This window comes from Chlorocebus sabaeus, chromosome 13 (assembly GCF_047675955.1).
Source record: "Chlorocebus sabaeus isolate Y175 chromosome 13, mChlSab1.0.hap1, whole genome shotgun sequence".
Classification (NCBI taxonomy): Eukaryota; Metazoa; Chordata; class Mammalia; order Primates; family Cercopithecidae; genus Chlorocebus; species Chlorocebus sabaeus.
Window position 1 is genome coordinate 15,184,638 of NC_132916.1, and position 121,896 is coordinate 15,306,533.

General features: G+C 39.2%; 1 protein-coding gene and 2 long non-coding RNA genes across 3 annotated transcripts; 2 read left to right on the forward strand and 1 right to left on the reverse strand.

Moving 5' to 3' along the window:
• The first annotated feature begins 29,794 nt into the window (after nucleotides 1-29,794).
• NOX3 (NADPH oxidase 3) lies at nucleotides 29,795-96,755 on the forward strand. Its single transcript, XM_073022314.1, has 14 exons — nucleotides 29,795-29,881; nucleotides 30,503-30,598; nucleotides 30,711-30,821; nucleotides 32,122-32,206; nucleotides 41,843-41,988; nucleotides 45,142-45,323; nucleotides 48,741-48,870; nucleotides 53,989-54,081; nucleotides 55,895-56,148; nucleotides 62,133-62,295; nucleotides 73,654-73,800; nucleotides 77,773-77,897; nucleotides 88,680-88,833; nucleotides 90,065-96,755. Exons 1-13 carry the CDS (start codon nucleotides 29,834-29,836, stop codon nucleotides 88,804-88,806), a joined length of 1,707 nt encoding a protein of 568 aa, XP_072878415.1. The 5' UTR covers nucleotides 29,795-29,833; the 3' UTR covers nucleotides 88,807-88,833; nucleotides 90,065-96,755.
• A 1,943-nt stretch (nucleotides 96,756-98,698) lies between these two features.
• On the reverse strand, nucleotides 98,699-110,377 carry LOC119625231 (uncharacterized). The gene is made up of 3 exons (XR_005241340.2): nucleotides 109,862-110,377; nucleotides 106,159-106,197; nucleotides 98,699-100,955 (listed from the first exon to the last, which is right to left on the reverse strand). It is a non-coding gene; the product is annotated as an uncharacterized lncRNA (long non-coding RNA).
• LOC119625230 (uncharacterized) lies at nucleotides 100,966-105,089 on the forward strand. The gene is made up of 3 exons (XR_005241339.2): nucleotides 100,966-101,155; nucleotides 103,820-103,878; nucleotides 104,032-105,089. It is a non-coding gene; the product is annotated as an uncharacterized lncRNA (long non-coding RNA).
• Nucleotides 110,378-121,896: the final 11,519 nt, after the last annotated feature.

Here is a 121,896-nt window from a genome sequence, read left to right on the forward strand (position 1 = left end):
ATTTACTTAATGATATGAATTAACACATCAAAAAAGAAGTAAACACAGCAGACAATGAAATATAGCATGCAAATAAACAGAAACGTTTTCACACGTTTTGTAACCTTTGCCTTGCTACCTCTATAATTATCCATTTGCACCATGTTTTTAGTTAATGTCAGAGTGAAAAATGTCACTACAATCACACTACGTTCTATCAATGTATAAGAAATCACTTCCATTGTAAAACGAAGGATGATTAAACGTAAAAATCAATCAGCATATGCCCATCTGGAAATATTCTGGAGTCTTGTTTCTGAAATGTTAGTATTAAATACCAAAGAATTGCTTAATTATCTGATGCTGTTGCTTTAAGTAAACTTTTTATTATTTCACTTCGAAGTCTAGAATATTGATAATGAGATGATTCATAGACGGTGATGACAGTAACCTTTTACCTTTGTTATATCTTGAAAAGTCACTTGGTTTTATGGACTTTTATAGGCACTCGTTTCCAGTAATTGTGTACCATATTTCAGTGAAATCAGATGTATAATGTCACCGGAGAAAAAGATGCTCCAGCCTAATTTTGCCCTACATCTTCTAGATTGAAGGTCACAATGATGCGTTTTTTACATTAACTTAGTACTCTAAGAGAATTACATCTTGAATACATCTACAATGACAGAAAATGACATAATGAATCTTCAGTTAGTGGTCCTTAGGTTTGCTTCGTAACACTGTGTTTTCTTCTACTATATTGCTCTGTAATTGTCTATTTACTGGTTTGTGCCCTACCCCAGATTATAAGCTTCTTGAGCTGGTGATTGTATCTTGCTCCTTTTAACCTTCATGTTCTTCTTTGGGTCCTCAGTGCTGGCACAGTGCTTTGCACATGGTAGGCCTGTGCTATACATTTGTGAAATGGAGAAGAAAGGACAAAAAGGGAGAGAGAGAAGCAGGAATCAGAGGGAGGGAGAAAGGGAGGAATTCTGTTACATCCTCTTGACAAACCAAAGAACTCCGTCCTTCAAGTCCAAGCAAGGACATACATATGAAAGAAATATCAATTTCTAGATGAAGATATTCACACAAATAATAATGATACCAAGAAAAGGCATCAGCAGAATGTTCTGCTGCTATGAAATTTAGAGAAAATTCCTTTGGTTACAATATATTCGGAGTTCCATTCAATTAGGTTAATCAGGCATAAGATCGTGCTCATCATTGTTTTTTTAATAATAATTTTGAAACACTCAAGTAGTGTTTATTAAGTGTCTAGTATGAGTCCAATATGATGCTAGCCCCTGAATGAAAAGCAAAAGAAGTTGTGCAATCATCCATTCATTCAGCACTTATTGAGTGTTTAGTCATTTGCCAGATGTGCTGAGCACTTTCCTTGCCCTTGAGATAATTGCATTGCTCCTGGGAAGCCAAAGAATGCAAGTACAAAACAGAACACTATGAGAACACTGAGATACACATCAGCATTTCATAAGAAAGGTAGTACTAGCCAACATTTAGTAAGTGCTTACTGTGTCAGGCAAGATGCTAAGTATTTTATACACTTTATTTAAAGTTCAAATACTTCATACTCATTGTCATTGATATCCCCATTGCACAGTTAAGAAAACTCAGCTCAAAGCAGTTAGCTACCTTGCTTGTGTTAGTCCACTCAGGACTATAACAAAATACCATAAATGGAGTAGCTTATAGACAATGGAAATGTATTTCTCACAGGTCTGGAGGCAGGGAAGTCCAAGGTCACAAGCCAACCGATTCGGAATCTGGTGAGGGTCCACTTCCTTACAAACAGTCGTCTGCTTATTCCAACTTCACATGGCAGAGGGAGGAAGGGGCCTCTCTAGGGTCTCCTTTATAAGGGCATTAATCCCATGCAGGAGGGTTAAGGCTCCACCACTGTGATCTAATTACCTTCTAAATTCTCCAACTCCTAATACCATCACCTTGAGGTGAATTTTAACATACAAATTCGAGGGAGATATAGACATTCCGAACACAGCATTGCCCAAGTCACCAGGCAACAACTTGAGCCAATAGTCTTTCTGGTTCTGAAGTTTATGTACGTAAACACTATGAGCTACAATTTCTGATCACCCGCCTAAATTTTTGGATGTATATAATACATCCTAAGGAATAGAGAGAGGGTCGGTATTGACTAAAATTATAAGAATAGTTTCATGGAAGAGATAATACTTGAAATACAGGTCTTGAAGTGTTGACACAATTTACGTAATGTGAACAGATGGAAGAAAACAGTGATAATTTCAAGGTGGAGGCAGGGAACAGTAAGTCCCAAAACGTCAGTGGAAACTTATGTAAAATGATGAGTTCTATCTAGAAGCAGATAATTTAGTAGGGCCAAAGCTTGCAGTTGTTAAATCTACCAAAATGAATGGGCATGCTCAGGATGGCAGCCTCGAGCTCCTGAACCACCATATCAACCCCCGAGCCTCACTGTCGCCCCATCCTTTGTGATGCCAAGTTCTGTTCCTTTAACCTTTGAATCTGTTTCTCCTTTCCCTCCTCTACCACCCAAACCTTTAGTTCAAGGTTTCGCAAGTTCTTCCTGGCATTAATGCTCTAATATTAACCTGCTTTGTGACCCCGTGCAAGTTACTAAATCTCTCTAATCCTCAGTCTTCCTCCTAGCGAATGGGGCATGATAATAAAATCTTTCTCACAGGCTAGTGTGTGTATTGAGACAGTGCATGTAAAGTCCATACCTCAGTGCCTGGAAAATAGTATGAAATGATAGAAGAAAAACTTTTCTTCCTCTACCCTCTTAGGTTCAGTTACTGGTGGCTGGCAAATTAAACTGATGAAAGACATATTAACAAGAGGGGAAAAATATTTACTTCCATACATATTTATGTCTTAGAGCCTTTCCTGTGTCTGCTATTCCTCAATTGCCTCAAAATAAGTGCTCGAAATGATCCTTATGCCAAAGTGACATATTTTGGGGGTAGAATATTTTAGTCCCCTTCAAACTCAATAAATATTAACTCTGCCATGTTTATATCTTGTCTCTTTATGATCTGTCTCCCCTATTATCCATCTCTTAAACTCTGGCTCGAGTTATCTTTCCAACAATACATCTATAATCATTTCAGTCTGCTGCTTTAAAATTTACCAATGAGTTTTAACTGCTTCTAAGATCAAACCCAAACTGTTTGGTCTGATGTTAGCCTTGTGACCATTTGTCTATTGGTAGATTCACTTAATTCAAAACAAATAAGTAAGCCCCTTTAGAAACTATCCCAGGTACACAACAATAATGACAACAATAAACTTCGTAATTCAAAAGCTAGTGCTCAAGGTAAAGTTCTGGACTAGAAATTGAGGTTTGGACGCATCATCATGTGAACTCAGCTTCAAGTTCTGAAGTGACTACTATATTGTCATTTCTACTAGAACATTCAGGAGTATCAGCATGTGGGTCATCCGTGGGGATGGCTGAGATTACTGATGGAGAACATGTAGCATAAGACAAAAAAAGGGTCTAGAATAAAGCCTTTGGAATCCCAACATTTAAGGGACAAAGGCAGGGGAGTCCATGAAGGAAACTGATAAGGAGCAATTTAGAGAAATTGAATGGGAACCAGATGAAGCTGCCATAAAGTCAAGGAAAGAGGAAGCAAAGAAGAGAGTGACCAACCACACTGGTTAATAGATTCTGTAACTAGAAAGCCATCTGTGCAGTGTGCCATGGCAGGGGTGGAAACAACTGCACTAACCTGAAAAAGGATGGTAAGTGAGAAAATGAAAGCAGGGATTATAGGTTATTTTTCTAGGTGCTTCTCAGTGAATTGAAATACATAGATATCCTACCCCCTACCCCTGCATCTCCAAAAGTCACAGCCAAAAAATTTAGTTTTCTTTAAAGGAAGGTCTTTATTTGATAGTAGTTTTTGACATTGCTGCTCATTAGAATCACTTCATGATGCTCGAAGAAATAGACACCCTAGCCAAATGCCAGAAATTCTGATCTAAGGAATTTTTAAGTCTACGCGGCATCTTTACATTTTCAAAATACTTCAAAAGTGATTCAAATATGCAGCTGAGTCAGGATTCTTGCCATAGGCTGCAGGGAAGGACTCTACCACCAAGCCTCCTGGCCATCTCACCAAGGAAACGTGGGGATTTCTGTTGCATGTATAGAGGAGGAAAAAGATCTTTCCTTCAACTCTTCTAAGTTCTCAGCTGGGGCCCGTGTAACAAAGAAAGATTCACAAGAGAAAAACAAAGAGATGCTTATTAACATGTATATCTCATATATGTGTGGGAGAAATTCTAGGAATGAGCAAAGATGTGGCTTAGAACTGTGGCTTATGCAGCATCTTCAACAAAGAACAGTAAGTTTGTAGGGAAATGATAAGACAAAGGAAAGTGGTTTTAGGCTTCCGGTGGCAGCACATGTGGGCTGGCAAATGTATGAGAAACTAATGGTAGATAAGGACTAGTTAGTAGAGTTTATTACATAGATTCCTCTGGTGTCAATTTCAAGCAGATAAGTTGTCACTGGTGATTAACTCTTGTCCTTCCTGGTAGAGAGGAGAGAAAGGACAACTTTGAAAATTTATGTCCTGCTTTTATGCAAATAAAGGGACAAAAAGAAGCTCTTATATCTGCTTTTTCTGGATTGCCTTCAGCTCAAAATAATCCTTATGTCCAAGTTTTGGCATGTTTTGGAGTGATTATTCTGGTTTCCTTCACATGAGAGGAATTTTCAGTCACAATAATTAATGTGTTTTATGGACCTCTGCTGCACGATGCCCAGGGATTGATGTATATCATTTCTGTGTATCCTCATAGTCAATCTGTAAGGTCTGTATTATAAGTATCCCCTCTATCCCAGCTATGGAAACTGAGGCCTGGGAAGATTCATACTTTAGCTGAATTCATCCAGCTAAACTTTGAGCCAGCATTCACAAGAAACCAAGTTGCAGACTCCAGCTGACTGTGTGCCTAACTCGGCTGTCTCCCACCTTTAAATTATCCATCCCACCGCAAAAGCATTATAGCTGGCAATACAGAATAACCAAATAATCAAGCCCTATGGCTACTCAAACAAAAGAAAATGCCATACATAAAGATTTAAGACTAAATAACAACACAAAACTAACTACATTGTCATTTCTACTAGAATATTCAGGAGTATCCTGTTGAAAATTTCCAAAATTATTCTTGGCTAACATCATTTACTTGGCTAACTATATACTCCTGAAATTTAATTAGCAATCCAGCATAATCCAGACAGACCACTAGACAGAAAATTAATTTTGCTTAAACTAACCCTGAACCTGAATGACACTTCTGTCCTACCTTCTTAAGTGACCCCAAACTGAATGGACACAATGACATAAACCTAAATAATGATTTACTAGAGCAATTACCAACAGTTTGACATTTTCTCATAAATTAGCTGCATAATAAAGCATCCTAAATTTACACATAAGTGAAAGTTTGTAAATTATTGAAGACAGGTGAGCAGAAGAGTGTCACCAGCTGCCCTAAATTGTAGCTTACTGTGACCAAAATTCATGTACTTGGGCATGCACTTGGGAGCATGCATACATACAAATAGTGCCTGTCCTCAAGGAGTAGACATAAATATGTTAGCATGTATGTGCATGTATTAGTTCATTTTCACTTTGCTATAAAGATATACTCAAGACTGGGCAATTTATAGAGAAAAAAGGTTTGACTCACAGTTCCACATGGCTGGGGAGGCCTCAGGAAACTTACAATCATGGTGGATGGCAAAGAGGAAGCAAGGACCTTAAGTACAAGCAGGGGAAATTCCAGACTCTTATAAAACCATCAGATGTCATGAGAACTCACTCACTATCTCCAGAACAGCATGAGAGAAACCCACCCCCGTGATCCAATCGCCTCCCTCCCTCCACAAGTGGAGATTACAATTCAAGATGCAATTTGGGTGGGGACACAGAGCCAAACCATATCAGTGCATGTATGCAACAAATGCTCACATGCTCCTTAACATTGAAGAACCTAGATCAATCACCGCATCTGCAGTTGCACTGATAGCCATGGCATTATAGGAAGGGAATAAACAATGGATACTTTTTTAATTTGTAAGTGACAGGATGAAGAATATTGTGGATTTTCCCCACCAGACTGTAACAATATTAAGGTAAATCAAATTTTGCACCTCATTTATTTAACAATGTTGTTTTTCAGTTGCTATAGGGTGTTTTTTTTAGCCTCTCAGAATACAAGGCTGCACAAATTTCCTGGTACTTATTTTTGAAAAGAGAAAAAAAATGTTAGCTCTTGAACACTTAATTATAATTGGCTACGCTTCTTTTCTTTTATTAAGTGATAATTTATGAAAGACTACTTCAAGATCGTCTAAAACACTGCCTTTGGAAAGACTGAAGCAAGGCAATATGTAATCACAATGTAATGTAATCAGAATACTTAATTAACATGTCATCATCAAAGAAGAAAATAGCCTCCTAGCATTTGCACCCAAAAGTCAACAACAAGACCCTATTTAAAAGGCTATATATGCTTTTAAAATATTTTTAATGGAGAAGACATGTCCATTTATAGTGTTTGCTCAATCATTCTTACATTTCAAATGGAAAATAAAACCTGGCCTAGAACTTCGTACTAAAGGGCTACTGCCTCTAGTCTTCAAAATCAATTCACACACCCCTCTACCTCCCCAGCTTCCAACAGCTTCTCATTACTCACCAGCTCAATACTTCTCCATTCACATCCTCCTCCATCTACTCCATACATTTCTTCTTTCAGCTGAGTCTTGGACTCCTATTTAGGGCTGTCCTCCAAAATCAAGGCTTTGTTATTTTTAATTTCTGATTAATTTTTTCCCTTTTAAGGATCCATAAGAACATATAGAAATACAATCACAGAAAATGACTGGGGAAATGGGGAGAACATTTATTTTATACACAAAATCAACGGCAAAACCCAGGTTAAAAGATTAATTTGAAAATTAGCCTGGCATGATACCGCATGCCTGTAGTCCAAGCTACTCAGAAGGCTGAGGCACAAGAATCACTTGAACCTCAGAGGCAGAGGTTGCAGTGAACTGAGATCACACCACTGCACTTCAACCTGGGTGTCAGAGTGAGCCCCTGTCTCAAGAAGAAGAAAAAAGAGATGAATTTGATTAAGAATCATGAAGATAATATAAAGAATTCTAATAGAAAACATAGCTCAGAATTAAGTGCCTTTTATACATACTCCTATTCATGGACATAAAGTGCTTTAAATTTTATTACTGTTTTTAAAAACTGCAATATACTTTCTGTGTATATCTCCTTGAATACATGTGTGAGTTTCATTAAAGCAGGTATCTAGCAGAACTGCTAGGTGGTAGGGTTCACAAACATCCCAATCAACTGCATACTACTAAATGGCTTTCCAAAGTGGTTATAGTAACATTCCCACCAGCAGATAATGAAAGTGTTTTTTCCTTTCTGCCTGACAACTCAGTATAGTGTGGCATTTTAATTTTCACCAAATTGGTAAGAAAAAGTGGTACTCTGTTCTTCAGCTTTATTTCTCTGATTATTAATAAAGTTAAATTTCCTTTTACATGTGTTGACCAATTTGATTTTCTCTTCTCAAAGTTGCCCAGTTTTATTTGTCTAGTTTTCTAGAAGGTTCTTTGTATCTTTCTTATAGATTTCTAGAATTTTTTTATATCTTCCTTATATTAAAGATACGAATCCTATGCCAGTTAAATATGTTAATTTTTTTCTTTCAATTTTCACATTATTTTAACTGCATATGGCACTTATTAGTGTATATATTAGAACTTTAATTTCCATATGGTCAAATTTATGTATCTTATGTATATTATAAATCTTCTTTAGAATTGTGTTTTTTGAATCTTGCTTAAGACATCTTTTTGTATTTCCAGATGAATCTATCTTCTGTATTTTAATGCAATAATTTCAAAATTTTGGTTTTTAACTTAAGACATTTAATCCCACAGAATTGATTTGTACATGGTGTGAGGAAGGGACCTAATGATATTTTTCCCATAATGAAAGTCATTTATTTTTTAATGTGGATTCAACAATCCCTCTTCTGCCCTCTGTTCTGCAATCTCTCATATAAGTTTTCACATACAATGAATCTGCTTCTAGACGTTATATTCTGTACTATTCAGCAATTTATTTGTGTCCCAAAACCACATAGTTTTATATTATATATGAGTTTTTTATATATAAAGCTTTATATCAAGTCTTAGTACCTGATCCAACAGTTATCCCTTCTTTGCTTTTGTCTATTTCTCCTGTTTAATTTTGTTTTTGGAATTGTCACAGATATTTTGGACTTTTACTTTTTCATACTAATTTTTTAACCTGTTTATGAAATTTCAAAAACATAGTGGTGGGATTTTGATTGCAATTGTATTGAATCTAAAGATTGATTTGGGGAAAATTGGTTTTTATGGTTGTTAGTCTTCCCATTCATAAAAATGGTTTATCTCTTGATTACTTTAATTCTACCTTAATGTTCTTCAACAAAATTTTCCATAAGAGTCTAACACATCTTTTTGTTTTGTTTTGTTTTGATTTTTTAGAGACAGGGTCTCACTATGTTGTCTAGGCCTGTGTCCAACTCTCGGCCTCAAGCAATCCTTCTGCCTCAGCCTTTCAAAGGCATTGGCATTATGGGGCTGAGTCGCCATGCCTGGCTTCATCTTTTAATTTTGTTCCTGGTTACCTCAGAAATTTTATTGTCATTGTAAATGGGAAATACTAATTGAATATAGTTTTGAAATAGAAAATCTATTAATTTGTCTACATTATTATTTTATGTAGTAACTTTCCTAAAATTTTGTAGTACGTATAATATTTTGTCAGTTGATTCTCTTGGATCATATATTTAGATAATCATCTGCAGTCTTTTTCTTTACAATTCTATACATTGCAGTTTTATTTCTTGTCTCATCTTGTTGGTTAGGTTCGTGAGAACAAGGCTAAATGGTTACAGTGAACATCCATGTCTTATGCAGTGCTTTAATGGGAATGTTTTTAAATTTTATCATCAAGTATAAGGTTTAATATACCTTTTTGTTAGATGATTTCCTTTCATTTAAGGGTTTGACTCTAATCCTACTTTATTAAGAATTTTTATCATAAATAAGTATTGTTTTATAGAATGGTTTTCTCCATCTATTGAGATGAACGTATGAATTTTGATCTGAATTTACTAATGTAGTACATAATATTAGAGAATTTTCTTTTTTGTTTGTTTATTTTTTTAAAAAACATTTTAACTTCCACAGTATGTGCGCAGGATGTGCAGGTTTGTTACACAGATAAACGTGTGCCATGGTGGTTTGGTATACCTGTCAATCCATCACCTAGGTATTAAGCCCAGCAAGCATTAGCTATTTTTCTGAATGCTGTCCTCACTCCCCTGCCCTCCCCCAACAGGCCCCAGTGTGTGTTGTTCCCCTCTCTGTATCCATGACTTCTCATTGTTCAGCTCCCACTTATAAGTGAGAACATGCGGTGTTTGGTTTTCTGTTCCTGTGTTAGTTTGCTGAGGATGATGGCTTCCATCTCCATCCATGTCCCTACAAAGGACATGACCTTGTTCCTTTTTATGGCTGCAAAAATCCTTGCATTCCTCAAATAAACACTAGTTGGCCCTAACAGATTTTGCTACGTACTCTTATATTCAGTTTGTTCATATTTTAGGAATTTTACATCGTTTCAAAATGAAATTGTCTATTATTTCCTTTTCTTGTATTTTCCTTATCTAGTTTGATTATCAACATTGTACTAGCATGGAATTACTTTTATGAGGGAGACCTCTTCTAAAGTTTCCATAAACCTCTTGTAAAACTACCGGGCCTGTCATCTGATCACTGAATTAGAAAAGAACAGGGTAGACTTGATTATCAATGCATGTCTTTATTCATTACTGTTCTACTCGCATCTTCTATTTCTCCTTGAATACACTGCTCTAATCCCTATTTTTCGGGAAAATAACATATTTTATCTAGTGCTCTAAGTGTTATAGAGTTGATAGTATACTCTGATGCTTTAAAAATATCTATGTTTTTGAGTTAGTTGCTTTTATCTTTATTATTTTGTCTTATGTTTCATTATGTCATGTTCTTATTTAATGACTATCTTCCTCTTATAACTCTATTTTAAACGTGTTTACCTTAAAGTCTCTTTCACATCTATTATTTCTTTTTCTAGAATTTTTTATTGTGGAAAATATTAGAGAAGATAATATTATGTATCCCTATGTGCCTGTCCCAGATTCAAAAGCAATAAATTCTGTTCCAATCTGTATTTATTTATCTCTACCTACTTCCTTTTACCCCTTGATTATTTTGAAGTAAATCTCAGACATTGTGTCATTGCATCTATGCATATTTCCATACGTATTTCTAAAAGATAAGGACTCTTTTTAAAATATAACCTAACATTGCCATCCCTGAAGATATTTTTTAAATTATTTAATGTTAGCAGATTCACTCAGTGTCCAATTTGCTTTACTCTCTCAAAATTTTTTATGATTTTATTTTCCAGTTAGATTTTCATTAAATCAGTACACCGAAACTACTTAATATCTCTTGTTTCTTTTAATCTAGAGATTTCCTCAAACTTTTGAATTGTGCTTTGTTGTTTGAAGAAACTAAGTAGGCTGTCCTACAAAGCATTTCATAGACTAGAATTTTCTAAGTGCATCTGGATATTATTTTAAATATTCTTTATACCCAATTTATGGTTAGATATAGAAGCCCAATCAAATGAAGTGTTAATATTTTATTTAGCAAAATACTTCAAAATATTATGCACAATTAAAAAATCATAATGTCTGATTGAATTTCTGTTTGTGGTGTTAGCGGCCAATAATGATAAATTTCCTAGGTCCACTGAAGTTGGGATTAGTGTTAGGGTTAGGGTTGGGGTTGCAAAGTGATCATTCTTAATTATTTCTTTCGAGATCATAAGCTTGACTACAGTACACCTAAAAAGAGAAATTCTCTTTGCCAATTATCTGCTTACCCCAGGTACAGTTCAAACAGAAAGATAACACAAAAATGTTAAAATGTTTGATTTTTTCCATTTATTTATCAGTTTCCAAAATAAGTTGGCACCCCAACAGCTTCCAAAAGTGACTAACGAAGTGCTTGTTTTTTAGTATCTTTATGAACTCATGCATTTAAGTTTATTTGATATGTTATTATCTCTATTGGTCCTCAAATTATCCTGTATCTGGCCAGTGGTAACTTTTTCAATTTGATCTTCAGGCTCCTTGACATGTTACTTAGAGTCTTTGCCAGCTTCCTTGCTTTCTAATGTGACTAAATATTCTAGGCCCTTATAAACTTCCTGCTGCAATCTTAGACTCAGTCATTTCTCCATGGATTTGTGGTTTCTTTTACCAATAAATGGCATTTAGAAACCACAACGTGAGCCAAGGGATGTTCATTGCTCTTCGGCACTTGGTTGGTCTTATTTTTTCTGGATGTTTTCAGTGAACATAGAAAATAATCTTGGGGGAAAGGAGAGCATCAGGATAATAGCTAGTGCATGTGGGGCTTAATGCCTAGGTGATGGGTTGATAGGTGCAGCAAACCACCATGGCACAAATTTACCGATGTAACAAACCTGCACATCCTGCACATGTATCCCAGAACTTAAAACTAAATTAAATTAAATTTTAAAAAATAAAATAGTATTTTAAATAAAATATATCATTGTTTTTACTGATACTTCTCTTTTAAACCCATAATTATAGAATTTCTACTTAGCTTCATTGATCTCACTTCTGTATCTTTTTTTCCCCACGCAGAAAACCTGAGTTCTCAATAACATTAATGTAAACATTCATTTTTCTTTATCCTTCAATACACACAACAGTTTTGACAAAAGTATTTCCACTAAAATTATATTTTACTTCCTTTTATTCTTATAGCATAGGCCTCAAAATGTAGGCAAATTACTTTTTAAAAAAATAACTTGCAATAATTCCTCTCTGTATAGTTATTGCTCTATTATTCCTGATCATTTAGACAGTACCTATGTATTGTCTATGGACTGTCTTGCTTTGTACTGAACCTTGTATGTATTAAAATTTCTATATGTGAGGTCATCTCTGTCTTAAGGGAAACTCAACAGTAGAGCTCTACGTTGTGTGAGATATTTACCAGTGCTTCCGCCAAACCCCTAGTTAGGAACCATTTTCACATAAATTTGTGGCTCTATGTTACATCACCTTTCAGGTAAGTTTAGGGTTACAATTCTCAAGGTAATTCTGTTTCCTCCCACAATAAAGAATGAACCATTCTCTCCCAGGCTTACAAGCGAAGACTTTTTTATTCCTATTAATAGAAAGGGCAGTGATTTCACAGCTTCTTCCAACAGGCTGGAAACCTGGTACCATGCCGTGGGTATGCCTGGGTCATGTTCTCTAACCTGTGGTTCTTAAGGTGGAGCTCCATCCTGGAACCCCCACGCATCCCTACTGCTTTGTATACACTCTGCATTTGGGAACCTAGAGTTTTCCATTCTTGTCATAAACCTGGTTATGTATTCCTTGATATTTACAAATATTGTAACTGGCATATCTATGTACTTTAAGTAGTAGTGGAGCTCCTTGTACCCATGAAGGTCACAGCCATGACCAGAAGTCTCAAAAAGTAAACTTCCACAGATAGGTTCACACAGTTCAGAAAATCCAGGTAACATCTAGAAGCTTTCTTCATCCAGATATTTTGGTATTTGCAGACATCTGAATACTTGCCTCAATTTTTCACCTAGAAACTGGAGTTCATGTAGATGTATATCTGGTTTAATTTTTGGTCATTATTTCAAATGATTTTTAAACATTTAATGTATGTTCTGTAATATTTTTACCTTTAACATGATAGTTAAATTCTCGGTGACTCAATGAGAATGCTTTACTGCATTCTAGATAATGTGACTTCACCTCATACATAAATACACCTTTTAAAGCCTACTAGAAGCTACAGGCCTGAAAGCTTTTTCTCTAGGTGTGTATCAAGCACTTCTTAGAGGCACTGTCTTGCTGGATCATTATTTAGTAAATTGTTCTGAAGGAGACTTTGAGTCTCTTCAAGTGCCTTTTCATTTAAGTTACCAGATTCCTCAAATTTAACCCCCATCCCATTTTTAAAGTTCAATTTTTTAAAAGAGAAAGAATTGTGTTTTTTCAACATTGTCTTCTATGTCTTGTTTAAAGGCGTGTGTTATAATTTAACATGATTTAAAGAAGATATTTTAAAATTAAATTTATCACTTGGCAATTTGATTTGTAGGCTAAGGAGTGCTAAGTTTTACAAATGAAATACTTTTAAATAAATCATAATTAATTAACTATGCAAACATTTCCAATAAATTTGGATACATAGTTAGATGACTAATTACAGTTCAGAAAGGTTAGAAATTGTAATACTATTTTTTAGCTTGGTTAATATAATATTATAATTGGGGTTGCTTTGATCATTGTGAATGTCAGAGACAATAATTTTTTAAGCTTGGATGATTTTGAAATCATATGGTTATAGTATTAGCAGCTTAATATAAAAGGTGGTGCTGTCCACAAAGTTAAAAGAAATTATTTTGTCATAATAAGCTATATTAATTTAATTATTTGTGTATATGGTTCTATTTTTTTATTTGAAAATGAAAGCAGAGTGGTAGTTGATAAATGTAGCTCCTGAAAGAGAAAAAGGAACTCTTTGATATTTGAAATAATTCTATAGGAAAAAAAAACTTTAGCCTCCATAGATTTTATTATTTCACATAGCAGATTTTATTTTATTTTATTCATTTATTTTTTTTGAGACGGAGTCTCACTCTGTCGCCCAGGCTGGAGTGCAGTGGCGTGATCTGGACTCACTGCAAGCTCCGCCTCCCGGGTTCATGCCATTCTCCTGCCTCAGCCTCCTGAGTAGCTGGGACTACGGGCGCCCGCCACCTCGCACGGCTAGTTTTTTGTATTCTTTTTAGTAGAGACGGGGTTTCACCATGTTAGCCAGGATGGTCTCGATCTCCTGACCTCATGATCTGCCCGTCTCGGCCTCCCAAAGTGCTGGGATTACAGGCTTGAGCCACCGCACCCAGCCTCACATAGCAGATTTTTTAAGCCTCCCTTAATTCATGTTTTCATTCTGTAAGCCTTCATATGGGGCTCAACAATGGGTTAGGGGCTACCACATCCTGAGTTAACTTTCACACACTGATATGGTTTGGCTGTGTCTCCACCCAAATCTCATCTTGAATTGTAGCCCACATAACCCCCATCTGTCGTGGGAGGGACCCAGAGGGAGGTAATTTAATCATGGGGGCGAGTTTTCTCATGTTGCTCTCATGATAGTGAATAAGGCTCGAGATCTGATGGTTTTATAAAGGGCAGTTCCCCTGCACGCACTCTCTTGTCTGCCACCATGTAAGACATGCCTTTGCTCCTCCTTCATCTTCCACCATGACTGTGAGGCCTCCCCAGCCATGTGGAACTGTGAATCCATTAAATCTCTTATTGTTTACAAATTACCCAGTCTCGGGTATTTCTTCATAGCAGTATGAAAATGGACTAATCCACATACCCTTCCCTGATCTACTGTGAAGGCTTCCTACTTCCAGCTCCCAGGCTCACTCCCTTCAGTCTATCCTCCACCCTGACACCCAGGCCACCCTCTGATACAGCAGTCTGGGGCCAGTATCCCTGTGTTTCATGCTCTTTCAGGGCTTATCATCCCCTACAGTGGAAGTCCCAAACCGGAGGGGTGCGGGAGGGGGCTCCATGAGCCATTTCCAGCCAATAGATGTGTTTCTTGGATTCATATTGTGATTTTAGTCTCATTTTTGTTTTAATCTGAGGTTGTTTCCAAATTAAAGAGAGTTTCATGTAAAATTCTAGAAATCTGACTTCCCTTTAAAAATTGAAAAGATGTAATAAGGTTGGCCGACATTCCTTCCAGAGCCAAGCAGAGGCTGCCCCATTTAGATGAAGTCACCACTCTGGTCAGTTCAGGGACTTCAGGCACCTCTGGCCCTCTTGACTCATTAACAGAGGCTGCCTGGAATCTGGATCTGTGGCCCATGAATGCAGGCTCAGAGCCAAATTTATTATTTTTCCTAGAAGGCTATGGTGGGTTGAATCATGACCCCCAAAAGATATGCTCACCGGGAACCTCAGAATGTGACTTTATTTGGAATAAGAGTTTTTGTAGCTATAATTAAGGGAAGTATCTTGAAGTAAGATCTTCCTGCATTAGGGCAGGACTCCAATATGATGGCAAGCATCCTTATTAGGCACAGAAAAGGAAATTCAGAGATGAAGAGAGAGAAGCAATCCATGTGAAGACGGAGCATGGAGGCAGAGACTGGAATGAGAAGGCAGCCCCAAGCCAATGAACACCGGGGGTTGCCAGCAGCCATCAGAAGCTACCAGACAGGAACAGAGGGGATTCTCACTCAGAGTCTCCCAAGGGAACTAGCCCTGCACCTACCTCAATTTTGGACTTCTGATCTCCAAAACTGTGAGAGAATAAAATCTGTTGTTTGCAGCTCCAACTTTGGGGACTTTGTGGTGGCAGCATGAGGAAGCAAATAGGACCCTGGGTGACCTGGCCCAGGCTACCATTCCCATCTCCTCTTGCCTGCCCTGTCTTCACCACTGACCTCTGTTTCCACACTGGCAGTTCCCTCACACTCATCTGGTTTTGTGACTCTGTTCCTGCAACTGCTTCTTCCCCTGTCTGGAAGACTTTTAACATCTCTTTTTTCCTGGTGAAATTCCAAATTGTTAAGACTCCTATACTCCTTATCCCCAGACTGAGCACACTGCTGCCCTAGGGGCATTGCTGTTCCTTGAGCTACCACACAGCTTTTTAGCACTTTCCACATGAGGCTGAGGAAGAAACCTTGCAAAGGAGGTCATATTTGACCCAATTCTTGAAGGGGGTTACGTTTATGAGGCATAGGATTGTTAATTTTATGTGCCAACTTTGCTAAGCTATGCTGCCCAGTTCTTTGGTCAACCCGCAGTCTGGATGCCGCCGTGAAGGTATTTTTAGATGTCATTGAAATTTAAGTCAGCCAATTTTGAGCAAAGTTCATTACCCTCTGATATGGTTTGGCTATGTCCCCAGCCAAATCTCAACTTGAATTGTATCTCCCAGAATTTCTGCATGTTGTGGAAGGGACCCAGAGGGAGGTAATTGAATCATAAGGACCAGTCTTTTCCATGCTATTCTTGTGATAGTGAATAGGTGTCACGAGAGCTGATGGGTTTATCAGGGGTTTCTGCTTTTGCTTCTCTCTCATTTTCTCTTGCCACCACCAAGTAAGAAGTGCCTTTTGCCTTCTGCCATGATTCTGAAGCCTCCCCAGACATGTGGAACTGTAAGTCCAATTAAATCTCTTTTTCTTCCCCATCTCAGGTATGTCTTCATCAGCAACATGAAAACAGACTAATACAGTACATTGGTACCAATAGAGCGGGGCATTGCTGAAAAAATACCCAAACATATGGAAGCGACTTTGGAACTGGGTAACAGGTGGAGGTTGGAACGGTTTGGAGGACTCAGAAGAAGACAGGAAAATTTGGGAAAGTTTGGAACTCCCTGGAGACTTGTTGAATGGCTTTGCCCAAAATGCTGATAATGATACAGACAATAAAATCCAGGCTGAGATGGTCTCAGATGGAGATGAGGAACTTGTTGGGAAATGGAGTAAAGGTGACTCTTGTTGTTTTAGCAAAGAGATTTAGCAGCATTTTTCCCCTGACCTAGAAATTTGTGGAACTTTGACCTTGAGAAAAATGATTTAGGGTAACTGGCAGAAGAAATTTCTAAGCAGCAAAACATTCAAGATGTGACTTGGGTGCTGTTAAAAGCTTTCAGTTTTATAAGGGAAGCAGAGCATAAAAGTTTGGAAAATCTGCAACCTGACTATGCGATAGAAAAGAAAAACCCATTTTCTGGGGAGAAATTCAAGCCAGCTGCAGAAATTTGCATAAGTACCAAGAAGCCCACTGTTCATGTCAAGACCACGGAGAAAATGTCTCCAGGCCATGTCAGAGACCTTCCCATCAGCCCCTCCCATCACATGCTTGGAGGCCCAGGAGGAAAATGTGGTTTCATGGGCCAGGCCCAGGGTCCCTGTGCTGTGTGTAGCCTAGAGACTTGGTGCCCTGTGTCCCAGCCACCCCAGCCAAACTTACAGCTTGGGCTGTGGCTTCAGAGGGTGAAAGCTCCAAGCTTTGGCAGCTTCCACATGGTGGCGAGCCTGTAAGTGCACAGAAGTCAAGAATTAAGGTTTGAGAGCCTCTGCTTAGATTTCAAAAGATATGTGGAAACGCCTGGATGCCCAGGCAAAATTTGCTGCAGTGGCAGGGCCCTCATGGAGAACCTCTGCTAGGGCAGTGTGGAACGGAAATGTGGGTCTGGAGCCCCCACACAGAGTCCCTACTGGGGCACTGCCTAGTGGAACTGTGAGAAAAGGGCCACTGTCCTCCAGATCTCAGAATGGTAGATCCACCTGCAGCTTGCACCGTGCACCTGAAAATGCCACAGACACTCAATGCCAGTTCATGGAAGCAGCCAGGAGGGAGGCTGCAAAGCCACAGAGGCAGAGCTGCCCAAGAACCCACCCCTTGTATCAGCCTGACCTGGATGTGAGACCTGGAGGCAAAGGAGATGATTTTGGAGCTTGAAAATTTGACTCCCCCTCTGGATTTCAGATTTGCATGGGCCCCATAACCCCTTTGTTTTGGCCAATTTCTACCATTTGGAATAGCTGTATTCACCCAATACCTGTACCCTCACTGTGTATCTAGGAAGCAACTAGCTTACTTTTGATTTACAGACTCATAGGTTGAAGGGACTTGCCTTGTCTCAGATGAGACTTTGGACTGTGGACTTTGGGGTTAATGTTGAAATGAGTTAAGAGTTTAGGGTACTGTTGAGAAGGTATGATTGGTTTTCAAATGTAAGGACATAAAATTTGGAGGGACCAGAGGTGGAATGATATGATTTGGCTGTGTGCTCACCCAAATCTCAACTTGAATTGTATCTCCCAGAATTTCCAAGTGTTGTGGGAGGGACCCAGGAGGAGGCAAGTGAATCATAAGGGCCAGTCTTTCCCACATTATTCTCATTATAATGAATAAGTCTCATGAGATCTAATGGGTTTATCAGGGGCTTCCACTTTTGCTTCTCTCTCATTTTCTCTTGCTGCCCCCATGGAAGAAGTGCCTTTCACCTCCCACCATGATTCTGAGGCCTCCCCAGCCATGTGGAACTGTAAATACAACTAAATCTCTTTTTCCTCCCTGTCTCAGGTATGACTTTATCTGTAGCATGAAAACAGACTTATACAGCCTCCATAATGTGAGTGATTCTCACAATCAGGTGAAGGCCTTAAGAGCAAACACTGAGGTATCTCCAACAATATGGATTCTCCTCAAGACTGCAATGAAGAAACCCTGTCCATGCTTGCATCCTGCTGCCCAGAGGAATTTAAATTCAAGATGTTGGTATCAACTCACCTGATTTCCCAGCCTGCTGGCCTGCCTGCAGATTTCAAACTTGCCAGCTTTCACACAGTCATGTGTGGCAATTATTTATGATAAGCAAACAAATGTTTGTCTGTGTGTGTGTGTGTGTGTGTGTGTGTGTCCTATTAGTTCTGTTTCACTGGAGAAGAAGGAAGAGCATTTCCGAAAGAAGAGAAAGAAGGAACAAAACACAAAATACAGACCTCCTGGTTGGTTCTGGAGTAGCTGGCTTGTAGGATATGCTGGGATATGGAAAAGCAAAGCTGCAGCCGGAACTCAGAACCAGTCTCTCATGGGAGTCATTTCAGACATATAAGCGGAGTTACAGTATGATTCATTCTGTGCTTTGGAATAAATACACCAGTGGCAGAGTTGGAGTCAAAGTAAAATAACTGCAGGCAGATATATCAATTAGGGGTAGTTGAAAAAAATGCAAGTGAAATGTAATAAGGGCCTATAGCGGGGCACCTGGAATGAATGGGAGGGGATCTGTTGAGATACAGGACAGAATCAAGCAACGTGATATGGTGACTGGCTTGCTTCCCTGTAGATACTGAGCCTATGCCTCATGCATCTGGCACCCAAGGGCCTAACATGCCTGGGATATGGCACTCAATGATGTTTGTTAAATGAAGGAATAAATGGAAGACTACACAGGAGGAGAAAGAGAAAGAATCAAAGATAACCTTGATGCTTCTACATCAGAATGGCCATTTTTTTCCTTTCTATAGCTTTTTAAAGTTTTACATCTCGTTGCCCATCCGTAAATCTGGATAGTCTAGAAAGAATCTGGAACCACGTGAGTTTAGTTGCCCAGAAAACTTATTCTCCTTTGGCCTGATTTCCAATTTTGTAGTGCATCCAATCTCTTCCTTTTTTCTTTCCTCACTTCTCCCTTGTCTCATTTTGAGGCAGGAACATATGAGATATGATCAGTGAATGCAAGGGCAGTTTATCTCAGCAAAAGGAGATCAAGTTTAATGAGGGGGGAAAGAAATCAAGGTTGATCAGAAAAATAAAATATTAAGTTTTCAAACTTAGGAAAAAACACCTACCTATACAGTGTGGAGAGGCAGAAAAATAGAAAGACAGCAAGAGCACTGTTGAGTATTTTGCAATCACATGATTGCAAGAACCAAGCCATAGTTTGAACAAATGGTTTTGCCAAAAGCCAGATTGTACATTGCACCACCTCAATCACCTTGTCAAGAAATCTTCTCCCTTTTGACAATAGTATCATACCAAGACAAAGAGCCCTTGCAAATTATGTAAGTACTTAATTATAAGCAGAGTAGTATAGTAGCTTATGGCAGAGCTAGCTCCATCTAGGGAAACATGCAGGAAGGTATCTGACAGAATGTCTTACCACTAATACAGTATGAGGTAAGAGGTAAAATTGAAGTTAAGTATGAAACCCCGAAGTGCCAAGTACATATTGGTTTATTCACAACCAGTACCAATTATTCAAATGATGTGTAGCCATGATGCTTCACCTATTGGGTCCAATGGCCTTACCTCCTCAAAGAGAGTTTGAACTAAAAAATGGAAGAGCTACAGTTAGGGACTGTAGCACCTGGAGCTTCAAATGACACAAATTGACTGGAATGGTTGAGCCCACATAAAGAGGAATGTAGAACTAGACATCAAAAGCAACTATATGATGATTTTCAATGTACGTACAGGACTTCATTGCTCTTGTTGAAGATATAAAAAGCACTCTATAATAAACAGACAAAATAGAATGGGAGAATATATTTGCAAACTATGCATCTGACAAAGTTCTAATATTTGGCATGTATAAGAAACTTAAATTTACAAGCAAAAAACAATCCCATTACAAATGGGCAAAGCACATGAACAGACACTTCCCAAAGGAAGACATGCACATGGCCAACAAGCACATGAAAAAATGCTGAACATCACTAATCATTAGAGAAATACAAATTAAACCAGAGGTCCACCCATTCAGACCACAGACCGATACCCATCCATAGCCTGTAAGGAAGCAGGCCATGCAGCAGAAGGTGAGCGAGCATTACCACCTGAGCTCCACCTCCTATCAGCTGAGTGGCAGCAGTAGATCCTCACGGGAGCATGAACCCTATTGTGAACTGTGTGTGTGAGGGGTCTAGGTTGAGTGCTCCTTATGAGAATCTAATGCCTGATGATCTGAAGTGGAACAGCTTCATCCCAAAACCATCCCCTACCTTCAGTCTGTGGAAAAACTGTCTTCCACGATACCAGTTCCTGGTGCCAAAAAGGTTAGGGACCACTAAATTAAACCACAATGAGATACCATCTCACACCAGTCCAAATGGCTATTATTAAAAAGTCAAAAAATAACAGATGCTGGCAATGTTGCAGAGAAAAGGGAATGTTTATATGCTGTTAGTGGAGATATAAATTAGTTCAGCCACTGTGGAAAGGAGTTTGAAGATTTCTCAAATAACTTAAAACAAAGCTACTATTCAATCCAGCAAACCTATTACTGGGTATGTACCCAAAAGAAAATAAATTGTTCTACCAAAAAGACACATGCACTCATATGTTCATTGCTGTGCTATTCACAATAATAAAGACATGCAATCAACCGAAATGCCCGTCAACAATGGACTGGATAATGGTACATATACACCATGGATTACTACAAAGCCATAAAAAAGAAGGAAATCATGCACTTTACGGCAACATGGAAGGCACTGGAGGCCATTATTCTAAGCAAATTAATGCAGGAACAGAAAACCAAATACCACATGTTCTCACTTATAAGTGAGAGCTGAATATTGAGTACACATGGACACAAAGAAGGGAACAATAGGCACCTGGGGCATACTTGAGTGTGGAAGGTGGAAGAGGATGAGGATCAAGAAACTACCTATCAAGTACTAAGCTCATTATCTGAGTGACCAAATAATTTGTACAATAAACCCCTATGACATGCAATTTACTCACGTAACAAACCTGTACATGTACCCCCAAAACTAAAATAAAAGTTGGGGAAAAAAGAATCTTCTTCCAATAAATTTTTCTCAATATAGGTTTAAAAATTCCTTTTTGTGTTCAATTCTTCCATTCACTGAAAGAAAATAGTTAATATTAAGTCATACTAAAAGCAAGTTTCTATTTACTTTTAGGATTCGATTTCTCTATGGGCATGTGTGGCAGAAAGAAACTTCTTCCACTACCATCTTCTCAATGTGTGCTAACAAACTCTTTATTTTGTTAAACTCTTCCATTTTAAGAATAAAAACAATTCATGATGAGGCATTCATTAAAAATAAACATAAATTTAAAAAATAAAAATAAAAAGCACTCTAATGTAGGTTCTGAGCAATTAATTTGCTTCCTCCTGTCATCCAAAAGAATTGCTAAAAATAGGGCAATGGGAAAAATTAATTTCAGTTTTAAATTATCTACCAGTAATAAGGCATTTCTTCAGGACCACTGTCCTATTAAATTGTATTCTTCCATTGGGAAAATTCACACTTTAAGTATAAACTTCTAAACATTTGACATAAAACCTACTCTCTCTCAAGAGTTACATCATCAGTGAAGGCGGGCAGAGTAGCACCAGATGACTGATCCTCTCTTTTCTTGGAACTGTGACACAGCTTCATGGCCCCAGTCATTCTGACTAAGACTTTTTCTTTATTGGTTTAAGTTAATCAGCCAGGCCACAATAAAATGCCTCTAGCTCTGGATGCCAATCAAAACAGAAGCATTCATGCAGATAAAGGAAGTTGCCATCCGTAGTTGTCATCATATATCTGTGCATCTGTCTTAAAAGTAACATGGTCAAGCAGGAAGAGCACAAGACTAGGGCATCACACACAATGGGCTTGCAACTCAGCATGGCCTTCACTAACTAGGCGATCGTAAGAGAGTGACTTAGCCTCTTTGCATCTCCACATCCTTCTCATCTATAAAACAGGTTTTATTATACCATCCTAATAGGTCTGCAAGAATTAAGTATAATAACATGAAATGCCTGGCACCTGGGTGGCCCTCTAGAACTAGCCATATTCCAGGCTTTTGGAGAGTGGTTACATTTTTCCAATTAGCACTTCCCAGGCAGCATTGTCTAGGACTCAGGCTCCCAGAGTGAGAGCTCAGGATATGCTTTTTGTTAATTCTTTCATCCCTGTCCACTGTAGACTGCAAAGTTGTGAAAATAGAAGTGGAGCAAGTGATGAAATGAAATAGCCAGAGGATCTGAACACCAGCTCTAGTCTCGTTTCTCCGCTAACCAGCAATGGGACCTAAGCCTAGTCCCTTATCTTCTTGGTCTCTATTTTCTCCTTTGTAACAGGAGAACATTGCTCCACAGGATCCCTACCATCTCCTTCTGTTCTTGAGGGTCATGATTCTAGGGGAAATTTTCATTCAAAATATGGGACCCTGCAAACCATCTCTAAAAAAATTACTGAATCTTTTTGTGTGTATGTGTTCTGGGTCATTGGGTGACGCTTATAATGATGGCAGTGGACAGGTTTGCTTTATTCCATTTTGCCGGTTTCTTGTGAAGTGCTTATGGAAAATTCATAGAAATCTTGTTATAGTACTAAGCAAACATAATTCTTTTATGTGCTTACATTCTTTCCTCTATTTTCCATGTCTTAAATTTCTGTATTGCTTTGGTCCAACTTCCCAATGGCCCTTTGACAATAAAATAAATCTTTAAGACTGCAATAATGCAAACATTGACAACTGAGTAGAATAATAAAAAATTGTGCATAAGATGACGAATGAACTGCAAGTCATATCATCCTGGAAGACAGATATCACTGAACCTGCTGAGTGACATTGGCATCCTTCGGAACAAATGTGCAGTGCTTTCTCCAGCTGCTATTTTCATATCTGATGGCATTTTTAAAAAAAAATCCTAAACCTTTGTCAGATGTTCCTGTTCTTTTCTGAACTCTGATCAAATAGTCCCAAAGTTTGGCAAACTGACTTATAAGGTACTAGGAGGATAAAAAGTAAACTTTCCAGCTTGTCTAAATGGATCCTGAAAATGGAATATTTCAATAGCTGTTCATTTGCTTTCTTATTTGCTACCGGAAAATTCATGGCTGTTACAAGAAATATGTATTTGGAGGAGGCTTGTTTTATGTGATTTCGCCTATCCCCTGTCTATTAAATCAAATGGATGTAATTCATCGTGTGAGTGCTGGGAGCCTTCCCCTGCGGCATGCAGTGATGTGGCGCTCGGGGAGGGGGTGAGCAGGCAGCCTGAAAGAGCAACAGGAAAAGATGGTTGGAAGTGCGCTCCTCATCACAAATATGTGTCTTCAATATTTAGTTGTTGTGGCAGGAAAACGCCAACAAATACATGAACTGTAAACCATCTGGCTTGAAATATGTTCAAATATGACTGTTCATCTTGAAAAATGAAATCTATGGAATTCTGGCATCCACTTTGACTTTTGAGAGATGAACAGCTTGGATATGCAAAGAAGGGATTTCTAGACTAGCCTTCTTAAACTTTAAATTTTCCTGAACTCAGAAGTTAAATGATTCACTGCCTAGAAAGGAAAACTTCCCTTTCACTTCTACACTTTCATGAAAACCACTGACTCTTTGAAAATCCCTGGGACTATATCTGTGTCTTGTGTGTCAAAAAGCAGAGAAGTAAATGTGGTTCTGTATGGATGATTAAATGTGTATTAAGTTCTAATATGTGCTAGATGCAATAGAAAACACTTAAAGAGCATGATAATCCTGGCTTTCACCAAATTTCAAAATTGGACATTTAAAACTTGCAGAACTGGAGTCTGAATTGTGCCACTTAATTTGGGGTAAGAAATGATGAATTAGTCACCCTGTTCTCTCATGAACTGGGATCCTCAGGTAACCTAGTACCAATGCCCTACCAGAAGTGGCTATCCCATCAATTTTGAGAAAGATTTTAGGTAACTTGATAAATAGAGAGAAGAAATGCATTGCAAACGTACGTGAGTGATGACGAAGATGAGGGCAGGAGAATGGGAAGGGAACCAAACACAGACATTCCGGGCTTAGAAGACCAGACCAAAAGCGACCGCAAGAAGGGGAATGGAGGCAGGGATATTTTTCGCCTGCTGCTTGATGTTTTAGGAGCATGAACAAGACTCTGAGAGAACTTAGACATTCAAACTTACTTTCCTCCTTCTCTTCTTCACACAATTTTCTTTTATAAAAGTCACCTCAATCTACCTTGTCCAAAGGATTCTCCCTGGAGGCTCTTACCTAGGTCTCTTCATGTGTCAGGAGCCCCCAGCTGTGCGATTTCTACCACTTGAGGATAGCCTCATCTTTAAATGATTCTTCAACCATTGCACATGTACCTGTGGCCTCCCCAGCCGCATTGTAAGCTTCAAAATAGAGAAGCCAGACCTCTAATACCCGCTGTGCCTAGGATTGTGTGATGCAGGCAGTGGACTCACAGAGTATTTGTTTGAGATTGTGAGAGTTGGATAAAGGAAAGAATCATGCCACAGATACAGGGGAAAGCTTCCGTGGTTAATGTAAACTAAGTGCATGACATAAGCCGCTTTTAAATGGTATTAAGAGAACACAGTGTTTTCTGAAATAAAAACCTAATATACTTAATTCAGCAAAGGTAAAATATTAATTTAAATTAATTAAATTTTATTTAAAAATCAGATGTATGTTAATGTATGAACTTTTTTCTTTTGTTCTTTTCCTTTAAAAATGAAATTTATCCAACATGTAATTTATCTAATATAATTACATAATTATCACAATAAACACTCCTCAAAATAACCGTGTAAGGATCTGGGATTATATGTGTTTGCATTTTTTCTTTTGTTGCCACTAATGTTCACCTTAGTACTTAGATGTTTATAAATGCTTTAGGAAAAGGCAAAAACATATTTAATGCATAAGAGAGAATAATTTTGCAATGCTATTTTTATACGTTGTGAATTCTGCTACATCCACAGGGAAACTAGATCACAGTAGGCAGCAACAAGATATACTAGGCGATCAATCTTGCTCTTGAAGATCAAAGTATTTCTTTGTTAGGTCAACTGATCAACTAACGAACTAAAAATAACTAAAATATAATAGAGCAAAACCAGTCGAGGAATGTAGCAATGTAGCATCATTAGTATAGAGTTTGCATTCACATACACGAGCAATTAACCTGCTTTTTGAAACGTATTTGTTCTGTTTCCCTCCTACTTTTTCCATTATAGGTTTGTTACTGGTGAGATTTACAAGGGGAAAAGCCCACATCATCTTTTGTGGTGAGCTGGAAGAGTCAATGAATATACCCATTTAATTAGAAAGCCAGTAGCCACCACAGATACAAGGCAAATTTCACTTCATTTGTTTTGAGAAAATTCTGAGAAATGAAGTGAGCACCACCTACTAGTGATGAAAACAATTAGGTGAAAATAGATCAAATTCTGAACATTTATATTATTTCCGTAGATTTTGTACGATTCCCTTCCTCTTTAAACACAACCCCATTAACTTGGGAATCATTTCTTAGAAAGTGGTTGAGAGTCTTGATTTCAGCTGTGATCTGTACAGATTCCTTCAACAAAGTAAAAACTGAGGTTGACCTCTGGGCATGATATGCCTCCCAGAATTTTCAACAGGTAAATTAACAAATAATGAGAGCAACCTAATACCTTGTTTATAAAAACTGAGTGCTTGTGTGAAAGAGCCCACAGGTGGACCTGAGTTGGACTTCTGTGTGTGATAGAAGACATGGTATCATGAGTCTTATGAAGTCTGATCCCAGTATTGCAAAACAATCACTGGTGTCATCAGATTACTCTTAAAAGTGTTAATAAAAATAGAAAAGTTGAAAAAGTATATTCATAAATTATACAAAATTGTTGGGCTTTGAATGAATTTGAATATGATTTGAAGTCCACATATGATTCTTCAATATGAATGAACTGAGCATCATTGCAAATTTTATAAAAATAAAATCTATGAGAAAAATGCCCAAGTTAAATCATGAGCTATACTTCCATCATACGACTGTGAACCTTCTTTGTGTACTGTAAAGGAATAATAGCTACACTTTAACATAATATTCTTCCCATATTCAAAATGAGGAATAAAGAAATCACATTTAGAAATAAGGATGGAGCATGTAAAGATTAACTTTTAAAACTAAACTTTAAGTTTTATTTTTACTGTAATACTAGAAATACTCTAAGCAATTAACAAAAAAGTGTGATCACTTTTTTTTTCTTTTTTTTTTTGAGATAGAGTCTCGCTCTGTCGCCCAGGCTGGATTGCAGTAGCATGATCTCGGCTCACTGCAACCTCCACCTCCCAGGTTCAAGTGATTCTCCTGCCTCAGCCTCCCAAGTAGCTGGGATTACAGGCATATGCCACCAAGCCCAGCTAATTTTTTTTTTTTTTTTTTTTTTTTGTATTTTTAGTAAAGACGGGGTTTCTCCATGTTAGCCAGGATGGTCTCAATCTCCTGACCTCGTGATCTGCCCGCCTCGACCTCCCAAAGTGCTGGGATTACAGGCTTGAGCCACCGTGCCCGGTTTACCATACAGCAATACAAGTCTCTCCTTTGTAACACTGGGTAAAGAACACAGAAGGCAAGAACATTTCAACTCTTCCTCACGCTCATTGAATCTAAAATAGAAGAGATAGTATAAAATTCTAGATGTATTCTCTCTGAATTAATTTTTATAACCCAACTGAATAAGACCTCTAAGATATGTAAATCCTAAACACTTCAGAAATAACAAATCATTTTATCATGGAAGATTATTGGCTTAAAGAAATGAATATAGAGACTTTACATCTTTATAGTGCTCACGGTTAAAGAAGCTACTAAAGATATCTTACTAACTGCACTCTAATCTCAGGTCAAAGCTGCCAAAAATGCCTGTGCTTTCATATATTTCCACAGCGAAAAAATCCCTAAAAAATGATGTCTTTTCCAAGAAGTAAATTTACTATATTTTTAATGGGCCAATCCAAAAGAAGCTTCTTCTCCAAAAGAAGCATCGTCTTAAGTGTGAGTGTGAGTGTGTTTATGAGTGTGTGTACGTATTAGGCAGATTAGGAGTGAAAGGGGAATGGGAATGACATTGCAAGGTAGGCATTGTTAGTCCCATTAAACTAATGTGGAAAATGAGACTCAAAAGAGGTAACACATCAGAGCTGGGTGACAAGTGGAAAACTCACCTGTTTGTCAAAATACTTAACCGGGATCGATGAGGAGGCAGAAGGATCAAGGGGAGAACACGAGGCAGAGCCTTTTTTTGTGGTTTTCACGGGAAGAAAGGGGCAAGTTTGTATAATCAGGGGAGCAGGTGTAGGATTGGATCGTTTGAATAGATTCTGCAGGCCCTGGGCTACCCGTGTGATTGGTCCCTCGTTGTCCAGTACCTGGTTCTGAGGTGATCGAGGGCAAGGGAGAGGTTGACTCTATGTATGAGAGTTTAATGAAAGAGAGGGTTAGGGGTTTGGACTATGTTTGGTTTGCATATCAGAAACATGCTCCCAAACTAGCTGTTTGCTATCACTAGGAATGAGCTAACCCTGACTTGAGCAGTTTCTCCCCAAGACTGCAAGACCCTGAGATGTCAATGCACCCCAAAATGCAGAAAATAAAAAACATTACTAATACAATAGAATAACTTATCCATTTTTCTATAATTCATTGGCATTATGTAGAAATAGTGTACTTAATCACACACAGCAACATTTATTTGTAATTAAATTCCTACAAGTTAAAAGTCCTATTTATAGCACTGCAATTTATATCTGTATATTCAGTATGCTTTGGTGCACAAGTCCATATATTAGTATTTCATAAAAGAGACAGTATAAGGTAATGGTTAGAAATGAAGATGTTAAAGTCAAAGAGAACTGAATTCAAATCCCAACCACCCCTCCTGCAAGTTACTTCATTTCAGCTTGTTTCCACATTTCTGTAATGGTGTGCATAATAATATCTGCCTGATAGAGTCCATGTATGATTTAACTGACAATACTTTAAAAGTCCTTAACCTAATAGTACCTGGTTAAATAAAGATCAATGAATATTCACAATTCTTACTCTTACCAGGTTTTTAACAGGAGAGGTTTAATTTTCCAAAATTGATTCTCCTCCTATTTTCATCTTGTCTAAAAAATTTAAAGGAAATATTTGGGCCAAAACTAGTCAGAAAATTGCTTCAATTGGAACAATTTTGCCTACCAGAGTAGAATTATGGTCATTATATTGAACAACTATGACTTACACAAAGTCAGAGACAAACGAGGCTCCCATGCAGCCACTCCTGGAGTGACTGGAGTATGAAAGGATATTTGCACTTGCCGCATGGGTGCACCAAGTGTGATTAATGACATGTATTACATCAGTCCCACAAAAAAGTTCACTTTTTATAGTCACACTTTTAGATTTATATGAGAGTTTTCTATCTGATGTTTTTTAGAATCTTTTTTCATCATCTTCTGAAAGATGGTTTAATTCATACTCATTTAGCCCATACTCTTTGTCTTTTATAGAGAGCTTTTTTGAAAGAGGGGAAAAAGAATTAAAGAAGTGGAAAAACTATGGCTGGTCGCAGTGGCTCATGCCTGTAATCCCAGCACTTTGGAAGGCCAAGGCAGGTGGATCACCTGAGGTCAGGAGTTCGAGACCAGCTTGGCCAACATGGCAAAACCCGTCACTACTAAAATTACAAAAACTAGCCAGGCGTGGTGGTGCATGCCTGTAATCCCAACTACCCAGGAGGCTGAGGCAGGAGAATCCCTTAAACCCAGGGGCAGAGGTTGCAGTGAGCCGAGATGGTACCACTTCACTCCAACCTGGGTGAAACAGCAAGACTCTGTTTCCAAAAAAAAAAAAAAAAGGAAAAAATAACAAATAGAGAAAGTTCTTTGCTATATGCAGCCTTCAGCAGTTAGGTTATTTCTCAAATTTACATAAAGACTTATTATCATCTTGACTGCAATCATGTAGAAAATGAATGGGTATAAAGTACATGAGGACAATTTAATAAACCAGTTTTCTTTTCTTATAAAATCTCTGACGAAAGGAATCATTAGACAGAGACTTGCCTTGTATTTACCCAGGTCATGAGGCATGGCAGCTTGGTGATGTGCTCTTGGCAAGAAGTCCTTAATTAGAAATTCCTCGAGAGCCGCTCCCTGTAGGTGCTTCCTATGACAAAAAGACGAAATAATTTACTAGGGAAGCCCTCACGAAGGACTCAACATCCAGACACAGGTGAGGGAAAGGAAATTTGCTGACAGCCGAAGAGCAACAAGCATCATGATGGGATGCTGGGTTTTGAATGAGGGTCTCTCCATCATATTAGTAGTAAGTATCAATTTTGTTATTCAACTTTACATATATAGATTGAATAGTCTTTGGTTTTTAGGAAAACTTGTATAGGAACACTAAATAGCTTGAAGTATTACTCTGGTTAAAAGACTAAAACTTGTTAGAAAACATTCAGTAGATATATTTAATTTACCCTTATAGAATCATGCAAAGTTGTTTTCCGATTGAGCTCATTTTTAATTATTTTTAAAGTCAAGTAGTTTGTTTTTGCATAATGTATGAGTGTTTCTCTAAATCAAATGAAGTCTCTGAATTAGACTATGAAATTGGAATTTTTTCTAGAGAACTCTCAGAGTTGTTTTTAAAGATTTCCTCCTTCTTGACATCATTGTCAAGCAACATTGATTAAGAAGCTTTTGTGGTTTCATTAAATCACTTAAAGCTGACTCATATGTATTTAAAATCTTTTTTATAAAGGTAATAATTTCTTACCATTATAATCCTATTAAAAACTAATCTATGAGAAATAAATATGTGGAGTGATTCTGATTAATATTGAGAAGCTCTTCATTCCACGTTAAAAGAACCCCAAGTGATTTTGGATAGAGAAAAAGCTTGAAGGTAGTATTGATTGGTTCTCTTTCCTTTCTACTCTAGCTCTCATGGCTGGGAGTAAATTTGTATCTGTTTATTGACACGTTCTACTGGTATGAAGAGGAGGAGTCTTTCCATTACACACGAGTTATTTTGGGTGTAAGTATGGTTTATGATTAAACATTACTTTTTCAGAAAACAAAATGCATTTTATTTGCCCTGGATCCTTGTTTTCCCTGAATCTCTTTTTTATGTCTTTACATGTGGACAGTCAACACTGGCTTGGGCGCGAGCATCCGCACTGTGCCTGAATTTTAACTGCATGCTAATTCTAATACCTATCAGTCGAAACCTTATTTCATTCATAAGAGGAACAAGTATTGTAAGTACTAAAATATTTGAAATAATCTCAGTTGTTATGACTTCCTCATATAAGTGCCATTGAAAACAAAAATGTACTTTATTATGAAATTCTCAGTAATTCTGTTTAAACTTGGGTTTCTTTGTTAGAGATAACAGAAAGGCTAAAACTGAAAAACGGTAATCAGTACATCTATCTGATTTGGCTTTGGCTGTTGCCATTGATTTCCTACATGACACTCAACTCATTGCTCAACAGTTTCCTGATGAATTTGCACCATGAAGATGGAAGCATTATAATGGCTGGAACCATCATTGTTTCTGATTGAAAGATGACAAATAAGCTTTTGAGACAAATGCCACCAGGAAACATCTCTCAGGGTTCTCACCCACAAAAGCATAATCACAGTACATAGATTTTATTAAGTAGATTTTAACCTCTACCAAACATAATGGGATATTTCCCAATTATATTGATTTCACTGTGTTAGGAACTTACCTGTGCTTCCTGTCAAACAAAATAGCATACAGAAAATGAGTCCTTCAAAAACTTTTACCAGGGAAAATACTGTATTATGCAGGCATCCCTCATTTCCTTGCACTTCCCTTTATTGCACTTCTCAGATACTATGGTTTCTACAAATTGAAGACCTCTGGCAACCCTGTGTGGAGCAATTATACTAGCGCCATTTTTTCCAATACCATGTGCTCACTTTGTGTCTCTGTGTCAGCACTTTTTAGCAATAAAGTATTTTTTTATTAAAGTCTGTACTTTTTTTTAGACATAATGCTATTGCACACTTAATAGACTACAGTATGGTATAAATGTAACTTTTATATACACTAGAAAATCAAAATTTTTGTGTGACTTGCTTTATTGCGATGGTCTGAAATTAAACCCACAATATCTCCGAGGTATGCCTGTGTAATCATCATCATAATTTTATGAATATTTATATATAGATGCATATTTGCCTTTGTATATGTGGGAATAATTTGTAGCCTACCTAAAACACATGAATGAGGATGATGGCTATCACCTTAAATTTTTAAACAAAGAAGCTGAGCGAGGCATGTATTTTGGTAGGCTTATTCAAGAGTTTTGAATTATAACCAGAGAACTAATAAGTCAATCATTTTTTAGCTGAGAGTTCAGCAAAGCAACTAATAACCTTTTGATTTGCCTGTTTGACTAATGGCCATTAACTTTTGTGTCACATTTAGAGGCAAAGCCTGATTCCTACTCTCTTAACTGTCATGACACTGTTTTCATTGTAATTTTTCCATAAATCAGGCATTTTTTGTTGTTGTTGTTACTCTAGTGCTGCAGAGGACCGTGGAGGAGGCAATTAGACAAAAACCTCAAATTTCACAAACTGGTCGCCTATGGGATAGCTGTTAATGCAAGTAAGTACTTACTAATTGCTTGATGGATTTTACAATATCTGATGCCTAACTTCATAGTTTTGTTTTAACTCTGACTTCCTCAAGTCTCACCCTCAGGTAAAAGAAATCTTAGCCATATATCTGACCCTGTAAACCTTATACAAATGGGTTTTTACATTTTCAATTTATACTTACGTAAGAGTTTTCCCCTACCAAGACCTCAATTTGTCAAAGAAAAGTTGGTGAAACTTCATTTGCGAATAGTTAAGCTTGTTTATAATACAATAATAAATACTTGAAAAAGGAACACTTTGTTATTCAGCACAATTCACTTTGGAAATAAAATTGACCTCTGTTCAAAATCTCATTCGCAGTCGTAGAAAAATGACTGTCAAATAGTATCGTGAGCAGTAAAAAAGAAAAAAGAAAAGAAAGATCATGTGAGCAAAGTTCTGAATCGTATTGAGGTAATGGACACAAAAGGGTCTTGAAAAGACATGAAGCTTTATCGGCATATAAAGTCTTATTGTTATTATTATATTTCTAATTTAAGAGGAAGGCACTAGAAATTAGCATCCAAGGCCAAGGTTAAACTCTGATGAGGAAGAAAGGAGGAGGAGCAGTCATCAACCAGCTTGTGGTTTTGCTGGAAAACAAAGACACTGAAATAAAAGGCTATCTGAGCGATAAAGAGTTATGATTCAGAACTGTTTCTCTCAAACTAATTTAACTATAAAATGTTTTCCTCATTTGTTTTTATCCTCTCATGCATTAAAAAAAAAAAAAAAAAAAAAAAAAAACAGAGTAAAAGGAACACTCAAAACAAATGTGAATTTAATTAAGCAACAAGACATGACAGACGGTGCCCAAGTGCCAATTAACACAACTTTGGGTGTGCAGTGAGACATGAGGGGAAGATGCTCCCATTGATTGTCTTCGGCACTGGATTAAACCAACCCAAGAACTGCTTTGTAAAAGGTCTGTGTGGTTTGTGAGGAAATAAGAGTAAAAAGACATCGTGTCCTAGAGAAAAACCAGCTCAGGGATAAAGAGGAAAAAATAAGCCTGGTTCATCTTTGTATTCCAAGGCCCACAATAGTGCTGAGTATGCATAGGCACCAATAACCTTTCATGAATGAGCGAATACATGAAGGAATAAAGACTCAGGGAAACAGATTTTGGCTTAGGAATGGAAGTCTTTTCCGGACCTTAAAAATTATCTAAAATTAGAATGAGGTTCCCCTAAGAGTACTGAATTCCCCATCATGGATGATGTCCAAACAGAGACCAGATTGCTCCTTGATAGGCTCATCAGAGAAGGAATTCAAGGAATCTCTAGGCTTCCTTTAAAATCTTAAATAGCTTGATTTCTGCATAACAGTAAAATGGCAAAAATATTATCATAGTACACAATAGCTTTAAGACAGAATTGAACTCTAAGAGAAAATTTTAAAGATATTACAGAGAGAAGGAGGGAAAAAAGCAGCCAGCATCAAAATACATCAGAAAAGAGGCTGGGCATGGTGGTTCACGCCTGTAATCCCAGCACTTCGGGAGGCTGAGGCAGGTGAATTGCTTGAGTTCAGAAGTTTGAGACCAGCCTGGGCAACATGGTGAAAGCCCGTCTCTAGCAAAAATACAAAAAATTAGATGGGCATGGTGGTGCATGCCTGTGGTACCAGCTACTTGGGAGGTTTTGGTGGGAGGATGACTTGAGTCCAGGAGGTGAACGTTGCAAGGAGCTAAAATTGTGCCACTGCACTCCAGCCTGGACAACACAGTGAGACCTCCATCTCAAAAAAAAAAAAAAAAAAAAAAAAACAGCAAAGAAAGCAAAGAATAAGAAAAATGTGTGTTATGAAATAGTTTTCTCCTTAAACTTTTGGGCATGTACATTTCTTTATATGTAATTGTGTATCCATAATACCAATGCATTAGAAACATACAATGAATATTCCCCATGTTAAAGATACCCTGATAGCAGCTATATCTTTCTGAAACTAGTGTGGTCACGGCTGTTTTAGGATGGAGTATAATTTAGTATAAGCAGCAGTTGACTGAAATCAGGTGACCAAATTATGTTATACGTCTCTACTGATTGGTAGTGTGATATCAGATAAGTTCCTCCTGCTCTCTCTTTTGTGGAGTTAAAAGAATACTAATACAAGGTGGGCGTGGTGGCTCACGCCTGTAATCCCAGCACTTTGGGAGGTTGGGGAGGGTGGATCACCCGAGGTCAGGAGTTCGAGACCAGCTTGACCAACACGGTGAAACACCGTCTGTACTAAAGATGCAAAAATTAGCAGGCATGGTGCTGCACACCTGTAATCCCAGCTACTCGGGAGGTTAATGTAGGAGAATCGCCGGAACCCAGGAGATGGAGGTTGCAGTGAGCCGGGATTGCATCATTGTACTCCAGCCTAGGCAACAAAAGCAAAACTGTCTCAAAAAAAAATAAATACATACATACATTTCAATGAGATGTGATTATTGTCGGGACCAGAGTTAGTTGGAAATTTGGAGAATACAGGGCTATTCATTTGTTGCTATTGCAAATAAGATCAAATCCAAAGCCCTTAGCCTGGCCAAGGGGACCAATGACCTCGCGTGTGCCCCCTGCCTGTGCCCCCTGCCACAGTCTTATCTCCTACCACACCCTCCGGCTTTTCCCCTTGGGCACACCCAGCTCCTGGGAGTTCCTAAGCATTCTGTGCCTTTGCTCCAGGGATCCCCTTTGCCTGAAATGCTCTGCCCTCCTCGTGGTGCTAAATGGGTGAGACACGGCCATGCCCAGGACTCATATCCTGGCCCACCTCCTCCGATGCAGCCATTTCAATGAGGGGTCTGAGGTCATACTTTCTACCACGGAGTGCAATTTGTTCCCCAGAAGCTGATCACCTCCAGGGCTGAGCCTGTGCCTTACACATCTTAGCTGCCCTGGTCCCTGGCACACAAGAGGTCCTCAAAAATGTGGTGAAAACAGGGTGAGTAGGAGTCGGCCAGCAGGCAAGAGAGGTTGAAGGAAACGCTGGGAATGGTACAGCACACAGACGCATGAGTTGTTCAGGGATTATGAGCAGTCTGGGGAGGACTGAACAGAGTGTGCGGAGGGAAAAGATTTAAACGATGCCAGTTGTCCAAGATAATACATTCACATTCTGCTGCAACCGGAGAAAGCAGGGTGCTCTTTCTCCCTCTTTCCCTCACACATCCCTGGAGAGAATCAAGTGTTCTCTGCGGCCCCCTTCCTCCTGAACCCCACTGCTTTGTCAGGTACCCAGATATCACCTGGGGTTCCCCCAGCAGGGTCAGAACTGCCACCCAGAACAGAGTGCCCCTCATCCTATTCCTCCATAGCAACCAGCAGCACTGTGGTGTTTCCACTCCCTGCAAACGGAGGGAGGAGGCTGGGGAGAAAGCTCTCCGTTTCTCCCAAACCCTGACAAAGCAATTATTACATTTCACATGAACGGAGAAATGCGTCTGGCAACTGCGCTTTTAGGAGGAAAAAAATGCTAAGCCTTGGTTTCATGGAAACACCTCTGCTTTTCACATTGTGTGCTTCTGGTAGATTCAGTTGGGAGCAGCCGAAAATGTCCCTGCGCTTATTTTATTAGCATCGCCCATTATGCTGCATTTCAAATAGCCGGCTGGCTTAACAGAGGTGTGTAACCTTGGAAAAAGTGCGACCACATCGAGGTTTGCGTGCCAACCTCTAATTTCTTATCCGTTCCCCTATAAGCTGAGCTGCAGGCTTTAATTGGTCAAATCATTAAAGGATGTAATTAGAGACTGGTGGAAGAAGGCGAGGGAGGAGGAGGGAAGAGGCAAAACAATGGTATCTGTAATCAAGGACATCACGGAAAATGCAGTGACAGGAACTCTTCTTTTGGCTTCCTGCCTTCCTGCTTGCCTGCCTATGATAAGAGCTGCCGGAGCATTCTTGAACCACTAATAAATCATTTTCGGGGACCTATAACCCCACGGGTATAAAAATCATAGTTTCACAGCCTCTTCGTTCTTATTAATGCAGATCTTTCTGGAGTCCCTGGTCCACAGCAGACCTTGAAGACCCTTCCAATTGAAAAGTAGTACTTTGAGCTCGAGCTTCCATTAAGGGGTGTCTAAATAGTGACCCAGGCGGCTCTCCCTGGCAGAGTCGGCAGCTTGCTTCTGCCAGGTTCCAGGAGTGAACAATTAGCCAAGTGCAGCTCCTGATGAGTTGCTAAAATTAGTCTGCAAACATCAATAAACATAACAAGGGCAGGGTGAGCGGAGAGAGCACAGAATAAGGGTGCCCAGAAAATAAAGATTTGGAGACCCCGGCTTGAGAACAGCCCTAAAGCCGCAAACTCTTCAGTCCTGACCCCTCAAGGATTGCTCCTAATCAGTTCCGCCTGAGGCTCTGGGAGCTTCAGGGAAGCTCCATTCCCAGTCCTGCCTGACAGGATTTAATGTGATTTACAAATGCGTGGCACACACAGGGTGCCAGAGTCAACGAATCCTCCTACAGAAATCAGACCACAGGTTTAAAAGTTTGCAGCCAAATTCTGGCTGCAGAAGCACAGCCAGAATCTGTCCCTGGGTCCTTGTTTCTAAAGGCTGTTTAATTAGGAGGTGACTAACTCCAAAATGACTGTTATCACTGACAGGCAGGCAGAAAGACAGCAAGGACGGACCACGCTTCCAAGATTCCCCTCAATTATGCTCACTTTGATCTCCTGAAAAATAAAATGAAAGAAGGAAGGTAAAAGAACTTTTTCAGGGCAACTGGCTCTAATAGTAGCCTTTATGATTTTTTTTTTTTTTTTTTTTTTTTTTTTTTTGGTTCACTCTTTAATGTAAAACTCCTTATTGGAACTCAGAAATTCACACACCAATTAAATGCGCATGTATAGTGTTTCCAAAATTGCTGCTCTCTTAAAAGTACCCGGGGAGAACACAAAATTGTAGAAAGATCCAGTTATAGCACCTTTTAGCCTGGCACAATTGGGTTATGGAAATGTGTGTCTTGCGGTCCTCCAAGGGCACAGCAGTGCATACTGTAGAAAGTCCACAGAGGCCCAGGGAGAGCTCACCCCATAGCTAATGGCGTTGGATTTACTGCAAGACTGAAGAGCACCATTTAAGCCAGAGTTGGCTTTGGAAACATGAAAACATGAATTTCGTGTTTGCTTTACTTCCATATTGGTCTACAAATCCCTTTTAGATGATAAATATGTTCCCAGTAAACTTCAGAGAAAGACACAGGAGCCACACAGCTGGAAGGGAGCTTAGATAACCTTGTTTAGTACAATCTACCCATTTCACAGATGGGAAAAAGGGCCTGAAAGAAGTTAAGTGACTGAGAGGTATCCTCGTCAGTATTCTTTCTGTTACATACTAATATCAAATGTAATAACATGAAATGATATTGATGCCTAAGACAGAGCGAAATCAAACCATGTCACTGTTTTATCCCATCTCTGTAGCCCTTGTCTCTGTAACATAAACAGCATGGCTACTTATATTTTTAAGAACCTAAAATGTAGAAGGGAAGGAATAGAAAATATAACATCTAAAAAAGAACAAAAATAGTATCTCCCCTGGTGTCTATCAAGTCACAACAATTCTGAATTTAGCGGTTGGTGTATCTTTAGTTCCAAGCCAAGATTGCTGTAAAATTAGGATCAGATCTAAGGGGAAAATAAAATGTTTAGACAAACAAAATCAGCATAAGCAGTTTTCTCTTTGAGAATTCCTGAGATAAATAAAATATTCCACTTTGTATGTTCTACCTTGTGAAAGGAAAACAAAATGGAGGTAGCGGGAGCAAGGGAACATGTGAGACATGAACTTTAAAGTGCGTGACAAATACTGGAGAGAATAGTTTTTACACATTCCCTCAGAACCTGCCTCTTGAAAACCATCTGGGGCTTCCCCGTACTCCTCCATTAGTTTCTTCAGCTCTGTTATGGGAGACCTGGCAATAAGAATAAATAAGTAGTTCAATATCTTTGTTCATTCAATCAACATACTTAAATTTCATTTAACAATGTCAAATTCTCGTGTGGAAATCAATCTAACAGAAAACAAATTGCAATTAACAACTCACTACCGGGGAGAAGAATGTTATAAAATATAAGGCCAGGCGTGGTGGCTCACGCCTGTAATCCCAGCACTTTGGGAGGCCAAGGAGGGTAGATTGCCTGAGCTTAGGAGTTTGAGACCAGCCTGGGCAGCATGATGAAACCCCATCTCTACTAAAAATTAGCTGGGCATGGTGGTGCGTGCCTGTAATCCCAGCTACTCGGAGGCTGAGGCAGGAGAATTGCTTGAATCCGGGCGGCGGAGTTTGCAGTTAGCTGAGATCATGCCATTGCACTCCAGCCTGGGTGACAGAGTGAGACTCTGTCTCAACAACAACAACAACAAAGTTATGAAATATTAAAAACTTATCTTGCCTTCTATTTCTGACTATCACATATGGATTATGCAATGGTAAACATATCAGTTAACTTGGTCTGAAGCTCAGTCTCTAGCTCTGTAAATTGTGAACAGCTTCACACCCTGTCTGGAGTGCCCTAGTCTGTGGAGAGAGAATTAAAGAAAGCTAGGAGGAGAGGAGGAGTAAGGGTCAAGGGGCAGAATATAAAAGAAGCATTCACGCCAACCTACAATAAGGACTCCAAATGTTGTTATCAGTCAGAAGCCTTAGAAACGGTTGGACTCTAGATTAAAGACACCAGGTAAACCATTCAGTTTTATCTAAGCCCGTAGAAAAAAGCTAGTTTTCAATTAAAAATCAGGTATGATAATTGCTCATTAGTCAAATGAAGCAATACAGCTTAATGGTCAAAAGATGGAGCACTGAGTCACGCAAACCACTAAACCACTTTCATCACTAATGAGCAACACATTCCTTAACTCTTTGGATACTGGTCTGTGAAATAAGAAGAAGGCTGATACCTGAGGAGAGTTAAATCAGATAATACGCCTATAGCATTTATAACAGTGTCTGTTGTACAGTGAACATTCAATGTGTTTGCTAGGAAACGTACTACCTGCTTTTAAAAGACTTTCAGATAATTATCAGAAAACAGCATTTAGGAATACTGGACAATGTTTGTGTTCAATTTAGCAAATAGTTTCCGTTTTGCATGTAACACATTGGAAGGGACTCCTGCTAGATAAGCCTTTCCAGCTTTGTGGATGCTGAGGCTAAACAAGGCTGCCCCTTCATCGACATGGCCGTGTATGTTGACAAAGCACCCTGGGAGAAAATAGAGTACCTCATGGGTGCTAACCTCTCTGAAGCCACAAGGAGGCAGTAAACATCATGATGCAGAAACAGTGTCACATGCTTTGCCTTCTTGGGTGAGCCTCAACCTGAGGTATATTTGACTTGACTTTCAACTTAAAGGCTAAAGAAAAAATGTACAATATACACTTATATATATATATTATTGTTATATATATTTTATATATATATATATACAGAGAAAGCACTACTCCAACCAGGTTGCGTCTATAGATTGATTTTCTGACCCTTTCTTTACCCCTTCTACCTTTCTGTAATCTCATTGTCACTAAGCAAATAATTGTCAAATGCAAACTGGTACTGAGGTTTCAAGGATGAATAAAGTCCATCCTTGAGGAGTGAAAGTTCATCAGGGGTGCAGGGATAAACAGATACTACAACAGTAATATCTGAGAAATGCTATGGTCATACTATCATTTGTGCTGGTGAAATTGAAGAATGTGTGATAGAAGTCAACTTTTGAAGTGAGCTGTAAGGCATGAGCAGAACATTTTGCAAATCAGAAAAGGGAGTGATAGCAGGAACTCAGGTGACAAAGAAAAGAGGTTGCATAGAAGATAGCATTTCTAAATAAATCTGCTCCTAGGACCACAGGGACCAAAATGACACCCATATTCTCAGAAGTTCCTGCTCTTTCTTTTTCCCCATCACATTTTCTTCCATACCTCAACCCACAAGGTACAGCCATGGAGGATCCTGTAACTCATTCACAACTTGTATAGACTGTATGATAGTCACAGGCCATGCCACTCCTCACTGTGGGTGCAGAAGAAAAGAAGATATCAACTGGGAAATTATCTATACCTTGGGCAGTGAAGCCTCATTTCACACATGAATCTGATCCCAATGGCAGTTATCAACTGGTCACCCAGCAGGAGTTTCATTTGCAGGAAAAGCATCAGTATGTCGTTGCCTAGCTGTGACTGCTGGCTTCCCAACAGATTTGGAAAGAGCAGCATCAGACACAGAATCCTCAGGTCAGACGATGCTGTGTTCTTAAGCTTGTTCTCTTCATTTAGAATTTAGACACCACCAAGTCCCAGAATTAGAAAGCTCCATTTACTTCTTAAGAATATACAGAAGGTATGTTTAGTTCCATAAATACTGGCTTATTTCAATCCACCAGGAATAACACATGCAAATGTATGTGTGAATGTGTATGTGCAGGGGTATATATACATATAGAGTAGTCCCTCCTTGTCTGCAGGGGATACATTCCAAGATCCACAGCGGATGCCTGAAACAGTGGATAGTACTGACCCCGACTGCCATTCATCGGAACATGTTCCTTTCATGTCTTCCACCCACTAATGTAATGCCTTTTTCATCATAAATAAGCACTTATCATGCACTGTGGCTGTAACTTCTGCAGTCTGAGGTGTGACAGCGAAACTAGCACAAGTGTCTTTTTTCTTCACAATTTCAGATAGAAGATTTGTTCTTACCATAGATCTTAGCAACTTCCACATACAGTTTTTTTCCTTTCCTTATTAAGTAGAGAACTTTCACCTTTTCACTTAAAGGAAGCACTTGATGGCTTCTGTTTGGCATAGCCGAATTGCCAGCATCACTACTTTTGCGCTTTGGGGCCATTTTTAAGCAAAATAAGGATGACTCGCACACAAACACTGGGATACTGTGACAGTCGGTCTGATAACCAAGAGGGCTACTGGATATGCTGAACAAAGGGATGATTCACATCCCAGGTAGGACAGAGCGGGATGGCATGAGATTTCATCATGCTACTCAGAATGGCATGCAATGTAAAACACAAATTGCTTACTCCTGGAATTTTCCATTCAATATTTTCTGATTGTGGTTGACCTCGGGTAACTTAAGCTGGGCAAAGTGAAACTTTAGACTGGGGGGACTACTGTATACTAAAATATGTAAAGGAATAAACAGAAAACAAAAGGGAACAAAAACAATATATCTCCTGGTATCTATCATTTGTGTCATATACATACATATCAGCATGTATAATGTACAGTATTCTAGAATAATGTTTTCTGATTTCTTAAGAAGTTATATATAATTATTTCTTTTAGAATTATATTGTATATAATTATGCTGAGCTATCATAACATTTATTCCATTTCCATGATAACTGTACACTTTATGATGAACTGAGATTTACTTTATTAATATAATTTAAATAAATGTGGAGATTTTTGTACAATATCTTTGGAGGTATTCAATCCACTCCACTCAAAGCACTGTGAAAGATGTGTAAATAAATCACTTTTCCTTGGAGATTACAAAAACCAGAACAGAGAAACTGGAGCACAGAGACACGGTATTTTTTAGTAACTAGGGAGGAAGCCACAGGGTACATGTTTGGTGTCGTCTCGTCCTAGCCATCCATGTCGTGGCTCATTTCTTCAACCTGGAACGCTACCGCTGGAGCCAGTCCAAGGAGGCCCAGGGACTTCTCGCTGCACTTTCCAAGTTGGGTAACACCCCTAATGAGAGCTACCTCAACCCTATCCGGACCTTCCCCATGGTGAGTTCTGCCTGCTAACGAGCTTCTCCTCTGAAAACTCCGTCGTTTTCCAATCCTCTAATCAGGAATGCTATATTGAAAAGCTTTGAATAAAAGGGCTGGAGAGTGAAAATTTACATGGAATTTGTTCTTAATTTCACATTTTCTAAAAAGTTTTTTTTTTAATCATTAATGTTGCTGGGAAGTTATGAGCAAGGAGAAAAAGATATGTCACCTAATTAATTTTTATATATATACACACACACAAGAAATGCAGTAACCTGTTAAATTCCTAATATTTTAAAATTTAACATTTTAGAAGCAGTCCATGATTCGATATTTTTTCACTGATGTTAGACTCATAAAGAATGTGAAGTGCCATCTAAACCCAGAAATTATAAATTGGATGTCTTCATTTTCAATCTGCAGATTGTTTTCCGGATCTCGTCTCCAAATGCCTCATACATTGGCACATATGTGAATAACTGCTTTGCCAAATCAGATACTGGGCAAAGCAGCTAATTTCATAATGAGACCTGCATGGCCAGTGACATCATTCATGCTAATTACCTGTGTGCACAGAGTGTCAGCAGCTATGGGGAACAAAAAGAAAACCAAAAATGTAGGCACAGCAATCTGTGTTCCAAGATTAAGACAGTCATCTCCCTTAATTCACCCCACCTCTTTCTTTGTGGTTGGTCTCAATTTTTTTCCCATGTACCACCACATTGGCATATGTGTGCAGCAGGTTGACCAGACTAAAAAGATCTCTATTGCCCAAGAAAAGCCCTAAGGCAATACACTTTGGCAATGAAAATCCCTCCATTCTTATCCAGGCCATCTCTTTAAGTGACCATTTCCCCCATGCAGCCTTATTTAAAGAACAAAAATTCAAAATCTGGTTTTGGAACACTTGTTCCATGTCATGTCCCCTAATTAGCCTAAGGTGATTTTCAGTATCAGGCCATTGATCAGGTTTAGTTGAGCTACATTTTCTTTTATTTTTTTTCTTAATTTATTTTATTTTATTTTATTTTATTTTATTTTATTTTATTTTATTTTATTTTTTTGAGACGGAGTCTCGCTCTGTCGCCCAGGCTGGAGTGCAGTGGCACAATCTCAGCTCACTGCAAGCTCCGCCTCCTAGGTTCACGCCATTCTCCTGCCTCAGCCTCCCGAGTAGCTGAGACTACAGGCGCCCGCTGCCACGCCCAACTAATTTTTGTGTTTTTAGTAGAGGTTTCACCGTGTTAGCCAGGATGGTCTCGATCTCCTGACCTCATGATCGCCCGCCTTAGCCTCCCAAAGTGCTGGAATTACAGGCGTGAGCCACCATGCCCCGCCTGAGCTACCTTTTCTTAGCTGACAGCTACTGGAAGCAAAAATTTCACACCTGCAAATCAGAACTACAGCTGCCCTAAGCGACTGGGAATGCCTTTATGTCAGTCCATTGAATCACAGCATTTGTCTGGGCACCTACTGAGGTTACTGTTTTTCCCCACTAAGATGCTGGAAAATCCGTTGCTACACACACTCAAGAATAAATCTCAACATTTTGCATAGTCTATGTAATAAATAGTATTTATTAAAAATACTTTTCAAGCAATATGATTATATATTTTAATAGCAAAATAATTAAACTACTACCTATACAGTAATTTCAAAATTTTAGAAGCAATATACTGTGGAAGTACTAATTAAGCTCAGGAAGCCCTCTAATTTAGGGCATTTGGAGGGAGATGAGTACCAATAACATAGAGTGTACATTATAGAATATTTTTAGAGGTGCAGTGGGATTGTTTTGGAGGATACATTGCAACTCTAACCAGTCTATAAATGTGTTGCGAGAACAGAGATATGGTGATTTGCCTTAAGAGGCAAGGAAGAATGATGTGAAATTAGCACATCATATGATGTAAATGGATTTCTAAAATGCCTGAATGTACTTGAAAAGAAAATATTTTAAATGTTTGAGATATATCCCCTTCAATTTTATTTCCACTCTTTGCGCTATGAAGAAAAAATAAACAATGAAGAAGTCCCTGTCCAAATTACCTCCAGATCTCAAAGCAGCCCAAATTAATGAGATTTTACTGACAAAAGATATGGTGAGTTTATTGAGCTCGTGGCCGTCTCAGTTATAGTAACACAATGTATGAATACTAATGACTTGGCAAGAATATGGGAAACTCACAATAAAAACAAACTGCTGTGTGATGCCTATTCCAAAAGGTTATTTAACTGTCCCTTGCACTCACAGGTCAGAATTCTGGTCATTTCGCGGTGTCCACCAGATAAGAATCGCTGTACCTTTATTGATCACCTAGGATTTACCAAGCCTTATTCCAGGCCCCCCGAGATGGCGTGAAAGAAATGCAAGTCATAGTCTTTCCAATTAAGAAGCAAGAGCAAGGAATAACTACCAGGGGAACTGAGTGTGCAGCTGCTTTATTAGGAACGCCCCAAGGGACCTCTCAAAAAAAAAGTGTTTATTAATGTTAAAATGCAATTAAGCATGGTGATCCACATAGTTATTTTAAAGACTAAAAACTTAAAACTCAGATTTATTTTGCAATATTTTATTTTGAAATGCTCTTTTCATGCTGCCCTCATTTCAATTCAACATAATCACTTTGGTTTTTGATTTATTTATTTTTTTTTCTTTTTTCCCATTTTGTCATTGTTGTTGTTGCTTTAAAGACAGGGCCTCACTCTGTCTCCCAGGCTGGAGTGCAGAGGCAGCATCATGGCTCACTGCAGCCTCGAACTCCTGGGATCAAGTGATCGTCCCATCTCAGCCTACTGAGTAGCTGGGACTATAGGCTCAAGCCACCATGCCCAGCTTTTTGGGGGGGATGGCGGGGAGGGGTTTCCAGTATAATAACTTTGATGTGAAATGATTTATACAAATTTTAAAAATGTGATTGATGAAATGGTATTTAATGAAATTTTAGCAAAGCAAGTAGCCACCGTAAGCTGGTGGGAAAGGGGAGGAAGAGGAAGCTCCTTCTCGAGTTGGCCTGCATCCTCATTGAGGCTAACATGCTTCTGCGTGAAACACTGTGAATGGCTCCCTGCTTGAAATCTCAAGTACTGGTCCTAAAAGTGGAAAAAAAAAAAAAAACATGTGCCAGGATATTTATTGTCACGGTGTTCATTTTTTTTTTTTTTTAGAACACAACTACTGAATTGCTAAGGACAATAGCGGGCGTCACCGGCCTGGTAATCTCTCTGGCTTTAGTCTTGATCATGACCTCGTCAACCGAGTTCATCAGACAGGCCTCCTATGAGTTGTTCTGGTGCACACACCATGTTTTCATCGTCTTCTTTCTCAGCCTGGCCATCCATGGGATGGGGTAAGTCCACACTGTGCTCCTCTGCAAGGATTTTATCTCTGAGAGTCCCAAAATAATCTTAGAAAGTCCTTTAGATGAAGGATCCCGGCATGCAGTGACTAAAGGACTTGTACAATGTGTGAAAAGCACATTGACTGTGGCAAACGCTTTTTCAGTAACACTGAAAATAAGCTAATAGATGGTGAAGTATTATATTCATTTTTCCTCACTGACTCTGTTAGTGAGTCTTGGCATGTTTATAAAATTCAGGAATTCTAATGAATGCAGGATGACAGTAGATCTATGTTTCATTCAGCACCTGTTCTGCAATCCAATTTATGTGGGATTACTCAGGATATATATTTTTGACACCAAGATTTCACTTCTGCTTAACCAAAACCATCAACTAGGAAACCTGGTGTTTGGGCAGGGACAATGTGTGGCATGGGCAGTCTGGTGTGGGGTCCAGATCCAGCTCTGAGACCAGTTATCAGAGTGAGCCCTTCAGGTCCTCTGGGCCTCAGTTTCCCCATTTGACCTCTAGGACTCCATTTTGCTCAGACATCCCATAAAACACTGCTCTGGCATTCAATACCCAACTGATACGGTTCATCTCTTCATCAGGAAGCTAGCATAGCCCCTGATGTGTTCAAAATCCCTCGAATATAATGTTTTTCAATCCTTTAAATATTAATAAATGGCCCTGGACTAATGAATCAATTGCTGTCTGTGAACTAGCTTGTCCCTTTTAATTATTTCAAAAACTGATTGCCATTTTTTCCATGTTACAATTTTCAAAGCACATTCATATGCATGATCAACTCGACTGCCACAACAGTCCTGTCACGTAGAGAAGGTGCTGTTGTCCCTATTTCATAAAAAGGAAAAAGATGTTCTCAGGGTTAAGTGATGCCCTCAAGGTCCCATGATGAATAAACGACAGAGTCAGATCTAGGACACCAGTCTTTAGACCATCAAACGTTTACTCTGATTTAGCAAGCCCTGGCAGAACAAGTCTTCCGTTTTATGAATTAAACCTTCCTCAACACCAGCAAGAACGCAGCCAGCAATGTTGCTAATGCCCTTTTTGGCTTGCCAGCAGCAACTCCTCTGTTCCTGCACAGCACAATACCCTCTTCCGCCCCTCATTCTCCCACCATTGCCACTGCTGAGTGCGGAGGGTCCTGTCCCGGAGGTGGCCTCCCTCTCTGCACGGACCTGGAAGAGCAAGTGCATAGCTGCAGAGTGGCATGGCCTAGGAAGTCACACATGCCTTGGTGACTCTGGGTCCCATGTAGAGCCCACGGGCAATGCTTTGGGATTTGCCCCTCTGCAAGTCAATGACCCCTCCAGTCTCCCTCCTCACCCTTAATGCTCCTGTCTTCTCAGCCCCCTACTTCTGGAAGGGGGTCGCAGTTCTGCCGCCGCCACTGCCTGTACCTAAGACTTCTCCCATTGTCCCTCAGCTGGTGGACAGAAACACATTCTTCGAGGAAGAAGTGCCCCTGAGGGTGCATTTTACCCTAAAAGACTGCCTGTGCCTCTGCTGAGCCCTAGCAACCGGGTCAGTCCACGTTCACACGTCCTCTACTGCCTGGCTAGAGGCTTCCCGTTTTCTTTCACCTAGAACTCTCTGGGATTGGCTCTTCTGAATGTGGAAATCTCACCATTCCTTTTTGTACTTGGGGTGGACAAGGTGGATGGTGTGTAGTCCTAGTGTGTTCCAACTCAGAGATTGTCAGTCCCCCTCTTCCTACTGCTGATTCCGCTCATGACGCCAGGGTTGTGACCCCTGCAGTGTATTTATGAGGCTACCTATAACCCAGGGGAGTCTAGAAGCCCTCTTCACAGACACCGTGTGCTTACCCCACTAAACATACATCCCCCACATCCACACCCTGGTGTACTGTAGAAGCACAAGAGAATTTCAATGGGCAGTGTTTCGTTGGAGATATTTTGGATATCCAAATAACAGCTCATAAGATGAAATTTTTTAGTCATTTTAACCTAGTTGAAAAGCTTATTTTAGGATAAGGGCCTCATTTAATCTTCTCAGTGTGAAGTATTCTACAGCTACTGTTTACAGCAAAAGCAATTTGCAAATTCTACACAAAGTGCCAAGTGAAAGTAGGATTATTGGAATGTGTTAAGGCCCACTAATCTTCCTATTATGGGATGGCATAGATGAAGCCATTTCAAAAGTTTAAAATTTTTAAAAGATACAGCATTTGTGGAATAAGATGAGGCTTCTTTTAGACACTATGGGGAATGCTGCCTACAGCCTGAGAATGAAAGTGTTAAATGTCTGGAATCCTTCCTCTGACTCTCACTTACTATTCACCCTGCCTATGTCTGGGCATCATTTGTACATTGGAGATTTACAGATAGTTTTTCTCATCGAACTCAGAGGGATGTTATCAAGTTTGGATGGCTTCCATGAAACAGACTGGGACAAAGGCCAAGATGTCAGTTCTAGCTGACACCAGGCTGTTTCCAAGGGCGTATGACTGCTCCCTCCTCCCATGCCCTGTGATATAACAGGGTCCACACCACTCCACAGGCTGTCCAGGACATAAGTCTGTGTGATGCTAAGGTTTTCTCAGTCTAGAGTGCCATGATTCTCAAAACACATCAATGCCTTTTATTCACAGACACCTAGGAACCAAACAATTCCCAGATTCCCTGACCTTGGGAAAGTCTTGGGCTTTGCTGTCTGTGCACCAAGGATGAACCCTAGGAGCTTGTACCAAAGCGACTTGTCAAAGGCCAGTCAGAAGTGCACTCATGGCAAATAAAATATAGAAGGATTATAGGACTCTTTGTCTAGTGCTCTATTCATTAAGACTGCCTTCTCTTTCCATTCCTAATGTATCAATACCATCTTGAAGACACACTCCATTGTGACCTATTTTGACTGAGTCAAATGCTGGCTTGCTGGTGGTCACTAGGGGAAAAAAATACCATTATTCCGGGCACTTCTTTTGACTTCTTCACTTGAAGACTTCTAAGCACTCAGAAACAACCCAACGAGGGTAGAAGTTAAATAAATCTGCAAAAGAACCAAATAGTGCAAAGTTAGCCAATTAGCCCAAATCAGCAATCAGGACAAGATGAAACCTAATTAAATTCAACAGTCTACAAAAGGATGTGTTCAAACAATTTCCCTTCATTATGAATTCTCTAATATAGACACTTTCAATTTAACACAGGATACCACAGAGGGGAACTTCTTTTCTGGGATCTTCAAAGTTACTCGAAGCTTCTTAAATGCTTATTTTGAAAGAAACTGGGGGAAATGAATGACAGCCTGAGTTTCAAGAACTGGAAGTGATATTTCCAAGCTCACTGTAGAATGTATATCTGCGGGATAACAAGACTGCTCAAAATCAGTCTGACGTTTTGGTTTTCTGTTTTGTTTTGCTTTTCTTAATTAACAAGTCGGATTGTTCGAGGCCAAACCCAAGACAGCCTCTCTCTGCACAACATCACCTTCTGTAGAGACCGCTATGCAGAATGGCAGACAGTGGCCCAATGCCCCGTGCCTCAATTTTCTGGCAAGGAACCCTCGGTAAGAATGAATCCAGGAGCCTTTAAAAATAAATGTCCCCGCAGTTAAAATATAGAGCTTTTATAGGCTTGAAAAAAAAGAAAGCCCATTTCACCAATAGACAAAGCCAACTCTTTATTAAGTGTGCTAATGGAGAAATCAAGTTACAGATAATTTTTAAAGAGGTTTACTGCCAAAAGCACTATGTTCAGCTTTGAAATGTATTCTTCTACTTACCTTTAAATACTAGTGTCTGATATTGTGGGAATTCATAACAGCACACTGATGTCCCTGGAGGGGTCAGCCTTGGGCCTCACCACCCTTCTCTGTGCTCCCGCATCCTTGGCCACCTGTCCTCTGCATAACTGCCCCTGCTCCCAGTCCGAGAATTACCAGCACCCCTGCTCAAACCTAGGTCCGTGAACAGCCAAATGAGGCTCAGGCCTTCTTTATAAGCTTGCCTTCTTCCTTTCGACAACTTTGGGGATCCAAAACTTAGGGTGTCAAATGCATTTACTTCTTGCTCTAATTAAGTTGCTGTAACTGAAATAATGATGACGTTAGCCAAGAAGATAATTAATTTGTGTAGATGACAATGTCCACAGATCTGAAAAGTCAGATTTCCTGGGTGGGTGATAACCGTTACCGTTGGTAGCGTAGGTAAAGAGAAATAATATCCTATCTGGCCTCCTCTGGTATCTTAGAACAGTGCAAATCTTTGGGACAACCAAGTGATGCTTGAAAGAAAATAAATGCAACTGGCAGATAAAAAGTAGGAGGAAATAAGTGTCCAAAAATACGTAACTTAAAACATGGAATAACAGGCTATAATATATATAATTGATGAAGATTTGGGAAATTAAGTCATCAACATATGAAGAGTATAAGTGATTGCATTGTTTAAAAAAAAAAAACCTCAAATATATTAAATTAAGCACTGGATTTTAAGGGTGAAAGTACTAGGAGGAAGGTTTAAAACCAAGAGAACCGGAATAGATGTGCCCATTAGACTGTGGTTCTTTTAATGGCCGGTATAGATTGTCTCTGTCTTAAACTCAACTCTCAGTAGCCACTATCCAACCTGCATATTAATGAGGAACATGAATACCTCTCTAAAATTTTCAGCTACAGCGTCTCCATAAAAAAATCAATACTCCCCCACACCTCATGAATACAGACCAGGACCTGCTCCCAGCAGCATTTGCTGGCATTAATTATCATTAAGAGGGGGCCTTACTTGTCTCCCTCTAACTCTCCCCTGCTCCACTTCCTTACACACCCAAACTCAGGGTGTCACTCTCTCCCATTGTTTGTAATGGATCCTGAGTCAAAGCGTGTGTGGGCTATGCAATTACCGCTTGGCTGAACCGTACGATATTCTCTCTGATGTCTTATAGAAACTGAATCCGAAAGGCATCCCAAGGACAAGGAAGGGTTCCTGCGCTTCACTGCACCACACCTACTCGGTCTCTGCAAAGCTCCATTTCTCCTTCCTTGCCTCTCTTAACTCAGGGCGTTTTCACGGTGCTCTGATCAATAGAATATGTATCATTTCTCCTTCAGTGGTGCACTGTTCCCAATGTTAGGACAGAGAATGCTTTGTACCTCACCTCGTATAAACGGAACTGGTTAAAGAAACCAACTATACCCATCAGTCCCCCCTCCCCTGCTTGTCTCAGTCTCCCTTTCCAGCCCAAATGCACTGATGCATACAGGACTCCAGATTCCTGGTTTGCTTTTGATGCAATCCAGTCTCAAAAAAATCCAGCCTGGTCGTCCTAGGCCAAAGAAGCACTTTATGTCATTTAACTACAGCATCAACTAATGGTAACCACAAGGTTGACACTTTGTAATTACTAGGGAAGGCTGTGAGTGGTAAAGGAGAAAGCCCTGACCGAGGTAGAGTCAATTCAGCGAACTTTCACTGAGTGCCTAAGTGCATTGCTTGGCAATGCAGTAGACAGGATTCAGAGACGTGGGACCTGCCCCAGGAGATCTGATTGCCTAGAAAAAGAGGCTATTCATAAACACACACATAAAATAAAATCAAAGCCAGCATGTTCTTATTTTCTGGTAGGAATGAAAAACCAGGAGTGAAAGCGAAGGAAACAAGTTTCATTATTGCTGCTTTTGAATCAACATTGTTTTATTTCTATCATAAAATACTCACTGTAGCGTGACTTTTTGAGTATTTTTTGGAGAAGAAGAAAATAAATCCAAGAAGCCACGAAATATTTTAGCATTAAGGAAATTTAGATACTAAATAGTTCTTCCCCATTATTTAATGGCTGAGGAAATTGAGGTCCAAGCAGTTTCAGTGTCTTACCTATGGTCACAAAAGGCATTCCCAGTAAAGCCACATCAAAGAACCAGAGCCCTTAACTCTGTGGCCGTGAACTTTCTCCTCCACCTCCCACAACATTCACTGTAAATCTCCAGCTTCCATAACCCCCATTTTGTCAGCACTCTGCTGCCAGCTACAAGTACATAGCCCCAACGTTCTATTTATCTCTGTGAATAAAGCCGTAGCGTTTAACAGCTTGGAGGGAACTTAAATAATAATTTTCTCCAGCTAGTTCCTATTTTACAAAACAGGAAATTGTGAAGATAATAAATCCCAAGGTGTGCCTAGTGGCACAGAATGAGGGGTGGTGGCCCCAAGGACAGAATCAGGTCTTCAGACACCCAGCCCGGCATCTACCTTGGCACACATCCCTCTTGCTCTGAATTAAGGCCTCCTTGTCTTGATTCACTCTTGTCTGTCCAGGGTATCACTGCAAGGACAGTTCCCTAATATTCATCCCTGGCCATCTATCCCTCAGGCCCTGACTTCCAGGGGCTCCAGGCACAACACAGGTAACCACACTGGCTACCTCCTCCTAGAGCAAGGGATATACTCAGGTTGAGATGGAGTCAGGGATTAATAGCTTACATTCTCCTACCTGAACCATGGAAAGAAAAATAATCCATTACATTTTATCACCGTGGAAAATATCAGAGACCATGTCTGATTTGACATCACCAAAATGAAGTGTGTGATGCCCCCAAACTCTCTAAAATGGGTGGGGAAGATTATTTGTAAAAAATATATGAAGACTATGAATGTCTTTGCAAATATCTCTTTTAGCCCACATAGAAAGAGCTGCCAGTTCTTGCTCTCATTTCTGTAAACATCCAAAGCAGTTCTCACAAAGCTTTCTGGTTCTTTCAAGCTTAAGAGACCTAAGGATTCCTTTGCTTGGCCCAACCCCGAGCTTCCCAGGGACGCTTCCTAGTTTCCCCTTACGCTGATCATCTTCACCACGTCATCCACAGCATAGGGGGACAAAAGGTTTATTCTCTTTGCTGTTCTGAACACATTGCTGGGCCTCACTGAGGCAGAAAAAATAAGTGGGTCAAATTACCTTGTGTTGTCCCCGTCGATCTAGCTTTTATGAGGCCAAGAGCCCCCCAGGAAAAAAAAAAAAAAAGCAGAGGTGATTGATGTAGTTGAGAAGAGGGACCACGCAAAGAGACCCAGAAATCAACAAAAAGAAATAGACAAAACGAGAAAGTGGTGACTCAAAGGAAGTAAAAATAATGCTAAAATGCTTGTGACCCACCAACAGAAGAGACGGAGCCAGCTGACCGGTCAGGGAGCACTGAATAACAGATCAGTCGGTGAGGGGTGGTGAATGTCTGAGTTCCGAAGACGAGGCATCTTTCCTGCCTCCCTAGATACTATTCAAGGAGAAAGGGGGTGGATTTAGAAAACCTAGGAGGAAGTGTAGGGACACATGAAAAGGCTTGAGTTCTAGCCCTGGCTCTCTCTGGTCCACTTTGGACTCTCCAGGCAACTCAGAATATCAGGATTTTCCTTCTTTTAATTCTAGAAGAATTAGAGGGTATTGAATGTTCCCAATACAAAGAAATAATCAGTGTTCGAGATGATGAATAGAGTAATATACCCTGACCTTATCATGATACATTATGTGTATCAAAACATCACTATGTACCTCGTGAATATATACAATTATTATTTGTCTATTTAAAACAATAAAAATTATAAAAAGAAAAAGACCGTTTAATATCCTAAAATTCAATGAGTTCATGAGTTTCTAATATTTTGGAAAACAAGCCTCAGTATCAATTTCAGGGCTGGACAGAAAGGACCACGATAATATGGTAATGCACATGGGAGGTAGCCTGGGATCCTGGAAAGGACTCAGGCTGGGTAGTCAGGCGTATCTGAGTTCACATCTCTACCAGACACCTTCTTCCCTTTGTGACCTTGGACAATTTGGTTGATCTGACTGAGTCTTAATTCCGTCTTCTGTAAAATCAAGACAATACATATGCCTCATGGGATTGTTCAGTACAAATAGAACTCTTCAAAATTTGTAACTTCCCATCCCTTCCCTTTTACTGAGGAAGACACCTTATGTTGTACAGAGCGCCTGATACAATAGCCTGCTGGTAAATTGATCATCAGTAATGCACATTATACTCACCAAAAGTTCACATAGCATCTGATTTAAAAAGGACATTTTCACCATCACAATTCTCTAGACAATTATTGAGCCTTTTGCTGTGATTAGATAAACTTAAATTTAAGGTGTCAGGAAACTAACTTTATATTTTACTCTATATAACTCTGTGTGGTGTGTGTGTGTGTGTGTGTGTATTTCTGTGTTTATTCAGGCAGATCCTCTAGTTGTGATGCATTCTTGGCCCAAAAAATTACTATTTGAGATTTTAAAATGCAGTTTCTTGTGTCCTGTGTTGGGCGAGTAATGTAGCTTTGACTTTGGCTTGAGTTTGGGAGCATTTATGACCCTATCATATGTAACATAAACATCAATCTGCTTTTTTATTTCTTTGCAAATTCAATTATTTCTAATTACATAAAGGCATCATTGATCAAGTAAGCATAAAAACCAATATAGAAAAATTTAATCTCTTAAATAAGCTTGTAGACTTCAAGAAATAATTGAATGTTATAGTATATAATGCAAGGAGACATCTTGATTGTTGATAACTGGCCCAAAGTTAAAGGAAAAATGTCTAAACCCCATCATGTTTTATATTGATTTGGTTCAAATTGAAAATATTTGGATTCTATTTTCATTCCTTTTTCTCTCTCTCTGCTACTCTCTGCAGGCTTGGAAATGGATTTTAGGCCCTGTAGTCTTGTATGCATGTGAAAGAATAATTAGGTTCTGGCGATTTCAACAAGAAGTTGTCATTACCAAGGTATGCATGTAGCTTTATGTCTGAATAAAAGCCTGAGTGTAGATGAAAATTTTTTATTAGCCCAAGTTTTTCATTTGCCATTTTTATTGCAGAACTGTCTGTAATTTAGAGGCTCATCTTCTGTTCTAATAATTGCTTGTATCCTGAGCATCTTTTAGTGTGACTAATTTTGCTGAAGACAGGGATCAGGGCTCCAGACGGTACACAGAATTCTGATAAAGGTTTATTGTACAGCACTGGAATGATCCGCTTTTTCTTTATTTTGGTCTCTCTAGGGTGAAATGCAAGGGGAGTGAGTGTGCTTTACATGGGTCATAGTGACTTGAAGGATAATCACTTCCTTCCCCAAGTAAAGACACAAATTTTGCAAACAAATAACATTTTCAAATCTATACACTCTCACTGGGGACTACCAAGCAGAGGAAGGGGAAACAGTCACCATAAGGTTCAGAGCAAGAAGGACCACTGTGGGGAAGAAAAATGGAGAGGAAGGATGAAGACAGAGTTCTACCCTCGTGAGCGGCGTGCTCCTGGTAGCATTTTTCAGGCTTACCCCCCATTCTCACATCTCTACATCCTCACAATGTTTACCTCTTGCTGGAGGAAGCTGGGAAGGGATAGACCAAGACCAAAAAAATCCATGCCTAGGAGAGTGAAAAGGTGCCAAATACTCTCCCCTAGTTTTTGAAATGTCCAAGAAGAAACTCTCCGTCAGCCAAACCTATCCCACTTTGCTAATACAATTTTAACGTAATCCTGTATCTCTGTAGCCGCCTTCATGAAAGCAGATGTATAGAAATTGCTTCCTATTTCTGCTTTAAGCTGTTTCCATGTTGCTGTTTTTAAGTTAAGCACCAAAGGATGTCAGGCTGTATCAAAAGCCAGACTGTAAAACTTCTGGAAACCTACTCGAGCTGTTACTAGGGAGACCATTTAACCGCAGTGTCAGAACAGATACCAGTAGGGAGAGGGGAAACTTAGAATCAATGATTAAAATGCTGTGAAATTCTCTTTTGAATGGAAAAATACTGTCACTGTATCTAGATGCTAGATTTTGTTCCCTTATACTTCTTGTCACAAAAGAAGACGGGAGGGCCTGAGAGATTTTTCAGGAAACAAGATAGAAATCTAAGAAGGGAAATTAGCTCTTTCCCTCTGATAAGCAGCAAGTCATAAAACTTTTATAAACACTACTAGAAACCTTGCGTAACGCCTCCCTACATCTAAAACTCACAGTGGAGTCAGGACACGGGATAAGACTCGACTAAAAAGAAAAGAGTTTGAAGGTAGATTCAACTAAAACAAGAAAAGAGTTTGAAGTGAGTTTGAAGATCCTTTTTCACTAAGCCTGAAGAAATAAGAGGGTTAATTCACAGGACATTGAGACAAGATGCAGATCATTGGAAAAGCTAACAAAATGTTCCTAGATGTTAAAAACCCAGAGCTAATATGGTGACTATTTTAATAACCCTAAGCATAATAATATGCAAGCTTCTACTCTCTTGGGTCTGGTTGACTGTGCTGTGGAAAGCCTGGCCATTTGACACATGGACTCACATGCTAGGCACCAATTGCACCTGGGAACAGCTATTTCAAACACCGCCCTCTGTAGCGGAGGAGCATCATTCTTGCTGGAGTTGCAAACACAGATGTGAAAGTGGTGGCAAATATCGTTGGGAGCTAATAGCAGATGGGATATATAAATTACACCTGAAACAAGCTCATCTAAAACTGTGAACACCTTTGATGGAATGAAAGGTGTTTCTTTATTATTTTGAGGACAAAGGCAACCCACTCTCTTGCTCTCACGTAGGTAGTAAGCCACCCCTCCGGAGTCCTGGAACTTCACATGAAAAAGCGTGGCTTTAAAATGGCGCCAGGGCAGTACATCTTGGTGCAGTGCTCGGCCATATCCTCGCTGGAGTGGCACCCCTTCACCCTTACCTCTGCCCCCCAGGAAGACTTCTTCAGCGTGCACATCCGGGCAGCAGGAGACTGGACGGCAGCGCTACTGGAGGCCTTTGGGGCAGAGGGACGGGCCCTCCAGGAGCCCTGGAGACTGCCAAGGTTCGTGCCCATTTCTCTCATGTATAAATCGCAATATTATAAAAAGTAAGGTATCTTAATGCATCAACATGCTACAAGATTCAGCAATATCTTTATTAGATGGTGAGTTTGAGCCCATGTTTTAAATTTGAGAATGTGTATAAAAAGTATAACTTTGTAGACTTCTCGGAGACACACATCTATTTCTGTAAAAAAAAAAGAACAGAAAAAAAACTAATGTTCAGCCAAGAGAGGGTGATCCAGGAAGGGGCTTTCTCTCCCAGCTCCTAAAGCATCACCTGGTTACTTCTATGTAGCCTGCAATGAGTGAGACAACTCTAGGCATTTTTTTCTATCACAGTCTGAGTTTTTTTGATTATATTTGTAAAGTCAGGTCTTCATAACAAGGATGCTATGTTTCTGTATCCTCTTCTTACAAAGACCCTAGTCATATTGGATATAAGGGCCCATACCACTCCTGCATGGCCTCATCTTAGCTTTATTCATTATGTCTGCAACCCTATTTCTAAATAAGGCCACGTTCTAAGTACTGAGGTTAGGACTTTAACATGTCAATGGGGGACACAACTCAACCCACACCATCAGTCTATTCAGAAAAACCTGGGTTCACACCTGTTATCCCAGCACTTTGGGAGGCCGAGGCGGGCAGATCACTTGAGGTCAGGAGTTTGAGACCAGCCTGACCAACCTGACGAAACCCCATCTCTACTAAAAATACAAAAATTAGCCGGGTGTGGTGTCACGTGCCTGTAATCCCAGCTATTTGGGTGGCTGAGGCAGGAGAATTGCTTGAACCTGGGAGGCAGAGGTTGCAGTGAGCCGAGATCACGCCACTGCACTCCAGCCTGGGCGATAGAGTGAGACCTTGTCTCAAAAAAAGAAGGAGAAGGAGGAGAAGGAGGAGAAGGAGGAGAAGGAGGAGGAGGAGGAGAAGGAGGAGGAGGAGGAGGAGGAGGAAGAGGAGGAGGAGGAGGAGGAAAGATAAAGAAAAATCCTGGGCACATGACAGAAGTGCCAATGTAAATGACCATTCCTTGGCTCTGTTCAGTAAACAATGGCTTCAGGTCAATTCCCACTCTTCACGCAGGGTTACCCAAAAGCTTACAAAGCACACATTTGGGGCTCTGGAATAACAGGGACACCAAAAAAATGATGAGAAAATCATTTTTGGAAGAATTTCATATTTGAAAAGAAGCATCAAGAGATTCCTACTTCTGCCATCCCTGGAGGGTATCAGGAACTACCAAGAAGCAGCCACTGCCGTGAGCACTTCGGTAGGGAGCTCGGTAGAGACACTTCGAATGGAAGTTCCTGAGGGCAGGACATTGTCTTTCCTCCTCAGAATTTCCGGTGCCTACAACAGTGTCTGACGTGCAGTGCATACAGAGGAAAGATTTGACAAAAGAATCAATGAAACCCTGGAGCCAATATGGATTCGTTATCTCATTTAATTTGACAAATATTTATTGGTGACAAACAAGGTACCATAATAAATTTGAGACACAAAATGTAATCAGCTTATCGTCCTGCTTTCCCTCTTTTCATAGGCTACTGAGCTGTAGCTGCACTGCTGGGCTTGGTTGTATTTAGTGGGTAGGAAGAGTCACAGGCTTCCTTTCAAACCCCGGTCCTCAAGAATGGTATGATGCCAACCCAAGTAGAAACATCATCTGCTCAAGCCAGAGCCCCAGATCAGACGACAACACCTGATTATTTTCTTTTTTATAGTGGAAATGAAGCAATGTAATAAAATTTTAAGGTTCAGAGTGCAGTGCAAATGCCTAAAATCAGACATAAAAGTAGAAGCACTGCACAGCACCCCACCCTCACCAACCCCCCCAGCACACACACACACACACACACACATATGCAGGGCACAGTATCTAACTGCTTTCTCGGTCCCTGCTCTCCCCTTGGCAACACCAAGGCAAAAGGCTTCATCCTTTTTGCTATCTGGCTTCTGCCTTGTGTGTATACACTTATCCGCTCTATCAACTACCCTTCCCCTTCACAAACTGGATAGCATTTCAGCCAGTCCCCCAAGAAGAACTCAGTACACGTTACTCAGTAGCTGATATGCTTTCTGCCTATGGAGTGCATCGCCAGCTGCAAGGCCCAACAGGATCCCCAGGGCCTCCTTGGGCTCATCTGTTCCACCTCCTGCTCCCTCCTGGGCTTAGCTCTTCCAGCTTTCTTGTTGTTCACACACACTAAAAATGTAGTCCTCAGTGCCTTTGCCATTGCTGTTCCCTCCACCTGGAATGCTGTTCCCCACATCTCTGCTAGGCAGCTTCCTCTCTTCCTTCAGGTCTCTGTTCAAATGTCTCCTTCTAGTGAGGCCTTTCCTTCCCACTCCACATAAAACAACCCCCAGCGGTCACTCAATCGCCATGATGCCACATGCTGACTTTATTTTTCTTTATAGTACATACCACCCCCTGACATGCTAAATATTTGCTTGATTGTTTGTTTACTGTCTATCTCTGCACACTAGAATGGAAGCTCTATGAGAAAAGGGGCTTTGTTTGGTTCACTTTACCATTCCCAGGGCCTAGAACAGGCCCTGACCCTCAGTCACTCAGTAAGTAATTATGGGCTCGATAAAAATGAGTTGTCATAAACAGAGCTGCTTCCCTCCATTCACTAATTTGTTTCACCCTCTGCCTCTGTATGTGTATAGGCATATGTATGAGTGGCAAAGCCTTCCAAAAAACTAGAATTTGTTTAAATCTTCAACATACAAAGAATCAGGATGTTATTGGACTTCCTTGGATGATTTTACAGTTCCCCACTGTTTCAATTTTGAATTAAATTTACCATATTGGGGAGAGCACTAGATCTTTTTACTGCTTTGGATCCCAGACAAATTTAATCCAGCCCCTGGAATTCATAAGTGAGAAACCCAGGAGGAGAAGCAAGCCCAGAAAAAGAACAAAGAAACCTCTTCCTCTAAGCCCAAGAAAAAGGGAGAGAATGTGAGCTCTTTCAAAAGACTAGACCTTCTGAAGGAAAACAGAGGAATTTCTCAGAGTTGATAGCATTTTCAGCAAGTTATCCTGTGCCCAGAGCTGGGGGCTGCAGTGTGAGAGGAGCTGGGTTCAAAGCCCAACTTCGTGTGTGATGTTGGAGAATGTATGCAACACACTGCCTCAGTTTCCTCATCTGTATAATGAAGATGACAATAATGGTACTCATGGCTTTGTTTAGGATCAAACATAACAGTCCATAAAAACACGTAACATAATACTTCGCACACGGTAAGTGCTCAAAGAGTTAACTACTATTATTATTACCAAGATAAGAATGGTCACCTACCACAGAGATAGCAATGGAAGTGTTTATTAGAGGAGTAAATGCAGTCAGTTCAGAGAGATGAGATTGGAACTTAATGGGGTAGGGTGGGGTGCTGCTGAACTATCCAACAAGGACTCACAGGACATGGATGCAGGCAAGACGAATCATTTTCTGAGCAGCATTGTTAGGAACGCTGTGTCTGACTCAAGGCGGGGATAGCTGCATAAACTTGATAAACAAAAATGTGTGCAAAGGAAGCTGATTCAGATTGTTAAAAATCTGGAGAAATGGAGAAATTTGGGCCCAAAGAAGAACAACTGGGGTGTCGTGATAGCTATGATCAACTATTGAAAGGCCTGAGATGCAAAAAAGGAAAAAGATCTGGAATGTGCTTCTCAGAAAGGCAAAAGATGAGAGTTGTCAGAAGACAGATTTCAGTAAGACACGAGAAAAAATTGTCTAATACTTAGAATTGCCCCTAAGTGGAACAAGGTGCCCTGCAGTTTAACATCGGAATATGATCATCTCTCAGGGATGTGGCAGGAGGATTACTGTATTAGCAGGGAACGGAGACTAAATACTTTCTCCTGTAGCTTTGAGTTTCAATTCTAAAGATGTAGAAATTTGTTTATTGTATATTTCTGTGGATCAATTACAAAATTCTTCTTTGGATTTAATTGATATCTTTTTAAATCAGTGTCAAATAAATCCCCAATACGACTGATTCTTTTAAAAAAATGAACAATAAGACATTTTAATCTATGTACAGGGTTTTTTTCTCTCTTTCTCTCAATTTCCTTTATCTAATTATTTATGGAATAATCTACAGTGGGCTAAGATACCATTTCTGGTTAATGACCTTTTATTTTTATTCTTCCATTTCCATATATCAATATGTAATAAAGCCTTATTAATTAAGATTAACTTGAGGAGAGTTCATTTGAATTATTAGGAAGTCTGGCATATAGAACAGTTTAAAATAAACCCAACTGAACTTTCATGAACACATAGTAAAGCCCAAATGGGCCAACCTCCGGTGTCTTCAACAGACACCCCTTGGGGAATGGTGATGAATAACTCAGAAACCTTTTAATTAGCATATCTTTGTTCGTATGTAAATGTGTGCTTTTGGAATAGTTGAGGTTATTGAATACATTCTGCTGACTGAAATATTTTAAACATTCCCTTTACAATGTATTCAATCAATTGTTATTGAACAACTTCACGTCAGAGAGCGCTGGCATTGCAGCAGTGAGCAAAGACAGCCCTGACTCCTACTTTCCTAGACCTCACAGCTCTAGACAGACATCAATCAGATCATGCACACACACCAATACATTGTAAAATTACAGCTGTGATGAGGACTATAGAGGAGGGGAACATGTAGCTATAAATTATATAAGAGGGGATTTAACCTCATCTGAGGGGTTCAAGAAGGCTTCCACAGGAAAAGAATGATTTGGATAAGACCTACCAGAGGAATAACTATTAACTAACTAAGGAGAGAGGGAAGAAACTGGAGAAGATGCCAGGTGCAGAGGCTCATGCCTATAATCCCAGCACATTGGGAGGCGGAGGAGGGCGGATCACGAGGTCAAGAGATCGAGACCATCCTGGCCAATATGGTCAAACTCCATCTCTACTAAAAATACAAAAAAATTAGCCGGGCGTGGTGGCACGTGCCTGTAGTCGCAGCTACTTGGGAGGCTGAGGCAGGAGAATCACTTGAACCCAGGAGGCGAAGGCTGCAGTGAGCCGAGATCGCATCGCTGCACTCCAGCCTGGAGATAGAGCAAGACTCCATCTCAAAAAAAAAAAAAAGGAAAGAAACTGGGGAAGATTGTTCCAAGGGAAAAGGGTATCGTATGCAAAGGCCCCGTGGCAGTAGGGAGTATTGTGTATTTAATATTTTAGGAATATTAAGATCTCACCTGAGTGAAAACCAGTGATGAGAGACGGAGAAGAACTCGGGGCCAGTCTACACAGGACCACGCTAAGGACCCTCTTATTTATTCCGTGAATATACTTTATCCTGATTAAGAAAAATTTGCTAAGCAAAGAAAAATACCAGTGCTACCCAAGGCCTAATTACCACAGATTTTGAGTCAGTATAATCTAAAATAACGGGTTTTAGAAGTTCCACAGAACTGACAAATGACTTCAAAATTCTGTTTATGCCAAAGGAATGGCTTCCATTAGACTAAAATTACACAAACCTACTAAGATGTGTGACCAAAAGTAAACAGGGGAGAATGACACTAGGAAGAGGAAAGAGAAGCCTGCTAAGCTATCTTGATGCTTCCAGATTTTTCCCCCTGATGGCAACTGGGGTGGAAAGGGAGATGGCTCTTCCAGCAGCCTCAATGATACTTGGAGCCAAAACAAGCTTCTAAGAACTGTAAGGAGAGCATGCCACATGGAAGAGGCCCGAGCTATAGCGAGAGATGTCAGGCTTTGTCCTTCTATGAACAGTGCCCGGGCCAGGACAACCTGGTTGTCTCCCAATAAGGCAGAGCTGGAAATCCTCATGCTAACCCCAGGCTCTCCAGATAGGGCATTTTCCGGCACAGAGTCAACCTCTGCGTGCACTGGCAAACACGTCCTATAAAAAGCACCAGCTCCAGATGGTTTTGGGTTCACAAGCAAGGTGTTCTGAAGGTCAAATAGGCTGCGTTCCTCTGTGATTCCAGGCTGGCAGTGGACGGGCCCTTTGGAGCTGCCCTGACAGATGTATTTCACTACCCAGTGAGTGTGTGCATTGCCGCGGGGATCGGAGTCACTCCCTTCGCTGCTCTTCTGAAATCTATATGGTACAAATACAGTGAGGCGCAGACCCAGCTGAAGCTGAGCAAGGTATGGAAAAATCATTAGTTCACCCTTCCATGGATTAAAAGGTTCAATGTCCTTATATCTATCATCTGCCAATTCTTGGGGAGGATTTTAATTAACTATGAGGGATAAACTCAAGGATCCTTAACTATACTTATGTTCTTAAAAATCTCCACTCAGTATTACATTTATGAGTAGGGTTATGTCTAATCTTGTTAAAGATGACAAGACATAAATTTTATTGCTTCATTGCCATTACAGGACATGTAATTGCTCATCTCAATAAAATATGGACAGGCTGCAAATGGCTATGTGACTGGGTGACAGTTTGCAATATTAACAGGCAACCTCTCCTTAGTCTCTTTAGCTTCAGACTGTGGTTGCAAGTGTACAATTTGATGTCTTCCTCTCGTGGACCCAGTCCTAACAAGAAGCCACAACTGGGATTTATTGGTCACCTTGCTGTGGGGTGGTCATCCTGCTCTGAATCTCCCTTTTGTCATTTCTTGTATGTTTTACAACTAGATGCCTCTAGAATTTCTTTCCCTCCTTTGTCATATCTAGACACTCCATCCGATACTTTGACCCTCTTAGGACCAGCAGCAGGCACTAGAGGAATGGTAGGCAAGGAGCCCTAATAACCCAAAGCTGTGTGAATGCAGGAGGAGTGAGGATGGCAGGCGAGCTTGGTGCTGGGTCCAGTCCGGCGTATCTTCTGTGCTTAACCCTTTGTACACAGTGTCCTCAGCTATCAAAGGGAGATGCTTGACTTAACCACCAGGTCTCAGTGTGTAAAACATGGGACATCTGTCACCTGACATGATCCACTAAAGAGAATTCTATAGTCAAAGGAACTTAAGCAATGCTCCTGCAACATCACACGCTGGAAGACATCATCTACTAGTCATTAAATACGTTCTGCGGGGTTGGGGCACGGTGACTCACACCTGTAATCCCAGCACTTTGGATCACTTGAGGCCAGGAGTTTGAGACTAGATCAGCCTGGGCTGCATAGTGAGACATCATCTCTACAAAAAAATTAAATATTAGGGAGTTCAAGGCAGTGAGCCATGATCACACCACTGCACTCCAGCCTGGGCAACAGAGCGAGACTCTGTGTCTAAAAAACAGTTCTGCAGAAAAGAGCCTCATTCAGCTTTGTTTCATCTATCTTTCCCAAGGTTATTTAGCCACAGAACCTTTCCTCACCTAACACCTGTCAAGAAATCGTGTTCTGTGAAGCATCCCAGGCAATGCAGGCCAGAAGATCTCTAAATTCGGGTCTCTGCTAACTAAGAAACAGGAGTTAACTATTTCCCAAGTTTCCAAGTGACAGGTTCTTGACATACATTTTCTCATCTGAATTTTTTAATCTCCCCAATAACCTTATAAAGTAAATAACACAAAGCCTGTTTTCCAGATAAGGAACCTGAAGCTTGGAGAGATTAAATTGATTTTCCTGAAAAGACATGGGTAATCAAAGGCAGAATCGGGATTCAAACTCAGGTTCATCTGGCTCTTTCCATGACAAAACCAACACATGGTAGATGTGACCCCAGCTCCTCCTGCAACCCTAGTTCAATATTGTAGGAAGACCATGGGATTCCTGCTCATAGAATCGGCACCTGAATTTTGCTGTTATCAAAGAACATGCTTGATTCCACCCTGACTGAAGTACTGCCTGCAGTTCACCTCTCTGAGCTGGGTTTCCTGATCCACATAGTGGAGAAATAAGAATCCATATCCAACAGAGAGTTTTAATGCTAAATAAGACAAATAATATGGAAACATTAATATAGAAATGTGTGTACAGAAATATAAATGATTATCTAAATGCTGATTGTATCTACCAAAGATACAAATAGGTTACCAGTACTACTACTACTAATGGCCTAGATTTATCAAGCACTGACTACCTAACAGGAAGGAAACTGGGCATTTTACATGCACTATCTCATGCCATCTTTTCATCATACTTATCATTTTCATTCCCATTTTACAGATGAGAAAACTGAAGCTAGATCACAAAGCTAACAGAAATGATAGAATAATCTTACTGAATGCTCATAATAGCTCATTCAGATAGGTAATATTCTCAATACTGACGAGGGCCCTGGCACACAGAGAGCTAAATAATACTAGAACTAGAGTCTGAATCTAGATCCTTCTGGCACCAAAGCTCATCTTCTTTCCTCTACACCGTCATATATTTAACAAAGCAAGTGACTGGGATATTTGGACCTCACAGCAATGCTTTGTTTTGGTTCGTGATGATTTCTCAGCCACCCTAAGTTCTTCCTTCCCTCTTGCTGCCTACCAAGTAAAACCCGCTTAGAGAGGTGGCTCGCTACTTCATGGTTTCCATGACACTAAAAGTCACTTTGCGCTTCACAGGAAGATGGTGGTGGATAGCGTGTCTCACTTTCATTCACTCACTAATCCAGCTAATATTTCAAGTCCTGCTCAGAGGCATGCAAAGTCTCACTCTCATCATACCCGACTCACAATCACCTCCCCCTTCTCTTAACCTCCACCACTCCTTTGTTGCCCTCCTGTTATGTCACATATCTTTCCTGCATTAAGATTTGCAAAATAATCTTATTTTCTCTAACAGACTGTGAGTTCCTTGAACATAGCTTCTCTGGATATCTTTATACACACACACATACACACACACACACACACACATATTATGTGATAACTATATATATAGTTAAAATATTGAATAAATCAATGAGTGAATAAATGTCTCCATGTCCAAAAAGAATAAACAATGGCTTCTGTATACAATTTTCTTTAAAATTTAAGGGTATTAAGATTTTGTTTATGTAACCAAAAAGATTATTCAATGATTTTTACTAAATTCCAATTATTTTACTAGGAACATAGAGGAAAAATCTTATAAGAACCCCCCAAAATCTTAAAATTCATACAGGAGCCTACAAAGTCTTAATACCACCTCCTTTCTCAGCATTCCATTGTCATTCCTGGGCTCTGCTTGTGGAGTTTCTCAAGGCTTTCAGCACTGCAGTCACCACAAAACCATAAAATAGGGACATTGATTTCTATTCCAAGAAACAGAAACCGTAGAGTCAAAAATATAAAAGCAATGTTTTCATCGCTTATAAAAATGTGAGGGACTATTTGGACACGACTCAGCTGAAAATAAGGGCAGAAATAATGTCATGTGGGAGAGGGGAAGCTGAAGTGTGGGATCACAAACTAACTTAAAGGCCCTAATCTCCTAGCTTTGCATAGGACCATGAAAGTCAGTATCTGTACTTCGAGAGGAGACGATTGGTCCAAAGTCACCCAGCTGGTTCACCACTGAGTCAGGACCTGAGCGCGTGTTTCTGATTTTCGCTTCAAAGCTCTTTCATGGAAGAAGTGAGGTTTTCATGCTATTGAAACTTGAGGCTGAAAATTACACTTCAGATCCAATTCCTTCACGTCTGCAGGCATGAGAACAGGCTTAGGAAGTTTCTCTCTTTTAAAGCAACTTTGTGTTGGTTTGAGTACAGCTATCGTTAGGCTTATGTAACTATTATTTGTCAGGGCTACCCATATGCTTTTGAGATGTAACGACTACCCCTTCCACTAAACTGTCAGCATCTATATAATTTTTGAAGTGCAGCGCAGAGCAAAGCAGTACGTATTCATCTAACGGTGTCTTCACAATTTTAAGTCTGGACTATAGTTTTCAGATTGTTCTCTTTTGTAATAAGGAAGGAAAGGAAAACTCACATAGGCATTGAGAGCTGGAATTTTAAGCTTAAATGGTTAACTGCAATTAGGTGTGATTTTTTTCCTCCATGTGTAAAAACACTGGTTGGCATAAGGTATAGATTTTTACACACAAAACTCAAGTTGCAAGTCTACAGTAAAAAATGGGCACCAAAGTTTTCTCAATTGTCACCATGGCAAACAAGAACTTCTTTACTCTTCTCCTCTGCTACATTATTCTAGAAAACTTCTAAGTAAAACGCAGGAGCATAACCAACAAGACGCCTGCCACTTCCTTAGTGGGAAGCGTCATAGGTAGTACTTTCCATTTGAAGCTGATGTCTTAAAATCTCCATGTTTGTAAGTACTTTTATTTTGAAAGATCTGGGAGGGGGCGGGGAGTGGAAGGGGAGGGGGAAGAATGGGCAGGAGGGGATTTCCCAAGAAGGCAAAATAACAAGAAGTATAATGATGGCTTGCTGTGATGAAAATGGAAAAAAGTTGTAATACATGAAAGAAATATTTTCAACAGAGAAGTAAGAGCCAAACTTCACTGAGTTGAAGGCAGCTGAGAATGCTGTGCCCTTGTGGGGTGAGGGAAGGCTGAGGGTGGTTGAGAATTCTCTGTGATGCAATATGGAGGAAGCTGAATGCTGGGGGCGAAAAATGCCCTCTAGCGATAAAGTCCTCCACCTCCTGCCTAACGGGTATGATTAATTCTACATCACACTCAATTTGTGAAAAGAGCTCTTGAAAAAAAATTAGGATGGTTTGCTTGTGCAAACTGTCAAAATGATGAATGAAATAGGTGTGTATGAATGGGGAGGGAGGGAGAGGATTGCTGACATAAATAGATTGGCTTACACATTTTAGTTCTCCCTAATATCACAGCTGTGCAGTCAGAACTGAGAGAACTGCCAACTGCAAGATGTGGTGCGTTTTCTTAACTGCATATGTAATCTTCAGACTACAATACAATAGATTATACAAAAACTGAGATAATCTCGTTTCTTCATAAATTGTCTTCCTTCATCAGCTCCATAATATATAACCATGATAATGGGTATTTATAGTATGTCCCATGCAAAATGGCCTTTGGGTTCTTAACCTAATATAATAAAGAGATAATTCAAATGAAAAGACAGCACGGGCCAGTGGGAACAAGGGAAAGAGGCCAAAAAAGACAAAAAATCTATACTGTACTAAAATATATTAATAAAACAGAGGAGGGCCTGCTCTCTTTTCTAGTGAATGAAAAATGCATTTAATTTAATCTGTTTACTTTGAGAAATTATTTACTTTCCCTCTCCCTCACACTGGAGCTCTGGTTACTCCTGGAATTGATCATCTCCACTCACCACCAAGATTGCTGCTATCAGTTGGCCTCTTTAAGAGGGGCCATGCGCACCTCTCCTGAAGAAACGTGTGCTTCTTGCCTTTCCTTGGAGGGCCTCAAAAGGCCTCAGTACCCCATCAGCCCTCACCATTGCTCTGTACAGAAGTAACCAGTATTAATATTTTTAATATCTTAGTCTATTAACCACAGATCCCATGACTACGGTCTTCTTGTAAAAGAGTCCAATGAAATACACAAATGTTTTAAAATCTCCCTTCACCTCCATCCCCAAACTAAACACCTCCCCAACTTTGCTCCCTGAGAAACTCACTATTAAACAGTTGAATATGTCTCATTCCATTCCTTTTTCGTGCATTTATATGCATATACCTATACACATTTATGCATAAATAGGGGTGTGTGTGTGTAGAAGGAAGAGGAAGTGCAATTTGTTTTGTTTTTCATTAAAGCATAACTTGGGGCACCTTCAGTGTCAATACCTGATGATCTATTTCATTTTGTTTGGTGTCTTTAGAGTATTCCATAGTATGGAATATATATCCACAGTATGGTAGGCCACAATTTATGGAATCATTCTGCTATTAAATAATGTTTCAGGCCAGGTGTGGTGGCTCACTCCTGTACCAGCACTTTGGGAGGCCGAGGCAGGCGGATCACCTGGGGCCAGGAGTTCAAGACCAGCCTGACCAACATGGCAATACCCCATCTCTACTAAAAATACAAAAATTAGCCAGGCGTGGTGGCAGGTGCCTGTAATCCCAGCTACTCAGGAGGTTGAAGCATGAGAATTGCTTGAACCTGAGAGGCGGAGGTTGCAGTGGACTGAGATCGTGCCACTGCACTCCAGTCCCAGGGGATAGAGCGAGACTGTCTCCAAAAGAAAAGAAAAGAATGTTTCAGTTGTCCAATAAGGATTATTAACTGTAATTAGACCAAACTGAGGCCCAAAAGAAATCAGTCCTCAGCCACAGGGCAAAGTAGCAATATAGTCATGAAATAGTTAACATCGAGGATAATGACATTCAGAAAGTGTCTTAAGGATGAAAAATGATTCACAAAGCCTGGTCTTGGCCTTATAATGGTTCACCAGAAAAACAATTTTATAATTGCATCACTTTAAACTAGAAGTTTTACACATTAGGCAGGCTTATCATTAAGAAGAAATATTTCTTCTTTTATTTCTTCTTATTTGTTCTTGTATTAATCCAGGATTCCCTTAACAAAAACAAAATAAAAACCGGGACAATAAGAGTGACCATTTATTGAGTAGATAATATATTTTCTAAACACCAGTCTTTATCTTTTCATGGAGAGAAATTCTCCTTTTGGAAAACGGTACTGATTCTCCCTCTATGCAGAGTTTCTGTCATCCTGCTGGCTTCAAGCTTCTGTCTGTTCTGTTCTTTCTTTTGCCATGTGGGATACAGAGGCATGCTGCCCAGCAGGAGGCAGGTGGCACTGCAAGCCACTGCCCTTCTCCTTGAGGAGGCGATGGTCAAGGTGGGCCCCTGGCTGCCTGTAAAATGCCTCTAGGCTGGTTTAGTACACACCGAACCCGGTGAGGGGCTTCCCCTTCATGGAGCACAGCTTCATGATGAATGCTGAGATTCTGGTTCTGTCACTGGTGCCAGAGGTCAAGTCTGGCTTCCCTTCTCAGTGACCAGGAGTGACCAGTGGGAACACATGCCAAGCAAGACGCATGTCCCTCTTTGCTCTATAATAGATTGTCTTCATTCTTCATTCTCTAAGCTCCTCCAAATGACAAACAAGGATAGCAACAATAGCAGCAAACATCTTCTGAGTACTTACTGTGTCTGCCAGACGTTGCATTAAATGCTTCAGTAAAAATATCCTTTCATCCTCACAATAACCTCATGAGCTATTGTTCTGTGTTTATTGCCATTTTACATATGCAGTAATCTAGGTTCGAGTTAAGAAACTTGTGCCCAGTTGCACAAGTTATTTGCAACTTCTACCTGCATGGTGAAGCCATCAGCAGTCTACAACTGCAGATGGATCTCATAGGCTCACAACGTTGAGTTGTTGTACCATGCTACACTGTATCCTAAATCTGTATTCTTGTGTACACTTTCCTTGTTTAGAGGGATTCTGGGCCATAAATAAATATATAGGTAAATAATTTTTTTTCTGTTTCATCCTCTGGAAATTGACTTTGGATATAAAGACATACAGATTGTGTTTGTGAAAGGGCCCTCTGCCTGTGTTCATGGATATCTATTCAAGATGTAGCACAAGCTTTGGAGATGCAATCGCCTGAAAGCATCCAACTTTGATTGGAGAGTCTGAGCTCTCGTAGTAACACAGATTGGTAGTGCTTCCCAATTCATTTTCTAAAACTGTTTATCAAAATTTAGCAGAGTTCTATTTCCTACTGGCCCCAGACCTCTTTGACCTGGTCCCTATGTGCTGCTGAAGAATTCTTAAAGAGAAGCCTAGGCTTGGGAAAACATGAAAATGAGAAGGGACACACAGAGAGCCCAGCCTTGTGACCGTCACTCAGACCCAAGCCCTTTGCAAATGGACATGGCTGAGTTTGGGCTGATCGTTAGTGCTTGGGAACGATGTGACAGCTAAGGTCTGTGACAGGCCACATACACACAGAACCACCAACCCCATGACACAGTCCCAGAGGGGCCTCCCAAAACATCTAGACATCCACTATATCTACAAGAATGTGGCTGGGCACGATGGTTCATGCTCGTAATCCCAGCACTTTGGGAGGCTGAGGTGGGTGGATCACTTGAGGTCAGGAGTTCGAGACCAGCATGGCCAACATGGAGAAATCCCATCTCTACTAAAAAATACAAACTTAGTCGTGCATTGTGGCACATGTCTGTAATCCCAGCTACTTGGGAGACTGAGGCAGGAGAATCACTTGAACCCGGGAGGTGGAGCTTGCAGTGAGCCAAGATCCCGCCATTACACTCCAGTCTGGGCAACAGAGAGAGACTCCCTCTCAAAAAAAAAAAAAAAAAAAAAAAAAAAAAAAAAAAAAAAAAAAAAAGTGTGGGATGAGTCCTGTAAAAAAGATAATAATTTTATTACTATGAAAGTTCAGAACTTTTGTTATTTTACTGAGAATGACTTTCTATTTAATAAAATCTTTTAAAGTAAATTCAAGTATTTTTGGTCTCTGAGATCAGCCATGGAATTCTGAAAAGGCATGCTTTCTACAGGTAGCTGATTTCAGGGTTGTTTTATTTTTGGAGACTAAGGTGGAGTGAGCATTGGAAAGCACAGATCACAGAGTTGTAGCCTATTGTTTGGGATACTTGGTCTGTCATTGACCAGGTCCTTTCTCATGGGCGAAATGCAGAGGTAGAACTCTTATGTCCCTTCCCAGTGAGAGTCCCCCACCATTAGAAAGATGAAAGAAAGTCAAAGTAAATACCTTTTGCTTCTGTTCAAAGTCCCTTTCTTTCTTTTTCTGCCTGAAACGCTTCTACTGAGCCTATCCATTTTTCCTCCATAGCCTCTTACACCAAAGCTGCCCAGTGTCACTTACGAGTCAATTACGGAGGGAAAAACACACAAAGCCATTACAAGGAAGCAAAAAGTATAAAAGGCTTAACAAACCCGAAGAACACTGACACGCAGCTAGGGCACGAGAAAGTAAAGAAGGATTTCTATTTGAAAGGATAAAGTTTCATGTACGGAGGAAGCTAAGATAGGGATAGTTTTCAAGAAAGTATGACTGGGACTAGATTTGAAATTGGAGGATTTTTTTTATAAAGCAAATGTTCTGGTTTATCATCCATCTATGAATCTGTTTTAAGCATGTTCCTTAAAAAGTGAGAAAGGGAGAAAATAAATCAATGATATTTGCTCTATGCCCAGTGCCATACTCTGAGATGAAACAGACTACCAAGGCCAGGGAGGAGGGGGTCGTGCGTAGGTGAGCACCGTGTTAATTCGGCCAGTAGATTTTTCATTTCCACCCAGAGCAAAGCAAGGCAAAGTGAGAGCTAAGGTTTTCAAAGAGTAATTTGGATTAGGCACTACACAAAGTGAAAAGAAAGCAGATAGCAGTATTCATCACCAACCTCGAATATAAAATCCGCCCCTAACTGGCCTCCTTTCCTCCTCCCTCACCCTCCATCCCCTGGTTCTGTTCTCAAAACAGCAGCCAGAGAGATCCTGCCACCTGCGGTGAACCATGGAACTCCCCTGCTCGCCAACTCCCTGTGCTTTCCTGCCTCAGAGTGAAAGTCAACGATGGCCCCAAAGCCCTACAACGCTATGGCTCCCCCAGCCCACCCCTTGCCCGTCTCCTTGCTCTCCCTGCCCTCTCTGGCCTCCGGCCACATGGGCCTCCAGGCTCTTCCTGGAATGGTCTCACTCAGGACAACTTCCCACCATCTGCAGAGCTCTTCCCCTAAGCATTTGACTCCCTCGCCTCTTCCAGGTCTTTGCTCCAATGTCCCCTTCTCATGAAGAGGGGACATGAATCTCCACGAATTGAGGGTTCATGTCCATCCATTGCTGATTCAACAAATATGTACTGAATGCCTCTTATGTCTCCAGACTGTTCTATGCCTTGGAACTATAAAAGTGAACACAAGAGGCCAAAAACAAGAAAGGGCTCAATGAGCCCCCGTTTGACCATTCGACTTAATATTGCAACACTTCCTAGTCCACCTGGGGTTTCTGCATGCACTTCTCACCATCTGACATAGCCTATATTCTACTGACCTATCATCTTCCTTCTCCTGCTAAGATGCAAACTCTAAGAGGACATCAGTTTTTTTTTGTTTTTTGTTTTTTTTTTTTTTGGCCCTGTCTTGTTCACTTGTATAGTTCCAGAACATAGAAGAGTCTGGACAGGTAGGAAGCATTCAATACATATTTGTTGAATCAGTGAGCGAATGGATGAACCTGAGCACCTTGCTCATGGGGATTCAGAGGGCGTCACCAAAGGGAATCCCCGCTTCGCTCTGCCTGGAGAGGCTGTGCACAGATCATCCCCAGGAAGAAATAAGTGTCAGGAAAAGAAAGGCAACCCTCTCTCTTCCTGAGAAAAGGTCTTTGCGCTTAGAGACTGAGGGATTATTTGTCCCGAAATTAATATCTGAAGTCCCCTTGTGAACAGGAGCTGTCCAACAAATATGTAGGCCTAATTCTTGAAAGAAGAGGCCTTATTCTCAGCATCTTTTACTCTTACAAATAATTGATAGTATAAAGTCCTGCCTAAACATGAAGCGAATAGACAAGATGTTTAGCTTTGAAATAAACTCATTTTTGTCTCATGAATTTGATCTATTAATTAAATCTCATTTATAGCTCTGATTATATGATTGTGAGCTTACAAGCTGGCTGGCAGAGAAGGGGAGAAGAGAACATTGATCACCACATGAGGTATTTCCTGGTGGGGATTTACCAGGCAGCAGCTGGAATCAAGACCAGCCCTCATGGATATTGTTAAGCCGTAGAGATATCTCTTTGGGGAGAAGGCACAAGAGAGAGAGGTGTGGGCAGCAAGGGGTGGGAGTGTGAGAAAAATTGGGAGAATTAATAGATTTCTCTCCTGTGGTTTCTTCTAGATGCAATTATTTGAAACTCGAAGCACAAAAACTAAGCTTTTATTTTAGCAAACCCGAACTACTTCTTGTCACATGCCATTTGCTTAACACCGACAGTTAAAAAAATAATTCTTCCTAGACATAATTTCATTATAGCAGTTGACACACAGGCACAGCCACCACCCACCGGCTTTCTTGGACACTGATATGTTTCACTGAGTGGAAATTTCTGGCCTGTGTGACTTGATTCTGAAATTACCATAATCTCCACTCTCCAGAGACCGTAGCTAGTGAAGTGGATTAGTGCCCAAGCCTTTGGGGTCTCTGGAGAACAAAGTTCAAATCCAGAGCTTAGGTCATAAGTAAAGATGAAGGGGTTGGTCTAACGGTTTATCCCCCTTTGGGAGCAGTGAAAGGCACAGCTAGTTATGATTATTAATCTTGTTCAGAGGCAGCACAGCCAGAAATGTGGTGAGTTGATCCTCATCCAGAGAAACTGGCACGGCCCACGGGCTCCTGACTCTCTGAATTCACTCTGGGCTTTTTCAAACACAATGTGAATTTTTTCTAAAGAAATCACAGTGTGACTGTTTGTTCACTGACAGAAAAAAAAAAAAAAAAAAAAAAAAAAAAAAAAAAACATGTTATTTTGCAGAAGTGCCCATTTGGGCTCAAATAATTTGAGGGAGATAAAGTAGTCTGTGATTATCAGCACATATGAAAAGAGGGATAGATCCGTTCACTTGCCTTCTCTCTTGACAGGTGTATTTCTACTGGATTTGCCGGGATGCAAGAGCTTTTGAGTGGTTTGCCGATCTCTTACTCTCACTGGAAACACGGATGAGTGAGCAAGGGAAAACTCACTTTCTGAGTTATCATATATTTCTTACTGGCTGGGATGAAAATCAGGTACTGATAAGACTCTGAGAATAAGCAATATTGCTTAACTCATCTAATAGCAACGAGGAACAATTTCAATAATGAGTTATGTAGCACTCTGATAGCATGACAGAATTATTTTTATGTTCTTAAAAAGGAAAGGAGAGTGAAATAAAATCAGATTAACAAGAGTGATTCAAGTTGTAACAATCAAAGAACCAAAAAAAGAAGCCACAGTTAACTTGCTGAGGAATAGAAAGGGTCAGACAATGGAAGACAATCCAGAGGTTGGAAATCCCAAATAAATTTGCATTTGTCCCTTTAAAAGTGACATCAAATGAATAGTACTGATTGGCTGTATCATGTTGAGTTCCTGACTGGTTCTAATTCTGTGCCTTGAGCTGTTCAGAGTTAAGCAAAAAAGATTCCTAGGTGTTTACATTCAACATTTTGTATTGTCAAGTATGTGAGCATCTATAGAAAATAATTATTATGAATACATAATTTGTCCAGAGTTTGTTCTCTTAAGGTGTTCTTAGAAATTGTGTGCATGTATGTTTATTTACCTAAGATCAAGATGATCTTTTGTTTTGGCAGGGGTTCTGCAGTATATTGTATTAATGAAACATTAAGATTGAATTTACCAAAAATAATGTATACCAAAATATTGACTATGGTAGTATTTCAATGTTGATGCTCTTGAATGATAACTGTTACATTGTAATTCATTTTAACTCCTCAAATATGGGAATTAACAATGAAGTGATTACTAGGTTACACAATACACATTCTAATCAGCAGCTATTATTGATATATACTTTTAAGGAAAGTGTATTTGAGCCTGGGAGATTGGCATTAATCACTGCATTTACAAGTGAATGCTCTGTGTATGTACATCACACATACACACACACACACACACACATACACACACTGGCCCTAAGGAACATCACTGTAATTTGACTCTGTACATCTGCAAATGAATAAGACTCTGCTAGAAATTCAGTAGCTTAATGAATTTTTATGGTCTTATTTGCAGTCCTTCTTAAATATTTAATCCTTTGGGATAATTTGAAATGTAGGTTTCTTGGGAACCAGGCTTGAAACATCTTAATGAATTATATAGTGTTAATTATGTTTTCCAAACAAACACTTTCCTTATTCAAGTGGGATTTTTGACTGATGAACGGTTTGGTGAAGTACAGACAGCTTCTGTCTTCTGCTTTCAAGTACTGTGCCTGCTCTTCTACTTCTAAGGTGCATTGATCCCAGTGTGCACCTAGGTATTCCCTGCCAACTGGGAGCTATGGGACTGAGGTTCTCATAACCCAGAACTGAAGTTGATTTGGCGACAACGCAATCCTGCCCCCTCCCATCTCTACTACTTCCAAGAATACGCTATAAAATATACATTTTTTTCTAAACACGAGTAAATTAAAATAGATGTCTTACATTTTTGCCATGACATGTTGAAAATTATTTCGACTCCCAAATTTCAGGCAGAAAAATCACTAATTTCAACATTTAAAGGAAAAATAATTGGTGCATTCTGCCGGGAAAGAATCAAGAGGCTGTTTTAGAAATACCCAATTGTTAAACTGAATTCAACAACCTCAAAGTGGCAAAATGACAAGAACAGAAGGGACAGATGGAAGAGGTATTATGAAGGGCAAATCAACAGAGTTTGGAGATTAATTGAACATTGGGCTGAGAAATATGGGACAAATATCATTCCAAATGTTTGAACATCAGTGATTGGCGGTACCACAAGAGTAAGTAGGGAAGGCCCTTTTTGTGTGTGAAATGGTGCCCAAACTTCTCAGCAAGGACTTTAAGGCCCTTCCCAGCCTGACTCCAACTCACTAGTTGTGTCCCACTCCCATCAGTTTCCTCTGGCACCAGAGCCACCAAAGGATGTGTGTTCACCCATCACACAGTGCTGCACGGTCACACACCCATGGCTTTGCTCGTTCTCTTCCCGCACCTGACATATCACTTAACACCCTCTGCCACTGTTCCCCACCTTCTTTTTGCACAAAGTCCTATACCCCAACTCTTTTGCAGCAGTAGCCCTGCCATCTGGGTCAGACTTGCCTGCTCACAACTTTCTACAACCTGGATTTCTTTTTATCTTTATATTTTAGATTCAGAGGGTGTGTGTGCCCATTTGGGAGATGGGTACAGCACATACTGGTGGGGTTTGGGCTTTTAATGTACCCATTACCCAAATAGTGGACATCGTACCCAGTAGATTCTTTGTCAAAACTCACTCCCTTCTCACCATCCCCCCTTTTTGGAGCCTCCAGTGCCTGTTATTCCCATCTTTATGTCCATGTGTGCCCATTGATTAGCTGCTGTTAATAACTGAGAACACAGAGTATTTGGTTTTTTGTTTCTGAGTTAGTTCACTTAGAATAATGGCCTCCAGCTCCATCCATGTTGCTGCAAAGAACATGATTTCATTCTTTTTATGGCTGCATAGTATTCCATAGTAAGTATATAACACATTTTCTTTGTCCAGTCGACTGTTGATGGACACTTAGGTTAGTTCCATGATTTTGCTATTGTGAATACTGCTGTGATGAACATATGAGTTCAGGTTTCTTTTATATAGAATTGGCCTGGATTTCTGAGATCAACCTGCCATTGTCTCCTGACCTGTTGGAACACTTCCATTATTTTCAGCTGAACCTCCCTAGATTCAACTACTTTTTTAGACTGGAGAGAAAGTCAGCCAGGAAAGTCAGGCTTGCAGTGGGGACCTGGGGCATGAGTTGCACCCAGCAGGGTTGTTACCCAAACTGGTCAGGGTCAGGATGAGTCAGAGGATGAGGACGAATAGAGCACCACACAGGGGTCTAAGGGATGAGCACTGGTGACACAGATCCCAGGAGGCGAGAAGCAAGGTAGCTACCAGAACGCAGAAGGGGCTAAAATAAATGACAGCAACTTAAAACATGATCATGACCGGGCGTGGTGGCTCACGCCTGTAAACCCAGCACTTTGGGACTCCAAGGCAGGTGGATCATGAGGTCAGGAGATTGAGACCATCCTGGCTAACACAGTGAAACCCCATCTCCACTAAAAATACAAAAAAAAAAAAAAAAATTAGCCAGGTGTGGTGGCACGCACCTGTAGTCCCAGCTACTTGGGAGGCTGAGGCAGGAGAATTGCTTGAACTCAGGAGGCGGAGGTTGCAATGAGCTGAGATCGCGCCACTGCACTGCAGACTGGGCGACAAAGCAAGACTGTCTCAAAAAAAACCAAACACATACAAACAAACAAAAACAAACAAACAAAAAAATGATCACAAGGGATTATGCTGTGGGCTCTCACTTACTGACCACTAGCTACATGATGCCTGGATGGAGTCACTTAATTCCAAGGCGAATGATTAGGCACAGAGCTCCAGCCAAGCCGCCTGCTAGGCTCTGGCCACCATGTTCTGCCTGCCGGGCTCCACGGCCTCCCGGCACTTGAAACCGGACTGTATACATCACACCGTTTCAACACACTAGGCAGGTCTGATTGTAAGATGCAGTTTCTTCCCAGACATTTTATAGCACTGTAATCTGATAATGCCCTTCTCAACTCCCCAGGAGCCAATGTTAAGTGAAAGGGGATAGCAGGTAGAGATGAATTGTTGAAAAGTTTGGCAGGAAAAGAAGGAAGTCATGTAGTGCTTGCTTTTTCTTAACCACATTTACTGTATTACTTTCATCCTTTTAAAGGAAAATATTCTTTCTAGGTTAACGTTATTGCACACCTACTATGTATAAAAAGGCACTTGGTTCCGACGAGGCCTGATTCAGACATAAATGAGATATGATGCTTGCGCTAAAATACAGCATTGGTGACATCTGCAAATAGTGATAAGCATTGCCAGCCCTGTACACATGTTTTAATTAAATCTACAAATGAACATGATTAGTTTATTCTTTATTGATAGAAGGCTTATATATTTTTTTCTAAATGTCATCTAATGCCACAAATTTACTTTAGGCTGTTCACATAGCTTTACATTGGGATGAAAATACTGATGTGATCACAGGCTTAAAACAGAAGACCTTCTATGGGAGACCCAACTGGAACAACGAGTTCAAGCAGATCGCCTACAGTCACCCCAGGTGAGGCAAGATCTTGCTCCTCTCCCTGCTGGGTTCTTCTCTGGAGAAATGCAAAGGTTGCTGGAGTGAAAAGTTAATCTGCAGGACTGTGCATCTCCATTAGAGACAAAACATCTACCTTACAAAAGGTGGTCAATGGTATATTTCAGGGGCCACAAGCCTCTGCTGAACTGGCTTTTACAACCTCTGACAGTTATTGATTATGTTGCAATTTTTCACATTTAACCTCAATTTAAAGATGGTATTTCTTCAACTGCATATGCTTTCAAGACATCTTTGGTGGATACAGCTGATCTCTAATTAGCCAGCTGGAGAATTCACTCCTGTCCAACTGTACACTATCTAGCACATCTAGCAAAAGCAGAGAGAAAATCTTAGAAGACAAAGCAGGGATTTCGGGTGCTGGTTAAGGACCCAGCATCTGGCTGTAAATCCTGGCTCTGCCTTTACCACTGGTTGACCTTGGACAGGTTACCTACCCTGGTACTGTCTCCCTCTCCGCCTCTGCAAAATGCAGATAATAATAGTACTTTCCTCCTAAGAGTCTGCAAGGATAAAATTAATGAATGCATGTAAGAGGCTTAAAACAGTGCTTTGTATGGAGTACACAAGAAGCGCTAGCTGCTATCACTGCTATTATTATTTTTATTATCATTTCCATTATTACTATTATTATTATCATTATATAACGAATTTCAATATAGAGAAGCAAGAGTACTTGTTCTGGGGTCACAAAACTGAAGTGAAGCCTGCATTTCCTGGTTCTAGAAGTTACTGGCTGTGTGACCTTGGACGAGGCAGCTTATTTGAGCTTTTGCATCCCATTGAAAAATATGGATGATAACATCCATTCACAGTTTTGTTTTCATAATGTAAATATACTTGTAGTATGGAGCACTAATGCAAACAGTTATCATTGTCGTGATGTCTCCTAAGTCAGTCTTTGCTTTGAACTTTCATTGTCTATGGCTCTTAAAAGTCAGCATGTCCTAATATTGTCTTCATTGAAGAACAGTTTCCATATTTGAGGAAAGATCTGAAGGCAGTGAAGGAGTGTGCCATGTGGGCAACTGGAGCATGTGCCAAGACCCTGAGGCAGGAGACATCGTTCCTGGCATGATCCTGGAACAGAGGAGGTGAGAGGGAGAGCAGCAAGAGCCAGACTGTAGGAGAAGTCACAAAGACAGCTGCAAGTCCTCATAAGACTTTGGATTTTATTCACAGAGGGGAAGGCACTTACAGGTTTGAGCAGTAGAGTGGCGTGGGATCACACTGCAAGAGAAGGGAATGTGAGGGGCCTGGGACAGAGGTGGAGAGGCCAGAGAGGATCAGCAGTGTGGTGGTTTGGATTAGGGAGCTGCAGAGGAGGTCATGAGAAATTGTTAGATTCTGGAGTTTTTTGCAGGTTGAGCTGAACTGACTATGGATGGGATGTGAGGTATGACTCAAGCTATTCAGTAGAATGGAGTCCCCACTTACCATTTGGTGATGACATTAAGAAGGACAGCTGGTTGGCAGACACGGGGTATCAGGAGTTCAGTTTTTGACATGTTTAGCTTATGATGCCTGTCATACATCCATATGGAGTTATGGGGTGGGCAGATGAATATAAGAAGCAAACGTTGAGGGGAGAAGTTCAGCCAGAGGTGTGAGCACATGGACTGTTTGGAGCCATGAAACTGGATAAGATGACCAGACAGGCAAATACAGATGGACAAGAGTTCCAAGAACTGCACTGTTGGAGGGTCAGGAAATAGACTATTGACAGGTCACAGAGTTTAATACGTGACACTCATATCTGCCTTAATAATCATGCCCTTTGGGTCTTCTATACCCTGACCTTCTTTCCATCCGCTTTCTCTGTATTGCACCAGTAAGAATACATTAAAGCCCACTAGGGTTCCTCTGACTGCTTTCGTATCCCTAGCGATTTTTCCATTGTCTTGCATCCTTCAAAGCCTCAGTCCTTGCATTTCTGCCCTGTGGGCTTCCTGCAGAGACAGCGTGCTTCATTAAACTCTTTGTACTTCCTTCGAATTTGTTCTGCTTCACAGAATACTTCTCTGGTGAATATTATTTATCTTTTGGTGATTTTGGCTGCTCCTTTTTTACATTTTTTTCACACTCTCTCTTTGCCAGAAAGATGCCATTTTCTTTTTTATCAGTTGTCATGGAATTCGTTAGACTCCCTGGACCAGCTATTTGAAGGATGTTAACGAGGAGGGAGATGTGGAAGGAGTGATCAGGTGGCCGTCCAAGATTCATAACCATCTGATTCCAGTCGCCTTCTTCCCTGTGAAGTCACTCAGACCTCAACTGCCCTGTGCTCTGTGAGGCCCCTGCCAGACCTCTGCACCCTGCACCCAGCAACCTGCGGAGAAGCAGGAGTGTTTACACCCAGGGAAGAGAAGGTTTGAAGGCGTGCTTGTGGGGATTACTCCTGACTCGCACTGAGGCCAAGAGTACAGGCTTTCCAGCAGGAGACCCCAAGTAAAGCATGACTTCAAGCATATAGTTGGGGAGGGAGTGAGTGGACCAGCTGCGCAACCTTGCAATCTTGCTCTTGCCCCATGGGGCTCATTCTGATGCTCCATAAGCTGTGGTAGTGGCCTTGGAGACTTTTCCAGGTGTCACTTCCTCATACCTCCTTGCTCCATTTTGCTTCTTGCCCTGACCCCAGGGGACATATGGCCTAGAATCCAGTTCTGGTTCTACCTTCTCTCCAAATGCGTGCTTCCAACCCATCCCGGCTTCTGCAGCCACAGAATCCGGTTCCTCTGAGCTCCTGCTCCACACCCAGCCCTGGCTCCCGGGCCCCCAGCCCTTCTGAGTCTAAATCACCACCCCCACCTCACACCCACCCAGAGCAGAGACGAGATCATTTCATCTGCCATTTCCTTGAAAAGATTATAGGTAGAAACTAACAAAATATTACAAGCTGATATGAGAAAACTCGGGGGGTTTTTTGTTGCTATTTTCTCCGTTAGGGGAAAAAAAACCATATATATCATTGATAAATGTTTTACATTCAGTTTTCAGTCATCATGGAATAAATGTTCTCACTTCACAGGCTTTGACGTGGACATCTATATCTTGGTTTTCAGTTCTTCTAGATAGTCTCAGTCTTTATTAGGATTGTCCCTTTTTGACATCTCACATGGCATTTGTTTATTTATGTATTTATTTATTTTTACACACAAAGCTTGCAGTCCAGTGGGGAAGGCCTTTAAAACCAAACTATTTAATTATCTCTCTTCCCTCCAAAAGGCATGAGCCAGGAACACGGAACATCAAGAGACAAAGGATATAACTGGGCTTGCACAAACTCTGCCCAGAAAATTATGTTACTCAGTGCTGAGAAGTGGGTCTGTCCAATTTTTTGCAGGGAGTAAAGAGTAATCGGTTTTAAGGTAGAAAAACTCTATTACCATCACTTTCCCTGTTGCTAGTACCTTTCTAGAAGCCATAAGCAAAGTTAAGTGCAGAAACGTACTTAATGCTCAGCTGTATTTTGCAGCACGGTAGCTATGCAAACTGTCTCTCCTTGATGGATGACTTCATCTCTTCCAGAGTGGACGAGGCCCCCAAGGTTTGGAATCACTGAATCAAACCTCTACAGCATACTTCCTAGTCCCCAATTTTTTGATATCATATTTGTAATAGCCTTAGACTCTAGAACATGGTAACTTGTTATATAGCTTCAAACATCCATGTCATTAATATTAGACACATGAAGGCAAAGTCAATCATTTTATCCCTGGAATGCCAGATCCCTGGGAAAAGACAAGCCTTTAGTCAAAAGCTTAGCACCACCCTTTCAAAAGACTTTTAAAATGACCTCCTTAAAATAATTTTGTTTTCTGCTGTGTAAAAGGAGATTTATGTTTAATGAAGCTTTTAATGAAGAAATCTCGGAAAGAGAATGCCAATAAAATCTAATTTTTAAACAAGAAAATCTAATATTGAGAAGTATTTCAATATCCTGGCCTTTGTCCAGATATAAATGAAACACACAATCCAATTACTGTTCTGCACAAAGGACAAAGTAACATTAATTTTCCTCAGGATGGTTATTAAAGAGATAAACAGTATGTTTTCCCCTTATTATGTCAAGGATATGTTTGTTCCCAAGCCTGCTTGGCTACTCTTACAAGACAGTTCTGTCCTGTCGTTAGCTCATATCTTTTGGCAAAGATGGGTCAGAAGAAATTGGTGGATTTGTTAGTGGCCTCAGAAAGGGTTCTTTGTTCTTGAGGGCCTTTGAAGTAGGCTCTCAACCATTTCTATTCATCAGCGCGAAGCCGAGGATTCTCCGGACTCACTCTTTCAAAAATATTTACCTGTTCACTCAAAGCTGGAGTTTGTTCTTGTTCTAAGAAGGAGTTAAATCAAAAGAATAAAGTGAAGAGGGGCAAAAAGATTTTTTATAGAACATGAAAAACAGCACCAAAAATAAAGCTTGAAGGGAAGCAGATCAAAGAGAGTAGTACAAGCTATAAAGGAACCAGAAAATTGCAAAAATAACAGTAATAGAGAAACAAATTGATGGGCATCAAAATGAATACAAATAAGGAAGAGAGAAGAAAAATTAAAAATAGATCAAAGACTGACAGTAGAAAATGGAAAAGTGTGTTCTATTGTTTTTATTTGTAATTAATTTTGGTAATTATATTAGCTATATTACAAAAACACAAGCATAGTTTTGAAAGACAATCAACACATATTAAGTGGATGCATTATAAGCCTTTTATTAATATATTCAAATTCACATACGTGAAAATTGTATCTTATTTCAGTTAGACAAAGCACAGAAAAGTACTATAAAACAAAAACATTAAAAATTATTCTCCCAATTGAAATATAGTAGGCTAATTATATACATTGACATCTATGTCTTACTAATCTAGAGAAAGTTATCTTTTACAAAAATGGAAACTGTATTGCATTTTTTGTGAACATTGTCAATATATTCTCAAGCTTTAGGTAAATGTTCAGAAAATCGGGAAAATATTTCCAAGAAGGTAGACAGAATGAAAATAAAAATACCCTTGTCACATCTAGTTGCTTTTTTGATAAACACACATTGTACAGATACTCAGATTTCTGAATTTGTGGATCAGTTGTTTTAAATTAATTGAATAAAATGATTTTCCATAGGCCTTAAATCTTCAATCTTACACTTCAGATAATATTTATAGTTTTCTACTTTCAACTTATCTGCTAATAACTTCACCAGGCCTTTTAGGTGTAAATTTGATGTAATTAATTACCATAAAAACTTTAAAGGTTTGGTCATTTATTTTTTTTTTTGTAACTTCAGTATAAGTGTTTCTTTTAACTCTGAAGAAAGAAACAAAAAATGGAAGAGTACTACCATTTGTTAGAACAGTTTAACCCAACCTAACGATGAAGAAAGGTGTCAACTTACCATATGATTGGGGGCTTCTAATCCATATTGCATGAATGTATTTTAGACCACCCATTGTTTTCAGAAACGTGAAAATACCTTTATACTAAATTGAGTAAATGTGTCCATCTGGATCCACATTTGCTTGTGTATGCACCCTTCAATTCTCATTTGTATGTGCATATGTGCAAAATGTTTTAAAATGATATTTTTAACAAATTAGCATTCTGATTATAGCATACAGGGCCCTTTATCTAACAGGATATCCTAAACATTCATTATATGACTAAAATGTTCAGAATACTCAAAGAAATAGACTTAAATGGAAATACAACACATGATAAATTATAGCTTCATGGGAAAAATAAAGACACCATAAACTTATGATGAGGAAATTGTCAGCATATTCCCATAGTTCCTTCCCACGAGAGGGCATCAATCTCTCTGGTTAGAGCCAACTGAAGACTCAATGAAAATTGCTGAAATTACTCCATTTGTGGTAGGGGGGATTGGAGAGATGGGTGAGTACAGGATGGATTTATCATTATGCTGCAAAGTTTCTTCGATGGTACTACCTACCTATCAAATTATTAGTTTGGCAAAATATTTGGTTACTTATGCACGAAGGCATAAATATGTTAGTGTTTTATTGGGGTGGGGGAGGGTTGGCAAAATGGCTCTACCATTCCCTGGGATCGGATGCTACAAGTCAGCTGCTTTCATTTTTCTTCCCCATTTGACCATAAGCTTCTCAAGGGCTTACAGCTACAAGCAACTTTATCTATGCACCTCAGAGCCCAGCAAAATGGCCAGTATGTGCAAGTGGCAGCACCATGAGACCAATGAGGGAGCTGGGACAAGAGTCCGAACAGCACAGTTCTGGCTGCCAAAGAAAACAGAGCCTGTGGAGTGTGGGCAGGAGGAGAATCACCACAGTGAGCCTGGTTAGGGACATCTGCAGCAACTCATGAGCAACTGAGTAATTAGGACACAGAGAAAAGTAATGTCGTAGGCTGCTACAAATTAACTGGGAGATAGGTTAAAAAAAAAAAAAAGCTGGCCAGCACAATTATCATCTGTGGTTCTGAAAAAAGAAGGTGTTGTACAAAATATAATTATGTGATGAATCATTTGGAGGCATTTCTAATGAAAAACACTCACTAGAAAGGATTAACCAGAAGTTGTGTCCATTGTCTGATACAGAGTTTGTCGCTCTCATCTTCTTTCTAAGCCTCCATAAATCCACGGGAAGCTTCTGTTTATTGATTTTATTTGCAGAATGTACTCAGGGTATAAAGTAATTTGATTTTTTTTAAATGGGGTTTAGGGTCTGCCCCTACAGGGTTATAATTTACCACGCATAAAAGCCAACACATAAAAACAAACATACAATTTAAGGAGAGAAGGGCTCAGGGCAGCAGAACCTGGGAATTCAGCAAGGTGGTAGGATTACTCCTGGGCGCAGCCACAAGCCCATTTATCTGCGGGGCTGAAATCTCCTGGTGGGTGATATTTTGGATGCCTTTCATGCATGGCATCACTGAACTGTTTTTTGAAAAATGCACCAACCCCACAGAGAAGAGCACAACAGTTATTTAGCAGACATAGAGAGGGAAAGGAGAATTTTCTTTATTGTTTATCAGAGCTAAAAATAATGCCGTGAATGTTAGCCATCTTTGCAGCTTGTGTAAAATTTGTCCTTTTCTCATCAAAGTCAGCAGCCCAGACTGATCAATGCCGTTAACGTTGCCCCCGATCCAGCTCCCCCATGCGTGTGCAAGCTCATGCAGACTGTAAACTGAAGAATAGCACCTTGTGTTTTTATGCTTCTTTTGCAGAGAATCTCTTTTTAATTCCAAGCGATTGTGGGTAATTAAATTTTATAGAAGAATTTTTTCTTTACCAACCCCATTAGGGTTCTGTTGCACTTGTCCGTTGCCTCATAAAAGAAAAAAAAAGGGAAGCTGCCACATCTGTCCCTTAACTACTTTGCGTGGATTCTCTGCCTTGTGATTCACAGTATGCATTTGTGACAAGAAATTCTCCATACTTGGAGTCATAAATGCCGAGAAGAGTAAGCCAGGCAAGCAGAAGAATGCTGTATGTGGGAACAGTGATTCACAGAGAGCCAGTGAAGGGCTGACCTTTCCACCTTAGCAGAAAGTAGATAATAAACAGCCTTTGTGAAACTTTTTGGTGATTGCATCACCATGGCGGTTATGGCCCCTGAGTAAAGTGTGGACTTAGCTGTGCAGTGTGATAGCCACAACTTCAAAAGAGGCAGGGGAGCTGTGAACTGCTGGGGACACCAGTAGAACACCGGGCAGCAGCAATCAGAATCCTTTGAAATGGAGTCTTAAAGGCAGAGCATCAAAGGGCACCATCAGGTTTGCAGTTACTGTCGCTGCAAACGAAAGGGCAGTCTTAGCCTGTTGGAGTGGGCCAGTGGGCAATCTCTTTGGTGACATCTACACTAATGGAAAAATATCACCACCCATAACAGCATCTTTGAAAATAGATGCAAGGATACCTCTGGGCATCAGACACAAAGCAAAGCTATGACTCCTCACTGGGAAGGGTCTCACCTGACCCATCTACCATTCAAAATGTTTCAGTCCAGAGCTCAAAAATCTAGTGCTGATCTCAGCAAGTCCACATACGCACCTCTGTGTTAACACCCTGCACCACATCTTCTGTTCAGCTTCACGGAACAGGCAGACACCAATAGTCATCACATGGGAAAATAACATTAGGAAGCTAGTAGTTCCTGAGAGCGCACCGTGTGCCAGACACAGGACCAGCAGCCAGACCTGCAATGTCTTGCTTAATCCTCACAGAGATTGTAGGAGGTAGATTCTATAATTCTCCCCATTTTATAGATGAGAAACTGGGGACTTTCTGAAGGTAATTAATACGCCCAAAGTTACCCAGCAACGAAGTGGTGGAGCCAAGAGCACTCTTAACCATTGCCTTTTATTTCCATAAACACCTCAAAATCTCTTCATTAAGCCATACACTCATACTTTTCCGTGGGAAATATTTTCTGAAAAATTACTTTCTCAAATTTAGCCATGGGAATGGTTTCTTTGAAAGCAGTACTGCTACATTTTAAACATATTGTCATTTGTAAATTAAGCTATTGATAAATTCCTTTGAAGCTGGAGTTTGAAATGCAGTGGAACCATCAATTTCTACTGTGGATGTGATGGTCCTGGAACACACAATTAAAATGTGGCTATGATACATGGTAGAGAATCATGTTAACATATAAGCTAAGAAAAAATAGGCTATATAGACACTTTCCAGCAAGATTCAGGTCTGAAGAAACAGAGATGGTATAGTGAGCTGGTCCTGAAGCCCAAAGAATGTCTTGATGACAGCGTTTCTCAAAGTGTGGCTCACAGGGCGATCTGCCTCAACATCACCCGAGATCCTTACTAAACATGCATTCCTTGACTTCAAGCCTAGGAATCTACATTTTAACAATCTGCCTAGATGATTTTATGCACAGCAAAGCTTGAGAAGTTTTGATCCACACTAGAGTAACCAATTCAGCTTATGCTAGAGGTTGGAAAAAATGCTACAAAGAATAGTAATATTCAACACAAGAGAAAAAAGACACAGTCTCTGAAAATCTCTATAGAGACTGATGTACCCCAACTTCCAAAAACAACTTTGAACCCCTGCATGGATGTGGTGTTTACATATAAACTAAGTTGCAAGGCATTTGAGCAGCTCTGGGATAGTCACTATATGCAGGAAGTATCTCTCTGACACAGTTTTCTGAAATGTCAAGATTAGAGGCGACAATGTTTGGGTGATTGTATTATCAGCAATGTCACGATTAGAGATGACAGTGTTTGGGTGACTGTATTCTCAGCAATGTCACGATTAGAGATGACAATATTTAGGTGACTGTCTTATCAGCAATGTCAAGATTAGAGATGACAGTGTTTGGGTGACTGTCTTATCAGCAACGTCAAGATTAGAGATGACAATGTTTGGGTGACTGTATTATCAGCAATGTCAAGATTAGAGATGACAGTGTTTGGGTGACTGTATTCTCAGCAATGTCACGATTAGAGATGACAATGTTTGGGTGACTGTATTATCAGCAATGTCAAGATTAGAGATGACAGTGTTTGGGTGACTGTCTTATCAGCAACGTCAAGATTAGAGATGACAATGTTTGGGTGACTGTATTATCAGCAATGTCAAGATTAGAGATGACAGTGTTTGGGTGACTGTATTATCAGCAATGTCAAGATTAGAGATGACAGTGTTTGGGTGACTGTCTTATCAGCAACATCAAGATTAGAGATGACAGTGTTTGGGTGACTGTCTTATCAGCAATGTCAAGATTAGAGATGACAATATTTGGGTGACTGTCTTATCAGCAATGTCAAGATTAGAGACAACAATATTTGGGTGACTGTTACCAGCAATGTCAAGATTAGAGACAACAATGTTTGGGTGACTGTCTTATCAGCAATGTCAAGATTAGAGATGACAGTGTTTGGGTGACTGTATTATCAGCAATGTCAAGATTAGAGATGAAAGTGTTTGGGTGACTGTATTCTCAGCAATGTCAGGATTAGAGATGACAATGTTTGGGTGACTGTGTTATCAGCAATGTCTTTTTCTTTTCCAGCTCTCCCTTCTGGCCTTCTTTGAAAATTAAAATAATTCCAACAGGAGAAATTAATTAAATTGCTATTACTGTAGCATAAATTTTATCTATAAAAAGGCAGGGCTGAACAGGATATTAGTAATAACTAATCTTTTTAAAACCCTTTTGAATGTATTATCTCATCTTGCTTTTGATAAAACATACAAAGTAGTCCTTATCATCTTTTACAGATGCAGAAACTGAGGTATAGTGACTTGCCCAAGACCACGCAGATACTACTCAGCAAAGCCATTTAGCCACTCATTCAGCAAATGTGTGTTGATTGTCCACTGTATGCACTGTTCCAGGTGCTGGAATAAAACAGATCAGGTTTATGTTCTCAGAAAGTTTACATCTGGTCACGTATCCAAGAAGACATGAATCAAGGTCACCTGGCCAAAAAGCCTGGTGTATCAAAATCCCTCTGTACCAAAACCCCTCAACAGTCTCATGGCCGCTTTCATGCCTCAGTCTTCTTGGCTCCACATCCCTGATTAGTTCAGGGGAGGATACTGAGAACCTGGGAGAGAGCACGGTGCTGAAAGTAGGTAGAAAAAAAGAATCTAAGAAAAAAGGACATGGAGGGAGAAAAATAAATAAGTAACCTCACAGTCACAACCACTTCACTAATCTTATCATTGTCTTGGCTTCTGGCTGGCCTTGCCTCCAGGTGACATTTTCTTTCCTTTTCTTACCCCTACTGCAGCAGCAGCATTGGCGTGTTCTTCTGTGGACCTAAAGCTCTCTCAAGGACCCTTCAAAAGATGTGCCGCTTGTATTCATCAGCTGACCCCAGAGGTGTTCATTTCTACTACAACAAGGAGAGCTTCTAGACTTTGGAGGTCAAGACCAGGCATTGTGTAAGTGGCTGTAATCATATAGGTCAGGGATTGGGAAACTCTTCCTACAAGATGCCAAATAGTAATCATTTGAGGCTCTGTGGACTGTATGGTCCCACTCTCAACTCCTGAACTCTGCCATTGTAAAGTGCCAACATTGCCACAAACAATAATGTCAATGAATAGGTATAGTTGTGTTCCAATAGTATTTTACCGATGGACACTGAAGTCACATTTCATATAATTTCCTTGTATCATGAAATTTTTACAAATTGTAAAAGTCACTTTTTGCACATCGACCATCCACATAGTCAGGGAGAGGGCTGGATTTGGCCTGTGGGCCAGAGCTTGCTGACCCCTGGCATAGGCTGTCTTTCCCAAACTTGTTTCCATGCCCAACATTACATCCAACATGGAGACTTATGCTGCTGCTTGGCTTGAAGTTTCCTTTAGAAATCATTTCAAATTTTCATTTCCCTGATGGCAGAGACACACAACTTATATCCAAACCTGATCTTTTCTGCTTTAAACTTATGCTCCTTTTGTGCTTTTGTTCATCCTCTGTAGACCACAGAAATCACCAACGGAGGTTATCTTTCATAAAAGTCCTTTAGATATTTGAAAATGATAATCAAATCATCCCTTTCCTATCACTTTTCTGGTCCAAACAATACTAAATTCTTAACCTTTTGGCCTAGGATATATATCAAGCCCTTCCATCACCTTGTTGCTCTTATTCAAATTCGCTTCCATTTCTTCATATCCTTTTAAAATGCATTGAGAAGCGTGACTAGTATTGAGCAGAAGAGGGACTTTCTTAGAGCTTATATGCCATATATTTACAAACAAATTCTATGTTTTCTTTTCTTCCTTCTTTCTGCCTTCCTTCCTTTCCTTCTTCCTTTCATATTTCTTTCTCAATCTCTTTTAAGAAATACTTTTTATTCTACCACGTTTTGGTCTGTGGTCTTCTTAACACATTCCTACTCAACTTCTGCCCCACAAAATAACTGAAATTATTTATTTAATTCCCATTGTGCCAGTCTTTCTATACTATGCAGCTATCTTACTCCCAAGATGTTCACAAAGTATTCCTCACATCTTATAATTCTTGCTACTAATATTGATTAATTTTTTAGAATTTTTCTAATATTTCAAGATTGTTTTGAAGTTTAGCCCCAGACACTAATACTGGTAGGTAGCTTGTAATATCTACATATTTCACTGATAATATCTCAAATCTTTTGTTTAGGTTTTCAATCAAGTTATTGACTCCAAAGAACTCCACCAGGAATTCCTGTGACGGCCTGTTGATATGAGCTCCCAGTTGGGAACTTGTGAACAATAATTAACTACTGCAAACAGTACACCATACCATACTTCGTTAGCTTATAAATAACATGTTATATACAACAGCACAAAAACTTTTACTGAAATTAAAATATATTATGTTTCTCAAAGGCTTCTTATCTTTGTGGACTGTCATTCTGCCATAAAAGAGAATTAAATTGATCTGGCATGATGTGTTTTGACAAAGGCAGCCTCTTAAGCTCTTCTAAGTATTTCTAAATTATAAATTGATCACTTCTTTTACTTTATCCTCAGATTTTTATGTTGACCTGATGCTTTCTATGATATTAATATTGATTTTGTAAGTTAGGAATATTCCATTCATGCCTAAAAAAATTATTTCTACTATCTCTGCATTGGAATTTCTCAGTAGCTTGAGGTATTGCTCGATGCATATAATTCAAACTCTCCTAATTTGAATAGAACCAGTCTTTCTGTGTAATTATTTCCCCATTTGAGTTTAGTTCAGCCTTTGCAACCAGAAATTTCTATAGTCAAATCTAATCTTTACCTTAGTCATGTTTAATTATTACTTTTCTTTCTCTGTCTACTTGAAAATAAAAGTACTTTTTTGGTCATCTAATTTTGTCTAGTAAATTAGAACATACCTGCCCTTAAACACAGATTTTGCCACTTTTTTTAATTTCTGGGGATGCTGTTTGCACCCCCTTTTGTGTTTTGACCTTTATGCTACTTCCCTGCAAACTATGTAGAATCAAACCTATCCAGACACAAGAAAATACAAAAGTCAATAGGTTTCTTTAATGAAGCAATGACCAAATAGAAAATGTGGAATTTAAAATTGAAATCGTCTCTTCAAAACAGAAACAAAAATCTGGCAAACCTGTAAGTTCGTTTAACAAGAATTAGACAACACGATTTGATAAATAAACATGCAATTCATAGGCAGACATTTTTAAGTGGATAGAAATAGCACGTTTCTAAATAGGAATATTAAACATACTAAAGTTACAAACTTGTCCCAAATTAATTAATGGTCAAGTGAAATGCCTGTCAAATTTTAAATTCTCTTTAGATTTTTTGGAAGGGTAAATATCCTAAAGTTTATCTAGAAGAATATATGAGAAAGAGAGGTGCCAAAAAAATGTGGAAAAAAAAAAGAAGAAGAAAAGAGAGGAGAGAAAGAAGAGAAAACAAAAAGAACAGAAAGGAAAAGAAAGGAAACAAGGCGGGTTAGGGGTGGGGAGGGTGAGGAAGGAAAATTTCAAATCCAGAAGCATCATTGTTAAATAAAAGACCTTAAAGCAACCAGAGAGGAAAAGGTCAATTACCTGCAAATAAACAGAAGTACATCTGGCAGCTGCCTTCTCAAAAGTATCCACGGAAAACAGATGATAATGAAATAGTATCTTCAAAGTGCTGGGGGACCATAACTATCCATTGAGAATTTTGTCCTTAGTGAAATTATTATTCAAAGGTGAAGGCAAAATACAGATATCTCCAAACAAAAGAAAACTGAAATGTAACTACCTCACCAAAATAATGACAAAAGGATATATTTAAGGAAGGAGGAAAGACAATTAATGGAATGCAATATGCAATGATGAGCAAAGAAATTGAAAAACGTTTTGGCAAAATCTCTAAACACCGACTGTAAAAGAAAATTAATGAGTATTTCAGAGGGAATGTTCTTTTAAAAACAAAACTAAGGATACGGACAACAACAATATGAAAGATGGGGAGATTACACTGTAATTAAGTCATTCCAAGATCCATGGATTGTTCAGGAGGGTGAAAGCAATGTTGATTAAATGTAGCCTTTGTTAAGCTTTATAAGTAAACTAGGAGGGGTAACCTCACATGGATTAAATGCCCACCACTATTCCTTTTAACATAATTTCTCTATTCTTGAGTTTGTATTGAGTCTAAGCTACTAGTTTGTTTGACTGTCAAGCAATATGTTTTAAGAAGGACTAACAACTGTTATATTTCCTGATTTAATTCATACTGATATTTGACTAAATTTAGTGTTCTTAGACCATATTTTCTTCCCTTTAGAAGTTTGAAGATAGAACTCTAGCATTTTCTGTCACTGAATATTGCTGTGGTGAAGTAAGAGGCCAACTTCATCCTCTCCCCTTTGTAAGTAAGTTACTTTTTTTGCGTGGATGCCTAAATAATTTTATCTTTCAAGTTCATAACAATTTGGTATTGATATTTCACATGAATTTTTCCTGTATTGCAGTGGTGTTTTTGTTTTTGTTTTTGTTTTCTTGTGACGCTCTCTCACTCAGGCTGGAGTGCAGTGGCGCAATCTCCCCCCACTGCAACCTCTGCCTCCCAGGTTCAAGCGATTCTCCTGCCTCAGCCTCCCCAGTAGCTGGGACTACAGGTGCGCACCACCATGTCTGGCTAATTTTTTGTATTTTTATTAGAGACGGGGTTTCACCATGTTAGCCAGGATGGTCTCAATCTCCTGACCTTGTGAGCCTCACCTACCTCAGCCTCACAAAGTGCTGGGATTACGTGCCCAGCCCAGTGTGTTTTTTGAACACTTTTTTCTTCACTTCTCAAATTATTTTTAATTAGGTCTTTAAATATACTTCTATTGTTTTTGTTTGTCTCATTTCAAAAGCATCAATTTTCCTCATATTAGATCGTTTTTTTCTTTTTTCCATTCTTTTAGAGTTTCTAATTAATTTAATCTCTTTGTTTCTTTTATTTACAAATCATTTCCCCTATTTCATTACTGGTTTACCATCTCTTTCTGAAACCTTTGAAGCCAGATATGTTTTGGAATTTGAAATGATTTCATATTTTAGAAAATAACAAATGCATATCCCATATAGTGTATGATACTAGCAGTAGGGTCTGGGAAGCACCCAGTATTCAAAAGCATTAATGTTTTATTTTTTCAAATAAAACTATAAATATAGATACTCAACTTGTATAAAGGAAGATTATAAATAGCCTCACATCTGTTCAGGACACATTATGAAATTATGCTGCCAAGTGGGGTTACAAAAAAAATACTCTCACTTTTCATAATTTTTTGTATTTTTTTGAATTTCAGATTAGGGAGAGATTATAGTCTTGAAATTCAGCTTTCAATGATATTTATTCTGTTCCTTAACTTTAAAAAATATTTAATTAGTTCCATAAAGATGTTGCTTTGAGCCTTGATTTGTTACCTTAGACTTGCAATATCCCTTGTGATCTCATTCTTTTTTATAATTTTGTCTTTTATCTCTCTTATTAAATTAATATTCTCATTAAGTTCTCCATACATAAACAGATAGTGAAGAATTACCTGAGTTATGATTTCTACCAGATTGAGTTGTTTTTTCTTCTACTACATGGTATTTTCCCTTTTTGCCTGTAGTATCTCCACACTTGCTGCATACATCCTGTATTTTTTTCACCTTCTCATGTTAGTTGACTCTGCCTAGATGTTATTGTTTCTTCTATATTGTGATAAAGTTTTGGTTGTTTCCCTCCACCCCACCATCTCCAAGACCATTTTTCTCCCCTGCCCCATAGCTTTATTGAGATATAATACACATACCATAAAATTAACCCATTTCAAATGCATCATTTCATCATTTTTAGTATATTTATAGAGTTGTGTAACCATTCCCACAGTACATTTTAGAACATTTGTATTTATGCATAATAGATGTACATAGTACCAGGGTACATGTGGTAATTTAATACATACATATAATTTGCAAAGATTAAATAAGTGTGTTTGGGATATCCATCATCTTAAGTACTTGTCTTTTTCTTTTGATAGAACCATTCGAATTCTTCTACTCTATTTCAAAGTGTACAATACATTATTGTAAACTATAGTTACCTTACTGATCTAACACTAGCTCTTATTTAGTGTATTAAACCATATATTTGTACCCATTAATCAACTTCTCTTCATTCCCCCTCCCCAATACCCTTCCCCAGCCTCTGGTTACCACCAATCTACTCTTTACTTTCATTAGACCCACTTTTTTTTATCTCCCCCATATGAGTGAGAACATGTGGCTTATTTCACTTACCGTAATGACCTCCAATTCCGTTGATGTTGCTGCAAATGACAGGATCTCATTCATTTTTATGGTGAGTAAGATTCCATTGTGTATATGTACCACATTTTCTTTATCCAATCATCTGTTGATGAACACCTGGGTTGATTTCATATTTTCACTGTTTTGAAGAACTTTTTTTTTTTTTTTTTTTTTGAGATGGAGTCTCTGTCGCCCAGGCTGGCGTGCAGTGGCGCGATCTCGGTTCACTGCAACCTCTTCCTCCCAGGTTCAAGCGATTCTTCTGCCTCAGCCACCCAAGTAGCTGGGATTATAGGCACATGCCACCACGCCTGGCTAATATTTTGTATTTTAGTGGAGACGGGGTTTCCCCGTGTTGCCCAAGCTGGTCTCAAACTCTTGAGCTCAGGCAATCCACCTGCCTCAGCCTCCCAAAGTGCTGGGATTACAGGTGTGAGCCATAAAGAACATTTTTATTATTCCATAAAGAAAGCCCATATCCATTAGTCTCCATTTCTCCTCAACTGCCGCCTGCCCTAGGCAACCACTAACCTTCTTTCTGTCTCTATGGATTTTACTATTCTGGACATTTTATGTAAATGAAAACATACAATAAGTGGTCTTTTGTGTTTGGCTTCTTTCACCTAGCATAATGTTTTCAATATTCATCCATGTTGTAGCAAGTATTAGTACTTCATTATTTTTGCCAAACTAATATATTTCATTGTATGGTTATGCCACACTGTATTCACTCATTCATCAATTGATGAACATTGAGTTGTTTCCACTTTGGGGCCATTAGAATAATGCTTTTATAAACACTTATGTACAGGTTTTCGTGAACCATGTTTTCTCTTCTAGAGCCAGGAATTTCGTTCCTTATCCACTTTTTTGTAGTCTGAGAGAACAGCAGCTGGCATGGAGAGCTGTGCAGAAGAGCACGGAAGCTCAGCCTGAGTGGTGTGGACACTACGTTCGATTTTTCGGTTCCTTTCTGTCTTCTGAGATGACATGGACTGTCCTGTATCTGAGTTCATTCCAACTAATGGAGTAGAAGAGAGAGGATATAATGTATTTCCACAATGAGATATTCCCAGGCTTCGAACCCTTTCCCCAGTTGAGTGTGAATTTTGGATTCTTCTCTTTCAACAGAGAAAGTTGGCTCTCTTGATTTATTTTCTTTATTCATTCATTTAATTCATGCTTTCCCAACATCATATCTTCTCTTTACATTCCACAAGCAAGAGTTTTAATGAAATGTCTTGGGACTTTTTGACCACCAGTGGGGCTTCAGAGGAGTAAATGAGGTAGAAGCCAAATCATGTAGCTGCTCTCCATTATCCTCCAGAATCCCGTGTTCCTTCTCTTCAGCACAAGTTTTTCAATGTATTAGATTACACTTTTCCTTTATCTTGTCTGTTGGTGAATGTGTGTGTGTGCGTGCATGCACATGTGTAGAGCAATAACTGTCCAGAGTTGAATGTCCACAACATTCTCTCTTACTACACTAAACTGGATTACCTCTACAACTATAACTATTTTCAAGGCTCACCATAACCTCCATGGTGTGAAATTCAACTTCGTTTTATTTTTAGCAGCAATTGAAATGGATGACCAATGCTTCCGTCTTGAAACACTTCCTTCTTTTGACTTCTGTCAAAACAATCTCTTTGTTTTTGTCTCAGACTCCTCTATCCAGTTTCACAATGTTGGCATGTCTTTGAATTGGTCATAGTCCCTCTTCTCTTTTTCTGTCTATTCTCCTCCTTTGAATAATATTATACAATCCTGTGGCTTCAAACACCATCTGTTTGCTGATGAGGCCCAAAATTTAAACTCTAGGGTAGACTTCTCCCCTGGATTCCAGTCTGATATATCCAACTGCCTACTTCATCATTGGAAGTATAATAAGCATCTCAAATGTAACATATCCAAAGCCAAATTCTTTATTTTTTTCTCTTCATAATCCCGTTCTTCCTCCAGCTTTTCTTATTTTAGTGAATGGCACCATCATCTACCAAAATGCCTAAACTAAAATCACTAAAAACCTCTGAGTCATATTTGGTTCCTCTTTCCTTCATCACTCACTCCAAACCCTATCCCAAACCACTGTTTTATAATCTTACTTGCTTCATCTTTTCCTATAACCCTTTCAGAAAAGTATAAATTGTACTTTTGTGGCCTCCAATATGTACAATGCAAATTTCCAAGTTAATACTATTGCTTAAGTCTAATCCCACTTTAGGCAAACTATACAAACTTACAGGCAAAGTTCCTGCATGCTACTGTCAAGAATAAAGCTCTGCTCACCATGCTTCATTAACCAGTCATTCCCTGGTTGGTAAATGAAGTGGAACATGTTTCTACCAACATAGGTGAACCTCATTATCAAATAATTTAAAGTGTCTTCTTATATATCTACTAGCTATTGTCACATTGGGATTTTTTCTCTTCTCTTTTTATCTTCAATTTTTAAATTGTTTTTCTTATTAATTTTTATAGGAATATCTGCAGCCCTCTAAGTTACTTTCTCCCAGGCTCCTCACAGAAGCTGAACAGAAGAAAAACTGTTTTAAGAATCCTTTATCAATTCCAAACACCTTCAAATTATTGTAAAAATTCCTTAAAAATATAAATAAATAAAAATTTAAAAATAAAAATTCCTGATTGGTCTTAAAGACAACAGCTCAATCATGATCAAATTTCCATTTAGTGATTCAATTAAGTAATCCCCTAAGGAAAGGAACAACACTATGACATATTTATATCATAATCTTGTGCCATACTCTTCAAATCTCCAATTAAATTACCTCAAAAGTCAAATTTACTTTTTAAAAATGTTTGGAAGTATAAGAACAGCATCAAACAATATAAGGTACCAATAAATAATTCTAACAAAATATTTGAAACTTTTACCAAAAAAAGAAACTCTATTAATCAACCATATCTGCCCTGTGCTAACCTGAAATACGACAGAAGTGTTACTCCTTCACCTTCACCTCAATTCCCACACCCTGCCTCCAACCCCAACCCGAGACTGTGTAAGGGGGAGATCTGTCAATCATTCCTGCCCTGCACTTAGTAAGTATCTAGCAGAGGCTACAGAGTGTGTGTTGGGAATGGGGGGATCACAGAGAGAAGGGAGCTGAAGGAAAGAGTTCTTAAATCTGTGCATGAAATCTTGGATAGTTTCCCAAGAGGCCAGTGTGTGAAACCAACCAGAATCAACACAGCCAATGAGTTGAGAATTGAACCCTGGTGAGGAATACTGCCCAGGTTTTAGATTGGCTTCTGGATTACACATAAGTGGGGCATACCAAAATAGCATGGCAACGCCTTTGAAAACTAAGTTGATATTTGAACCACAAACCACCAAAGTGGGCCAGGATGTGTGTTTCTGAACCTAAACCTGCTAACTGCCAACTAAAATAGAAGATCTAAATAAGAATCAGAGTGTCATAACATTATCCTCAAAATGTACAGGATGCAATCCAAAATTTTTGTCATACGAAGAACTAGGAAAACTCAACCCAAATGAGAAAAATCAACAGATGCCAACACCAAGATGACACAAATGTTGGAATTATCTAACAAGAATTTTAAAGCAGCTATCATAAAAACATTCCAACAGGCAATTAAAATCACTCGTGAAACAAATGAAAAAATAGTCTCAGCAAGGAAATAAAAGATATAAAAAGAATCAAATGCAAGTTTTGGAATTTAAAAATATACTAACTGAAAGAAAAAACTCACTAGATAGGCTTCTGGTAGGTAGACTAATCCCTCCCCTCAGGCCAAAATGCCCACATCCTAATCCCTAGAACCTATGACATGTGAGATTATATAGCAAAGAAGAATTAAGGTTCCAGATGAAATTATGGTTGCTTTGAGATGACTGCATCAAAATGGAAAGATTATCCTAGATTATCTGGCTGGGTTCAATGTTATCACAAGGATCTTAAAAAATGAAAGAAAGAGGCAGAAGAGTCCGACAGAGTCAGAGGAGATGTGATAAGAAAAGCAAAGCTTGGAGTGATAGTTTCAATGGCTTTGAAGGTAAAAGATGCCATAAGCCAAGGAACATGGGCAGCCCCTAGAAGCTGGGAAGGGCAGGGGAATGCATCCTCCCCTAGAGGCTCCCAAAAGGCCCATGGTCCTGCAAACATTTTTATTTTAGTCCAGTGAGATTCATGTTGGAGACTGATCTAAAACAAACAGATATAAGATAATAAATTTGTATTGTTTCAAGCTGACACATTTTTGGTAATTTGTTATAGCAGCAACAGACAACTAATACAGATCAAAAGGTCCAATGCCATATATATGTCAATTCTCTTCAAAATGATCTATAAATTCAAAGTAATTTCAACAAAATCAAAAAGAGGCTTTCCATAAAACTTGACAGGCTAATTTTTTCAATGTCTATATAGAAGAATCAAGAGATAAGAATAACCCAACAGAAATAACAAAAAGGAGCTATTAAATTTTTTCTGTAAAGGGGCAGATCATAAATATTTTAGGTTGTTTTGGCCACATATGGCCTCTGTCATGTCTACTTCTTTGATTTTCTTTATTATTTAATTCTTTAAAAATGTAAACCATTCTTAGCTTGAGGGGTGTATAAAATCAAACAACCAGCTGGATTTGGCCCACGGGTCAGTTTGCTGATCCCAGAATTTAGAACAACATTGATAAGCTTTACAATCATATTGAGAAAAAAAAGATTGTAGAAGAATACATGTTGAGTGGAAACACTAAATAAGATTGTAAATCCTGCAAAACAGTATTATTTATACACAAACATACACACATATAACCACACGCATTTTATAGGTTTAAATAATCGTACAGAAAATAAATTACATGCCCCAAGTTCAGAACACAGTTTCTGATGAGAGGGAAGAGAGAATGGGAACAGATGGAATAAAAGAGGGCTTCAATAGTCTCAATAATATTTATTTCTCAAATTGGTTTTTTAATTTATATTACATAAGCCGTAATCCTGTACACACTTGATATATGTCATAATAAGTAAAATATTCTTGGTAGATTTTTGCTCTGTTAGGCAAGGGATGACTCCCCAAATTATTGGGACATGGATTTTCTTCAGTAGATGGTGTTTCTCATCCTTGCTGAGGCTCTGTACTCCCGTTTTACAAATTAAAGGTGAAAGTTTGGACATTTGGTTTTCAAGAATCAAGGAGAGCACGTCCAATTCATCATTTTATCTGTGACACAGAAAGCCTGGCTTTTCTCTCAACAACAGATGTCTAGAAACTTCCCAGAAACCTGTAGTGAAAGAGACCAGGGCTCTCTTAGCCTCTCCCACAGCACACACACACACGTGTCTCAATCGTTTGAGGATTCAGAATTTTAGGACTTTGCACCAAGATACTCCAATTCACTAAAATGTCCTTCAAGTGCCAGTTGTCTTTGCCACAGTCCCACTGTCTTGAGTTCCTGGAACCTCCACTCCACTTCTCCTCATTTATTTCCTTCCAACTTGAGAGTGAAGGTCAGAGGATGATAGAAACACAGTCAGAAAACACGAGAAGCAGTCTGCCACAAACCTCCCAAACTACAGCAGAATGGGGTTGGGAGGCAGGCCCAGTCTGGGGTGCAAAAACAGCTGGGCATGCAGAGAGAGTGTAGTGCCCAAGGAAGAGTCGTGGGCCAGGTCACAGTGGACACTAAGACTTCCTGGAGGAGCTAGGCCCTTCCCAGGAAAGGGAAGGGCAGGATAGTGGATACCCCACGCAGGCAGCACGTTGGGCTGAAGATGGCTGGTGTCATTATCAGGAAGATGAAACACACGGGGCAGGGTGCTAGCCACAGGCCCGGGTGTCAGGAACGGAGATGCCTGAACTCACAGGAGAACAACAAGGTAGTCAGAACCAAAGCAGAGCTCAGTTCTTAGAAACAGAGCACTCAGGAGCTCAGGGACATCACCCAGGTCATCATAGGTGACCCAGGATCTGGGAAAGATCACAAGAGGAGAAAGGAGAAGGCAGCCATGGCCCCTCTTCTGCCCACACTTGTCTTTTTCCTCATGCTTCTCCCTCCCATCCCCAACCCGGGCATTAATTATTTCTACTAACATCTGCAGCACATTTTTCAGATTCACTGCTGGTACAAAGAAAGAATCACAAAATAAAGTTATGTTATTGTATTTGTAAAATGGTGCCTCTTTGTTTGAAAATTGCTTAAGTTTTTGAAATGTCTACCCATCCAGCATGATTAATGCGATACATACAGTGGAGCAGCAGAGTGAGTGGAGAATTAGAGTCGGTGCCAGTTCACCTAGAGGCATTTATCTTTTCTTTTTTCCCTGGTGCCTGCGCAGAGCCTGAGGGTAAGCTGACACTTTTTTTTTTTTTTTTTAAATAAATTAAGCTTCATTTTCTGTTTTGCGTGTGTGCTAAGAACCTTGAAGGGAATGAGCAATGTCTGCAGCCTCCAATACCAGCTTCCATGGCAGGAAAGAAAGAGGTGACAATTTCCCGCAGATTCAGAATGATTGTTTTAATGGGGCTGTGGCGGAGGCAACGAGCACAAAGATATTGTGCTGCCAGGAAAAAGCAGGCTCTCTCTTCCCCAGCCTCGCGCTACATGATGTAACATTTAGCTTCTGGGTTAACGTGGCATCTCTTCCCTGCGTTGATTTATTCCCACTTTTGCAAATCACAGAGGTATGTTACAGGAGATGCATTTACAGCCGTTGTTATAGCTCATTGAGGAGCAACGCTGTTATCCCCACCAGAGGACAATCTCATGCGTATCAGGGTGAGTGACCTAGAATAAAAGGAAAGAATTTTTTTGAAAAAAAGAGAGAGAGAGAGCAGGAATATAGATGTTATGCTAGGACGAAATTGTATTTACCTTGATTGAAAACTCTTTTATTATGAACATAATTTAGATCAGAATGGAAAAGAGAACTATTGGGCTCCCTGCCTGGCTGCAAGTGTTGCTGAGCACACAGCCGCTACAATAATGTAAGTGCATATGTAATGACTGTGTTATTGTGTTTATATACGAAAGCATTATGCTCCATCAAAGGAAATGAAAAATATCTTCATGGGTTTGCTCAGTCAGCTTCTTTAGCAGAAAATGCTTGGAGGTGTAGAATAGTAACGGGTGACCAAAATACAGAGCAATAAAAGAACTATGCAGGCTTAATCTTATGTGGAAGTTAGATACCATCTGAAACAGTAAAATGCTGACCAGACTCTGGCATCCTCAGAATAGTTAATGTGGGGCCTTTATTGTGATTCTGGCATAAGTGTTCCTTGAGCACAAATTATGCCCACAGTACTGTGTTGAGTAAAATGTATAAAACAACAGGGCTGTCTGCAAGAAGCTTACAGTCCAGACTGGACAGACAAAACAAATACACAGAGAGAGATCATTAGAAATACAAAGGCGAAATTTCAAATGAGTTGCTGTAATTAATCAAATTCTAATGAGACTATTCTGAAAGTTTAGTCACTTTCTCTAGAATGTGTGTGTCAGTGTATTTACAAATACATTATATATATATATATATATATATATATATATATATATATATTTTTTTTTTAAGAGACAGGTCTCACTCTGTCACTCAGGCTGGAGTACAGTGGCATGATCACAGCCCACTGCAGCCTCTAACTCGTAGGTTCAAGCAGTCCTTCTGTGTCTGCCTCCCAAAGCACTGGGATTACAGGTGTGAGCCGCAGCACCCAGCCTATACACATACACTTAGATATAAGCATTTTTATTTTTATACATGTTTTTACATTTCTAACATCCTTAATTAAGAAGTTCCTGTTTCCTTATTTCTAAGACTTTCTCCATGTCAAAGCTACTCTAAGAACCAAGAACCAAGACAGAGTAGAAGTATTTGTTTTGTGTTCTACTCATAGTCCATGTATATGAGCCTGCAGGCATTTTTGCTGTCAGTCCAAGTTGTTACAGACTTTCCACCACACAGCGCAGACCAGTGCTGAACACTAATTGACAAGGAAAGAGCTCAAAGATTGACTCCTTGGCTCATGGTCACGTGATAAATATAATCAATTTCCCCTAAGTAGTCTTGAATAGGGGTAATTGTATATATTTATCTTCCCACATAAACATTGTTTCTAAAAGACAAAAACCGAGCCTGCCTTCAGAGGGCTTACAATCGTGTAGGGAAATAACACTCAGCTTACAAAAATAAAAATAAAAAATAAAAATAAAAAACAAGAATGAATGGTCCAAGGCAATATATGATTAAGAGAAAAAAGAATGTGCACAGTGGGTGCGGTGACATCTGGTTTTTCTGACCCACCTGACACTTTCCAAGTCTTTTACCAGCAGCAGCTACTCACTCCCACACCTACCTCACTAGGGTAGAAATGTGGCTATTAACCTGCTTGGTTTTGTGTAACCATATTTTTTTTTCTGGCCAAAATAGCCTAAGAGTAAAAATGTAAACAGAGAACATTTTTATTTATAATGCCAGTTTACAAAAAAAAAAAAAGAAAAAAAGAAAAAAAATCTGACTCTGTCCTCATATATTTATAGCTAGTGATTCTGAGAATACCCAGAACAGTTCTCTGTCATTCTCCTCTTTTCTTGTACCTGCTCATGGTGGTGAAATGTATCGCTCATCAAAGGTCAACCATGGTTCTCACATGGATTAAAGACACTGCTAACAGGGGTCAGGAGAAGGAAGTGCTTAAGATTCTAGGGTCAGATGCTACATTTCTAATCCCAGTCAAATGTGCATGACAGCCATAGCACTGAGGCTTGGATGATCTAATGCCACAATGGGAGGTCAGGCTGTCACCACCTTAAGATCATGATCAATTTCAGTGTCATTAATGGTGAGACAACCAGAGAGTAGATACTTCTCCCAATGGGATGCAATGCTACTTAACACATACAGCAACACCTATGAAGAATTCTTGCTAAAAGGTTTTACTTGAATCTAATTGAGCCTTTAAATATAAAAGATAGAGGAATGGGTTAAATGACAACATAAGGAAACAACAACACAAATACAGAAGGAGGAACATTACAAAGGACAACCATTCTGGTCCCTTCAAAAGCCAATGTAATGATTCTTTTTTTGAAAAAAAAAAAAAAGAGGCTATATTGTACTATTTTAAAAAGAAAGGAAGGAGGACTTTTCTATATTAAAAGATAGTTAAGAAATATCATAATCAAATGCGACATTTAATTTGACTCCGGTTAAAGCAAATGAGCTATAAAAGACATTTGTGGTGGGGAACTGGCGAGATTTGAATATAACTGAATATTAGATGATGTTGGAGAGCTGTTGTTAATTTTGACAAGGGTGATAACGATGGTATGATTATGTAGTAAGTGTCCTTATTTTTCAGAGGTGTATATTGAAATATTTAGGAGTGAACTGGCATCATATCTGAAACTTAGTTTAAAATACTTCCACCAAAAAAACTACTCAAATACAGCAAAACGTGTGTAATTATTGGTATATGGTATAATGGCAATTCTTATTCAGACACTTTACTTTTCAATGTGTAAATTTTCATAATGAGAAAATTTAAAGGGATGATGTAATGCATGTGAATTGTTTAACAGAATTCCTGGCACACAATAAATGCTTATTAATATTGGCTTTTATCATAATTGTTGTTTTTGTTATTTCCAAGCTGTCAGGGCTGCTGCTGATGCCTGCTGACGTTACCATGAAGGCTGCTGCCACCCAAAGGTGAGAGAATAGATATAGATTCGGAGCATCATCTCCAGTTCCTGCGTAAGCTGCAAAAGCCAATGCTGGTGAGGCCTCGTGCTCTCAATAACCCAGCATTTCTCTTTTTCCTCTTTTTGCTTTTCATCACTCTTAATGTAATCTGTTCTACAGAAACTGGACCAGAATGATAGCACTGGGCTCCACTCAGGAATACAAGTCCTAAGATATTGACGAGCAAGCTGTACCGCAGTGGGGTGAGGGTTGGAAGAGGGAAGGCTCCAGAGCCCGGGCTTCATTCTCTCATGTGAAGAAACGACAGGGAGAGGACACTCTTGGAAACTCTCCACCTCCCTCACTCTCCTCTAAGAAAGAGGGTTGCTTTATCTCGTTGACAAATTTAGAAGCAAACACTGGGCATGAGCAGCTCAACTCCTGCCCATATAGGACTCGCTCTGGTGCATTCTCCACATCCAAAGCTTAATGGCACAGACTCTGTCCCTGCAACGGGAGCCTATGGCACTGCCTGTGATTGGGGGTGAGGTTGTCTATTCTGAGATTCAAGATGGAAGCCTCCATTGCCCCTCCTAAGCCATGCTTTCCAGCATTGTAATAAAACTGGATGTTTTTTCCCCTCTATCTCCTTTATTCCACCTTATCATTTGGGTTAGCATTTGGATGGGGGGAAAGAGGCTATTATGTGTCAACCTTCTCAAACCCCAACATCCTGGACCAAATACGTGAACCTCTAATTTTTCTACTGAGAAAAATTCTTTTCCAGGTCCTTCATATAAATAGATACACATTCTGCTTTGTGAGTCCTGTAGAAATGCCTAGATATGCCTGCATTTTAGAAAAACACAGTTGACTTGCGATTTCTGTTCTGTGTATGTGTTGCTGTTGTTGTTTTCATAGAGATGGAGTCTCGCCGTGTTGCCCAGTTTGGTCTTGAAGTCCTGGGCTTAAGCAATTCTCCCACCTTGGCCTCCTAAAGTGCTGGGATTATAGGCATGAGCCACCACACCTGGCCTGTTCTCTGTGTTTTTAAAAAACTCAGTAAACTAGCTGTCTACATATCAAACTCCTAGAACTGGGTAAATGGGTTATATCCATCTTATATTTAGGAAATGTTCAAATTGAACATTCTGAGTGAAGCTGAGCGAAGTATGAAATTGCCACCATCTCTCCAGCTATTCTAATTTTTCAAATTAAAAAGAGGAAAAGAACAAAGCTCTATGTGCTACAAGTGTGGAATTAGTTAGTAATCAATTTTTGCCATGGCTTGGGGGAATGCTAAAGTAAATCTTGGAGTTGAAATGGAAGCCCTCCCAGTAACCATCTTGACCTCTTCCTTCCCTAATAATTTCAACTATCAGCAGATATACTTCCTATGAGGGTATGTCACCAAATTAATAATGCAAATCAACTAATACCTTGGATTTTTATGAGTGCAGAAAACACCTACACATGAACAAAAAAACTAAAGACAATTATTTTTACATATATTTTACATTGTGGTAAAATATACATAACATAAAATTTACCATCTTAATCATTTTAAGGGTACAGCTGAGTGCCATTAAGCACATTCACATTATTGTGCAACGATCACTGCCATCCAAATCCAGAACTCTTTTCATCTAACAAAATGAAATTTCATACCCATTAAACAACAGCTCCTCATTCTCCTGCCCCTAGACCCTTATGGTTACCACCCTTTCTGTCTTTATAAATCTGACTAATCTAGGTTTCTCATACAAATGGAATCATACACTATTTATCTTTTGGTAACTAAGACAATTATTTTTAGGTGGCTTCTCTATATCCTCTGCATGTCACTTGTATATGCCTTGCCATGGACTTATCTGCCTGATAATCCACCCAGGAATTGCATCAAAACATAAGCCAGGATAGTTGACATTTAGAAGATCATCTTTCTATTTGATTTTTATATCTAGAAGTCACCATGTCAACAAAAGTCACCAAGTCATAGACTGTTTTCTTTTTTGAAGTTAAATTCACAAAGTCAGAACACTCCCAAATTTGCCTTGTGCAAAGAGCTCCCTCTACACCAATTTCTGGAAACCTCCTACATGTGGTATTACGCTAGGCTATGGGCAGCAGACACCAAGAAGAGAGGCCAAAAGCTAGACTCAGAGAGCCAAAATAAGCAGCCAGAAGTCTAGAGGGAAGGCTATCAAAAGAAGGTGAATATCAACAGGCAACATCACAGACAAAGTAGTCAAAACTGAAGTAACGCTCACTGTGAATGTTCAATAGTGCCACCGGAGTACAACTTACCATGTATGACAGATGCTCACCCCCACCAGCAAAATGTATCTAGTATAGGAAAAACACAGTAGGAAAATACTCTATGTTATCCATTTTTATTATTTAATATTGAAATGAATTATTTTAATTCTATCTCTCAATTCAGTCATCTCATTTCTACCCACAGAGATATCAAATCCAAAATCGGAATGGTGTCTCACCATTTAATTCAATTTATTCTACATAAATAGCTTGCTTTATTTAAAAATTTTTTTAAAAGGCTTGGTCTGAGGACCCAGAGGAAAGAGAGATCTTTTGCGTTGGATAGTCATTACTCTTACAAAAAGTCATTTTGAGAATAAAAAATCAAAACTAGTTTAAACTTTTGAACTGAAAGAGCATACACTAAATATCATGAAACTATGATTAGAAATAGTTTTGAGGAACCAATGATAAGTTTTGCTCTAACTGAAACTACTACAGGTTGAGTATCACTTATCCAAAATGCTTGGGACCAAAAGTGTTTGGATTTCAGATTTTTGTTGAATATTTACATTTTACTTACTGATTTAGCATCCCTAATTCCAAAATTTGAAATTCTAAATGCTCCAATGAACCTTTCCTTTGATCATCATTTCTGTTCTCAAAAAGTTTCAGATTTTGGAGCATTTCAGATTCTCAGATTAGGTACACTCAATCAGTATTTATAAAACTTGGTAACTAATTCTGAGACTTGGTACTTTTTTCTCATTTTGAGCAAATTCCACCTTTCTGTGCCTTCAATTCTTCATATGAATAGTCAAGACAGTAATTTTCAAAGTTCTTTGAGGTCCTGACAAACAGGTATTTTCATCATCACTGAAACATATTAAAGAATTAAGCAATTAAAACTTAAGACTTACCTTAGTCCATTTTGAGCTACTATAACAAAATACCACAGATTGCATAATTTATACTAAAGAGACATTCATTGATTGGCTCATAGTTCTGGAGGCTAGGAAGTCTGAGATCAAGGGACTGGCCTCTGGCAAGGGCCATCTTGCTGTGTCAGAGGCAGAAAGCAAAAGGATAAGAGAACAAGAGCAGGATGAACTTGCCCTTTTGTAATGGCACCAATCCCACACATTTGGGTGATGTCCTCCTGGGCCTAATCACCTCTTAAACTTTCCGCCTCTTAATACTGTTACAATGGCAATTAAATTTCAAAATAGGTCTCGGAGGAGACACACATTCAAACTATAGCAAGACTTTAATTCACATGAAAGTATCATGGTCCTAGAAATGACATCTCTATATGCCAAATATCAGAGCACTTGGGCATATCATTTCTCCTAACATAAAATCTACTGTATAGTCTTAGACTGTTAGAGGTAGAGTCTGGGAAGCCAACTACAGAAAATTCTTCGTTTTTCAGTACAAGAAACTTAGGTCTAGACTGGTTTAACTTATTTGGTTAAGTCGTGTATAAAGAATAAAAATTCAAACGTCTTGAATCTAATTTCAATGCTATCTACATTACACTAAAGAAAAATACCTAAATAGTGAATAAAGTAATGAATCTTAGTTTGGAATCCACCTCCTAGGAGATTCTCTGAGTCATCTCATTCTAACCAAACTTCTCCAAGACAAGGGATGCTACTGAACAGAAAAAAGCTGGGCCCATGAGGTTAAACTGGCTCCTAAATAGACTGTGTTGGCCATGATCCATGTGCGTAATGGCCTGCTGTAACACCTATAGCAACCTTCATAAAACAGGCGCTAATGTTGGGGAAAACAAACAGTTAACAATTGTAAGGGCTCAGTTTGAATCACTCCTGGGCCAAATTTAAGTTATAAGTGACTTCAGTCCAAGCTCCAAGTAAAGTAGACTCTATAAAGAATTTTAAAGATAAGCAGATTTCCAGTGTCTGAATATGTAGACGAGATAATGATATAAGGAAGAGAATTGTAGAACCAGCATATCTTTTAGGATAAGTAGAACCTATATAGAAAAAGTAGGCTGCCATCTGAGGTAAAATAGCACAAGGCTGTTAAGGTATTTTGCAAGTTTCAGAAAGTTTAAAACTAAGGAATGGGGAGGAAAATGGATGGAAACATATATCTGTGTCATCTAAGATTGAAATACAGCAATCAAGGAGAAAGTTGAGGGTACATCTGGAAAAAAAAAAAAATAAGGATAATAAAACAAAGATGCCCTAATCTAAGAACTAATGGATGAGAGAGGTAGTGAAAGATCAATTCAGTATGCAAAACTGCTTCAAATAAACATTAAAGACTTACCAGACCAAATGGCCATATGGGAACACTTGGCAACAAATAAGGACTATGATATAATTAGCAGGTATGGAACCAGCTAGTCTCTTGCTGCCAAACAAAAACTCCGTATAGGAAGGATATGGCGTAGGCACACAGGAGAAGATGTGACTTTGTATTTTAAGACATTGTAAACCAGGGATGTCCAAACTTTTGGCTTCCCTGGGCCACATTGAAAGAAGAATTGTCTTTGGCCACACATAAAATACACTAACACCAATGATTAATGAGCTAAAAAAAAAATCACAAAAATATCTCATAATGTTTTAAGAAAGTTTACAAATTTGTGTTGGGCTGCATTCAAAGCCATCCTGGGCCACATGCAGACCACAGGCTGCGAGGTGGACAAACTTGTCTTCAACAAAAACAAGTTGCAAGACTTTACAAGAAAAGGAAATACGATAGAATCACTGTGGATAGAAATGCTATACTTAAATATCTAGATTAGGGGTTGGCAAACTACAGCCTACAGGTCAAATCTGGCCCCACTGCTTATTTCTCTATAATTTTCAAGTTCTCATTTTTAAATGGTTGAAACAATCAAAAGAAGAATAACACTTGATGACACATCAAAATGGTGGGAAATTCTAATTTCAGTCCATAAACAAAGTTTTATTGGAACACAGCCATGCTCATTTGTTTACATAGTGTCTATGGATGCGTCTACACTACATCTGCAGATTTGAGTTGCTGCGACGGAGACCATATGGCCCACAAAGCCTAAAATTTTATGACCTGTCCTTTTATAGAAAAGTTTGCCAGGCCCAATCTAAATAATAAAACAGAAATACTAGAAGATAGCAAATTTCAAAAGTATCTCTAGTAGTCATAAATGAGGAACTTCAGTTATCTACACATTAATTTGTGGAAATGTAAAGTTAAGGTTTTGATTAAGACGACTACTTCCTATGACAGGCCATTTTAAAACTTACAAGGAAAGGACCCTCTATCCAAGGCTCCAGCTAATGGGTATGAGCTGGATAGAAAGTCTCTGTTGGAAACATCCATATAAGCGTGATTCCAGACTGAGTCTGTCTAAAAAATAATCAATGACACAGGGCCCTAGTTTGAGAAGGAAATTATTTTTTTAAAGTGATGTTAGTAAGAAAAGTTTCAAAGGTGAGATAACAACCCAAAGAAAATTTGAAAATTATTTTAAAATATATTTTGGAGGGCCATGAAAAATATAAGCCATAGAGCAAAAGATGAGAATTTCAACAGTAAAAACAACAATAACAGAACTCCATATACTTTATCAGTGAAGTTTAGGAAGAAAACATACTGTTGAAAAATGCATCGTATTAAAAATTAGTGTGCCCAAATGGAAAAAATAATAAGGAATATCATAGATAGCAGAATATATACAAAAAAAAGTTTTAAAATCTAAAAAATAATTAGCCAACATTTCTGAGGGACCAACCTCAGTAATAAAATCTTTGTTAGAAACATGGGCGGCAGAAATCGATGAAACCAATTGATTGATGACCACGATATGAAAAGTCCATTCAGGTCTGAAAAGGAGATAGCAGAATGAATAAGTGTATAAAGGAAAGCATTAGTGACATTCTCACTCCTAAATTAACTTTTGAAGCAGATCAGTCACAGGTACAAAAATCAAACAGCAATAAATAAACTGGATGTTCTTGGCTGAATCAATAATGCATTTGGTCACAATTTTCTCTCCTGAAATTGAGTAATCACTGGAACTAAATGGGCTCCACCCAAGAGTTTAGAGGAAACTCAAGGGTGAAATTTTGGATCCATTGAAACTTGTGTAGACAAATCAATTTAATGGAGGACTGGCAAACTAGTAATGTGACAGGCATTCATGAGTAAAGACCAAAGAATATGGCTCCCTGTACACTTAAGTGTAACATAATCTACAGCTAGAAAGGCAAAAGAGTTTTTGAAAGTGGATTATACCTCTCTAATATTTCTAAGGAAGCATATGAAAAAAAAGAATCCTGTAGGTGTCTTCTATTTAAATACTTAGTAAAACTTTGATAAAAATCCATGAAAAATCGTGTAGATTTAATAATATGCCTTATTGCAAAAGTAATATATGTTCTTTGTAAATGTGGAAAATACAGAGATGCAAAGAGAATAAAATTAAAATCATTCATAATCCAGCCAACCAGAGATGTCCACTGATAATGTTTTGCCATACATTATTTGGGAGCAAACGTGGAATTTCATTAACTGTTTTATCTTGGAAGACAGCTGACGATGGCTCCAAAAAACGAGAGAAGGGCAAGAAAAAATATTTTTTAAATTGTTCCAATTCACAAAGGGATGATATGACATAACAAGAGACTATTTCCAATGAAATTCTCAGATTTACACATGACGCTAAGTTCTTTTTAATAGTGAAATATTATGCCGTTTATGCAGAGGAAACTGAAAACTTCACAATACTGCATATGGGCGCAGAAAACTGGCAGATGAAATTCCTTATAGGCAAGCATAAGAGAATACATTCAGGGGAGTATAATGCCAATTATCCTGGAAAATGATAGATTCCTATCTACAATACTATGCAGCATGCCATCATTACAAACTATACCCTAAAGACAATATACCGATTTCACTAAAAGATCAAAACTGATGCAGAAACCAATATTCTACTCTCAGAAATAATGGTATATCCGCAGCTAGAATACTCTGTGCATTTAAAGTCCTTCTACCTTAACAAGGGCCAAGATGTTTCAAAGAAACAAAGAGATCAAAGAAGTGAAAACGCTTGCCTATGAGAATCAGTGTTAATAACTGGCATTCTCCAATCTATAAAATATAAATGTAATAGCTGAAATATAAATGAAATAAAGGCTATAAAACAGTGATATTTCTAGAGTAGGTGATGCCCCTTAACCCAGGGCCCGTGGACCTTAGGTTTACAAATTTATTTAAACGGCATGCACATTTTCTTCATATCTATACATGTGTGTACATAAATATATACTTTTGTTACACACACACACACACATATATATATATCTCCTGTTCACTGGATGTATACCGATCATCAGATTCTTAATGAGGTTCATTAAAAAATCTCAAGAACTAGTGGTCTAGATGGTAGGGGTGTGGCTTCGGTGAATAATTCCCGGCAGCACACCTTGAGGCTTGAATGAGAAAGCTTTAGTACCAATTTACCCCATGAAAAATAAACATATGGAACTCATTTCCCTGACGATTGCTATAGACTAAGACGGCAAGAGTGTCTTGGAATGTTTGAGGGAGGTGTTTGTATCGGGGCTCCATGAGAGCAGAGACTGAGGTCTGCTTTATTCACCACTGTATCCCTAGTGCTTAAAACAGGGCCTGGCACATAACAGACACTCAATAAATACTTGTTGAATGGATTGATTTGTGTGCTGAAGGACAGCCATACCCCCACTTGAGAAAGAGAGAAGAAAGACAGAGGCATGGAGGAAAGAATGGAGAGAGGGAGGGAGAAAAGGAGGGAGAATGGATATACTGGAGTAGAAGGGCTGTTTTTCAGCACATTAATTTATCAATTTAACAAGTATTCACTGAGTCCTGATATGCACCAGATATTGTGTTCTAAGGTTCTGTTTTTAAACACTCGATCTTGGTGGCGTGTCAGAGGCAGCTCCTGCCTGAGCTCCAGGTCTGCCTCAGTGTGGCATTTCTGATATTTACAAGGATGAAGCTGTTTCCTTCCTGCCCTCCTTCCCATGTCCTCATCTCATTTTTTTGTTTGTGCATCTACCACAATGAAGACACCTAGATTGTGGAGGCAGAAGTGGCATCATGTCAGCAAAGAATTATTGAATTTGGCCTACAGGGAAGGAATCAGGAATGAAATATCAAAGCAATAGTTTATAAGAGTTTATGAACATAAAACGTGCACAACTGTTAAATGGAACACTGTCAAGCAGATTAATTAGTTAACATTTGGAAAGTGCGTTAAAGATGAAAATCGCCAAATATGGGCTTCACATCTTGACCTAATTTCTCATCCATTATAACTTGGTGGCATAAGAAACAAACCCACTAACAAGTGAGACAATTATTGTGCCCAAGATAGGATATAAAGGGTCTGTTGCCCTTGGGAGGCTGAGTCCAGCAGAGCCCTCCTCCAGGATACGGGGTGAAGCATGTTTCCCCGGGCAGTCATATTTACAGCAGTGGAGTTCCATCTCCTCAAAGTTCTCCGCTTTTGTCGGCCAATTTCCCCACCCTCTAGGTCCTGAAGACGGCTAGAGAGCCCTTGTGGGATACCTCTTAGTTCCAAGTAACGACATTATAAATAAGCCTTGTTAGAATCTTCCAACCCTAATTTAGACTTTGTTAAAATGGGTATTTTAGCTAACATTCCCTGGATAGAATGGTATTCCATTCCTTAACAGTATTGAAATATTGAGCTATCCAGACATTCTTGAAATACAGCATGACAAGACCCGGAGCTACCTCCAGCCCAGCCAAAACAGAGATGCTCTCTCTGGAAGCAGCAGTCAATGATGAGAGAATTCTGAATCAGAAACCATCCAAACATCCAAAATGTAAAACCAGCATTTTTATTTTAACCAACGTTTGTTTTGATTTCCAAGTTTTACGATCTCTTCTACCTCCAAAAGAAACTGAAGCAACTTATAGATTAAAACAAAGTATAAAGAACTAAAGCATTTAGAGATAAAGTAGGACAAATACTGTATCCCTGTGCTGGAATTTATAAGACATGGTATGCTTCAGTAGAAAAAGTGTTGGAATTGAAGCACAAAAATCCCGGGTTCTAGCCTTACTTAAGTCTCTCTAACTGTGTGGTCTTGTGTAATCTTTATTCCATTGGCAAAATGAAGTCTCTAAAACATTTTCAATGTGATTTTTTAATATGTTTAAAAAATAATATGCCAGCATTAGAATGTCAGGCAAAATGCGGTGGTTGAGGTTGTAGAGGAACCAGTTAAGAGATTAAAGAGTGATTAAGTATGGAGGATTAACAGTAGGAATAGAAAGAAAAGGAGGAGGGAAACCTTTTAAGGAAACGTTTGACAGAACTTGGAAGTTGATTGGAAATGAGAATGAGCAAGATGAGTCCGAGATGACGTTGACTCTATGTGGTGGGGAGCATGTTATCACTGCAAACAGAAACAGGGAAATGTTTCTAGGAGAGGAACCTAAGCTAGGACGGAGCAGAGTGAGCTCAGCCTTGCCAGGTGGAGTTTGTCCTGATGGGAAAACATCCAAATGAAAATATGGCATAGACTTGTGTGGTATGAGCTGAACCTGAGGCAAGAAAATAAAGAGGGAGGTAAAGGCACAGAAGTCATTGGTATTTCAGTAAATGAGCAGAGGTGGACACACAGAAACACAGGAAGGGTAAGGAGGAAGGGAACTGAGGGCTCAGTCTTGAGTTAACAAGGACCGGGTGGCCAAAAACAGCTTCCAAGACCAGGTTGTTCAGTACTAAGCATTTGTTTCTGTAATTACATGGTCTTCACTTCTGCTCTTCTCAGTTGTCTCTAATCCCATTCAAGCATTCTCAAAGAGAATGCCTGCTGGAGCGGACCAGCACACAGGTGAGAGGCAGGGTTTCTGATGGGGGTACAGCTGAGCCTGTGGACTTCATTGCATCTTTCTACTATTCATTCTCTTCATTGGATGAACCCACTTAGTAGCATGTCCTCTGCTGAATGTATGTTGATCACAGAGAACCTGGGATTTCCAGAACAAATTCATTTGACTCAGTATGTCTTATCCAACTGAGTTTTATTTACATTTCCCCAAACCTGTTCCTGTTCATTCTAAGTTTCCCGCTTCTAAAGGTCATCTTCCTTGCCATACTCACTGCCAACCTTCTCTGGAAACCTTGAACAAGTTAGTCATGAGTTTGCTAAGGTCTCTTTCCTACTCTTCCCCAAGAACAGTGGCACAGATCCTATGTTCAACTCCGTGAATCCTCCTGATCCCTTTCCCTAGAATTGAACCCAACTTTGTTAATCCTCAGATGCAGGTAAATAGACCTAGGGTTTCCCACTTTATCATAATTGCTACTTGCCACATAATTAATTATGGACTGATATACTAAGCTACCAAAATACTTATTTAAAAAGAAAAGCATTTTTCTTTTGGTTTTTGTCTTTCCCCTTCGAATCTCAGCACCAAAGATTCCTTAGTTGGTAAAACAGAGGTTAATGTGACTTAAGGAGAGAATTCGCTTCTATGAAATATGAATTTGGATATCTTTTAGTATAACACATACATATATATTATATTACACAGCATAATATATTACAAATAAGAACATACTATGATCGAGTACTTTCTAGTGAGGTGTGTTGGAACCCCTAAGTCTTAGCAATTATAAGACTGGATGTCACTCAAACCTAAAACATCTTTTTCATAACAGAGTTATAAATGATATTAGCAATATAGTTTATGGCAAACCAGCTTTTCTAATGATATTCATTTATGGCACAAATACAGCAATAATAAGACCAGGTGCAGGAAGAAATGAGATATGAAAGATAAAGGAAAGGGGAAACAAAAGCTGTAAATTTTCATTCTGGCTTCTTTGGAGAACTACTGATGGAGAACGTTACTCCCTGGTAGCCCTGGTGCTCTGTGAGAAGATGATTCTCTCTTCCCTTCCCCTCCATGGCTCCTGGCTACACTGAAATTAAGTCAGTCTCAGATTGAACTGAGGAAGCCCTCAGGCACAAATGAAGTATAGAACAGCCACAGCAAAATAGTTCTTCCCTCTGCACACAAGGAGGCCAAAATCAGATGTATGAGTCTGGGGACAGAAGGGGATGGTTGGAATGCCACTGGCAAGGTAAAAGTAAAAGAGAGAAAGTATGTGTTTGAGAAGAGAAAAGAACAGTTGCCGAGGTGTCCCACAGGGGAAGCGCTGACCTGAGGAAGAATGAGATGCCTGTATTCCCTACTGTTAGAAATTATTTACACCACCTCTGCCCTGAGATATCACTAAATGTGTATTTGGAAGGTAAGTGGAGAGGTCTGAAGGCATAATAGGAAAACTGCCAGAATTAGAACCAAAGGGTTGTGTTATCACTATGCCACTTCCTAGCTGTGTGGCATTAAACAAGGAATTTGACCTCTCTGAGCTTTTTTTTAATCATTAAAATGGGAATGGTAATAATAATGTATTCCTCACAAAGCTGTTGTAGGGATTAATAAGAAAATGTAGCTAAAAAGAGTTTTGCGAAATTTTAGTGCTGTTCAAATGCCCATTATTAGCAATTCTCTAAGACCAATGCCATATATTTAACTATCTATTTTTTATGATTGAAATTGAGTTCAGTTCACTTAGAGGTAAGCAAGCTCAGAGGGCACTCTGGCAGATGTGGAGGTGATTTAAGAAGAGCTGTCCCAGAGTTTGGGAAGACAGAGTGTATGGAAGGTAGCAATGTGCTTGCAGGGGCCACCATGAGGGGGTCTCCTTCACAGAGACCAGCAGACGCTGGAGACCACTGGCCTTCTTTCTCAGGGCCTTTTTGCCCTTCCGTCTGTGTTTCTACTTATTAGAAGCTCTCTTCTTGCCTTTCTACTTCCCTCCTTCTTTCACCCTTTTATATCATCCTTTTCATTTCCCCTTTAAATGGTCATAATATCATTTAAGTGGAAAAAATAACATTTTGGATTTTCTACTTCTAAAAGCACATATACAAAAATAATTTACAAGTCTATCTTAGAAAAAGAACAATAAAAATAAAATTAGGTTAGTTAATTTAATGTAATGGTAAATTTTATGCTTTTCTTTCTGAGACCTGATAGAAATTTGAATTTGAAGTAGTCTTAAGTGTAGGTAGTCCACAATGGTTGCAACAATGAGTTCTTGAGATACTCCATTATAAAATATATCATTGTAAAGCAGATTGTGTTTTCCATAAGAACCAGTTCATAGTTAGGGGTTGTGTTCTTTCTTGATCAAGGACTCAAAATCCAATAAATCAACCAACAATATGTCACAAAGGAAAAGAAACAACTATAAAATTTCATAGTCATTTGAAATGGTAAAATTAGGCCCCAGGTCTTACAAAATGAGAAAAAACAGAACATGCACAATAATTATGTAAGGGCCCAAACCTACTGTTAAATACATTGATCAAATAAAAATACAACTCTACCTTATTGTAAGTTTGACTAAAAAGTAATATATTATCTATAATGAATATTGAACATTTAATGAATAATAACTTTATTTGCTGTCCTTGACTTTAGAAAACTTTCTAGGGAGGCTCTGGGTGAGTTGAGCCTTCTTACAAATTCATCTGCTGAGCAGGGACCATAGCAGAGAGCCATGGTAAGCCCTGGACTGAGCTCTAGTCAACATTTTTTATTAGCTACTTAGATACATGAACTGGAAACATGCTAAATAAATAGTGGTCCACAACTTTAAGTTCTTGGTTAAAATCAATAAGGATCACAAATTGGAGAAGTGGGCAGACCTAAACACAATAAAACTTGATAGGGATTTATGATAAGAACACACAGCACCCCGATGGAAAAACTGTGTATCATTTTTTTTTTTTTTTTTTTTTTCAGAAGGAGTCTCGTTCTGTCACCCAGGCTGGGGTGCAGTGGCCGGATCTCAGCTCACTGCAAGCTCCACCTCCCAGATTTACACCATTCTCCTGCCTCAGCCTCCCAAGTAGCTGGGACTACTGGCGCCTGCCACCTCGCCCGGCTAGTTTTTTGTATTTTTTAGTAGAGACGGGGTTTCACCATGTTAGTCAGGATGGTCTCGATCTCCTGACCTCGTGATCCGCCCGTCTCGGCCTCCCAAAGTGCTGGGATTATAGGCTTCAGCCACTGCGCCCGGCCTCCACTTGTATCATTCTTATCAAAGCGCACACACACACACACATTTACTGAGTACCTGCCAAGCTAGGGGAGGTGTAACTGTGGTTTAAGAGGTCTAAAAGTGGAAGACAGGTTGATCATCATAGAGGAATACAAGCTAAATTTAATACCTTAGGTTAAAAGCAAACAAGATACCCATAAATAGACATAAAATAGGCACATTTTGTAAGCATAGCAGATAGATGTAAAACAAATACTCAATAAAAGCTGAAACTGTAAAGTTTATGGGTTCCCATAACCCCTCTGCCCACTCTAGCAGCACGCATAGCACCCGCGATGGCAGTCTCTGCTGAGTGATTTTGCCAACTTCCTACTTGGCTGTGAGTTTCCTGTATCATCATCTCGTTTTCCATCTATCTGACCCATAATAGGCACCAGTAAATGTTTGTTGAATGAAAGAATAAATTAATATTCTGTTTTCTAAGGGGAAGCACTCAAGTAGGAGTCAAAAGTCCTGAGTTCTGGTCCCACATTAACCACTGCCTGCATTTGGATCCAGAGTGTGTTCTGATGAGGAGTCCCTTACCTTTTGAACAAAAAGGACCACATTTATTACTTCTCCCCCATGTTGAGCTCATCTCATCTTGGAAAAATTCTGGACTGCCAAATCACCTTCATTAGGCAATATTTTTTTTTTTAATTTTTCCCTTAAGACAACACCACTGCTAACACACTACGTTGATGTAATTATTGCTAGGAGCTGGAAAGTTACATTTTTATAATCTGCCACTTGAAAGCATTCTCCTTCTTAAAATGAAAATAGACCATTGCTACCCTTATATTACGACTTTCAGAGTCTGGCCTTCAACTTGAAAGCAAGTCTTGATAGCATCTATGAGGGCTTTTTGTTCTAACACCCTTGAAATCTACATTATTTCAGGTTAAGCCCTAGCAAAGAAAAGGCTAGCACTTCGTAACAGCCTATATTCAAATATATGTGATTACACATAGTTATTTGTGAAGTACAGGAAAAGTAAAAACAGGGCCAGAAAATATGAAATGAATTATCTATTTTTTAAAAAAATTGTTTAGAGATAGTGTCTTGCTCTGTCACTCAGGCTGGAGTGCAGTAGCTTGATCCTAGCTCACTGCAGCCTCCAACACTTGGCCTCAAATGATCCTCCTGCCTCAATCTCCCAAAGCATTGGAATCACAGGCACAAGTCACCACGCCAAACCTGGAATTATCTACTTAAATAGAAGCAAGAGGAATGCAAGTTTTTCTTTTCGAAAACAACAAGCATTTCCATGGTGCACCACAGATTTACCAAAGAGACATTGGTAATTCACATGTGCTCTAGAAAGGGCTTCAAAAAGAATGGTCCTTCCTCACTAGCCTGAGCCAGGAATCCATTTATCAGTATTCCTAACTGGGGAGTTAAGAAGGTGAGAAAAACCTAGTACAATGCCTCCCAAACCAAAAGCTGTACATATGGGACAGCTGGAGGACTTGTTAACCTTGTTCTCAGAGAATGAAGGGCAAAGGGGATGAGGAGGGGAAGAGGAGGGGAGAAGAGCTGAGAGGAGCAGACCGTGAACACTGCCTCCCTGGGAGAGAGACAAGAGCCATCCTGAGAATGCCCTCTGACTCTGGAGGGAAAGGCCCAGGACAATGGTTTAAAAAAGAAAAAGAAAAAAAAAAAAAGAGTTTCCAAATCTTTCTTCCCCGTAAAGAGAAAAAGAAGGAGAGAAAGGAAAAGATTAAGAGAAAAAAAGATTTATTGAGATGAAGAAAAGAGAGAGAAACTAAGTGCTGATACAGGCCAACTTGAAATAGTGGAATGTGTAAAAAAAGAAAAACTGACTTCAATGAGCCTGAGAATAAAAAGGAATATCAAATAAAAGGCAAAAGAAAAAAGCACTAAAGTGAAAGCACTTTCAGAAAAGAGAGAATGTCATGTAGAGATAAACAAGATTTTTTTTTTTAATGGGGGAAAAATATCCTCCAAGCATTTTTATTTAGTTAGCCAAGGAAGAATATGAATTCAAGAGGAAAGAGGTGATTAAAAAGGAAAGACACTCTATTTTTTATTTATTTATCAAAATTAAATGTTACTAAAGAAAATAAGGAACAAAGGAGAAAAATGATTTTGGAAAAGGAAAAAATACTCATATAGGAAATTTTCAGCAGCTAAATTAGGTTAAAAGCCTTGTAATAAACATCATTCTCAATAAAAAGCATGCATTGAACTTACCCTGAGCCTTGAAAAACACAGGTAAGGGCGAACACAAAGCCGCTAGAAAGAGGAACCAAGACACACCAGAAAGCAGAGCTAGTTAACCTGGAATAAAAGCTTCAGGGCACACAAATGTCTTTCATCCTGCCACCCAACACAGAGGAGGCATTTTGAAAATACAAATATTCTGAAAAATATTTGTGGAATGAATGAATGAATGAATGAATGAATGAACAAACAATTAAGTCTATGGAGTTTCAGCAGCCTCTGGTATACCTTCAGCTCCTAATGGCACAGAAATCTTCTCTATTCCCCAATACCTGCTCCTACCCCATTGTGGAGCCGCCTCTTCCTTCTCTTGTTCTGCCAACAGAAATGACAAAATCCCTGTAGTCCTTGGTCTACTCACTAGGCAGTCATCCCAGCCCCATTTCTCATTAGCAAGAAAGAAGGGGAATGGTGAAAATGTTCAATTTTTCAAAGCATTTATAAAAAAAGAAAAAAAAAACTTGTTTTACCCCTGACAAGTTAAATAAGGCAGCACAATTATCTTCAAGTAAAATCAGCATTGAGAAGTTCAGTGGTCATTGGAATGACCCCAAAAAAGGTGAACAATACAGGTCATGAGGAAGGATAATGCAATACTAAGATCCCTGACACCTAATTAAGAGAGATTATGGAACTACTGTGGATGGAGACAATTTAGTTTCCTTCATCCAAGATTTCTTTGAAGAAGTGAGACATTAGCTAGGTTTTAAAATTTGAAAATATAAGACTTGAGGAAATTAAACTAGGAAATAGGACACACACACACACGCATGTAGTACACTTAAAGCAGTCAAAATCAATATTGAGAATTCTAAGGGCACCAATTTAAGTGGCCCTGAAGGAGGAACCAAAAATTCTTATTTCTTTCACTTATTTTTATAATAAAACCTACTTATCTACCAAAGCCTACTGCTAAATTTAAGACATTTTTCCTTTAAGGGGTACCCCTGTTTAAGGTAAATATTGTGACAAACCTAAGAAGACACTGGGCAATAATTTTAAAAGACTAAAGGTGTATTAATCTCAGGCTTGAAAGTTTGCAACTACAAAGGATGTCCTCAGAATAGAGTTTGAATTACAGAAAGTGATCTTAAGACCTCAGAAATTTTTCAGCAGTTCCCTGAGAGCCAGAGAATCAAGACTAAGAAGTATGGCCAGGCTTCAGAAGAACAAATCAGAGATAGACAAATATGTTTTCATGTCAGTCCCCAAATTTCAAGTTGCTTATTAAGTATTGCACATCTAAATAAATACATTTTAAATCATGGCATAGTAAGGCGTGCTTAATATCAAGTTGTCAAGAAACCCAGTATATAAATAACATACATTTGTCCTTTAAAAATACATAGTTAGCTGGAAAACATATTTTAGATAGGATTTTGAAGAGTCACTCAAATTAATGGAATTCTTGAAAGTCACCAAGTGTAGTATCAAGTTTCATCTCTATTTGGGAATAACCAGATTTTCTTTCACGTCTTCTGTCTTTAATGCTGAGGTAATTCAAGAGTTAAAAGAGCTAGTAAGATATTATTACTACCTTTAACTTTAAAAAATCAAAATATTAATCTGTTTCTAAAGTGAATACAATTATTTAATTTACTTAATATGATTCATTGTTTTCTTAGCTTGTGCTACCAGAAATGGATATTATTATTCTCTTCAACTAAGCAGAGTTTAAACTCAGACTCAAATATAAATCAGGGTCACAGAATCAGAAATTAAGATGGTTTATATATGAAAAGAATAATGAAATTTTCTCAAAATTAGAGGGAATCTTGGCAATCATTATAAGCATTTAATAAATACGTGTCAATTTGAAAATCTTACCAATAATGAAATAACTGGATCTTGAAAAGCAGTGTCAGTTATATATGAATCCTAATAAGTAACTATTTTCAGCAATTTCTATTTAAATAGGAACATCTTTGTTTGCAGTAGAAAATAAAGAGGAATTGAATGATAACAATCATGCACCAGAATTAATTTTTGCTGTTGAATTCATTGCCAGAAATCACTCCTTTGTTATTATATATTGACAAATTATAGTTGTATATATTTATGGGATACAGAGTGGATTATGGTTCTTTAATACAATGTGGATTGATTAAATTAAGCTAATTAACATATATATCACCTTAAATATTTAACATTTTTATGATGAGAACATTAGAAATTTACTCAGTGATACTGAAATGTACAGTACTCAATTATTATCTATATTCAGCATGCTGTGCTATTGATCTCAAGAAAAAAAGCAATCAAACTTATTTCTCCTATGTGAGGCTTTTTACCCACCATCTCCCCATGCCCCTAACCCTCCAGTCTCTGGTAACCACCAGTCTACTTTTCTTCTGAGTTCAATTGCTTTAGATTCCACATAA

What these genes read in the sequence shown, in the direction of transcription:
- NOX3 (XM_073022314.1), top strand. Translation starts at nt 29,834, where the DNA reads ATGATGGGATGCTGGGTTTTGAATGAGGGTCTCTCCATCATATTAGTA. An exon ending in TGGGATAGCTGTTAATGCAA is followed by an intron (nt 32,207 to 41,842) that starts GTAAGTACTTAC and finishes GTCTCGTCCTAG; the next exon opens with CCATCCATGTCGTGGCTCAT. An exon ending in ATCGCCTACAGTCACCCCAG is followed by an intron (nt 77,898 to 88,679) that starts GTGAGGCAAGAT and finishes CCCCTACTGCAG; the next exon opens with CAGCAGCATTGGCGTGTTCT.